Source organism: Cervus elaphus, chromosome 19 (genome assembly GCF_910594005.1).
Source record: "Cervus elaphus chromosome 19, mCerEla1.1, whole genome shotgun sequence".
NCBI lineage: Eukaryota > Metazoa > Chordata > Mammalia > Artiodactyla > Cervidae > Cervus > Cervus elaphus.
The window spans coordinates 8432375-8576553 of NC_057833.1; the positions used below are offsets into that span (position 1 = coordinate 8432375).

At 37.9% G+C, this 144179-nt stretch overlaps 1 protein-coding gene across 1 annotated transcript; it reads right to left on the minus strand.

The window, feature by feature from the left end:
- Positions 1-1789: 1789 nt before the first annotated feature.
- GPR149 (G protein-coupled receptor 149) lies at positions 1790-93477 on the minus strand. The gene is made up of 4 exons (XM_043875029.1): positions 92458-93477; positions 91338-91530; positions 85219-85673; positions 1790-2362 (listed from the first exon to the last, which is right to left on the minus strand). Exons 1-4 carry the CDS (start codon positions 93475-93477, stop codon positions 1790-1792), a joined length of 2241 nt encoding a protein of 746 aa, XP_043730964.1.
- Between the last annotated feature and the right edge of the window lie 50702 nt (positions 93478-144179).

The window sequence follows — 144179 nt, forward strand, 5'->3', positions numbered from 1 at the left end:
AAATATTATCTTAAATTAACTATATTTGTAATGAGAATACATCTGAATTTGAATTTATATGATATGTATTATTTTAAGCTTTGTTTACAAACATTACTAGTGGCATTACATTTGCTTCCCAAGTTTAAATAAGGATATATTGAGAAGTTAATGAAAGATAGGGAAAATCCATTGAGATAATTATTTTGAAAATGATTTCTTGGTAGCAAAAAAAATAATCTAAAGATAAAACAATCTGAAGGATTATGTCAAGTAATTAAGAATTCTGATTCAACATAATGAAACGGAAGTCAAAATAAATCATTTAAAAAAATAATTCTGTAAGTAATAACAAAGATATATGAGTAAAGTGAGAGTGTACAAAGTTTAAAACTATAGAATGTCAATCTTAATAACTTTGAAAATAAACATTTAAGTAATACATTTAATATGTTTACACAAAGATCAGAATAAAGCAATTTAAAAAAAATCTCTTCTTAATTTTTGATATGTACATTACTATTATTCTAACAAGGTGATATCTGCATTTTTGTAGTGTAACACACTTAAAAATTAATCTTGAAATATATACCTCACAATCAATAAATTATATTGAATTGTTTCTTTGCTTGAGGCACACACATCTTTGGGAAGGAAATGAAAAAGCACCTAAACTTGGAATATAGGTGAACTAAATTTTCTATGCTTCAAGAGTGGCTAAGGAGGTTTGCCAAATCTGCAGCTTTAGAAACAGACCCTTTAATTTGGACTTAGAGGATTTTTTCCTCTGCTCTACCCAGAATTTTGTTACTCTGCTTGGGTGTACCTCACAGAACTTAATCTTGGAGTGTTTTTTTCCTAGTTTCTGTTCAAATAAACAAAACACTTCTAGAAATGATAAGTATATATTTACAACCTTTTCCAATATGTTTAAGAGCTACTTCCAATTCTACTTCTAACATACAATATATTTATATTAAGAGCAGTCAACATACTGAAAAGATGAAAGGAGAACACTCATATTTAAGAGAGAGATTAAAAAATCAGTAAACAATTTGTACTTTATAGAAATGAAGGGAACAGCTAGGTACAGACTAGGGACATGCATGTTTCAGAGTTGGAAGCTTATTTGCTATTTTATGCAGGAATGTAGTTCCTAGAAATCAGTATGAAGCTAAAGCAGTAACTGTAATAAGCTTGCTTTGCTAGCCACATATAGGCGAGCCTCTTCACATACAACCCACTCCAGTACTCTTGCCTGGAAAATCCCATGGACGGAGGAGCCTGGTAGGCTACAGTCTACGGGGTCACAAAGAGTCGGACACGATGGAGCGACTTCTTTTTCTTTCTTTCTTCACATACAACTCAGAGTTTTGCTACATTCCTTCCATTCCCAAAGTGTCATTTCCCCCTTGCAGTAAGGGCCAACATTATGTGTCAAAACACGCGCATGAGAACAATATTTTCAATGACTTTATACAATTTTCTGTTTACTCTGAGGTTGACAGATATAGGTGAAAACATTAGTAAACTAGACCAGGGTTTTTATTTAGAAAAGATTTTTAGAAATCGGATAAGAAACAGAACCTTTTAATTGCCACAGTGAGTGATCGATAAGGAACACACCAAAAGCACTTCAGTGTTTGCACTAGTTTCAGCTGTTTGTGCTAAAAATAATTAACTATTAAGTCTGTTAAGCTTATGTAAACCAACGAATAAAAAAGAAAATCAATAAGCCTCAGAACAAAGGTGTTAGTTTAGTCACTTGAAGTTGCAGAGCCATTCTTGCCTTTGTCAGGCGAAACGATCACTAGTCACCCTTGCTTTCTGCTTCTCTTTTCCGGTAAGCTTTATTTAACAGCTGGATTTCCTCCTGGTAGCCAACAGTCTCGTGGCTCTGCCTTTTACTGTTCTGCCTATGCGCCTCCACAGTGTCTGGAATGGAGATGTTGATATCACCATCGGGATTGGCGGTGGGTAAAAAGAGAGAATATGAGGCTGTTTCCCCTAACTCGCAGGAAACGAACCTGTTCTCCTTCCGCGAGTAGCGCAAGGAGGGCGATCTGACCTGCGTGGAGGACTGACTGATGTTGCTGACGATTGACACCGTGTCCAGGGCCTCTTCGTTATCACAGATTTCAAGAACCTCCAAGTGTATTTTCACGCTGGTGTCCGCAAACGTGGAGGCAGAATCCTCTGAGTTTGGTTCATGGCCAACACTTTTGGATCGGTAGACTTCTATTTTCTTGGAGGCTGGGGTTATTTTTTGCCCTTCTGCGCTCACCTCATAGGTAGACAGAGATAGGGTTTTCCCGGTTGGGGCTTGGAGAGACACGGTCCCCTGGAATGCGCACAAGGGGATGGCCAGAGCACCTCCGGAACGCTGGGGACACAGACAAAAATGGTTATTATTGGAAACTAGTGTCTGAGAGGGGGCCATTTCATTTTTCCATCATTTTTTTTTTTTTTTTTCATGATAATGGTAACGTTTTTTCTGTTTCAGACTCATTTCCATAGAAACCTTTTACAGATACGGGATTGAAATTCTGTCCTCAAAGCTCTGCAGTTTAGTTTCCTCTAGGTCAAATATGACAGCTAAATGAGGGCAGTCAGAAACCTATCTTTGAGGATAAGGGATCTATTTCTACAGTTGAAAGCAAAGTGTGTATATTGTGGCCAGCAGGAGTTGGGCAGAATAGAAGGATAAAGTCAAATGTATGTATACACGTCGGAATTGCTTTTATATTTTTGTTACATGTTCAATTACATTAAAAACTTTTCATAGGTTGAGAGAAGTGCAGACTGTTATCTGAATGCACTTTCCCCCACTTTGTACACCAGAGACAGTGACAATTGTGAAACTGTGGTTCAGATTAAATATAAAGAGTATTTCAACTGCAGATCTGAGCACACGGTCGAGGAACCAAATGTCACCAGAACAGTGTGGTACAGTGTGCTTGCTTTTCCACAGAAAAATCACAGTTGTTAAAGTAAACCCAGTAACAGAGAACTGCCCCACACCCCTACAAAACTTTACATTACATTTTAAAGTATTAACATTTTGGTTTTAAACTGTACTCACCACTGAGAACTGCATAAGAAATAAAGATTAATTCTTCCAATAATGTGTACTTTATATTGTTGATTCATGCCTTCATACTTTCAACCGACTTTTTTGATTACGAGTTCATTTCAGACAGTGACAGTGTCAATCACGCAGTCGTGTCCAACTCTTTGCAACCCTAAGGACTGTAGCCCACCAGGCTCTTCTGTCCATGGAATTCTCCTGGCAAGAATACTGAACTGGGTTGTCATTCCCTACTCCAGGGATCTTCCCAACCCAAACTTGGTCTCCTGCAGATTCTTGACCATCTGAGCCACCAGGGAAGCCCAGTTAGTTTCAGAAGAACAGTAATATGCAAACTTCTAGAGCACTGGTTCTAAAAGCTAGATCTCCAGACCAGCATTATCAGCATCAGCTCATCACTTACAAGAAATGCTATTTTTGAGTCCGACTCCAGGCCTACTGAAATAAAAACTCTAGGGGTGAGTTTCAGTAATCTGTATTTAGCAAGCCCTCCAGGCGATTCTGTCACATGGGTAAGAGTCACAACCCATGGCTGTAACTAAAAAGATGTTGTTAGTCCAGAAGAAGGTGGGGTAAGGGGATGGTTAGCAGACACTTTATACATATATATGTCTCCACCTATAGAGACTGGAATTACTCACTGGACTGGCTTAAATGTTTCTTTCACCAGGGGAATGGGCAAGAGGGCTCATAGCATTTTGTCAACTTAGGGTGATTGCCCTTCCCAGTTTGTCTGTGGCTGTCTCAGTTCCAGCACTGAAATTCCTGCATCTAGGAAGCCTCTCAGTCCCAGGGAAACCAGGACAGTTGGTCACCCTATTTGCCATAGACCTATGAGTGGCTAGGTGAAGCCTAAGACCAGGGTCCTCTATTAAGACACTGTGTAGATTCTTATGGTAAAATTTTTAAGGGAGGATGCATCATGAGCTTCATTCAGGGTGCCTTCATGTCACACCCATTGAATTTAGGGACCAAGAAAAATACAGTCTAGGACACGTGAGACACATCACTAGTCTTTCCCAGTTAAATACTAAGGAGAAGGCTTCAATTCTGTTTATCCATAAGGGAACCTGGGGACCTAAATTTAAGGCCTTGCACCCTAAAGAGCCATAAACTTTGAAAATTTACACCATAAAGTTAAGTTTGCCCTTCTACTGAGGCAAAGAAACAGCTTTACCAACTTTACTTGTATGACTGAAACAGGAGAGACAGATAGACGATACCTAAGTTCCGTACTGCGGCAGAGCATCGTTAGAGTGGTGGCAACTTTGGGTAAACTTTACTTATTATGTGTCCATCATTCATTAAACATTTCTGAATACTGTCTGTAAGATTCTGAATTTTCACTACATGCATCCAAAGACCTCACATATGACTGAGTGAGAAAGATGTGTAAAAAATAAAAATTTCAGCTCTATCTATCCTAATAGAGCAAGGAGGCGGTGATCAAGACCATCCCCAAGAAAAAGAAATGCAAAAAGGCAAAATGGTTGTCTGAGGAGGCCTTACAAATAGCCGAGAAAAGAGAAGAAGCTAAAGGCAAAGGAGAAAAGCAAAGATATACCCATCTGATTGCAGAGTTTCAGTGAATAGCAAGAAGAGAAAAGAAAGCCTTCCTCAGTGATCAATACAAAGAAATAGAGGAAAACAATAGAATGGGAAAGACTCAAGATCTCTTCAAGAAAATTAGAGATACCAAGGGAACATTTCTTGCAAAGATGGGCACAATAATGGGCAGGAACAGTATCAACCTAACAGAAGCAGAAGATATTAAGAAAAGGTGGCAACAATACACAGAAGGACTATACAAAAAAAGATCCTAATGACCCAGATAACCACGATGGTGTGATCATGGTCACCCACCTAGTGCCAGAGATCTTGGAGTGCAAAGTCAAATGGGCCTTAGGAAGTATCACTATGAACAAAACTCCTGGAGGTAATGGAATTCGAGCTGAGCTATTTAAAAATCCCAAAAGATGATGCTGTTAAAGTGCTGCACTCAATATGCCAGCAAATTTGGAACACTCAGCAGTGACCACAGGACTGGAAATGGTCAGTTTTCATTCCAATCCCAAAAAAAGGCAATGCCAAAGAATATTCAAACCACCACACAATTGCACTCACCTCACAGGCTAGAAAAGTAATGCTAAAAATACTCCAAGCCAGGCTTCAACAGTACATGAACCGTGAACTTCCAGATGTTTAAGCTGGATTTAGAAAAGGTAAAGGAGGCAGAGATCAAGTTGCCAACATCTGTTAGATCATCGGAAAAGAAAGAGAATTCCAGATAAACATCTACTTCTGCTTCATTGACTACGCTAAAGCTTTTGACTGTGTGGATCACAACAAACGAGAAAATTCTGAAAAAGATGGGAATACCAAACCATCTTATTTGCCTCCTAAGAAATCTGCATGCACGTCAAGAAACAACAGTTAGAACTGGACATGGAACAACGGACTGATTCAAATTGGGAAAGGAATACATCAAGGCTGTATATTGTCACCCTGCTTATTTAACTTGTATGCAGAGTACATCATGTGAAATGCTGGGCTGCATGAAGCACAAGCTGGAATCAAGATTTCTGGGAGAAATATCAATAACCTCAGATAAGCAGGTGACACCACTCTAATGGCAGAAAGCAAAGAAGAACTAAAGAGCCTCTTGATGAAAGTGAAAGAGGAGAGTGAAAAAGCTGGCTTAAAACTCAACATTCAAAAAACAAAGATCATGGACCATGGGATCACTGGTCCCATCACTTCATGGCAAATAGATGCAGAAACAATGGAAACAATGACAGACTCTATTTTCTTGGGCTCCAAAATCACTGCACATGGTGACTGCAGCAATGAAATTAAATGACGATTGCTTCTTGGAAGGAAAGTTACGACAAACCTAGACAGCATAATAAAAAGCAGAGACATTACCTTGCCAACAAAGGTCTGTCTAGTCAAAGCTATGGTTTTTCCAGTAGTCGTGTATGGATGTGAGAGTTGGATCATAAAGAAGGCTGAAGGCTGAAGAATTGATGCTTCCGAACCGTGGTGTTGAAGAAGACTCTTGAGAGTCCCTTGGACTGCAAAGAGATCAAACCAGTCAATTCTAAAGGAAATCAATCCTGAATACTCATTGGAAGGACTGATGCTGAAGCTGAAGCTCCAATACCTTGGCCACCTGATGCAAAGAGCTGACTCATTAGAAAAAGGCCGTGATGCTGGGAAAGATTGAAAGCAGGAGAAGGGGATCACAGAGGATGAGATGGTTGGATGGCATCACTGACTCGATGGACATGAGTTTGAGCAAACTCCAGGAGATGGTGAAGGACAGGGAGGCCTGGCGTGCTTCATTCCGTGGGGTTGCAAAGAGTCGGACATGACTGAGTGACTGAACAATAGAGCTAGGACCTCTGATAGATTTTATGTAGGGTGTCATTTGAAATTTATCTTAAGAATCAAGAAAAGATTGAAAGTTTTTAAAGCCTTGCTTTCTGAGTAGTAAGTTGTGAGTTTAAGGGCCAACCTAAAAACTTTCCATCCTGAGAAAAATCCAGAAACTTCTGTTTCTTTTCTAAATCAAAATTGACGAACACATTATTTAATCAGAAAATTTGGCTGTCATTTAATAATGTGAATTATATGTACAACCTTCTTTCTTCTGAGAGCTAGTTAACTTGAAAGCAACCCTTCTTACCTTATACTTTATCTCAAGGAAAAAAATCCCTACATCAGTACTCTAAAAATTGTTCCTAAGTTTTCTCATTAGCATGGTACATTCTATAAACAAACTCCTATGGAGTATGCTAGTTTAAAAAAGATGAGATGGGAAAACTAAGTTGTCAGTGCCCAGAAGTATTGGCATGTCTCTTAAAAAGAATTTTCACTGTGGAATCAACAGTATAACTGTATTTTTATATGTACCGATTTGCATCACTGATGAGCAGTTAATATCAAAGCAAAAGCAAATATGGTATTTTTTTGCATCTAATTTTGTACATCTAAATACTGCAGATTTCAATAGCTCCTCCATGCTAACCTTATTTTCAAATGAGAAAACAAGCTTTACTGAGTTATCAAATGACAACTCATTATCACTGGCATTTGAGAGCTGCATAGTGCCAATTTAGCTAAGTATGAGGACTGGTTATTCTGAAATAGTTCAGAGTCCCCAGTTATCAAAATTATTTTGTGAAATATCCCAAAGACTATGATTGAGAGTCACAGAAGTAAAAACACAGAGACAGATTATAAAGTAATATATCTGAGCATACCTTATACTCATAATTCAAAATTGGAAGGTTAGTTTCAGGAAAATCATACTGTTACTTTAAGCTAATTCAGTAATTTAAATTTTACTGGTTATGAAAGTAATGTATAAGTTGTTTAGAGTTGTACATGAAGTACAAGGGTAAGGAGTTTACACTAAATTTTGTTTGCATGTCTTTAAGCAAAATCATAAAAATTTGAGTTGATAATGAGGTTTATATAATTTTTTTCTTTTGTCTCATTTAAGTTAGAGAAACATTGCTCTAAGTGAGGGAAAAATGGAACTTGAACTAATGGAGCAATAATAGAGATTCAAGGAGGGAGCTGAAATAATTTGAATACAACAGCAGGATTTTCCACCTTTTTTAGGATATGGAAAGTGAAAAGTGAAAGTGAAAGTTGCTCAGTCGTGTGGACTCTTTTTGCAACCCCATGGACTAAACAGTCCATGAAATTCTCCAGGCCAGAATACTGAAGTGGGTAGCCTTTCCCTTCTCCAGGGGATCGCCTCAACCCAGGGATTGGACCCAGGTCTCCTGCATTGCAGGCAGATTCTTTACCAGCTGAGCCACAAGGGAAGCCCAAGGAGGACTATGGAAGAAGGACTCAAATGGAGAGAGATTCGAAGTAGGAGAACAGACTGATTTGCATACTAGGACTGGACTAGCTGGCAGGTCTATAGCAATGGAATGAAGAGACTCTCTTAAGAGCCCAGAGAATGCAGAGTACTGAAGCTTATAAACAATTGCATTTCCCTGTGATTAGCTCTACAATAGACCCAGGCTGGAGTATTATGAAAATATGGGAAAAAAGCACCTAACCAGGTGAAGTGAGGGAAAAGGAGGCCTGAAAAAAAAGTTCAAAATAAATAGGAGACAAAAGAAACAGTGTTTCCATATGGGAAAACTCTGTTTAAATGTGACAATTTTCTTTTACTTTATTGATTTAATACAATTTAATAAAAATTCCAATGGAATACCAATGGACTTTTATTTTAGAGCATGAACAATTTCTTCTAAGCTCCAAAAAGCAGGAATAGAAGGAACATACCTCAACATAATAAAAGCTATATATGACAAACCCACAGCAAGCATCACCCTCAATGGTGAAAAATTGAAAGCATTTCCCCTGAAATCAGGAACAAGACAAGGGTGCCCACTCTCACCACTACTGTTCAACATAGTGTTGGAAGTTTTGGCCACAGCAATCAGAGCAGAAAAAGAAGTAAAAGGAATCCAGATAGGAAAAGAAGAAGTGAAACTCTCACTGTTTGCAGATGACATGATCCTCTACATAGAAAACCCTAAAGACTCTACCAGAAAATTACTAGAGCTAATCAGTGAATATAGTAAAGTTGCAGGATATAAAATTAACACACAGAAATCCCTTGCATTCCTATATACTAACAATGAAAAAACAGAAAGAGAAATTAAGGAAACAATACCATTCACCATTGCAACAAAAAGAATAAAATGCTTAGGAGTATATCTACCTGAAGAAACAAAAGACCTATACATAGAAAACTATAAAACACTGATGAAAGAAATCAAAGAGGACACAAACAGATGGAGAAACATACCGTGTTCATGGATTGGAAGAATCAATATTGTCAAAATGGCTATTCTACCCAAAGCAATCTATAGATTCAATGCAATCCCTATCAAGCTACCAACGGTATTTTTCACAGAACTAGACCAAAGAATTTCACAATTTGTATGGAAATACAAAAAACCTCGAATAGCCAAAGTAATCTTGAGAAAGAAGAATGGAACTGGAGGAATCAACCTGCCTGACTTCAGACTCTACTACAAAGCCACAGTCATCAAGACAGTATGGTACTGGCACAAAGACAGAAATATAGATCAATGGAACAGAATAGAAAGCCCAGAGATAAATCCACGAACCTATGGACACCTTATCTTTGACAAAGGAGGCAAGAATATACAATGGAAAAAAGACAACCTCTTTAACAAGTGGTGCTGGGAAAACTGGTCAACCACTTGTAAAAGAATGAAACTAGAACACTTTCTAACACCATACACAAAAATAAACTCAAAATGGATTAAAGATCTAAATGTAAGACCAGAAACTATAAAACTCCTAAAGGAGAACATAGGCAAAACACTCTCCGACATAAATCACAGCAAGATCCTCTATGACCCACCTCCCAGAATATTGGAAATAAAAGCAAAACTAAACAAATGGGACCTAATGAAACTTAAAAGCTTTTGCACTACAAAGGAAACTATAAGTAAGGTGAAAAGACAGCCTTCAGAATGGGAGAAAATAATAGCAAATGAAGAAACAGACAAAGGATTAATCTCAAAAATATACAAGCAACTCCTGCAGCTCAATTCCAGAAAAATAAATGACCCAATCATAAAATGGGCCAAAGAACTAAACAGACATTTCTCCAAAGAAGACATACAGATGGCTAACAAACACATGAAAAGATGCTCAACATCACTCATTATTAGAGAAATGCAAATCAAAACCACAATGAGGTACCATTATACACCAGTCAGGATGGCTGCTATCCAAAAGTCTACAAGCAATAAATGCTGGAGAGGGTGTGGAGAAAAGGGAACCCTCTTACACTGTTGGTGGGAATGCAAACTAGTACAGCCACTATGGAAAACAGTGTGGAGATTTCTTAAAAAACTGGAAATAGAACTGCCATATGACCCAGCAATCCCACTCCTGGGCATACACACTGAGGAAACCAGATCTGAAAGAGACACGTGCACCCCAATGTTCATCGCAGCACTGTTTATAATAGCCAGGACATGGAAGCAACCTAGATGCCCATCAGCAGATGAATGGATAAGGAAGCTGTGGTACATATACACCATGGAATATTACTCAGCCATTAAAAATAATTCATTTGAACCAGTCCTAATGAGATGGATGAAACTGGAGCCCCTTATACAGAGTGAAGTAAGCCAGAAAGATAAAGAACATTACAGCATACTAACACATATATATGGAATTTAGAAAGATGGTAACGATAACCCTATATGCAAAACAGAAAAAGAGACACAGAAATACAAAACAGACTTTTGAACTCTGTGGGAGAATGTGAGGGTGGGATATTTCAAAAGAACAGCATGTATACTATCTATGGTGAAACAGATCACCAGCCCAGGTGGGATGCATGAGACAAGTGCTCCGGCCTGGTGCACTGGGAAGACCCAGAGGAATCGGATGGAGAGGGAGATGGGAGGGGGGATCGGGATGGGGAATACGTGTAAATCTATGGCTGATTCATATCAATGTATGACAAAACCCACTGAAATGTTGTGAAGTAATTAGCCTCCAATTAATAAAAAAAAATAAAATTAAATTAAAAAAATAAGATTTATCTCAAAGAGTAAATGCTTATGGATAACCAAGAAATTTGAAAGCAGACTAATGAGGGGACTTTGCAAACATAATATGAAGCTATGTAATTAACATAAGGTGTTAATGGCAAGATTTGATCAAGCAAGTCTGAGTCAAGAAACCAGGCATAGTATGTCATGAAGATGGCATTTCAAAATAAGGATTCAAGTGGGCCTTTACATATTATTGGCTATTTACTACAAAGTGAAATCAGACTCCCTTTTCAATATGCAAAAATTATTTCTTGAATCTTAGTAATTCTTTAAAAATCTGAGTGAAGAAGATCTTTCCAAATCTGGAATGAAAATTAGAAATGACAAAGTCCAAGATGGACAGATTTGATTGCAGAATAATTAAAAATGTGTAGGGGGCCTCCCTGGTGGTCCAAGTCACTAAGACTCCAGACTCCCAATGCAGGGGGCTGAGGTTTGATCCCTGGTCAGATAACTAGATCCCACATGCTGCAACTAGAACCCAGTGCAACCAAATAAATAGTAAATATATATATATATCAAAATGTCTGTGTAGAAGTATATGCTGAAAGCAATGGTAAAGACAATTGGTAGTCTTGGAGATAATATTTTTGTAGCACACATAAGATAAAATTTGATAGTCATAAATATGACCTTATTTGGAAATAGAGTATTTGTTGTTGTTGTTTAGTTGCAAAGTCCTGTCTGACTCTTTTGTGACCCGGCAATGGCACCCCACTCCAGTACTCTTGCCTGGAAAATCCCATGGACGGAGGAGCCTGGTAGGCTGCAGTCCATCAGGTGGCTACGAGTCAGACACGACTGAGCGACTTCACTTCCACTTTTCACTTTCACACATTGGAGAAGGAAATGGCAACCCACTCCAGGGTTCTTGCCTTGAGAATCCCAGGGACGGGGGAGCCTGGTGGGCTGCCGTCTGTGGGGTCGCACAGGGTCGGACACGACTGAAGTGACTGAGCGGCAGCAGCAGACTGTAGCCAGCCAAACTCCTCTGTCTGGATTCCCCAGGCAAGAATACTGGGGTGGGTGGCCATTACCGTCTCCAGGGCATCTTCCCCACCCAGCAATTGAACCTATGTCTCCCGCATCGCAGGCGCATCCTTTACCACTGAGCCACTAGGGAAGCCTAGCATCATTGTAGATGTTCTCAAATTAGGATGAAGTCATACTGGATTAGAGCAAGCCTCAATCCTAAGATTTTGGATATAGACTCACATAGACAAGGTGAACATGTAAAGGATACAGCATTTGGAGTTATGCTGTCATAAACCAAGACAGAATCCTCCTCTAGAGCCTCAGAGGAGCATAGAAATCTGAGTCAATAGATTTCTGTTGTTTTAAGCTATCTAAGTTTGTGATAACTTGTTACAGCTGCCCTAGAAAACTAATACAATATTTTATGCAAAGAAGCACAAAAATGAATATGCATATAAACATTTTGCAAAGTTGTACAACGGCCTATTTTCCGGTGGAGACTGGAACTATGACATGTCTGTCAAATCCACATAGAATGTAATCTCCTCAAGGGAAAGGAACATTTCCTTGTTGATCTTGATTTTCTCTGCTATCTCTAACAGTGGCTAGCACATGACAACCCCTCAAAAAATATTTGTTGAGTGAATAAATGTTTCCATGAATGAATGAATCTGCAGCATTGACTTTGTAGGGTTTTTAGATTCCATATCTTTTCTTTCTTTTTATTAAATTAAGTATAGTTGATTTACAATGTTGTGTTAATTTCTGCTGTGCAGCAAAGTGGTTCAGATATATATACATAACATTCTTTTAAAAATTCTTTCCTACTATGGCTTATCACAGCATATTGAATATAGTTCCCTGTCCTATACAGTACTGCGTTGTTTATCTTGACTTTCTAAAGCACAAAACATAAGATCACCTTTTAAAAATTCAGGTTTCCTTTGCTACCTGAAAGCAGAGCATTCCTATGAACCCTTTCATAAGCTGAAGTGGTGTAAAGTGAAGAAGCAATTCCTCTAGGACACATCTTCCCAATAGCTACTGAGATAAAATAAAAAAATAAACTGAGATAAAGCACAGATGCTCACAGACACGGTTCAAAGCCATGGCAGCTCGATGCTGAGATGCTGAGTATGTTTTCCAGAGAAGGAGCTGAGTGGTGCCAATCTCGCAGCTCTGGGTGTGTGCTGCTCCTATAAAGGCTTGTTGCCAACAAACACTGAATGTTATTTTCATCTCTTGCCTTTCTTATTAAAATAAAAAATCCTCTTCGGATTTCTTTCAGTTAGTGAAAAAAGGTACTAGTGTAGGTCTCTCATAAAAGTGAAGTGGTATACACTGAATTTTCGAAAAGCAGGGGATACCTGCATTACCATTTAAAATGTATCTATTTTTATTTTAACAGTCTTATACAATAAATAATGATAGTTACAAGTGCATCAGAAGGTCGTGTTAGAACATACTCTTTTTAAAAATCAAAGAGAATATTGACGGACTGAATTTGTATGTGAAAGTTTATTGCATGATAAAAAATGATAGATTCAGAGAACATAAACCTACTCATTTCGCAGTCTCTGCTTTCTTTTCATTTAAAAGTCTATGAATTAGCATATGCTGTCAGGATTAATGATAATCCATTATTTCTGTATTCCTGAGCGTAGGTGGCTGGGAGCTCTTTTATCTGAAAATGAAAAGCAGCCTCCTCAGAAATGCTTCAGGAGGAGTCATCATGTCATGTAAACACATTGGCATAGATAATCTGCTGTGATAATTGATTCAGACTAACTGACCTTGAGCATAATGAACTTTTTATGTCTTCACTGTAAGCCTCTAGGTGAATCCAGGGTGAAATTATAATATAAAAGAGTTGCTCTAAAACACCTCTTCTAACAGGTGAGGTTTCTGTTGATTATCTGAGTCGTTCAATTTATGAAAGCTGTATCACAACGCATAGGATCACAGGGCTCCTAAGAGACCGTTTTGTAAAAGGAGAACTGCCAGCCGGAGCGGTGAGCTATCTGCCCAGCGCCACGCAGGTAACGGCAGCAGGGCCGGCAGCAGGACTCGGGCGGCTTGGCTTTGAGTTTAATGCTCTTCCCACCGCACCAGGTTGCCACTGGAAAGAAATCTGCTTTAGCCGAAGTGGCGGATCATGGATTTTCTGCCCTAGAAGCTAGAATTCTATCACAAACTCACACATAATCCAAGTGGCTGACAATTTTAATCCAAATTAAAATTATACAGATGATCCTGAGGTGATTTACGTGGATTTTAGGCATTTCAAAGTACAGACACTGAGGAATTGAGCAGTGTATCAAAGAGAGCTTGGAGGAGAAGATACAGGGGCACTTAAGTAAATAGCAGGGAGAGTGAAACTTTGTAAGAAAAATAACAAACTATACTTTTAATAATTTACATTTGTAAATTTATTTAAAACTATTTGATTGATATATTTTCATATATTCAAGTTCCCAAATATTCCTTGTGTCATCCCGTCACCTTCATTTAAGTCTTTAATAAACTGAAATGAAGAAGACACGTGAATTGCTCAAAGGAAAGAGTAAGAGTGAGAAAACAGGGCCTCTATTCTCCTACTATGTGGCACAGAAAGTGTTAGGTATTTTAGCATATTCCACCTTCAATTCTCACAGGCCTTTGAGCTATAAATTAAGTTTGTCTTTATAGTGATGAAGAGTCTCACAACTGAGTAACAGATTTGGCATTGATAATCACCATAACAAATATTTACTGATCTGCCGAGCACAGCCCATATATTAGACTTCTTATTAAAGCATTTTATATATATTTTCTTATTTAATGTTCACATCAACCTTTTAAAATAGAGACACTCATCATCCTAATTTTATAGATGACATAACTGAATCATGGGGCAATAACTCCAGTTAGGAAATGTGTGTGTGCGTGAATCACTCAGTTGTGTCTGACTCTTTGTGACCCCATAGACTGCAGCCCGCCAGGCTCCTCTGTCCTGGGATTCTCCAGGCAAGAATACTGGAGCAGTTTGCCCTGTCCTTCTCCAATGGGTCTTCTCTGACCCAGGGATCGAACCTGGGTCTCCTGCATTGCAGGCAGATTCTTTACTGTCTAAACCAGCAGAGAAGCGCCTGTTAGGAAATGGCACAGTCAAATCCAGACCCAGGACTGTCTGTCTCAAACACTCTGTTTTTAGCCCTTTTGCCACTTCGAGGTGTAGAGTTAGGGAATAAAATATGAGTAACACCTTACTCTCCTGATCCAGCTGGAACCTGCGATGTCTTGTGGGAACAAGGGAGAGGGAGGGATTTACGCACTCTAGGAAGTGAAGGGAGTATTTAGAGATCTTTCAGAAAAGCGTTCCTACACTTGACTGTAAAAGTCCACAAAACTTTATAAACATTTTCTAAATAGAAGCTATGCTACAGTAAAAGAATTAGCATTTTTTAAAATGGAAATTCCCTGGTGGTCCAGTGGTTAGGACTTGGTGCTTTCACTACCATCGTCCAGGTTCAATCTCTGGTCAGGGAACTGAGATCCTGCAAGCCACACGGTGTGGCAAATAAATAATAAAACCCCACAATTATCTACATGCAATATTGACAAATTTTGGCACTTATTGAAAAGAAACATACAAAACACTTGGTTTAAAAAGAAATTTAAACCTAGAAAACTCAGACCATCACTATCATGCACTTTGAACATATCTCACAAGCACTTATGGCATAGCTAGTGAAGAGCACCAGATTCCCTGGTAATCTTTATGTAATTTTTAATGTGCTTCCATAAGTTTATTGTAAACCTACCCAAACATTGTCAAGTATAAAGTCAAATGCCATTTTCCAAACTGGGGAAGAAAAAAAAAAGAGAGAGAGAATGATTTCTAAGTAGGACAAGTTGGCAGGAAAATAGGAAAAATGTACTCCAGGATGAGGGAAGGCAAATTGGAATTTGGAGGAAATGACACAGCAGAGGGAAATAAGACTGAAAACAGAGGATGGGCTTAGGGTCAAGAGCCCTTGTCCACCAGGATAACAAGTTCTGACTGCATCCCATAACCAAGAGGGGACGACTCATTTCTGTTTACCAAAAGGAAGGAAATTAAAATGTATGAAGGGCCTACCATGTACAGGCCCTGCATTTTATACAGGCATTTTACATGGGAAACATAATTTAATATAATAATCCATAAGGAAGGTAAAATTATTTTCATTTCATAGATAAATGAAGTGAGAAGAAGTTAATTGACTTAGATTAGATAGAAGGTTAAGTTTTGAGTTGTGATTTAAACTCAGAGTGCATATGCTTTCTGCCAAGCTTCTTCTGGTCTAATATGATAACTGGGTAGCCTGTGAAAGACAGATTGGAGGAAGAAAAGTGTGGCTTTAGGGAAACCAATTAGGAAGTTTTTAAACTCATTGTGACTGAGCATGCAGACGTACGAAAGAAAAGGAGATCTGAACTTCAGCACAGGTAGTAGAAGATGCATATGTGGGATGGACTATAGGGGAATTGCAGAGGCAAAACTCTTGTGATTGTGGACAGTCCTGGGGAAATACAGCTGTGGAGTCAAGTATACCTGTCTTTGAAATCAGCTGTCTCATTTGCCAAGTATGAAGAATAAATGAGTTAATGAATGTAAAATGATTAGCTGAGTGCCTCACACACACTAAGTGCTCCATAACTATTAGCTGTTTTGGGAGGCAAGGAAAAGAGAGGAAACCAAGATGTTTTTGAGTGCTAGTGTTGAGTACTAGTAGTTGAGATAAGGGGCTTAGGAGGATGTTGGTAATTTAATGCTATTTTAACAATCTTTATTTCCTAATCATTTCATAAAGGCTAGTTTTGCCCTGAAACTAAAACTAAACAGAGACAATCCAAAAAAAGAAAACTCCAGAAGATATAACATCAATATAAATGCAAACATTCTTAACAAATATTAGTAAATGGAATTAAGCAATCAATAAAAAGAATTAAACTTCATGACTAAATGAGGTTTATTCCAAATGCAAAGCTAGTTTCGCTACTCAGGAATAGGTTAATGTGACCCACCATATTAATAGGTTAAAGAAGAAAAGTCATATAATTATGTGAGTTGATGCAGAAAAACTGTTTTGTTTAGGCAGAAAATCCCAAGGAATCTACAAAAACTCCTAGAACTAATAAATGAGCTAATCAAAGTTGCCTGCAAGTTAAACATGCAAAATCATTTTATTTCTATTTACAAGCAAATGACTGTATGGACATCAAAATTGGAAATTACGATTGCTCAAAAAATGAAATACTTAACTGTTAGTCTAACAAAGCCTGTATAGAATTTATATGCTGGAAAACTATATGATGCATAAAAAAAAATCAAAGAAGCTCCAAAATAAATGGAGAGACATATCATGTACATGGGTTGAAAGACTCATTACATTAAAAATTTCAGTTTTCCACAAATATATAGATTTAATGTAATTCCTAATAAAATGTCAAGTTTTTTGCAGGTACAGACATGTTTATTCTAAAATCAATATGAAAAGACAAATGAACAGGATCATTAACTTATTTTGAAAAAAAGTTAATATAGTGAGAGCAGTCAGTCTACCTAATTTCAATATAGCTGCAAAAATCAAGACTGTGTTATTGGTGCAGGGATAAACATGCAGATCAATGGAACAGAATAGAGAACCCAGAAATGGGACCCACACAAAGATGCCCAACTGCTTTTTGACAAAGGTACAAAACCAATTCCATAGCTTTTTAAGCAAGTGATAAAGAAACAACTGACATCCATAGGTAAAAAAATTAACCTAGAACCAAGTTTCATATTTTATTCAAAAATTGAATCAAAATGGATCACAGACTTAAATGTAAAATGTAAAACTATAAACATTTGAATACAAACATAGGTGAAAATCTTTGAGACCTAAGGCTAGGCAAGGAGATCTTAGATGTGGTACCAAAAGCACAATTCATAATAGGAAAATTAAAAAAATTAGACTTCATCAAAATTAAAAACTTTTGTTCTGTGCAAATGCAGATTCTGATTCAGTAGGTCTGTGGAGGTCCAAGATTCTGTACTTAGAAAGATTTCTCAGATGATGCTGAGGCTGCTGGTCCATGGGCCACAATTTAAGTAGCAAAGGACATATACCTGTAAGCCTTATGGTTCTAAAATTATATGATTTCACAAGTGAACAGATTTTGTTATTTTCTAGTATTAGCAGTTAAGAGAAGTAGAGGAGAGAATTCAATTTCAGTTGAAAGGATAATAGAAAGGCCCCAAGAGCCAATTTATAGCTGAATGGGATGAGAAACAAACTTTTATCTTTTCACATGCCTTTCATCTATTCTAATATTTTATTCAGATGGCATCTATTATAAGTGAGTAACCATCTGATGAAAAATGATCATGTTTTGGCATGAATCTTAATTTTACATTGATCTTATGACCAAAACATAAGCTTCTGAAATGAATCTATCTTTGCATCTAACTGCTTTATTTTTTATTTATGGTAATTGTTATTCTCATATTTTCAGTTCATACTTTGGGACTTTATCTGAACCCATGAGCACAATTACCATAGGCTATAAGAAATTCTGTGGGTATTCTGAGTTTAACTGTGTTGTAGCTCTTGGGATTGTTGGATAGGTTTTCCATTCTCTGGTCTAATAGAAACTGAATCTCTTGTTGTATCTCTAATAATGACATTTCAGTTTAGACATGGTATGTATCTAAATTTATTCCCATGTGCTACCAACTCTTTCTGTTCTTCTAACAAACAGAGAATAGATTGTAATTTGAAAGAAAACATCATGATTCTAAAAGAATCAACATGCATTGATTCTATTTAGAATATACATTTTTATTTATAAGAAATGAAATGGTTTTTCTCATCTAAATGATAAACACCATTCAGTTGGGTATTGTATCACTTAAGGATATCCTACTAAAAACTGTTGTACAAATTTTTTTTCTCATACTTCATGAACCTGAATTAGGTCAAGAATGAATGTATATTTTCATTCATAAGACAGTTTCAAAGGATAAATACAATTTTTTTAGTAAGACTACTATACTTTAGAAAATGTGTTAAAATTCATGTTGATGGTATTCATAAAAATATAGTAGACAAAATATTTTTTTCAGACTGCATAATATAGGAAAAAGAACCAAGAAACACATGGTTTTCTTGATAGTAAATTAGGGGTATCCTGGGACAGGGATGGTGATAGGTTAAGCATAAATGGACACAGGGGATCTAACCAGTGCGATGAAAATGTTCTAAAACAGATGTGCTAGAAATCATTGAATTGTATACTTGAGAGAATTATATATTATATAAAATGTTCCTCAATACAAGTTATTTAATTAAACTATTTTCATTGGAGTATAATTGCTTTACAAAGTTGAGTTAGTTTCTCCTATACAACAAAGTGAATCAGCTGCATGTGTACATATATCCCTTCCCTCAAAAGCCTTCCTCTTACCACCTCCCCATCCCACCCCTCAAGGTTATCACAGAGCACCAAGCTGAGTCCCCTGTGCTATATAGTAGGTTCCCTGTGTCTATTTTACTCATATATGTCAATGCTATTCTCTCAATTCGTCCCACCCTCACGTTCCTCCCCCACTCAAGACACAGAGATGGCCAACAAACACTTGAAAAATTGGTCAACATCAATCATCATCAAAGAAATGCAAATCAGCCCTACAATGAGGTACCATTTCACACGGTCAGAATGGCCATCAACAAAAAAATCTATGAACAGTAAATGCTGGAGAGGGTGTGGAGAAAAGGGAACCCTCCTGCACTGTTGGTAGGAATGTAAATTGATACAGCCAATATGGAGAACAGTATGGAAGTTCCTTAAAAAACCAAAGTATTTTTAAAAGAGCATTTTCAGGAGACCCTGAAATAAACCACTGTTTTCCACTAAGTAATAACTATGTAACTCTAGACAAGTAGCATATTCACTCTAGGCCTTTACTTCATTATCCATATAAAGAGGGGGTCAAGCATATGACCCCCAAAGTATCTCTTGGTTCTTGGATTTCAATATTCTTTGATTCTACTTTGGCAAAGCTAGCCTCACAGAAAGCATTTTGTTCCTTGAAAAATATCTAAGCAGGGATGTTCTTCTGAAAGGAATTGAACATAAAAATTTCCTTTAAAAATGTGCTCCCCAAACTATGGATCAAAGACCCTTCAAAGACACACCCCCCTCCTTTATCAATAGGACATTGTTGTTGATGGAACACTTTTTATGTTTTCAAAGTATATTAAACCTAGGCTGCCATGCTTTCTCTTCAATGAAAATGCCCGTGGTGGGAAAATAAATCAGCAAGGAAGAAAATGAAGCAGATTATAAGCCATTGTTTAGAAATAAACCTGTAAGGAGAGTTACATGATGCTTATATAGTTCTAATTTAAATCTTCAATCATAGGAAATATCTATTGAACACTAGATATAATTAAAAGACCATGTAGAATCCTACATATATGAGTACATATGTGTTTGTGTATGTGTGTATTATATATATATGTATAATAATTTATAGTTAACTTTTTCTGATGATAAAAATAATACACTACTGTAAATTTTTACAATTACAAAACTATCTTAAGAATATGCATAAAATAGCCCTCAGGTCATAGAAACTAAGGATGACTTCCATGTGACTATAGTTTTAAGAATTTTAATTCTTTTGAATAAAAAAATCATTCAACTCTACAGCCTATGTAGATACTATGAGTTACCTAAATTAATGGGAATTTCTCCTAATTTTTTGCAAACTTATTTTTTGTAAAACAGTGGCAAAATTCCCTGGAAAGTTTTCTATACATTTTTATCTAGAAAATCATCTGATAAATCTAATATTTATACCTTAAAAAAAGACAGTGTATGTCATCAGACGCTGCTCTATCTGTGTAGCTGACTTGAAAATGACCTTTTCTATGTCTTCCTTGTATGTTTCCAGGTTAGAACTAGCCAAGACAGGGCTTGCTCAATATTTGGAAGGCAGAGAAAAGGTAGTGGCCACAACCATCTGGAACTCCTTTCACAAGGAGGCACAGAGACGGACAGAAACAGAGATACATGGCATAGGCCACCGTGTCCTCTGACTCCCTTGCTCCACATCTAACTTTGCTTCCTGACTCCTGGCAGTGGCTTCTGACACCACCAGTGGCTCGGATACACCCTTGGATACTTGGCTGTGGACCCACAGAGGCTGCGACTTATTCATAGGAACAGGTTTCCTTAGTGAAAAGTGAAAAAGTTTAGTTGCTCAGTCATGTCTGACTCTCTGGGGAGCCATGGACTCCTGGCCCTGCCAGGCTCCTCTGTCCATGGGATTCTCCAGGCAAGAATACTGGAGTGGGTGGCCATTTCCTCCTCCAAGGAGTCTTCCTGAGACAGGGATTGAACCTGGATCTCCTGCATTGCAGGCAAATTCTTTACAGTCTGACCCAGATCTTTCACAGGCAACAGTTTTTCATAGAACTCTACACAAATTCCCCCTTCCTGTTCCTCCTTGGGGACAAGACATACGTGGCTTATTAAACTGACTGATTGTTAACTCCAGATCTGAGCCTCCAACTTCTCTTGTAAACTCTTCTCTTCCCCAGATTTCCCATAATTCTAAATAAGTCTTTTATCCCATAACTGTTGTGCTTCTGCTCCCCTGACTAAACCTTATCTAATCAAAATCCCATTCAAAGGAAGAGAAACCCCAACCTTAATAGTTTAAAAAAATGCAATTATTTGTAATTAACTCAAAAGACAAAATATATTTATGGATGAAGGTGGTGGAATGCAGTCCAATCACAGAATCTCTCTCATCCAGTAATAAAATGAGGGAAAAAAATAACAGCCATGAGTTCAAGCAACAACCAAATAAAGGGCTTGGCCTCAGGCAGAGTAGTGACCCCCAAAAAGAAACAAAGGAGATACCCACTTCCAAAAGCAGCTGTACAGAAAGAAGATGACTTGAAAATATCCTGAGAATTCTGGCTGTAAATTTTATTTTGGCAAGAAGTGTTTCTCAAAATGAGGGAGGTCTGTATAGTCAAAACTAATTTTTATAATAATATGAAAGCTTTGTTTGCTATTTTTATTGTGCTGACATGTTCATTCCCGGTACAAAAGCAATGATCAGTAAAACTGCTTGCACTTTAACAAGTTTCATGGCAGTTGGCCCCAAATCTACTAGTAGGCATTATGCCTTCCACCACCATACATGTGTGTACATGCACACACACACATACACACACACAATCCAGTATCACTTAAGAATGTCATTGATTAATGTGAATAGTATTATTAGCCCCACTTTACAGATGAATTAACTGAGTCACAGAGATATTAAGTGTCCTTTTCAAGGCCAAACTATGTTAAGTGATAGAAGTGAGATTCTAATTTGGGCAGTATGGTTCCAGAAAAAAGCTAATTTATTTTATTCCATTATTCAATTCATTCATTTACTGTGTTTTTACTAAGTATCTACTATAAGCCAGACAGTATTCCATGGAGGGTATGAAATGATTTTCCACCCACCCATCTATCCATCCATCCATCTTTCTCTCTGTATATGTGCATAGAAAACTATGGTTCTTCCTTGGTTGCATAATTTAAGATTAGTTGTCTTTCTCTTTTTGGTACTTTTCTGTATTGCTTGAATTTCTAAAATAGAATCATATGTTATTTTTATTAAAACAATAAGGTCATTATTCTTAAGAGAAAACCTAATGTGACTCATTTCTCTTTTGAAGAAAACACAAAGAAAATTTTCAAATCTTAAACTCAAAGGAGTATGAAAAGACTGCTTCATTCTTTCTTATCACTACATGCAAAGCAATAGAATATGACATGTGGAAATTGTTTTCTCAGACTGATTTAGAAGTCAAGGTCTCCAAAACCTTTCCATTCCACACAGAAAATGCTAAAGCAATTCTTTTTAGAAATATTATTACAAAGGATCTTTAGAAAATATTAACTAAAAAGTCTTAGTGATATTATTAGATCTCAAAGAGGAGAATGCTAATGATGCAGTTATGCATCACCCATTTGAACACTTATCAGAAATTAACCACTTGCTTTCAGAGGAAATGAGTCTTGTGAAAGTGGAAAGGGCATATCTGACATAGTTTTTATTTCTGGCAGAGAATAACATACACATATGTAACAACATCAGGAATAGATTAAAGTCTTTGCGCTAATAAAATCTACATGTTTTAGCCAGACACTATTCCAGGGAGGGTATAAAATGATGGAATTACTCAGATACTTAAGTTTAAACTTTTCCTGGATTTTTGTTTTATGTAAGTTATTTGTGTAGTGGGTGATAGGACAACCATATGCATTAATGCATGTTTTTGACTTCACAGGGTGAAAATTGGTGATGCTCCAAAGTCTTTAAAAAAAATTTTAGGCCAATTCATAGTGTTTTTTCTCTCTTCCCAATCAATTAAGGTTTCAGAATAAGTTGGCTATCCTAATGTGGCAGTCCCAGAAATTTGCATTGGAGCATCTAGGTTCTGAGAACCGATGATTCTCTGTTATTATGAAAGTGTTTGAAGAAAATTTAATTTACTGATTGGCACTATTTGTTCTTCAATGAGTCAGGCCTTCAACCTACCCTCTTCAGGTCTTTAGACCAGTTGTTTTCAACTGCCAATCTTAGATTGGTGCTGAACTGACTCCACAAGAATTGCCAGCATATTTTGTTAAAAATACAGATTTTTGGTCTCACTGTGGTAGAATCTAACTTAGTAGGTTTACAATTGGAACCAAGAATTTAATTTGTAAAGAGCTCTCCCAGCTCTCTTTAATATATAAAGAGCTCTTTATATATTCCTATATAAAGCCTGATTCGGGAACCACTGACTTAGAAGATCCAAGAAAATGAAGATAAAGCTATGATGTCACACAAAGTAAATAATTCCTGGTTAAGTTACTGAACACTTCAGAAGAGGACATTAAGAAATATCTTGCTACAAGCCCCTAGTCTCTGATTTCAAAGCTTTGGTCAGAATTACAAATTTAAAAAAAAAAACAAACGAGCATGTGCATTGGTTAGGATGTGTAAAAATCTATTAAAGATATCAAAACTTCAAGGAGGAGACAAATCTATCATAAACTTAATGTTCCAGAGCCACTCACAAGAAATAGGCTACTCTGAGAACTGATTATTGTTGGAAGCACCCTGAGTGGGGATGAGAAATGTTACAATTAGAAAGCATTTCTAGGTAAGTGTGCCTGGGAAATGGCCTAAAGAGATCTCAGGAAAAAAGATGCCTGAATCTCCAGGGTACTGATACATTTGCTGTGATTTCTTCTCTTATTCTAAATAAATGTTAATTTTCATACCTTATTTTTATTCATTATTTGTATACCTAAAAAAGGTATCTCCACAAAATATGTAATATTCAAGTCCCACATAACCTGTATACATGTCTTAAGTGACAGTAGTAAGAAATCATAGCATGAATATCAGGCTTATTTAGAGACACACTATTGGTGGGCTTCCCTGCTGGCTCAGTGGTAAAGAATTTGCCTGCAGTGCAGGAGATGCATGTTAGATCTCTGGGTCGGGAAGATCCCCTGGGGAAGGAAATGGCATCCCACTCAAGTATTCTTGCCTGGGGAAGTCCCATGGACAAAGAAGTCTGGCAGGCTAGAGCCCATGGGGTGGCAAGAGTTGCACATGACTTAGTGACTAAACCACCACCGCTGGTGAAGTATTAGACATGAGATCACATAATAGTATGCAGTACTATATCATCTTTGAAGGATCCTCTAAAAATGCTTCTTAGAGGGAACATTTGACTAGAGGGTTCAAAGGTCTGCTGGAAAGAAAAAGCATGGACACGTTCAAGAAGTAAAATTATTAATAGTCAGAAAAACTGGACCAAGTAGTTTGAGAGAGGATTGAGGAGAGATGAAAACACAGGAACCAATCACTTGAGCCACATTAAGGACTTTCAACCCTGTCCTGAATGATAAAGGAACCACAAAGTGTTCTAAACAAAGGGTTGATACAAAGAAAATTGCATTTTCACAAATTTATTCTGGACCGTGGTCAGTAAAATATCTTGGAAGGGTTCAGACTTTGTAGGAGGACCAGCAAAGAGGCCATCGAAGGAGAGAGAATAGTGATTTAAATCAGGGGAGAAACAATGGCTATGGTAAGACATGGGAATAGCAAGATATATTTATGATGAAGGACTTAGAGACTGCTTTCATGGGAGCTGTGACAGAGAAATAGGAATCAAGAAGGTTGACCAGGTATCTGGCTTTGTCAACTAGATGGATGGTGGTTTTATTTCCAGAGAAGGAACACAGAGGAGAAGCAAGTTTGGAGGGATTGGATGGAGGGGTCAGGAGAAAATTAAGAATTCAGTGTTGGAAAGCTGGAATTGAAGTGCTTGATGAGTGTCCAACTGGGGAAATTCAGCAGGAAGTTGGATATTGGGGCTTGGGGTTCAGAAGAGATTTGACCTGAAATATACATTTGTTTGGGCTTCCCTTGTGGCTCAGCTGGTAAAGAATCTGCCTGTTCATATATTTCAGATGAGACTGAATCAGGAAAGTATGTGAAATGAGAAGAGGAACCTGAAGAACACAAACATTTAAGGAATGGGCAGAGATAAGAGAGATCATAAAGGACTCCATGAAGGAGAAAGCAAAAGAGCAAGGAGAATAATCAGAAATGTAGGAGGGAATGGGAACCAAGGAAAAAGTTCAGTTCAGTTCAGTTGATCAGTCGTGTCCAACTCTTTGTGACCCCATGGACTGCAGCATGCCAGGAATCCCTGTCCATCACCAACTCCCGGAGTCTACCCAAACTCGTGTCCATTGAGTCGGTGATGCCATCCAACCATCTCATTCTCTGTCATCCCCTTCTCCTCCTGCCTTCAATCTTTCCCAGCATCAGGGTCTTTTCCAAAGAGTCAGATTTTCACATCAGGTGGCCAAAGTATTGGAGTTTCAGCTTCAGCATCAGTCTTTCCAATGAATACTCAGAACTGCTATTCTTTAGGATGGACTTGTTGAATCTCCTTGCAGTCCAAGAGACTCTCAAAAGTCTTCTCCAACACTGCAGTTCAAAAGCATCAATTCTTCAATGCTCAGTTTTCTTTATAGTCCAACTCTCACATCCATACATGAATACTGGAAAAACCATAGCCTTGACTGGATGGACCTTTGTTGGCAAAGTAATGTCTCTGCTTTTTAATATGCTATCTAGGTTGGTCATAACTTTTCTTCCAAGGAGCAAGCGTCTCAATTTCATGGCTGCAGTCACCATCTACAGTGATTTTGGAGGCCCCAAAAATAAAGTCTGCCACTGTTTCCCCATCCATTTGCCATGAAGTGATGTGACTGGATGCCATGATCTTAGTTTTCTGAATGTTGAGCTTTAAGTCAACTTTTTCACTCTCCTCTTTCACTTTCATCAAGAGGCTCTTTAGTTCTTCTTCACTTTCTAGAATAGAGATATAATAATGCCAAATGCTATTGAGATGTCAGGTACGATAAAGACCCAAAAGTCCATTCATCCCTGGACAGGTAAGAAATGAGATGGGGAATCCGGTTAATCCAAATGGAGTCAATGCAAAGAGGCACACATATACTCTTTTCACTCAGGGCCCAAGGTAGGGACAGCAGCTTATGAAATCCATTTTGAGAAGCCCTTGAGAAATTCTGCCTCTTGAGAAATCTGTATGCAGGTCAGGAAGCAACAGTTAGAACTGGATATGGAACAACAGACTGGTTCCAAATAGGAAAAGGAGCACGTCAAGGCTGTATATTGTCACCCTGCTTATTTAACTTACATGCAGAGTACATCATGAGAAATGCTGGGCTGGAAGAAGCACAAGCTGGAATCAAGACTGCCGGGAGAAAAAATAACCTCAGATATGCAGATGACACCACCCATATGGCAGAAAGTGAAGAGGAACTAAAGAGCCTCTTGATGAAAGTGAAAGAGGAGAGTGAAAAAGTTGACTTAAAGTTCAACATTCAGAAAACAAAGATCATGGCATCTGGTCCCATCACTTCATGGCAAATAGATGGAGAAATAGTGGAAACAGTGGCAGACTTTATTTTTTGAGCTCCAAAATCACTGTAGATGGTGACTGCAGCCATGAAATTAAAAGGTGTTTGCTCCTTGGAAGAAAAGTTATGACCAACCTAGGCAGCATAATAAAAAGCAGAGACATTACTTTGCCAACAAAGGTCTGTCTAGTCAAGGCTATGGTTTTTCCAGTAGTCATGTATGGATGTGAGAGTTGGACTGTATAGAAAGCTGAGCATCGAAGAATTGATGCTTTTGAACTGTGGTGTTGGAGAAGACTCTTGAGAGTCCCTTGGACTGCAAGGAGATCCAACCAGTCAATTCTAAAGGGAATCAGTCCTGAATATTCATTGGAAAGACTGATGCTGAAGCTGAAACTCCAATACTTTGGCCACCTGATGTGAAGAACTGACTCTTTGGAAAAGACCCTGATGCTGGGAAAGATTGAAGGTGAGAGGAGAAGGGGACGTCAGAGGATGAGATGGTTAGATGGCATCACTGACTTGATGGACATAAGTTTGAACCAGCTTGGGAGTTGGTGATGGACAGGGAGTCCTGGCGTGCTGCCGTCCATGGGGTCGGGAAGAGTCAGACACAACTAAGAGAGTGAACTGAACTGAAGTAGGAAACGTTCCCTTAAAATTTTTAAGTGGTTTGAGAACACTTTGTCCTCAATAGTTGCATGCCAAAATATTACATCTGTAAATATTGTATCTTTTCAAGTAACTTTCATCTCTTTGAAAAGTTTTTTTCTCCCCAGTGAAGTCTCTTCAATACTATCATCAAAGCTTACCACAGGGCATCTTTGTCGGTATTAAACATGTATAAATTTCTGTCCAAAACACCTTTAGACTATTTTGTCAACTTGAAACTAGGACATTATTTTCACCAGAGGACAAGATGTGCCAGAATGTTAATTTTTTAACATGCTGAACAGATCCTAGTAGTGAAAATTATCATGAACCAAATTATATTTTGTCATAGCTCATAACCCATAGTGGCAGTCAATCTTAAAAAAGTTGTAAAAGATGAAGTATGCTGGAACTGGGTGTATGTACACATCTCTGATTAACAGTATAAAACAATTCCCTTGTTTTCATCATTATTTCCTTAATTATTCAAATTTTAGTTGCTAGAAGAGGCTTTTTTTTTTTTTTTTTTAACAATACCCATCTCATTGTGTAAAAAGACTTATTAGAGTTAGGGCTTTGATTTTCTTAAAGATACTCATTTCTTCTGCTACAACTAAAGTTTCTAAAACTGCATCTATAGTAGCCTTGCTCTTTCATAAGCCAATTCTCTCTGTTCAAGTTATTCCTTGTTATATACATTATACATGTCAGAATGAAGCAATGTGCATAAAGAGATTAGTTAACTGGGATTAAATTCAAAGTTCTACCAGAGAGTCAAATAACATGTGTATATTCACAACATACATATGCATATGTATACTTTTTCGCAGTTACTAACACGAGATAAATGCTATTTTGGCGGTGTGTGTGCGTGCTAGCTGCTCAGTCATGTCCAACTCTTTGCAACCCCGCGGACTATAGCCTTTGCAACTCCTCTATACATGGAATTCTCCAGGCAAGAACACTGGAGTGGGTTGCCATTTCCTTCTCCAGTGCATGAAAGCGAAAACTGAAAGTGAAGTCGCTCAGTCGTGTCTGACTCATAGCAACCCCAAGGAGTGCAGCCTACCAGGCTCCTCCATCCATGGGATTTTCCAGGCGAGAGTACTGGAGTGGGGTGCCATTGCCTTCTCCACATTTTGGAGGAGTGGATAACAAATTCATATAATATACTCACACACTGTTTGTCTTAGGGAAACAGGAAGAAAGAAGCAGTATACACTTAGGGCATTCCTGTCTTAGAGAGTTTTATATAAAAATATTCAAGTCAACAAGGTCATTGTAACAGAGATGCATGCGTGAGCTGCTGCTCAGTCATGGCCCACTCTTTGTGATCCCATGAACTATGGTCTGCCAGGCTCCTCCGTCCATGAAGTCTTTCAGATGAGAACACTGAGTAGGCTGCCGTTTCCTGCTCCAGGGTATCTTCCTGACCCAGGGATCAACCTTGTGCCTCTTGTGTCTCCTGCACTGGTAGGGGGATTCTTTACCACTGTGCTATCTGGGAAGTCCATTGCAGCAGAAATGGAGATAACTGTAAAACATTCCCTACCTGGCAATGCTCTTGAGAGACATTCAGCTCAGTAGTTAACAGGCTGGACTCTGGAGTCATATCTGGCTCTATCACTTTAGACAGGGGTAACACTGGGTGATTTCCCTGCGCTTCCCTCTCCTTTAACATATTAAAAAGGGATTACAATAATGCCTGTTTCATAGGAATACTTTGAGAATTAAATGAAGTAAGGTGAGACGTCCGACTCTTTGTGACCCCATGGACTATTCAGTCCATGGAATTCTCCAGGCCAGAATGCTGGAGTGGGTAGTGGAATACTGGATAGTGGGTTTATGGGTAGGCCAGAATGCTGGAGTGGATCCCTTCTCCAGGGGATCTTCCCAACCCAGAGATTGAACCCAGGTCTCCCACATTGCAGGCAGATTCTTTACCAGCTAAGCCACAAGGGGAGCCCAAGAATACTGGAGTGGGTAGCCTATTGCTTCTCCAGGGGATCTTCCCAACCCAGGAATCGAACTAGAGTCTCCTGCATTGCAGGTGGATTCTTTACCAACTGAGCTATCAGGGAAGCCATAAAGTATGTAGAAGAGGCTATGTTTCTAAAAATGTTAATTATTATTGTAAGCACCAGATGTACAAGCTAGATTTAGAAAAGGCAGAGGAACCCAAATATCAAATTGCCAACATCTGTTGGATCATGAAAAAGTGACACAATTCCAGAAAAACATTTACTTCTGCTTCATTGACTACACTAAAGCCGGCCAGGTTCCTCTGTCCATGGGACTTCCTAGGCAAGAATACTGGAATAGGCTGCTATATGTTTCTCCAATGTTGTATCATTACTTAGTGAATATTTGATAGTATGGTCCTTAAGCGATAATAAACACTCCAGTGTTCTTAGTCTTCCCTTTCGGAACACATGGTTGTCTATTTACTTTCTTTTATAAATTTCAGTTCAGTTCAGTCATTTAGACATGTCTGACTCTTTGCGACACCATGGACTGCAGCATGCCAGGCTTCCCTGTCCATCACCAATTCCTGGGCTGATTCAAACTCATGTCCATTGAGTTGGTGATGCCATCCAACCATCTCATCCTCTGTCATCCCCTTCTCCTCCCGCCTTCAATCTTTCCCAGCATCAGGGTCTTTTCAAATGTGTCAGTTCTTCACATCAGGTGGCCAACATATTGGAGTTTCAGCTTCAGCATCAGTACTTCCGATGAGTATTTCGGACTGATCTCCTTTAGGATCGACTGGTTAGATCTCCTTGTAGTCCAAGGGACTCTCAAGAGTCTTCTCCAACACCACAGTTCAAAAGCATCAATTCTTCGACACTCAGCTTTCTATATAGTCCAACTCTCACATCCATACATGACTACTGGAAAAACCATAGCTTTGACTAGATGGAAAAGTACTTTGTTGGCAAAGTAATGTCTCTGCTTTTTAATATGCTGCCTAGGTTGGTCATGGCTTTTCTTCCAAGGAGCAAGTGTATTCTAATTTCAAACCTATTTAATTATTTATTTTCATATTCAACTTGATCAATTTTTTCTTCTATGAATTATGCTTTTGATGTCATATCTAAGAATTCATTGTCTAATCCAAGGTTATAAAGATTTTTTTCCTATGTTTTCCTTTACAAGTTTTGTAGTTTAAGTTCATTTATATCTTTGACCTGTTTTGAGTTAACTTGTGTATATGGTTTAAGTAAGGGTGTAAGTTTTTTTTTTTTTTTTTTTTTAACATATTGATAGCCAACTCTCAGCACCATTTGGTGAAAAGTCTACCTTTTCCCTATTGAATTGTTTGGTTTCTTTGTCAAGAATCAATTGTCCATTAATGTAAAGATTTTTTTCCTGGATTCAACTCTGCTTCATTTATCTATATTTTTATCCTTATCTAGCACCACGCTGTATTGACTACTGTGCCTTTATAGTAAGTTTTGAAATCAGGGAGTGTATGACTTACGACTCTGTTGTTCATCATTTCATACTATCATAGCATTCTTTACATTTAAAAACCCAAGATGTAAATGTTGGGGTGTGTGTTTTCTATTCATCTTTTTGGTTGAAACACTCAAACAAAAAAAACCCAACAAAATACTCTCAACCCTCACATATATTCTATAAAATCAAAGGTTTAGGATTGTAAGGTAACTGAACACAAATATTTTTGTTGTGGCACACAGTTTTTACATTAGCTAGCCCTTGTTCATTAACTCCTCTGATAAAGTAGGAGTGTGTTTTCCTATTGGTTAAACTTGTAAGCATCAATGATATACCATTCCTTCTGGGGCTGAACTTTTATTCTGAAAGCCTACTGCCAGGGAGTTAATTGCATGCGTTATTTTGTACCAGAAAAACCCAAATAATTATTGCTTGGCAGAAAGATTTTTTCCCTACTATTTGAACTGATGCTCATTTCCCAAACCCCCACTGTTGCCACTGAACACAAATATGGCACAGTACAAAATGAAGTAAGCTGGAAAACTCTCCTTCTGCAAGAGAATTGTTTCTACACTATTTATTCCTACATTTATGTAACTACATTACATTATTATTCACATAATTTATAGGAATGAATCAGCATTATTCCATGTAATGCCCCGTTTAAATTTCCTTTTACATGAAGAATAACTGAGATTATCATGACACATTCCTTGACTTAGCCGTTGTCCTCTCCTCCACCCCTCACCCCAGAGCTCCATCTGCATACAAGATGCCAGGCTCAGTTTACAGTTACAGGATCACACCAGCCTGGTGCTGACTGCTCTCACAGAATGGAAATATTATAAAGATAACTCACAGAGGTAGTGATTTTTATTATCTAGATGTCTGATTTCATTAATATCAAGTGTGTTCAAGGAACCATGACAAATCCGTTTGCTGAATCTTCTTAAAGCATTTCGTGATTCTCTTTGTACCTAATCTCACTAAATGTAGAGACAATTGCTCATTAATGATTAACCTTTATACTGATGAGAATTATGTGAGTCTTACTAGGACTAAGAAAAATGGAGATCATTCCTTCATCAGGTGCTTCATCAAATAGGCTCTTTTACTCTGCAAATAGCCCTTTAATACAGATTAATCTCTCTCTTTCTCATCTTTCTTTTAGAAATTACAATGCTTCAAATTTAATATTTAACTTAATAATTAACACTAAATTTTAACTATTTCACGGTCAAAACTGTTGTGCCTAAGTAAATTAAATCCAAACTGTCAATATCCAATTCTGTAAAAGCACTTAAGGCTAAGATTATTCATATAGAGTAAAAAAGAAAAAAACACTTGTTAGCTTAACTGCATGCTATTAGGCCATGTGTCCAAATAAATTCTGAGCAAACCGAAGCACCCCACCTATTGAGCTACTCTAATGTCATATGCAAGATTTTAAAAGTAGGACCTTGAAAGCTAACAATGAAGCTCAAGGGCTGAAAAAGCAGGTGGAAAAATCCTGTAACTATTTTACTTTTTGCATTTATCAGATATTATACTCTAAACCAGTGGTTCCCAAATCTAGATAGGCACCAGTAGTTCTTAAGGAAAATTTTAAAAAATATAAATGCCAGGATATCACACTCAGAAAATTTTAATTAATTAGTCTAGGTGGGGACCGAGCATTATTAGGTAATTCTAATGGTCAGTCAGGCTTAACAATCACTGTTCTAGGCAAAACCTCAAAGAGGCAGTTAAGTGCAACAACATAATAGATGCAAGAGAGATTTTTTCCTCCTGGTTAAAATATATTGAAAACAACATGGATGCCCTTGGGTAAAGGTCACTGCAGACTATCAAGGTGCATTCACTAGACCTCAAGGCCTGTTGCTATTCACGTGAGTTTGTCTCTTCCATTCATGTGCCACAGTCTGACAGATAATACTCTAAAGAACTGGTGTTCTTGTTGCTCAATGTATACTTGCTTTTCAGATAACTGTACATTATAAATGTTACAGATCAACAATCACTACACAATTTTGATTTGTTTTAAAAGATGTGATTACTTCCTAGCACAAGTTTCTTAGAAATACACATTTGTCTGTAGAAGAGAGTAAGGAGTAATTCTCAACCTAAATGAGTCCATTTGATGTTACAATTACCTATTTTCCTGCCCAACTACTTCCATCATACTCCAAACAATAAGACATCTTCCAACAGAGTTTATTCTGCTAAAAGCCGGAAATTCTTTTTCAACGCAGGAAGCTGATATTTCCCTGTGGGTTTCAAGATTTCTTAGAACTCTGGCATTACTATGAGAGACAAGGAAACATCTAAAAACTGCATTTGAAAGAAAAAGAGGACAGGCCTTTGGCTCTGTTATATCTTGAAATTTGCCAGTGAGGCTGAGCAGGAGGGAGTGAGGTGAGGGGCAGCTGAGTACATTGATGATATAAGATAGCCAGCAAAGGCATTTCAGTCACATGAGTAAATCTCAGCTATTCAGGAAGTGGCATCCATTCTCCCATCAACACCTGGGACCAGATGTAGCTGAGTTCAGCCACAGGTGGGTGGTGAAGGAAATAGAAATCCAGGAAGGTTAGCCATCAGTATGTCCATGGAAACACAGACATAGCACCGTGGTGAATCTAGATTCTTTCACCAAAATTTATTTTGCAGAAAGTCGGTTTACTAAAAGATCAATTTGTCAAATTTAACCATTTAATCAAGCTACTGATTATCAAAAGCTCAGACAGATCAACAGTTTTCTTAAATTTATTAATGTTTCACTCTAGCTTTATTTTAAATAATGCTCAATTTATTAAATGCTGGGGGTCATAAGGGTCATTCATTTTTCTTATGAATATTTTTATGAAGAATAAATTTATAAGAAATATATTCCATGGGGTCACAAAAAATGTCGGACATGACTTAGCAACTAAACAACAACATGTGCTTGATCATATTCAACTAAAATATATTTTCAAATATATACTCAAAAAGAATATATCCAAATTCATTTAATATACTCAAAAAGAAATTTCTCTAAAAAAAACTGTTGGTATGTTGATAAATGTATTAAATTTAGTGAATTAGTCATTCAGAAAATTGCTTCTTCAGAGAACTGATTTTTGATAAATTGCTGTTAGCTGGAATTGGGGGTAGGATTAAGGCTGAGATAAGGAAGTCAAGATCTGGAAAGAGTAGAAAATGGCTCTGGTTTAGACTGTAGCAAGGGTAGTCCAGGACACACTGCCTATGCCCCATATCTGAAAAGGGCTGTTATGATAATCCTGGATGAATGGAGGCATTGGGCCAGAGGCCACTTATTTATAGCCTCTAAAACTCAAATTGCTCTGAAAATAAATAGACTGGATCTGCAGAAGATGAAATTAGTTGACCCAGCTGTGGGAGAACTGGGGGAAGAGGAAACTCAGAAAAGAGGCTTGGGGCTGAGAATCTTTACTGAGCAGGCCACAGTTAAACCATCTCAGAGCACACACTCATCTCTTCTTCCTTTAAGTCATGGGTGGTCCCAAGATAGGAGATAATTTAAATAGGGTTGGCTGAGGCTGTAGGCACCTACTTCTATGTGGATTTCTCTCCTTAAAAAGAAGCAGTATTTGGAAAAAAAAAAAACATTTGTTGTTGAATGATGATGTTGAGACTTTAAAAAATAATAATTTATTCATTTATTTTATTATTGGCTATGCTGGGTCTTCTTTGTTGTTCAGGGGCTTTCTCTAGTTGTGGTGAGTGGGGGCTGTTCTCTTTTGGAGCGTGGGCTCTAGAGTACAGGCTTCTGTAGTTGTGGTGCATAGGCCAAGTTGTCCCACAGAGTGTGGACTCCTCCCCGACAAGGAACCAAACCTATGTCCCCTGCATTGGCAAGTGATTCTCAATCACCGGGTCACCAGGGAAGTCCAGGAATCAGTATTTTCAGTTCTTATTTTGTTTCTGTCCCCAGCAGTGAACAGGAAACACAGTATTGGGAGCACTGAAATGGGTTAAAAAAAAAAAAGGCTTGTTGACTTGATATAGTTATATGTAGACTCTCGAAAACTTGAGTCAAATCATTTATAGGTTTTCTCCCGACAAAGTTCTAATTTATGCTTTGTTTGGCAAATTTCCCAGTAGTAAGAGTCCCATATTTCACAGGCATATGCTTGAGACACAGAGATGCTACAGTTTTACCTTGACCTTTGAGGAAGAAAGTTACATTCAGATGCTGAATTGAAACCAAGCCCTCTGCACTTGAAAGTTCAGAGGAGATTTAGAAAACTGTGAAGATTTTAAAGCTCCAGGCATTTTCCTGAAGCCTCAGGTGAGACTTTATTTCCAGTAAACTAAACTCAAAAGAATAAAAGTTATAAATAGCTATCCTAGTAAAGCAAAGGTCTAGTCATTTTCTCACGTAGAAACATTTCCATAATTCACATAAAGTAATTAGGAGCCACTCAAACATGTAAAGATTTATTCAAAACGGAAGTCTGTGTGCTTCACCAATCACTGCCTCACGGTACACAGCTCAGTAGTATTAATAGATATAAACATCTTCAATAAGAAATATCAAGGCTATAATTCAGTTGCCATGTGCGTGAGTACTATGTTGTGTCCAACTCTTTGTGACCTCATGAACTTGTAGCCTGCCAGGCTCCTTTGTCCACAGGATTCTCTAGGCAAGTATACTGGAGTGGATTGCCATTTCCTTCTCCAGGGGATCTTCCCGACCCAGGGATTGAACCTGTGTCTCTTATGTCCCCTGCATTGGTAGGTGGGTTCTTTACCATTACTGCCACCTAGCCTAGTGGTACCTTCCATAGTAAGCTGAGAGAGCCTAAAATTCGAGCTTAAATAGCTGGGATAGAGAAGCCCTACTACCTTGGGGAGAAGCTTTTTGAAGTGAAATCTGGGGACAGTGCAATGTGTGAAAGAATTATATACCATAGCATTCTAGGGCTGGGAGAGACCTGAGTTTACCTAGTTCCAGTCTTTTCATTTTCTCAAACATCTCCTTTTTCAGGTGTGATAAAAAGGCAAAGAGTCTGCCCCATGTCCCACAGTCATCCCCAAGCCAGAGACAGAATCCAAATTCTGCCTAGCAACAAGAAAGCCAACCAAGATTCTGGAGCTTATGTGACTTTATGTGTAATTACTTGGTGTCAGGGTAGAGCATCACCGACTCAATGGACATGAGTTTAGTCACATTCTGGGAGATAGTAGTGAAGGACAGGGAAGCCTGGAGTGCTGCAGTCCATGGGGTAGCAAAGAGTCAGACATGAGTTAGCGACCAAACAACAGCAACAGGGCTAACCTGGGGATCATGGTTGAAATTCCATCATCAGGATGACTACTCCTTTTTGGTCACTGAATAACTATAGAATATCTATTAGTACTTCTCCTATGCAAAAGAGGATGATGTATGAGTCACTGCTGATTCTTCTTCACCTTCTCTTCTACCACTTATCTGATGGACTTCCCTCAAAGGGATATGTAAGTAAGCTACAGAGGTCAATGTGTATTATTTGCTTTGTGAGTATGGTTGCATGTATGCCTGTGTTTTGAGAAATACTATTTCTTTAATTATATGAGTTTATAGTGCATCTCGGAGCTCATGGATTGTATATGAATCAGTGTTTGAGGTCTTGACTTTTAGATGTTAGGCGAAGAACTTGTTCACTGCAAAGACACTTGAAGTATGCCTGCTATAGGGCAGGCAAGGACAATGAGTTTGGAGGTTATTTGACCTGGTTATCATCCCCAAACCCTGTGTACCCTTTGGAGTTGGAAAATCCAGAGTAGACACTCAGGTATTTTTTTGGACTGGTGGTAAGTGCAATGTGTGAAAGAATTATATACCATAGCATTTTAGGGCTGGAAGACACCTGAGTTTACCTAGTTAAACTTAAGAAGCTTAAACTCAGAAGAGGAACTCTTACCATAGGCATGACAGCCCTGGGTACAAATTTCTTGTAAAATTCCAATAAACCAATCACTGTCCTCATTTTGAGCAACTGTCTAGTCTTCTCATAGTTACTTATGGAGCAGAGTAGGACAAGAAGAGAGACAAAAGAGAACCCTGGAGTCTGACACTATGATTACAATCTTGTCCAGGTACTTACCAGCTATGTGACTTTAGGGGACCTCCTTTTGGTCTGTTTACCATCAAGTCCACAGATGGACTATATACCCTTAAGAACTGGTTGAGAGGCAGGCATAAATCCAAAGATCTCCAATGTGATAACTTGCAAATTTCTGTAACCTTCTGAATCTTTGGTGTACAGATAAGGGGAATGGCTAACGGCTCAAAACAAATATTAGTTAGGTGAATACATGAATAAATAGATAGTTAATTAACAATAAACACCTAGTATTTGAAAGATGCATCACACCTTTAGCTTATTTCACATCAATACCCTGTGAGGTGAATGTCTTTATCTCCCTTCACAGTTAGAGGAATTGAGTGTCAAGTCAAGTTGAAAAATGGTCATAAATCAGAACTAGAAAGTGTCAGCTTTTGTGCTTCTGAGACCACAATTACAACTTACACAACTGCAAAGAGGTAGACATTGTTCCTTAAGACTAAGAGTTCCTCTCTACCTTTGTCTGCACCAGTATAGAATCAGCCTCACAGGTGACTTTCCCACCCCCAAATTTAAGTGAGCGAAAGTTGCTCAGTCAGGTCTGACTCTTTACGACCCCATGGACAATACAGTCCATGCAGTTCTCTAGTCCAGAATACTGGAGTAGGTAGCCTTTCCCTTCTTCAGAGGATCTTCCCAACCCAGGGATCGAACCCAGGTCTCTGGCATTGCAGGCAGATTCTTTATCAGCTGAGCCACAAGGGAAGCCCAAATTCAAACCTGACCTCAACAGAATAATCTATTGAGGTAGAAGGATGACGGTGTCTCATGGTGTGACTCTGTGATCATACGAAAGGGCTGTTTGTGCAGATGTTTTAAAAGAGATCATATTTCTGCAGTGGAGCCTGTATCCATCTCCCTGACTGAATAGGAAGTCCTTTGTAGTATAAACCAGTTCCTTAAAGCCACATTCATCATATCTTCAGAAAAGACCATCTCTTACTATTTGAGTCCACCTGGGCATTTGCCTTAGAGAGACTGTTCATTCTCTGTAGGCAAGATGCTGCTGAAAAAAACACAGGACTGGGGCAAAAAAGAAACATAGCCACTGCAGATTTAATCCTTGCAGAGCTGACACTAAGATTTGGTCATCTGAAAACATCTTTTTCTTGTAAAGACATACTAATTAATAAAGTTCAGTCAGTTCAATTCAGTCGCTCAGTCGTGTCCAACTCTTTCCGACCCCATGAATCACAGCATGCCAGGCCTCCCTGTCCATCACCAACTCCCAGAGTTTACTCAAACTCATGCCCATCGAGTCGGTGATGCCATCCAGCCATCTCATCCTCTGTCGTCCCCTTCTCCTCCTACCCCCAACTAGGAATGTCTAAATAGGAGAGTCAATATTCTTAAAATATTTAAATATTTTAAAATATTGCATTATTTAATATGTTAAATAATATATTAAACATCTATTTCCTTTCTATTCATCTGTGGTAAATTCAACTTTTCTCTTCTGGAAGAAGGGTTGAAGTGTATTTTTCTTCTCTTTTCCCCTTTAAAAGAAATATCCAAGAAAATCTCATAATTATGCTCACCACATGCTCAATTTTAAAATGCATAATTGAATATATATAAACAATACCTATCAGTGCAATTTTTTAATAGAAATTTTGTACTAAAACAAAAATGTGGAAAGTTCCTGGACTTTTCATGCCTCTATGTGCTCTCTTCCTCCCACTCTTTCTTCAGGATGAACTATTATTCCTTTCAAAGCTGACAGAGAAAGCTGTCAGTAGAATTAAGTTCTCTCTTCAGTAGAATTAAGTGTGCATGTAGCATTTTTGCCCAAACCATAGTAATCAATTATCTTGAGATATTATCATTATCTGTGCCCTCCTCCCTTCCTGATCCCTTTTGAGAGCAACAGCTCTATTTTATTGCCTTTGAATAATAATACCTAAGTCCTGGACTCAATGAATTCTTTTTGAGTGAGTAATATAGTCCCAGCCAAATGTATCTTGACATTCTCCCCATAAAGTCAAGATGTGGTGACCTGAGATAAACTCAAACCTGACTGGACCCAGGCACACATCAGGGTTCATTGTCTTCTTTAATTTTGGTAGAGCAGCAGTGAGTGACCCTAAACGATTTCCCTGGTTCAATTATATTCTATATCTGGATGTCTTGCTAAACTTCAGAAAGCTGTACCTTCTCCTGCCTCACAGGAATGGTGGGAAATGAATAAAACCACATTTAGAGAACCAGGATTTCTTATTACAGAGTCTATTATTGTCACATCAAGCAAGCTCCTGGCACTCTCCAGAGTGCTGAAAACTTTACCCTGAGAAGAGAAAAGAACCTGGAAACGTTTTCAGTATACTTGTGCTTTCTATAATTAAACAGTACGCATCCTGGGAAGCCCTACGGTACGACTCTAGAAATGTGAAGCAAAAAATAAAACAGTGAGAAAAATAAGCCTGAGCATTATTTTCGTGGAGGACCAGTGATTATTGATAATTTGCCTCAAGAGGTGGAGGCTTTTAAAAGAAAGAAATAGAGGAGGAGCCAAGATGGCGGAGGAGTAGGACGGGGAGACCACTTTCTCTCCTACAAATTCATCAAAAGAATAACTGAATGCAGAGCAAACCTCACAAAACAACTTCTGATCGCTAGCTGAGGTCATCAGGCGCCCAGAAAAGCAGACCATTGTCTTCGAAAGGAGGTAGGACAAAATATAAAAGATAAAAAGTGAGACAAAAGAGCTAAGGACGGAGACCCGTCCCGGGAAGGGAGTCTTAGGCGGCCTTGCTTGGGCTAGGGTCCGGGCCTGAGTGCCCTGAGGACAATCAGAGGGAGCTTCTGTGAGGTGCCAACTTGAACTGTGGGAGACCAAAAGAGAGAAAATTAACCGGCCGGAACACACTGCCTGCCGTTCGCAGAACAAAGGGACGGAGAAAGTCCCAAGAAGAGGTCGCAGGCTGCGGACCCGCCCAGCCCCGCCGGAGGCAGGAGGCAGGGGGGAGGGGAGGGTCGCGGTGAGACACAGGGCGCAGGCACCCGACCGGCGCGGGCGGGGACTGGGGCTGGGGACGCGGAGGGCGGAAGGCGCGCGCACCCGACTGGCGTCAGCGGAAACTGAGACTGGGTCCGCGGAAGGGAGTGAGTGCGCCACACCTGGGGAGAGTGCGCCCATCAAGCCCCTCGCTGCCTGGACCGCTCTGACGGGGAAGGCACAGAGAGCAGGCGCAGCTTTTCCTTCCGCGCTTTTGTGTAACACCCGAGGGCTGGAACCTAGCGCAGCGCGGGGCGCGCTCCATATAGAACAGCCGGGAGCCTGAGCAGCGCAGACGGAGAAAGCAGCGTCAGCCCCTTCCGGCAGCGCCAGGCCGCCCCCGCAGGGCCAGCCCCTCCCCGCAGCGTCAGCCCCGCCCCGCAGCGCCAGCCCCTCCCCGCAGCGTCAGCCCCGCCCCCGCAGCGTCAGCCCCTCCCGGCAGCGCCAGCCCGCCCCCGCAGGGCCAGCCCCTCCCCGCAGCGTCAGCCCCGCCCCGCAGCGCCAGCCCATCCCCGCAGCGTCAGCCCCTCCCAGCAGCGCAAGGGAACTAGCTAACTGAATAAGAGTCCACCTCCGCCCGCCTGTGTCAGGGCGGAAATGAGGCTCTGAAGAGACCGGCAAACAGAAGCCAAATAAACAAAGGGAACCGCTTCAGAAGGGACTGGTGCAACAGATTAAAATCCCTGTAGAAAACACCGACTTCACCGGAAGGGCCCTGTAGATATCGAGAAGTGTAAGCTGGAACGAGGAGCTATCTGAAACTGAGCCGAACCCACACTGACCGCAGCAGCTCCAGAGAAACTCCTAGATATATTTTTACTTTTTTTTTTCTAAGTAAGGAAAAAAAAAAATTTTTTTTTTCTTTTTATATTTTTTCTTTTTTATTTTTTCTCTTTTATTTTCCTTTAAAATTCCCTATTTCTCCCCCATTACTCCTTAACTTTCATTTACATAGATTTTTACGATTTTTTTAATTAGGGGAAAAAAAAAATTTTTTTTTTTCTTTCTTTGTTTTTTTTTTTTGTTTGTTTGTTTTTTTCTTTTTCTTTTTTTTCTTTTTTCTTCTTTTTTTTCCTTTCCGTTTTCTCTTTTATTTTCTATTTTTCTTTTTCTCTTATTTCTTTTAAAGTCCTCTAGTACTCCTCTACTACTCTTCATTTTCATTTTCACTACACTATAACCTTACCAAAAAAAAAAAAAAAAGAGAAGCCCTATCTTTAAACCGAAGATTATTCTCTCCCAATCTTGACTCTCTGTTTTCTACCTCAGAACACCTCTATTTCCTCCTTTCCCCTTCTCTTCCCAATCCAATTCTGTGAATCCTTGTAGGTGTCTGAGATAAGGAGAACACTCTGGGAACAGACAGCTGCGTAGATCTGTCTCTCTCCTCTTGAGTCCCCCTTTTTCTCCTCCTGCTCATCTCTATCTCCCTCCTCCCTTTTCTCCTGTTCATGTAACTCTGTGAACCTCTCTGGGTGTCCCTAACAGGGGAGAATCTTTTCGCCATTAACCTAGAAGTTTTATTATCAGTGCTGTATAGTTGGAGAAGTCCTGAGACTACAGGAAGAATAAAACTGAAATCCAGAGGCAGGAAACTTAAGCCCAAAACCTGAGAACACCAGAAAACTCCTGACTACATGGAACTTTAAGCAATAAGTGACCGTCCAAAAGCCTCCATACCTACACTGAAACCAACCACCACCCAAGAGCCAGTAAGTTTTAGAGCAAGACATACCACGCAAATTCTCCAGCAACACAGGAACATAGCCCCGAATGTCAACATACAGACTGCCCAAGGAGACACCTAACACATAGACCCATCTCAAAACTCATTACTGGGCACTCCATTGCTCTCCAAAAAGAAGAAATCAAGTTCCACGCACCAGTACACTGACGCAAGCTTCCCTAACCGGGAAACCTTGACAAGCCAATCGTCTAACCCCACCCACTGGGTAAATCCTCCACAATAAAAAGGAACCACAGACCTCCAGAATACAGAAAGTCCACTCCAGACACAGCAATCTAAACAAGATGAAAAGGCAAAGAAATACCCAACAGGTAAAGGAACATGAAAAATGCCCACCAAGTCAAACAAAAGAGGAGGAGATAGGGAATCTACCTGAAAAAGAATTTAGAATAATGATAATAAAAATGATCCAAAATCTTGAAAACAAAATGGAGTTACAGATAAATAGCCTGGAGACAAAGATTGAAAAGATACAAGAATTGTTTAATAAAGACCTAGAAGAAATAAAAAAGAGTCAATTAAAAATGAACAATGCAATGAATGAGGTCAAAAACACTTTGGAGGGAACCAAGAGTAGAATAACGGAGGCAGAAGATAGGATAAGTGAGGTAGAAGATAAAATGGTGGAAATAAATGAAGCAGAGAGGAAAAAAGAAAAAAGGATCAAAAGAAATGAGGACAACCTCAGGGACCTCTGGGACACTGTGAAACGCCCCAACATTCGAATCATAGGAGTTCCAGAAGAAGAAGACAAAAAGAAAGGCCATGAGAAAATACTCGAGGAGATAATAGCTGAAAACTTCCCTAAAATGGGGAAGGAAATAGCCACTCAAGTCCAAGAAACCCAGAGAGTCCCAAACAGGATAAACCCAAGGCGAAACACCCCAAGACACATATTAATCAAACTAACAAAGATCAAACACAAAGAACAAATATTAAAAGCAGCAAGGGAAAAACAACAAATAACACACAAAGGGATTCCCATAAGGATAACAGCTGACCTATCAATAGAAACCCTCCAGGCCAGAAGGGAATGGCAGGACGTCCTGAAAGTAATGAAAGAGAATAACCTACAACCTAGATTACTGTATCCAGCAAGGATCTCATTCAGATATGAAGGAGAACTCAAAAGCTTTACAGATAAGCAAAAGCTGAGAGAATTCAGCACCACCAAACCAGCTCTTCAACAAATGCTAAAGGATCTTCTCTAGACAGGAAATGCAGAAAGGTTGTATAAACGTGAACCCAAAACAACAAAGTAAATGGCAACGGGACCACACCTATCAATAATTACCTTAAATGTAAATGGGTTGAATGCCCCAACCAAAAGACAAAGATTGGCTGAATGGATACAAAAACAAGACCCCCATATATGCTGTCTACAAGAGACCCACCTCAAAACAAGAGACACATACAGACTAAAAGTGAAGGGCTGGAAAAAAATATTTCATGCAAATGGAGACCAAAAGAAAGCAGGAGTCGCAATACTCATATCAGATAAAATAGACTTTCAAATAAAAGCTGTGAAAAGAGACAAAGAAGGACACTACATAATGATCAAAGGATCAATCCAAGAAGAAGATATAACAATTATAAATATATATGCACCCAACATAGGAGCACCGCAATATGTACGGCAAACACTAACGAGTATGAAAGAGGAAATTAATAGTAACACAATAATAGTGGGAGACTTTAATACCCCACTCACAACTATGGATAGATCAACTAAACAGAAAATTAACAAGGAAACACAAACTTTAAATGACACAATGGACCAGCTAGACCTAATTGATATCTATAGGGCATTTCACCCCAAAACAAGCAACTTCACCTTTTTCTCAAGTGCACACGGAACCTTCTCCAGAATAGATCACATCCTGGGCCATAAATCTAGTCTTGGAAAATTCAAAAAAATTGAAATCATTCCAGTCATCTTTTCTGACCACAGTGCAGTAAGATTAGATCTCAATTACAGGAAAAAAATTGTTAAAAATTCAAACACCTGGAGGCTAAATAACACGCTTCTGAATAACCAACAAATCATAGAAGAAATCAAAAAAGAAATCAAAATATGTATAGAAATGAATGAAAATGAAAACACAACAACCCAAAACCTATGGGACACTGTAAAAGCAGTGCTAAGGGGAAGGTTCATAGCATTACAGGCTTACATCAAGAAACAAGAAAAAAACCAAATAAATAACCTAACTCTACACCTAAAGCAATTAGAGAAGGAAGAAATGAAGAACCCCAGGGTTAGCAGAAGGAAAGAAATCTTAAAAATTAAGGCAGAAATAAATGCAAAAGAAACTAAAGAGACCATAGCAAAAATCAACAAAGCTAAAAGCTGGTTTTTTGAAAAAATAAACAAAATTGACAAACCATTAGCAAGACTCATTAAGAAACAAAGAGAGAAGAACCAAATTAACAAAATTAGAAATGAAAATGGAGAGATCACAACAGACAACACTGAAATACAAAGGATCATAAGAGACTACTACCAGCAGCTCTATGCCAATAAAATGGACAACTTGGATGAAATGGACAAATTCTTAGAAAAGTATAACTTTCCAAAACTGAACCAGGAAGAAATAGAAGATCTCAACAGACCCATCACAGGCAAGGAAATCGAAACTGTAATCAAAAATCTGCCAGCAAACAAAAGCCCAGGACCAGATGGCTTCACAGCTGAATTCTACCAAAAATTTAGAGAAGAGCTAACACCTACCCTACTCAAACTCTTCCAGAAAATTGCAGAAGAAGGTAAACTTCCAAACTCATTCTATGAGGCCACCATCACCCTAATTCCAAAACCTGACAAAGATGCCACAAAAAAAGAAAACTACAGGCCAATATCACTGATGAACATAGATGCAAAAATCCTTAACAAAATTCTAGCAAACAGAATCCAACAACATATTAAAAAAATCATACACCACGACCAAGTGGGCTTTATCCCAGGAATGCAAGGATTCTTCAATATCCGCAAATCAATCAATGTAATACACCACATTAACAAATTGAAAGATAAAAACCATATGATTATCTCAATAGATGCAGAGAAAGCCTTTGACAAAATTCAACACTCATTTATGATTAAAACTCTCCAAAAAGCAGGAATAGAAGGACCATACCTCAACATAATAAAAGCTATATATGACAAACCCACAGCAAGCATCACCCTCAATGGTGAAAAATTGAAAGCATTTCCCCTGAAATCAGGAACAAGACAAGGGTGCCCACTCTCACCACTACTGTTCAACATAGTGTTGGAAGTTTTGGCCACAGCAATCAGAGCAGAAAAAGAAGTAAAAGGAATCCAGATAGGAAAAGAAGAAGTGAAACTCTCACTGTCTGCAGATGACATGATCCTCTATATAGAAAACCCTAAAGACTCTACCAGAAAATTACTAGAGCTAATCAATGAATATAGTAAAGTTGCAGGATATAAAATCAACACACAGAAATCCCTTGCATTCCTATATACTAACAATGAAAAAACAGAAAGATAAATTAAGGAAACAATACCATTCACCATTGCAACAAAAAGAATAAAATGCTTAGGAGTATATCTACCTAAAGAAACAAAAGACCTATACATAGAAAACTATAAAACACTGATGAAAGAAATCAAAGAGGACACAAACAGATGGAGAAACATACCGTGTTCATGGATTGGAAGAATCAATATTGTCAAAATGGCTATTCTACCCAAAGCAATCTATAGATTCAATGCAATCCCTATCAAGCTACCAACGGTATTTTTCACAGAACTAGACCAAAGAATTTCACAATTTGTATGGAAATACAAAAAAACCTCGAATAGCCAAAGTAATCTTGAAAAAGAAGAATGGAACTGGAGGAATCAACCTGCCTGACTTCAGACTCTACTACAAAGCCACAGTCATCAAGACAGTGTGGTACTGGCACAAAGACAGAAATATAGACCAATGGAACAGAATAGAAAGCCCAGAGATAAATCCACGAACCTATGGACACCTTATCTTTGACAAAGGAGGCAAGGATATACAATGGAAAAAAGACAACCTCTTTAACAAGTGGTGCTGGGAAAACTGGTCAACCACTTGCAAAAGAATGAAACTAGAACACTTTCTAACACCATACACAAAAATAAACTCAAAATGGATTAAAGATCTAAATGTAAGACCAGAAACTATAAAACTCCTAGAGGAGAACATAGGCAAAACACTCTCCGACATAAATCACAGCAAGATCCTCTATGACCCACCTCCCAGAATATTGGAAATAAAAGCAAAACTAAACAAATGGGATCTAATGAAACTTAAAAGCTTTTGCACTACAAAAGAAACTATAAGTAAGGTGAAAAGACAGCCGTCAGATTGGGAGAAAATAATAGCAAATGAAGCAACAGACAAAGGATTAATCTCAAAAATATACAAGCAACTCCTGCAGCTCAATTCCAGAAAAATAAATGACCCAATCAAAAAATGGGCCAAAGAACTAAACAGACATTTCTCCAAAGAAGACATACAGATGGCTAACAAACACATGAAAAGATGCTCAACATCACTCATTATTAGAGAAATGCAAATCAAAACCACAATGAGGTACCATTACACGCCAGTCAGGATGGCTGCTATCCAAAAGTCTACAAGCAATAAATGCTGGAGAGGGTGTGGAGAAAAGGGAACCCTCTTACACTGTTGGTGGGAATGCAAACTAGTACAGCCGCTATGGAAAACAGTGTGGAGATTTCTTAAAAAACTGGAAACAGAACTGCCATATGACCCAGCAATCCCACTTCTGGGCATACACACTGAGGAAACCAGATCTGAAAGAGACACGTGCACCCCAATGTTCATCGCAGCACTGTTTATAATAGCCAGGACATGGAAGCAACCTAGATGCCCATCAGCAGATGAATGGATAAGGAAGCTGTGGTACATATACACCATGGAATTTTACTCAGCCGTCAAAAAGAATTCATTTGAACCAGTCCTAATGAGATGGATGAAACTGGAGCCCCTTATACAGAGTGAAGTAAGCCAGAAAGATAAAGAACATTACAGCATACTAACACATATATATGGAATTTAGAAAGATGGTAACGATAACCCTATATGCAAAACGGAAAAAGAGACACAGAAATACAGAACAGACTTTTGAACTCTGTGGGAGAAGGTGAGGGTGGGATGTTTCAAAAGAACAGCATGTATACTATCTATGGTGAAACAGATCACCAGCCCAGGTGGGATGCATGAGACAAGTGCTCCGGCCTGGTGCACTGGGAAGACCCAGAGGAATCGGGTGGAGAGGGAGATGGGAGGGGGGATCGGGATGGGGAATACATGTAAATCTATGGCTGATTCATATCAATGTATGACAAAACCCACTGAAATGTTGTGAAGTAATTAGCCTCCAACTAATAAAAAAATTAAAAAAAAAAAATTATAAGAGGGCTATCTGGGAACTCACAGAATCAAGAAGGGAGCAGGAGGACCAGGCTTAGAAATAGGAGATGGATGAAGATTGAGTCTACTTGGCTGTTGAGGTGCTTCTGTAGTAATGAATGAAAGACTGAGTCATGTGTCACCCTAGTTAGGACTCAAAATCCTTTGAGAGAACGGCCAGTTCGCTGAGCTAAGGGTACATGCTCATTCTTTGTCCGTATGGAGTGGGACAGCAGAATATCTTCCAGAGGTTTCTAGGGATGCTTTCATCCCTAGATGTAGTGGAATGGTAGGGTACCTAATTTACCATCCTACAAAGACTGCCTACAATATGGGGGAAATTCCCCAAGAAGGAACCAGGATTACAAAAAGGGAATAGGAACTAAGGAACCAAAAATTAGCAAGCAATATTTAGTACAGAAACTGGATGGGCATTCATTAAGGCCATCATAAAGGAGGATTGTTCATTGGGCAAGAAGCTAGATAGTAATAAAGACTTGGTCCCTGTGACTCCAGTAATACTCATGGGCAAGAATCCTTGAGAGATTAGAGCTTCGGCCACCTTAAAGATAGCCAGGCAAACTTGGGTGATAGCATCATCTGCTTTCAAGGATGGTATCTAGGGACTTCACTGGCGATCCAGTGGTTAAGACGCCATGTTTCCACTGCAGGAGGTGTGGGTTCCATCGGGGAACTTAAGATCCTATATGCCATGTGGTGAGGCAAAAAAAAAAAAAGGTATTTAGGAGTAACTTCCATTTGTATGTTTTAATCTGGGATAGAGAGACCAAATACATTTGATATGCTCCAAATCTTGGGATTCCTTACCATTTTCTCTCTCCTCCTCTTCCATCACCTGTGAAAGTTTCTAAACTCCATTTTGGACAACCTCCTCAAAACCCCTTAAGCAAAAATAGGTGCTCCTTCATTGTGTTTCCAGAATATAAATAAAAATTTTATTACACAGTTAAAAAAAAAAATAAAAGAAAGAAATAATATTCTTTTGCCTACTTTGACTGGAGGAAAGCACACTGATGTGTGAACCATACACAGTTTCTAATAACATGTACTTTGAAAAAATACCACTGTTTTGGAAAATTTAATTAATAACTTATTTGGAACATCCCAATGATTCCGTTACCTTACATTTTAAGTACATTTACACTTAGCTTTTCTCATCTATAAAGTGAACATGGAAAATAGCAGCATTTCAAAATCTATGGACTGTTATGAACTGTAATTTGTAGGAAAAGTACCAATTTGGAATTTAATTTTCCTTTTGTTTTTCCTGTGTGTGTTAGGAGAATTTCAAACGTCTGTCTGTCTTTGTCCCTGTATCTCTTCCCTCCCCCTCCCCCATTATTCCAGGCATCTAATCTTGCGAGTCCCTTGGACTGCAAGGAGATCCAACCAGTCCATCCTAAAGGAGATCAGTCCTGGGTGTTCATTGGAAGGACTGATGCTGAAGCTGAAACCCCAGTACTTTGGCCACCTCATGTGAAGAGTTGACTCACTGGAAAAGACCCTAATGCTGGGAGGAATTGGGGGCAGGAGGAGAAGGGGATGACAGAGGATGAGATGGCTGGATGGCATCACCGACTCGATGGGCATGAGTTTGAGTAGACTCCGGGAGTTTGTGATGGACAGGGAGGCCTGGCGTGCTGCGATTCATGGGGTCACAGAGAGTCAGGCACGACCGAGCGACTGAACTGAACTGAACTGAACTGAATCTCTTATTTCTGAGTCTATAAATACTTGAAAGTGAAACTGAAAGTCGCTGAGTCATGTCCAACTTTTTGCGACCCCAAGAATTCTCCAGGCCAGAATACTGGAGTAGGTAGTCTTTCCCTTCTCCAGGGGATATTCCCAACCCAGGGTTCAAACCAAGGTCCCCTGCATTGCAGGTGGATTCTTTTCTTTTCTTTTTTTTTTGTTTTTTTTTTTTGCAGGTGGATTCTTTACCAGCTAAGCCACAAGGTAAACCCAATACTTCTGCTTTTAACTATATACTCTTGCCTGAGGACTGACTAAGCAATGACTTTTTCGTCCCTTGAAAGCAGTGTTCAGAAAATATATGGGACTCCCCTCATGGTCCAGTGGTTAGGACTCTGTGCTTCCAAAGAAAACACGACTATAGCAAGGTCTGTAGAGCTGAAACGCAGGAAGAGGGGCAGGCAGGCTATAATTACTTAACCATCCTCTGACTCTATTTCATTCAACTCTATTGCTCTGAAGACTCCAATCCACAAGATCTGCAGGTGGACTACAGGGCCCCAGAATCATATGAGGTACCATTACATGCCAATCAGGATGGCTGCTATCCAAAAGTCTACAAGCAATAAATGCTGGAGAGGGTGTGGAGAAAAGGGAACCCTCTTACACTGTTGGTGGGAATGCAAACTAGTACAGCCACTATGGAAAACAGTGTGGAGATTCCTTAAAAAACTGGAAATAGAGCTGCCATATGACCCAGCAATCCCACTGCTGGGCATACACACCGAGGAAACCAGATCTGAAAGAGACACGTGCACCCCAATGTTCATCACAGCACTGTTTATAATAGCCAGGTCATGGAAGCAACCTAGATGCCCATCAGCAGACGAATGGATAAGGAAGCTGTGGTACATATACACAATGGAATATTACTCAGCCATTAAAAGAATTCATTTGAATCAGTTCTAATGAGATGGATGAAACTGGAGCCCATTATACAGAGTGAAGTAAGCCAGAAAGATAAAGACCAATACAGTATACTAACGCATATATATGGAATTTTAAAAGATGGTAATGATAACTCTATATGCAAAACAGAAAAAGAGACACAGATGTACAGAACAGACTTTTGGACTCTGTGGGAGAAGGTGAGGGTGGGATGTTTCGAGAGAACAGCATGTATATTATCTATAGTGAAACAGATCACCAGCCCAGGTTGGATGCAGGAGACAAGTGCTCAGGGCTGGTGCACTGGGAAGACCCAGAGGGATGGGATGGGGAGGGAGGTGGGAAGGGGATTGGGATGGGGAACACATGTAAATCCATGGCTGATTCATGTCAATGTATGGCAAAAACCACTACAATTGTAAAGTAATTAGCCTCCAACTAATAAAAATAAATGAAAAAAAAAGAACAGGAAAAAAAAAAAAAAACAAATAAAGTGTCCATACCTCACACTTTGTGTGAGGACACTTCCTAGTGACTGTGAGTGGGAACTAACATAGGAGAGGAGAAGGAACGAATGGATTACCTCAGGGTTTTGAGAAAAGGTAACCACTTGTAGAAAATCTGGGAGTGGTTGAGTCCCAGATAATTTATTCTTCATATTTTTCATCATTATGGAATTCATGCCAGGCTTGTGCCAGGTACCATATAAAGACTCTAGGAGGCACAGATTCAATCACAATCTGGTGGAGGTGGCAGACACACAAATACATAATTACAAAAGCACATGTTTAAAGACAGGTTAGATGCACCTGGGCTTTATAATTGGCGCTAGTGGTAAAGAACGTGCCTGCCAATGCAGGAGACAGAGATGCGGGTTTGATCCTTGGCTCAGGAAGATCCCCTGGAGAAGGAAATGGCAACCCACTCCAGTATTCTTGCTTGGAGAATTTCATGGACAGAGGAACCTAGCGGGCTACAGTCATGTGATCGCGAAGAGTTGGACACGACTGAAGTGACTTGAGCACAGCTGCATTAGGCTTCCTAGGTGGCCCAGCGGTGAAGAATCCACCTGCCAATGCAGGAGACACAGGTTCTGTCTCAGGGTTGGGAAGATCCCCTGGAGTAGGAAATGGCAACCAACTCCAGTATTCTTGCCTGGAAAATCCCATGGACAGAGGAGCCTGGTGGGCTGCAATTCATGGGATCGAAAAAGAGTCGGACCCAACTTAGCCACTGAACACAAGCACAAGATGCATTTACAAAGCCACAGAGCAAAGAACCATCGCTTAGGCTGGGGCAGAGTCCATCCAAATTCCTGAAGCCACCGGGAGATAGGTCCAAATCATCGCTGGAAATGACCTTATCTCCTATACTTCCAGACCAGAGATGAGCAAGAGAAACATATGTCTCCCGGGACTAGTATTGTTGTTGTTCAGTTGGTAAGTTGTGTTCGACTGTTTGCGATTAGTATATACAAGATCAAATGTCCTGTAGGTGTTTTAGCACAGGCTGAAGCCTCCCGAGTTTGGGCTGGCACTACTGTTGGGTTGGGAATGGGTAGGATGAAATTTGAGTTCTGAGTCTCCCTGATTTCTTCCTTTTAATAACCTGATTTGGGCAGTAACAGATTAGGAAAAAAATGCACTTCAGCTATTTAAATAAGGTTTAAAACATGGAAGTTATAGAGGAGTTCCATCCAGTAGAACTTTCTGCAATAATAGAAATGTTCTGACTTCACTCTCCTCCAATGAAGTAGCCATAGACACATGAAGTACTGAGCACTTGGAATGTGACTAGTGATACTGAGAAAATGACTTTTTAAATTTTATCTAATTTTAATTAATGTAAGCTAAGCTACATTTGATTAGTGCCTAAATTATTAGACAGTGCATCTTTAGAGCATAAAAGATCTGGTCCCAGATGAAAAGTCCCATTTAGATTAACAGCTATGTTAACAAGAATAGTTACACTAGAATACATCCGGAAGAAAGTTTTAGATACTATAGGCTTCTACCCATATCTAAATGTTTTAACCATTCCAGTTATATAGATATGCAGATGTTCATTGATTAGCACTAACCAGTCAGGTGCCAGAGGCCTTATGATAATTATCTTCTAAGGAGCTTGCATTCCAGCTCTCCAGTAAGTAGTTTCTGTCTCCTCGTATCATTCAAGCTGATCTTCCCTTTTGGCTTTGTAAAAAGAGTAAATACTTTCTTACATATTGCATGTCTGAATTATATTGTCTTAGATCAGCAAGGCTATAATTCATATACGTGAAAAGCTGTCATGGGGAAGAAATTTTAAAAGTTGGCATATTTTAGAGGAAATGTGAGTGTTGGGATACTAACCTTCTGGGAAGTAAAATCAGACTTGAAGATACTGCCCTAAAAAAGCAAATAAGTAATACTCTTAAAGAACTTATTTATTCTTAGGATGTGAATAGAAAAGTCAGAAGGTAGATTTGGGGAAATCTACTATATTTAAAATCAGGTTGTTCAGTAATTTCTAGAGCAAGACTAAAACCATGGATACCTAATAAGTCATACACTCTCTCAAGTAATGTTTTCCTAACCTTGATGAATATAGCCAATGCTGCTGCTGCTGCTGAGTCGCTTCAGTCGTGTCCGACTCTGTGCGACCCCATAGACGGCAGCCCACCAGGCTTCCCCGCCCCTGGGATTCTCCAGGCAAGAACACTGGAGTAGGCTGCCATTTCCTTCTCCAAGGCATGAAAGTGAAAAGTGAAAGTGAAGTTGTTCAGTCATGTTCAACTCTTAGCGACCCCATGGACTGCAGCCCACCAGGCTCCTCCATCCATGGGATTTTCCAGGCAAGAGTACTGGAGTGGGATGCCATTGCCTTCTCCGGAATATAGCCAATAGCAACAACAAAACCAAACCATACGTGGGAAAGCAGGAAATCATGTAAAAGTAATTTAAATTTATTGATATGAAAACACAATCAGAGCCTTCAAAATATTTATGTAATATCTGAAAGTTGTGTGTGTCTTGACTATTGACTATTAATAGTTTTCCTGATCCTTTAGACTCATATAGTCCTGCTCAGTTGCTAAGTCGCATACGGCTCTTTTGCAACCCCAAGGACCGTAGCCCACCAGGCTCTTCTGTCCATGGGATTTCCCAGGCAAGAATACTGGAGTGGGTAGCCATTTCCTTCTCCAGGGAGTCTTATATATAGGAACAACAGCAGCTATTAAGAATTATAAATGCACTAGTGTGTGTCCAGTTTTGAATCTAAATCTAGAGTACTGAGGTGGTTGGAGACATGTAAGATTCTCACTGGATCATTTACTTCCAAGCAGATAGATTTTTTAAAATGTTGCTTAGACAAACTTGAACTTATAAATTATATTTAAATTGCTTATACAGATCGACTTCCATTTCTTATTAAGGAACCTTTGTTTAGTGTGAGACCAATGTAGCTACTGCCATTTTTATGTCAGGTAAATTAAACACTAAGAAATAAAGCCAAGAAATAAAGTTGTCAAGACAGGGGAGGTCACAGGTTGAAAGTGTTAGTCACTCAGTTGTGTCTGACTCTTTGTGACCCCACGGACTGAGGCCTGCCAGGATCCTCTATCCAAGGAATTCTCCAGGCAAGAATACTGGAGTGGGTTGCCATTCCCTTCTCCAAGGGCTCTTTCTGACCAAGGATCGAACCTGGGTCTCCCGCATTGGCAGGCAAATTTTTTACAGTCTGAGCCACCGGGGAAGCCAACTTTAGGTAGGGTAGTCATGTGAAATCTTGTTTTAATCATCATAAAAGTCTGTTTTATTTATTCCATTTTAAATAACCACCCAAAGAATTTTTAAAAATTCATTTGTGGTAACTCCTTTTTTTAAAAAGAAAAAAATTTTTTACCTCATTGAAATAATAGCTAGATTTTTTTTTCCCCAAGTTTTTTTGCTGATATTCTTAATTGCTCTTATTAGTATCTGTAACACCCACTGAGAAGGCCTCAATGAAGGCTCCTAAACTGGTTTTTCTCATTCAGAAAAGTTCTTAAGTTAATTTGACTTTTGTTTTACAGGTTACCAACAAAGTATCTGTTTACAATAAGAGCACTCTAGATTTAATAATTTGTTAGTTTCTCTAATTTTAAAAGGGTCATCGTTTGGCCACCAATTAAGAATGCAAAAAGACCTCTTATAGCCTAATATAAACGAACAAAAAAAAACACACAATAGAACAACCTAGGAAGATCAGATAGGATATTTACATCTCAAAGACACAGAAATCTGAGCTTCTCTCTATAAGGCCTTGCTTAAGATTTTACCAGGCCAGCTTTTAATTTTTAACTGCCCATGCATTAAAGAGCACCCCCCCTCAATATTTAAGGTGAGAATTAATTTCTCCAGTTAACTAGGTATTTTCAAGTATGAGCTCCATTTCTTAGATTTTTCTATAACAGAGCCACCTCGGTTTCTTTCAACCGAGCCCCAGGTTTTTCTCAGTAAAAACCAAACCTGCCCCAACCCATGCCTTTCCACAGGTAGGTGTTTTCTTGGTATGTTTCAACCAAGCCCTGGGTGTCCTTAACTGACTTCCTCCCACTTTCAGCATCTTACAACTGGGTGGGAATTCTCTTGGTATCTTCCAACCAGGCCTGGGTGGGTATTTCCCTGTGTCTTCCCACCGGCCACCCCCTAGTACCTCACTGAGAGGGGCCAGGTAGCTGCTATACCCCCACCAAATAAAAAATCAGGATCTCAACCAGAGATCTGAGGACCAGGAGAGACTTATTCAAATCCCGAACTCCCCAGGAAGTGGATGAGCATCAGGGGCCTCTGCTGGTACCACGGCTCTGGTTTCTCACAGAGTTCAGGTGGAGAAGAGAATTCTGCTCTGGGTCCCTTCGTGTTGGTCACCAAAACTGTCAACTAAAAAATATAATCAACCTGAAAGTAGAGAGTTATTTTATTTGGTGGGAATGTTTAGGACTCTGAGCCTGGGAGACAGCATCTCAGTATCTCTTAGAAAACTGCTCACAGGTCACAGGTTATTTCTATTAAGGAATTTATATTTTATGATATAACTAAAGAAACAGTATTCTTAACTATAAATATATATGCTTGAATATATATACATATTTCTTTTCTTTTGTGACTTTTAACTTACTATAATGAGAGTCTTAAAAACTTTTTGCTTTGTTATGAGTTGATATTACTACTCTTCTTTTGCGTCAAAGTTTCCCTAAATCTAAAACTTCTTGTGATTGAATATAGGGGCTATCCATCTAAGTTAAATGTTACATAATTTGAAAGGGTATCAACTCAGTTCAGTTCAGTCTCTCAGTCATGTGCGACTCTTTGTGACCCCATGGACGGCAGCTCCCGAAGCTTGCTCAAACTCATGTTCATCACATTGGTGATGCCATCCAACCATCTCATCCTCTGTTGTCCCCTTCTCCTCCTGACTTCAATCTTTCCCAGCATCACAATATTTTCTAGTGAGTCAGCTCTTTGCATCAGGTGGCCGAAGTATTGGAGCTTCCGCTCAGCATCAGTCATTCCAATGAACATTCAGGACTGATTCCCTTTAGGATGGACTGGTTGGATCTCCTTATAGTACAAGCAACTCTCAAGAGTCTTCTCCAACACCACAGTTCAAAAGCACAAGTTCTTCGGCGCTCAGCTTTCTTTATGGTTCAACTCTCACATCCAGACATAACTACTGAGTCATACTCAAAGGGTTTAAAAATATAAATTATATCTCAAGGTGAACAAAATATCATGATTCTGAAACTAGAATTTCAAATAAAACTTGACATCAATGAAATATTTTTAGGAATATATGATAATACTATATATAAAATATATTACCAGATTTATATTATGCATAACAATGTAGACTATGTATATAAAGACTTAGTAGGAGATAGAGATCTTTTCTCTCTTTATCTCTTGTTAATCGTTAATCCTTTTACAATCATTTCCACTAGCCTGGGATAGGGAGAGTGACAGGTTAAAAAGTGAGAATTGTTTCTTCTGTCAATTAGTTTCTTCTTATTTTAAAAAATGGTGCGTAAACACTGTACTAGGAGATATGGCCTTAACTTTAAAGTTTCTAATGTTAACTACGTAAATTGGGTGCTTGAATCCTTCCCACTGTTCTGTATATCCACTGGGAGTGGTGGGGGCAGGGAGGGAAGTAAGGGTTTATGAGTTAGAGAGCACATTTGAAATGGAAGCAAATCCAATTCCTATTATTTAGGAAAAGTTGAGAGTCATGCTAGGAAGACCAAATGCCTAAATCAGTTCTGGGTGAGGTGCCTGGTCAAAGACAGACTCATGGGAAAACAGAGAAAGAATCAGAGTCTAAGAAGAGACAGAGTCAAATGTTTATGCCAAGAGAAGGCAGGCAGGGAAGACGGGGTTTGAGACAGTCAGCCTGGAGGGACTATGACTCATGTGATCAGACACTGGGTGTTATTAACGTGTTTTATGTTGAGTCTTCTTAATGGAGTATGCCAACTGTGTGCTGCAGCTGGTTTCATACCAACACATGAAATTTTCAGCAATCCTGAATGCCAGTTGTTAAAAATTAAATTATATAAATTATATATTATATATTAAATTATTGTGTATTATATACTATATTATATAACAAATATTATTTATATACTAAATGTAACAGTAAGCTAAAATTATGTTAAACACAAAGATAATGAATGCTCAAGATTTATCATTTCCTATTTATCTTATTACATTTTGTTATTCATGTGCTCTTGATGTTATTCACATCTATTGTATCTGTACATTGGAAATACTATATAAATTGCTACTTTACATTTCTTCCTAACTCTGCATTCAATGATACTACTTTGATAACTTGAAATCAGTCAGGGAGGGAGTATTTGTACCATGGAACTTAGCAAATGCTATAAATTGGTGCTTGATTTTGATTTTTTTTTTTATTAGTTGCCTAAACTTAAGAAAGTAATGGAGAAAATATTAATAATACTATTAAATTAAAGTCTGTCTTGTCTATAGCCAATTACATTATGAAAAGCACAGAAAATGAAAAAGTGTTATCTGATTCAATGAAGCTTTTCTTATATCATTGACAAAGGAAAACACACCTTTGTTGTTTTATTTTAATCTTACTCATTAACATATGAGAATGCTAACCAACATTCCTATTAAAAATACATCTGTTTGACAATTACGACTTAAGTATGAATTCAAAATTTTGGCAGAAATCAATGAAAGTATTCTGTGAGAATCAAGTGGCTATATGGAATTTACAATTAAGAGTAACATCTGTTTTATTTGTAAAAGAATTGTTTGTCATATATCCTTTATAACAACAAAATTCATAATCTCATGTACTTATAGCGGAATCTTTACCATCTGAGTCACAAGGGAAGCCCACTTATATCCCTAGGTATATATTTATACCACTGAAATATTAATCTCACTCCAATTTATTTATCCCTCAAACAGATGAAAACATCTTCTGTAACTATCTAGGGGAAAGATAAAATTAGGTAACATATTTGAAAGTTCTTTATATACCTGAAGTGCTATACAAATTCCCCTTAAGATTATGATTAAGGAAGTTAAAGCACCCTTTTTCCTTTTCATCCAGATTTTCTCAGCTTTGAAAGGAAAGAACCTTTATGAAATAAAGAGTCACTGGGGAAGAAAATTGCTTTAAGGGATTAGGTAAAGTATCAATTTCATCCATCTCTGATATTTCTCTTGCTTATTTTTATAGCCTTTTATCCTAACTTAAAAATTAGACCATTTAGAATGATTATTTCTAGCTGAATTGAAACCATTATAGAATCTCAATATATACAACTGAAAATAGGAAGCTTTGGGTGTAATTTTAAAAAGAAAAGACAGGAAGAAAGAAGAAAGAAAGAAACAATAGCCTTGAAAAATCATGGGGAAATGAGGTAGGCAGAATATAGTTACTATAATTGAAATTTGGTTGAAATGACAAGTTCAAAGACCCAACTATTTCCATGTATGCTCTTGGATCTTAAAATAATTCAAAGTGGCCATGATTCACCTCATCAATGTAGGAACTGACTCAGAGGAAGCAATGTCATTTGTTCAGTGACATAGTTATTAACACCTGATGGACTTGGCCGACTGAAGAATGACTGGGTCAAGTCAACCTTGTTTAGTTTTCACCACTGAAGTATGATGTCTCATCCCACTCATAGAACTGAACATGATTCCAGTAAGAGTAAGAAGCAGAGGAAAGGGTTAATTACAACTGAGGCAGTTTTTCTCATGACTTTGTAACTTTAGTTTATAAAGTACAGACTAATAGTACTAAACCTAAGCTGTTCATTGAAATCAACAGCCTAAAAACCATTGAACACTAGAGCTAACCAGTTGATATCCTCACTTGGTTGGTTTGAAGTGGGGACTGAGTATTGGTATTTCTTGAAGACACCTCATATAATTTATCAGCTCAGACAGAGTTGAGAACCACTGGATGGAGTTAGGGTGCTTTTCTTTATTAAATATTTCTCCAGAGATTAGGCTCATTAAACATAAATCAAAGCTTGTATTCACAACATGAATATCTTGTCAAATATTCAGACTGCAATGATTTTTTCTCACTTTTGTATAAAACTATAATTTTCATGTAAAAGTTGAGCTTAAACAACATTAAAAAGTGAATAAATGCTACTAAAAAGTTAATATTTTGAGAACAAGAAAAGCAAGTTGTAACCTATATTTTTCCATAAATGTTTAAAAATTGTCAATTATTATTTTGTGTAATAAATATCACCTTTATCCTTTGACTGGTTTTGGACTCCTCCCTTCTATTCACTCCTATCTTTAAAACCCAAATCCATCTCAGAACTTGAAACAAAAATTCCCATAGAGTGTTTCCAGAGTTGTTTGCAGCTTTCCTCTGGCCCAAAGACAGATGGTCCGTTTACCTGGACAGGACTGTTAGAAGTATCTGAAGACATTACCTGAGGTATATTTGTGGTGCTATTATTAAAAAGTCTTTGTCATTTGACATCCTGAGTTCTCCTTATCAGAGAGCAGGAAAATAACTCTTTAACAAACACCTAAGTCATCTCCACCATCCAGCTTGAAATACATAATTACTTTCACTGACATTTATCCATTAATTCAATATCATAATATACTATTATTATCATATCTATATTATATCTATGAAATTATAAATATAATTGTCTATATTATCATATAGCATCCCTATATGACATACATATATATCCAAAAGTTTCTCTGATTGATATGTTTATGTTATCACAACCATTGTTGTTATTGTGCAGTTGTTAAGTCCTGTTCATCTGTTTGTGATCCCAAGGATTGCAGCATACCAGGCTTCCCTGTCCTTCACTGTCTCCCAGAGTTTGCTCAAATTCACATCCACTGACTTGGTGATGCTATCTAATCATCTCATCTTCTGCTGCCTCCTTCTCCTCTTACCTTCCATCTTTCCCAACATCAGGGTCAGGATGTCAAATGACAAAGACTTCTTAATAATAGCATCACAAATATACCTCAGGTAATGTCTTCAGATACTTCTAACAGTCCTGTCCAGGTAAATGGACCATCTGTCTTTGGGCTCTTTAGTTCCTCTTTGCTTTCTGCCATTTGAGTGGTATCATCTGCATATCTGAGGCTGTTGATATTTCCCTCAGCAATCTTGATTCCAGCTTGTGCTTCATCCAGCCAGCATTTTGCATGGCGTCCTCTGCATAGAAGTTAAACACAATACACAGCCTTGTCACACTCCTTTCCCAGTTTTGAACCAGTCAGATGTTCCATGTCCAGTTCTAACTGTTCCTTGTTGCTGTGCATACAGGTTTCTCAGGAGACAAGTAAGGTGGTCTGGTGTTCCCATCCTTTTAAGAATTTTCCACAGTTTGTTGGGATCCACACAGTCAAAGACTCTAGTATAGTCAAAGAACCACAAGTAGATATTTTGCTGGAATTCCCTTGCTTTCTCCATGATCCAGTGAATGTTGGCAATTTGATCTCTGATTACTCTGCCTCTTCGAAACCCAGCTTGTACATTTGGAAGTTCTCGGTTCACGTACTGCTGAAGCCTAGCTTGAAGGATTTTGAAGCATAACTTTGCTAGCGTGTGAAATAAGCGCGATTGTATGGTAGTTTGAACATTGTCTGGCATTGCCCTTCTTTGGGAAGGCATATATATGTCATATCATAATCATATACATGTGTAAAAGGTTTCATGTATTTGAAATCATTTTATAATACAATAGTAAATCCTCATAGCGGGAACTTCCTTGGTGGTCCAGTGGCTAAAACTCCATGCTCCCAATGCAGGGGGCGAGGGTTTGATCGCTGGTAGAACTGAGATCCCACATGCTGTGGAGCAACTAAGACCATGTGTACGCACGCACGCTGCTAGTAAAGCCTGCAGACCACAATTACCACAGTCCACACGCTGCAACAACTAAGACCCAATGCAACTAACTAACTAAATAAATGTTTTAAAAAAATCTTTGTAGTAGTCCTATGAGCTTACTAATGGCCAGAGATTACATTACTTGTCTTATACAATACTTCTTATAGCATATAGTAGTTGTGCCAATGGACAATCTGGAAGTTCTTCCTATCCTTCTCAATATTCTTCAATGATGCTCCCAAAGTTACTTCAATATATTTGCTCTCCAATGGAAAACAGTGAGCTTACTACCACTTAACATAATCAGTGAGTTAAATACCACTTTAACATAAGTCCCTTCTACAAAGAGATTGTCATTTTGATGCTCTGCTTATATGAAAACCCCAAAGCCTCCCCTCGTGATACAATAATATATTCTATTGAATTAGGTGACATCATTTCTGGAGTGATTCCTGCTTCATTTTTACTGCAATGAAACGGAAGTTGTAAAACTACCTTCCTCAGTTCTTGGAATTAAGTTGATAAGCATTTTATACATAACCTTGAATATCTTCATAGGAAATTTAAAACTACTCAGTAGATCTGGGGAAATGGATCTAGAATGTATATCTTCCATCCATTTGTTATGAAGTGAAGTTGCTTTGTCATGTCCAACTCTTTGCGACCCCATGGACTGTAGCCTACCAGGCTTCTCTGTCCATGAGATTTTCCAGGCAAGAATACTGGAGTGGGTTGCCATTTCCTTCTCCAGGAGATCTTCCCGTCCCAGGGATTGAACCCGGGTCTCCAGCATTGTAGGCAGATGCTTTACTATTTGAGCCACTAGGGAAGTCTTTCATTTGTTAGAGGATTGTAGAAATGAGGGAATTCTACAAAGAAGATAAGCTTTCATACACAAAAATTAACTCAAAATGGATTAAAGATCTAAATGTAAGACCAGAAACTATAAAACTCCTAGAGGAGAACATAGGCAAAACACTCTCCGACATAAATCACAGCAAGATCCTCTATGACCCACCTCCCAGAATATTGGAAATAAAAGCAAAACTAAACAAATGGGATCTAATGAAACTTAAAAGCTTTTGCACTACAAAGGAAACTATAAGCAAGGTGAAAAGACAGCCCTCAGATTGGGAGAAAATAATAGCAAATGAAGCAACAGACAAAGGATTAATCTCAAAAATATACAAGCAACTCCTGCAGCTCAATTCCAGAAAAATAAATGACCCAATCAAAAAGTGGGCCAAAGAACTAAACAGACATTTCTCCAAAGAAGACATACAGATGGCTAACAAACACATGAAAAGATGCTCAACATCACTCATTATTAGAGAAATGCAAATCAAAACCACAATGAGGTACCATTACACGCCAGTCAGGATGGCTGCTATCCAAAAGTCTACAAGCAATAAATGCTGGAGAGGGTGTGGAGAAAAGGGAACCCTCTTACACTGTTGGTGGGAATGCAAACTAGTACAGCCACTATGGAAAACAGTGTGGAGATTCCTTAAAAAACTGGAAATAGAACTGCCATATGACCCAGCAATCCCACTTCTGGGCATACACACTGAGGAAACCAGATCTGAAAGAGACACGTGCACCCCAATGTTCATCGCAGCACTGTTTATAATAGCCAGGACATGGAAGCAACCTAGATGCCCATCAGCAGATGAATGGATAAGGAAGCTGTGGTACATATACACCATGGAATATTACTCAGCCATTAAAAAGAATTCATTTGAACCAGTCCTAATGAGATGGATGAAGCTGGAGCCCATTATACAGAGTGAAGTAAGCCAGAAAGATAAAGAACATTACAGCATACTAACACATATATATGGAATTTAGAAAGGTGATAACGATAACCCTATATGCAAAACAGAAAAAGAGACACAGAAATACAGAACAGACTTTTGAACTCTGTGGGAGAAGGTGAGGGTGGGATGTTTCAAAAGAACAGCATGTATACTATCTATGGTGAAACAGATCACCAGCCCAGGTGGGATGCATGAGACAAGTGCTCCGGCCTGGTGCACTGGGAAGACCCAGAGGAATCGGGTGGGGAGGGAGGTGGGAGGGGGGATCGGGATTGGGAATACATGTAAATCCATGGCTGATTCATATCAATGTATGACAAAACCCACTGGAAAAAAAAATAAATAAATAAAAAAAAAAGAAGATAAGCTTTCAATTCTGACAGATCTTATTCTGGATGTGTTCTTTCCCATTTTGTATGGCTAAATCCTACTTGTCATTGGGTTTCTGTTTAAATAAGAGCCTTATATTTTGGCAAGTCTTTCCTAGGTTTTCAGTTAGACACTCTTATTATGCCCTCTACTTATTAAATACTCATTAATTTAATTTTTCTCTTGTCTATTAAGAATTAACCCCACAGTGAAAGAGAGGATGTCTGTTTTGTTAATTATTCTACCGTCAGCACCAAGCATAGTGCCTGGCACCTAGTCTGCATTCATTGACCAGCTGCTGAATGAAAGAATGGATAATATAATAGCATCAAACATTCTTATTATATTATTATGCATTAAACACTGAAATAAATATTTGATATGATTATCTTATCTAACTTTTTCATCATCTGTTTTATTATTTGCCTGTATTATCTATGAAGATACAGGAGAACAGGGAGGTGGAGGCAAGACAACTCAGGCCTGCCTATTTTCAAAGCTCATGCTCTATCTGCAATATTCCATCAAAGACAAGTCATTACTAGAGTGAAAATATATTACAATCCATGATTACAACCTAGTATTAAATTTCATTTTGCTTAAGAGTAATGTTTGCTCCAAAATGAATGGATGTTGATAAGATACTTGCTGGATTTTTACACTAAAATATGATTGAATTGTTGTTTCACAGGATGACCCATGTGTATGAGCCTTTGTTTTACCACTTCTCGCTATAGGATTCATGGAAGGAGGGGATTGGTTCAGAAGTTATCTTTCTTTGAAAGATGAAAGGCAAAACACAATTAGCTATTTTCTTAAATTCTTAAAAGTCTTTCCCCCCTTTTATTCCTGTAGCTGCTTAAAATCACTTACTATCATGAGTTGGTCATAAGTGGAATTAGTTTAGTGGTTGTTTCAAAACTGTTCTGGCTTTGCAGATAGTGTCCGTGAACTGAATTTAGATTTCTAGATCATAGCTAAAGATGCAGGAAAGATGGCTCTTGAACAGAGATATGTTCATGAAGGCAGAGTGTATATGTTTGCCTGGAGGCAAGGCAATGTTTTCCAAAGATTTGGCTTGAAGGTATTTTTAAACATAAAGCAGGTCATCTAGCTTGCTTTTGCCTTGATTTGCTCATAGTTTCACCTCAAAGAGAGTACAGGCAGTAATAGGGTACAGTATCTTTGACTCTAATTCTGACCAATAAGGGAAGTGATTGGCAAATTGGAAGAGTTGGACATATAAGGAGAAAAATGTTTATTTCTAGAATACATGATAACTGGGAGGGAAAGCTTGGATGTAGCTTGTACGTTGGATGTAGCTTTAAACTTTCATAAGCCAACTTTGCAAAAAAAACTGAGACACAAACATAGATACGAGCATCAAGATTACAATTCTGGCTATGTAGTCATAAGTGAGCCAGTTGAGGAAGAATAGAAGATTGTATATTAAAAATTCAGCGCAGCTCAGGTCAGGCTTAAGGGGACATCTAGAATAAATGACTCATCACCAAAGATGGGAAGATTGGTCTTTGGAAGGATAAATGAAGAAAATTATCTGTGGCTTGTGAAAATACTGAGGGTGACAAACTCTGGAAATACGTCAGATCAGAGGATCAAAGAAAGGGGTAGGCCACTGCTTGCAGTCAATGTCATCAAGTGAAGGATGATACAAGAAAAGCAGATATCCTCAGATCCTAATTTGCTTATGTGTCCTTTGAAAAGGAATTTGAAAACATAAAGAAAACACCTGTGAGAATAAAGTAAGTACAACTTGAAACAAGAAATAATAGGGGAGAATCTTGCAACTGCAAGGGTGTAAGATATATCCCTCAAAATAATCATATTCAAAGTTACCAGGAAAAGTTGCTGTATAAACATGGTTGATGACCTTTAAGCAAATGGGAATTTGAACACTGGAAATGTGCAAATGTTTCTCCTTTGTTAAATGGAAAAAAGTGAAATTAACAAACTAGACCAGTGATATTTAATTAACTCCATGGAAACTTCAAAGATTTACTTGATGAAAAGGTAGAGTTTGAAAGTCAAGAAAAAAGATTTAAGATGACACAGTATGAATTTACCAACACTATGTCTTACTAGACCAATTCATTTCTTCTTCAGCATTACTGGACCTAATCATGTCATCCTCTATGGTCTAAAAATGCATTGCCTGTGTTCTGTCCATTCTTATCTCACTGAGGTGCAGTTATTTGCTTGAAAGTCTATTTCTTAACTTGAAGGCAAGAAGTTTACATGTTTATATCCATGTTTGTGTGCGTGCTCAGTCATTTCCAACTCTTTGTGACCCTTTGGGCTAACTGTATGGACTGTAGCCCACCAGGCGCCTCTGTCCATGGAATTTTCCAGGCAAGAATATTGGAGTGGGTTGCCATTTCCTACTCCAGAGGATCTTCCCAACCCAGGGATGGAACCCATGTCTCCTGAGTCTCCTGCATTGGCAGGCAAATTCGTTATCACTGCACAACCTGGGAAGCTCTTTTATATCCATAGTGTTTCTATTAATAATATTTATTGAATAAACAAACTAACTAATGGCAGATAAAAGAGATGCGATAGAAAATTTTATATTAGTATTTCATTAAAGCATCATACAATATCCTAATGACACTCATGTGAAAAAGAGGGAGTAAAAATATGTTGATTGCAAGGGTAACGAAGGAGATACATAACTATTAGAACCCCAGTACCAAAGGTGTTTTTAAACAAACCAGACCAAAGGAGGGACTTGTTTCTGGTAGTACTCATTAGGTCTCTTTCTTTAGCCCTGCCTTGCTCCACATTTTTAATCAACAGTTTAATGAAAAATATGAAGGGTGATTTATTAAATTCATGGGTGGTACAAATTGTGTAGTTATAGTACAGAAGGAAGTTCCTAGAATCAGCATCTGAAAGCATTTTGATAGCATTAGAAAAGATTGCTGAAAAAATGGAAGACTGAACTAACTGGAACTAGATGAACTTGAACAGATAAGATATGAGTCTAAATAATAGACTACAAAGGTACAAGATGGCTAAGCAGCAGCACGGGGGCTTAATGGTGTCAGCTGACGTTAAACATACCAGCGGTGTGATGTGGCTGCCGAGTAACTGAATGTGACCTTAAGATGCATTAAGACAGGTGTAGCTCATGGAGTGAAGAAGACCGCCTGAACATTCTGTTTGATTCTATATGCTTAGTCACCTAGTTGGCTATGGGCTAATTTAAGTGAATTTGTCACAAAAAAAGATTGAGCAAAGTAATGATATTTAGATGAGAAAGGACAGCAATGTGAAGAATTAGGTAACCATATTTCATTAACATAACAGCAAGGCAGAGAGGTAGCAGAGTGGTTCTGGGTGGCCCAAGCAGCAGAAGCAAAGGCCTAGGGCAACAGGTGCTCGCCAGAATCATCTAGACAATCGGTATTTATTTTTAACTTTAAAATTGTGAAAGGTAACACATGGTCTAGAGAGCATTAGTGGTAAATGCACAGAATAAAATAGTATAATCACTCTCCAAGATTAGAAATAGAGCCTTTTCAGCACCCATGGGGACCCCAGGTGTACTGTCCAGCTTATTTTCTTTCTCATGAAAAACAGTGCTCAGATTTCTGTGATAACTGCTTCCAAACTCTTCTCTATGGTTTTACCGTTATGTACATGTCGCTACATCACTTCATTTAGATGTGTCTGCTTTCAATATTATTAAATACAATCATAAATTACATGCTCCTGAAATTGAAACTATGATCAAAAATCTCCCCCCAACTCCTAAAAAAGCCCAGGGCCAGATGGATTTACAGGTAAATTCTATCAAACATTTAGAGAAGAGCGAATGCCTATCCTTCTAAAACTCTTTCAAAAAATTGCAGAGGAAAGAACACTTCCAAACTCATTCTAGGAGGCCACCATCACCCTGATACCAAAACCAGACAAAGACAACACAAAAAAAGAAAATTACTGGCCAATATCACTAATGAACATAGATGCAAAAATCCTTAACAAAATTCTAGCAAACAGAATTCAACAACACATTAAGAAGATCATAAATCATGATCAAGACAGGTTTACACCAGGGATGCAGAGATTCTTCAATATATGCAAATTAATTAATGTGATATACCATATTAACAGACTGAAAGATAAAAGCTATATGAAAATCTCAATAGATGCAGAAAAAGCCTTTGATAAAATTCAGCACCCATTTATGATATAAATTCTTCAAAAAATGGGCATAGAAGGAATCTAACTCAACATGATAAAGACCATATATTATAAACCCACAGCAAACATTATTCTCAATGGTGTAAAACTGAAAGCATTCCCTCTAAGATCAGGAATAAGACAAGGGTGTCCACTCTCACCACTATTATTCAACATAGTTTTGGAAGTCCTAGCTATGGCAATCAGAGAAGAAAAAGAAATAAAAGGAATCCATATCAGAAAAGAAGTAGTAAAACTCACTGTTCACAGATGACATGATATTATACATAGAAAACCTCAAAGATACTATCAGAAAACCAGTAGAGTTAATCACTGAATTTAGCAAAGTCACAGGACACAAAATCAATACACAGAAATCACTTACATTCCTATATACTAACCATGAAAATTCAGAAAAAGAAATTAAGGAATCAATCCCATTCACCATTGCAACAAAAAGAATAAAATATCTAGGAATAAACCTACCTAAGGAGACAAAAGAGCTGTATACAGAAAACTATAAGACACGATGAAATAAATCAGAGACAGCATAATCAGATGGAGAGATATTCCATGTTTCTGTGTTGGAAGAATCAATATTGTGAAAATGACTAAACTACCAAATGCAATGTACAGATTCAATGCAATCCCTATCAAATTACCAATGGCATTTTTCACAGAACTAGAACAAAAATGTTCACAATTCATATGGAAACACAAAAGACCCTGAATAGCCAAAGCAATCTTGAGAAAGAAGAATGGAGCTGGAGGAATCACCCTTCCTGACTTCAGATTATCCTACAAAGCTACAGTCCTGAAGACAGTGTGGTGCTGGCACAAAAACAGAAATATAGACCAAAGAAACAAGACTGAAAGCCCAGAAATAAACCCAGGCACCTATGGGTACCTTATCTTTGACAAAGGAGGCAAGAATACACAATGAGGCAAAGACAGCCTCTTCAATAAGTGGTGTGGCAAAACTGGACAGCTACATGTAAAAGAACAAAATTAGAACACTTCGTAACATCATACACAAAGATAAACTCAAAATGGATTGAAGACCTAAATGTAATACCGGAAACCATAAAACTCTTAGAGGAAAACACAGGCATACTACCCATTGACAAAAATCAAGTGAGATCCTCTACAACTCACCTCCTAGAGTAATGGCAATAAAAACAGAAATAAATAAGTGGTACCAAATTCAACTTAGAAGTTTTTGCACAGCAAAGGAAACTGTAAAGAAGGTGAAAAGACAACTCTCAGAATGGGAGAAAATAATAGCAAGTGAAACAACTGACAAACGATTAATTTCCAAAACATACAAGCAACTCATATAAGTCAATATCAGAAAAACAAATGACCCAATCAGAAAGTGGGAGAGACCTAAACTGGCATTTGTCCAAAGAAGACATGCAGATGGCTAATAAACACATGAAGAGATGCTCAGCAACTCTCATTATTAGAGAAATGCAAATCAAAACTACAATGAGATATCACCTCACACCAGTCAGAAAGGCTATCATCAAAACATCTACAAACAATAAGTGCTGGAGAGGGTGTGGAGAAAAGGGAACCCTCTTCACTGTTGGTGGGAATGTAGATTGATACAGACGCTATGGAAGACAGTATGGAGATTCCTTAAAAAACTAGGAATAAAACCACCATATGACCCTGCAATCCCACTCCTCAGCATATACCTTGAGGAAACCAAAGCTGAAAAAGACACATGTACCCCAATGTTCACTGCAGCACTATTTACAACAGCTAGAACATGGAAGCAACCTAGATATCCATTGACAGATGAATGGATAAAGAAGCTGTGGTACATATATACAATGGAATATTACTCAGCCACAAGAAGGAATGCATTTGAGTCAGTTCTCATGAGGTGGATGAACCTACAGCTTATCATACAGGGTAAGTCAGAAAGAGAAAAACAAATATTGTATACTAACACATATATATGGAATGTAGAAAGATGGTACTGATGAAACTATTTGCAGGGCAACCATGGAGACTCAGACATAGAGAACAGACTTATGAAGATGGAGGAGGAGGAGAAGGAGAGGGTAGGATATACAGAGAGAGTAACATGGAAACATTCATTATTACCATATGTAAAATAGATAGCCAATGGGAGTTTGTTGTATGACTCAGGGAACTCAAACCAGGGCTCTGAAACAACCTAGAGAGATGGGATGTGAGGGAGGTGGGATGTGAGGGAGGTGGGAGGGAGGTTCAACAGGGAAGGGACATATGTATAGCTATGGCTGATTCATGATGATGCTTTGAAGAAACCAACACAATACTGTAAAACAATTATCTTTCAATCAAAAATAAATAAATACAAATAAATTGCATGCTCCTTTTCTGTTATGTTTCTTTCATTATATCTGCAAAATTCACTCATATTATGTGTTAGTTCAGTTCAGTACAGTTGCTCAGTTGTGTCCGACTCTTTGCGACCTCATGGACTGCAACATGCCAGGTTTCGCTGTCCATCACCAACTCCTGTAGCTTACTCAATTCAAGTCCATTAGGTCAGTGATGCCATCCAACGATCTCATTCTCTCTCATCCCCTTCTCCTCCTGCCTTCAATCATTCCCAGCATAAGGGTCTTTTTAAATGAGTTGGTTCTTCACATCAGGTGGCCAAATCATCGGAGTTGCAGCTTCAGCATCAGTACTGCCAGCGAATATTCAGGACTCATTTCCTTTAGGATGGACTGGTTGGATCTCCTTGCAGTCCAAGGGATTCTCAAGAGTCTTCTCCAATACCACAGTTCAAAAGTACCAATTCTTTGGGACTCAGCTTTCTTTATAGTCAAACTCTCACATCCATACATGACTAAGGGAAAAACCATAGCTTTGATTAGATGGACCTTTGTTAGCATAGTAATGTCTCTGCTTTTTAATATGCTATCTAGGTTGGTCATAACTTTTCTTACAAGAAGTAAGTGTCTCAACTTCATGGCTGCAGTCACCATCTGCAGTGATTTTGGAGCCCCCCAAAATAAAGTCTCTCACTGTTTCCATTGTTTCCCCATCTATTTGCCATGAAGTGATGTGACTGGATGCCATGATCTTAGTTTTCTGAATGTTGAGCTTTAAGCCAACTTTTTCACTCTCCTCTTTCACTTTCATCAAGAGGCTCTCTAGTTCTTCTTCGCTTTCTGCCATAAGGGTGGTGTCATCTGCATATCTGAGGTTATTGATATTTCTCCCAGAAATCCTGATTCCAGCTTGTGCTTCATCCAGCCCAGCATTTCACATGATGTACTCTGCATATAAGTTAAATAAGCAGGGTGACAATATACAGCCTTGACGTACTCCTTTCCTGACTTGGAACCAGTCTCTTGTTCCATGTCCAGTTCTAACTGTTGCTTCTTGACCTGCATACTGATTTCTCAGGAGGCAGGTCAGGTGGTCTGGTATTCCCATCTCTTGAAGAATTCTCCACAGTTTATTTTGATCAAGACAGTCAAAGGCTTTGGCATAGTCAATAAAGCAGAAATAGATGTTTTTCTGGAACTCTCTTGTTTTTTTGATGATCCAACAGATGTTGGCAATTTGATCTCTTGTTCCTTTGAATTTTCTAAACCCAGCTTGAACATCTGGAAGTTCATGGTTCATATACTGTTGAAGCCCGGCTTGGAGAATTTTGAGCATTACTTTGCTAGCATGTGACATGAGTACAGTCGTGCGGTAGTTTGAGCATTCTTTGGCATTGCCTTTCTTTGGGAGACATTATGTGGAACTCTAGCTTATTAAACTGCATGCTTTTTTGGTTAGGGGTTGAAACAGATTTTGAGGGACTTGAAGCTAGTATTGGTGTTCATACAACAATATGGTGTTCATACCAAGAGAAAAGATAAGAAAAGTTGTTTTTCTTAATTTAATAAAAATGTATGTCCATATATGAACACATTGCTATGCCTACTGCCAGCCTAGGAAGAGATCAGGGCAAGCCAAGGACTTAAAGTTTAGCTACTTTGGCTTTATGAAAAATACACTCTGGTTGTGGTATTTTATTGTAAAGATATTCAACAATTTATTTACCTATTCTGATGTTGATGGACTTTTGGTCTATCCCTAAATGCTGTGGTTATTATGAACTGATCTTCCAAAAACATAAATGTGTTCTAAGGTAGCATTTGAATGCAGAGTTCCAAAGAATAGCAAAGAGAGATAAGAAAGTCTTCCTCCATGACCAGTGCAAAGTAATAGAGGGAAACAATAGAATGGGAAAGACGAGAGATCTCGTCAAGAAAATTACAGATACCAAGGGAACATTTCATGCAAAGATGGGCTCAATAAAGGACAGAAATGGTATGGACCTAAAGGAAGCAGAATATATTAAAAGAGGTGGCAAAAATACACAGAAGAACTGTACAAAAAAAATCTTCATGACCCAGATAATCACGATGGTGTGATCACTCACCTACAGCCAGACATCCTGGAAGGTGAAGTCAAGTGGGCCTTAGGAAGCATCACTACGAACAAAGCTAGTGGAGGTGATGGAATTCCAGTTGAGCTATTTCAAATCCTAAAAGATGATGCTGTGAAAGCGCTGCACTCAATATGCCAGCAAATTTGGAAAACTCAGCAATGGCCACATGACTAGAATAGGTCAGTTTTCATTCCAATCCCAAAGAAAGGCAGTGCCAAAGAATGCTCAAACTACTGCACAATTGCACTCATTTCACACAGGAAAGGAAATGGCAACCCACTCCAGTATTCTTGTCAAGAGAGTCCCGTGGACAGGGGAGCCTGGTTGGCTGCCATCTATGGGGTAGCACAGAGTCGGACACCACTGAAGTGACTGAGCAGCAGCAGGAGCACATGCTAGCAAAGTAATGCTCAAAATTCTCCAAGCTAGGCTTCAGCAATACGTGAACCTTGAACTTCCAGACTTCAAGCTGGATTTAGAAAAGGCAGAGGAACCAGAGAACAAATGCCAACATCCATTGTATCATTGAAAAAGTAAAAGAGTTCCAGAAAAACATCTACTTCTGCTTTATTGACTATGCCAAAGCCTTTGTCTGTCTGGATCACAACAAACTGTGGAAAATTCTTCAAGAGATGGGAATACCAGACCACCTGACCTGCCTCCTGAGAAATCAGTATGCAGGTCAAGAAGCAACAGTTAGAAAAAAAAAAAAAGAAGCAACAGTTAGAACTGGACACGGAACAATGGACTGGTTCTAAATTGGGAAAGGAGTGTGTCAAGGCTGTATATTGTCACCCTGCTTATTTAACTTATATGCAGAGTACATCATGTGAAATGCTGGGCTGGATGAAGCACAAGCTGGAATCAAGATTTCTGGGAGAAATATCAATAACCTCAGATATGCAGATGACACCACTCTTATGGCAGAAAGCGAAGAAGAACTAGAGAGCCTCTTGATGAAAGTGAAAGAGGAGAGTGAAAAAGTTGGCTTAAAGCTCAACATTCAGAAAACTAAGATCATGGCATCCAGTCACATCACTTCATGGCAAATAGATGGGGAAATAGTAGAAACAGTGACAGATTTATTTTTTTGGTCTCCAAAATCACTACAGATGGTGACTGCAGCAATGAAATTAAAAGACACTTACTCCTTGAAAGAAAAGTTATGACCAACCTAGGCAACATATTAAAAAGCAGAGACATTACTTTGCCAACAAAGGTCCATCTAATCAAAGCTATGGTTTTTCCCTTAGTCATGTATGGATGTGAGAGTTTGGAGTATTAAAAAAGCTGAGCACCGAAGAATTGATGCTTTTGAACTGTGGTGTTGGAGAAGACTCTTGAGAATCCCTTGGACTGCAAGGAGATCCAACCATTCCATCCTAAAGGAGATCAGTCCTAAATATTCATTGGAAGGACTGAGGTTGAAGCTGAAGCTCCAATACTTTTGCCACCTGATGTGAAGAACTGACTCATTTGAAAAGACCCCGATGCTGAGACAGATTGAAGGTTGGAGAAGAAGGGGATGACAGAGAATGAGATGGTTGGATGGCATCACTCACTCAGTGGACATGAGTTTGAGAAAACTCCGGGAGTTGGTGATGGACATTGAGGCCTGGTGTGCTGCCATCCATGTGGTCTCAAAGAGTTGGACACAACTGATTGTCTGAACTAAGCTGAAGCTAGAATTGTCCAATATAACTGCAGTCAAGGAAATGTTTTATATTTGTGCTGTTTAATACAGTAGCCACTAGTCACGTTTAGACACTGAGCACTTTGAATGATGGTTAGTACAAATGGGCAACTGAATTTTAAATAAAAAAAAAATTATATCAATTTAGATTTAAATGGTTACATGTGGCTAGTGACCACTGTATGGGACAGTGCAATTCTAGAGTGTATATCCAAGTGTGGAATTGCTGGGGCATAAGGCCTGTACATACTTAACTTTTGTAGCTATCATCTGTTTTCTAAAGTGATTTTAACAATTTACTCTGGAGGCAGTTTATATGATTTACTGTTTTTCTACATTCCCAAATTCTTGGCATTGTCAGATTGTTTAATTTCAGCTATTCTTATGGGTGTGCAGTGGTCTCTCATTGCTTTTTTAAATGAGATTTCCATATTATTCATGATGTGGTATACCTTTGTATATGCATATGGCTATTTGAATTTCCTCTTATGAGAAGTAACAGTTTAAATCTTTGGCTTATGTGCTACTGTGTTATCTATCATGTTCTTATTGATTTATTGGTGTTCTTTGTGAATTATATAATCTAAATACAAGTTCTTTGTTGATTATATATTTTTCAAATATCCAACCACAGAAAGGTTTACACAATACTGATATCCAAATCTTTTTCCAGGTCAGTTAAAGCAAAATTTCTGTGGGTAGGGTCAAGACACTTTTAAAAGTGTCCCAGGTGATATTAATCTGACTATGTGAGAGGAACAGATTAGAATTTAGTGTAAAAAATGATGTGTTAAATATCAAATCGATCTCTCTGGAGCAGTTATGTTAGTGGATATGTGGACCATCTCTGGAGTCACATGGCCTGAGTTTGTACCCAGGCTCTGATAGACTTTAGACTTAACTTACTTCAGTTTTTTTCATTTATAAAATTGGGTAATGATATCTACCAGATACCACCCTTATGACACCACCCTTATGGCAGAAGGTGAAGAAGAACTAAAGAACCTCTTGATGAAAGTGAAAGAGAAGAGTGAAGAAGTTGGCTTAAAGCTCAACATTCAGAAAACTAAGATCAAGGCATCTTGTCCCATCACTTAATGGCAAATAGATGGGGAAACAGTGACAGACTTTATTTTTCTGGGCTCCAAAATCACTGCAGATGGTGATTGCAGCCATGAAATTAAAAGACACTTACTCCTTGGAAGGAAAGCTATTATCAACCTAGACAGCATATTAAAAAGTAGAGACATCGCTTTGCCAAACAAAGTCTGTCTAGTCAAGGCTATTGCTTTTCCAGTAGTCATGTATGGATATGAGAGTTGGACTATAAAGAAAGCTGAGCACTGAAGAATTGATGCTTTTGAACTGTGGTGTTGGAGAAGACTCTTGAGAGTCGCTTGGACTGCAAGGAGATCCAACCAGTCCATCCTAAAGGAAATCAGTCCTAAATATTCATTGGAAGGACTGATGGTGAAGCTGAAACTCTAATACTTTGGCCACCTCATGCAAAGAGTTGACTCATTTGAAAAGACCCTCATGCTGGGAAAGATTGAAGGTCAGAGAAGAAGGGAACAACACAGGATGAGATGGTTGGATGGCATCACCAACTCAATGGACATGAGTTTGAGAAAACTCTAGGAGCTGGTGATGGAGGTCTGGTGTGCTGCGATTCATGGGGTTACAAAGAATCAGACAAGACTGAGTGACTGAACTGAATTGAACTGATGTACCAGATCCCTTATGAATTCCAAGTAATTATATGTACTGTGTACGACACATAGCAAGTGCTCCATAAGTATTAATCATAGTCATCGTCATCATCACCATAGATTAAATTAACTGCCTTAGAAAGTATCAAGAGGCAGTATTTTCCTCAATGGGACAACATCAGTAACCTTTCACTAAGATCAGGAACAAGGCAAGATTGATTTCCCTGTCTCTTTCCCTATTTGATATTATTCTAGAGGGATCAATGAATACAACTAGAGAGAAGAAATTAAACAGAAGCATAAGTATTGATAAAGAAGAAGTAAAACTACTCTATATGTTGATGGTATGATGATACACTGAGAAAATCCTAGGTAATTAATGATAACCAATGATTTTATTTAAAAAATAAAATAATGTAGTAGTATAACAGATATATTACTAAGAGGCAGAAATCTATATCTTTAATACACACAAACAGTAACCATTTAGAGTACCTGACATTAGAGAAAAACCTCATTTACAATTAAAAAAAAAGAAGATCAAATATTCAGGAATAAACCTAACTAAAATGTGTAAAGCTTATAGGAAGAACATTTTTAAATCTTTTATAAGAAAGATACAAGTGTGCACTAGAACAAATGAAAAGGATAGGACAACTTAACGTGATAACATTGTCTTTGGACCAACTTATAAACTTAACAATATCCTGATAAAGCTTTTTTAAAGGAAGTAAACAAGTTGAAAAAAAGTTGTTATGGAAAAGCAAGCATGAGAGTAGCAAGAAAAACACTGAGAAAGAAAAAAATAAGGGGGATGGGGAGGTCAGGACTACTAAACATTAAAATTTATTGTACTCTAAGAGTCTCTCTAATTGAAACAGTGAGATACCAGTGCATGAATAGACAAATAGTGGACTAGAATAGAAAGACCATAGGTGGAGCCAACTAAATGTGGAAATTAAGTATTAGATAAAGATAATGTCTCAAAACACTGTGGATAATATTTAAGTTTTAAATAAATGACTTCTTTTAGTAAATAGTGGGTAAACCTTTGGAAAAAAGATAAAATTATATTCATATGTTATACCAAACACAAAAATAAATTCCAAACGGATTGGAGATATAAGTGTAAAAACTGAAACCATACAAGTAAGAAAACTCGAGTGAACTCCATTTAAAATTGGCTTTCTACTCTGGTCATCATGGTCATCATCAAAAAGTCTACAAACAACAAATGCTGAAGAGGGTGTAGAGAAAAAGGAACCCTCCTACACTGTTGGTGGGAAGGTATATTGAAGCCACTGTATACAGCCATTATGGAGGATAGTATGGAGATCACCTAAAAACTAAAAATCTACTGTACAGTCCTGCAATCCCACTCCTAGGCATATGTCCAGAGATAACTGTAATTTGAAAATATGCACCCCAATGTTCACTGCAGCACTATTCTCAATAGTCAAGACAAGGAAGCAACTTAAATGTCCATTGACAGATGAAATGAATAAAGATGTGAGATATACATGTATACACACACACACACATATACATACACACAATGGAACATTACTTAGCTATAAAAAGAATGAAATTATGCTATTTATAGCAACATGGATGGACCTGGAGATTATCATACTAAATGAAGTAAGGCAGACAGAGAAAGACAAATATCACATGACATTACCAATATGTGGAATCTAACAAAATGACACAAATCAACTTATTTATAAAGCAGAAATAGACACACAGACATAGAAATCACATTTATGTTACCAAAGTGGAAAGTCAGGGAGGGATAAATTAGGAGGTTGGGATTCACATATTTATATTATATAAAACAGATAACCAACAAGCACCTACTGTATAGCACAGGGAATTAAACTCAACATACGCTAATAACATAAAGAAAAGAATCTGAAAAAGAACGTATAACTGAACCACTGAGCTGTGCATCTGAAACTGACACAACATCGTAAAATAACTGTACTTCAATAAATAAAATTAAATTAAAAAATCTGACTTCTAAATCCAGAGACAAGTAAATAAAAAATTGATATTTTTACTATAAAAATATTTAAAATTGTACATACTAAACACAGCATAAGTAAAGTTAAAAGACAAATGGAAAACTTGGGGAAATATTTACAATATATGTCACAGAGAACTAATATCCCCAATATGTAAGGAACTTTTAAAAATTAAAGGCTAAAGGGACAAAAATCCAATAGAAAAATGGGAAAAGATAAAAACAGACAGTTTACAAAAAACAAAAAAGATAAAAAAGGCTCTTAAATGAAAACAATTTAAACTCATTTATATTTATGTAACTATAATTTGAAACAACCCTGAGATAGCATTTCTCTACTATCAAACTGGCAAGAACTAAAAAGCATGATAATACATTCTATTGTTGAGGAGGTGGTGGAAAGGGTCTTCTGTTACACACTGCTGGTGGCAGTGCAAACTTGTATGACCATTTCTAACAAAATGACACTTAATTTCTGACCTAGAAATTCTAATTCTCGGCATTTATCCTAAAGGTACGCTTCCAACAATATGAAAATGCATTTGCAGAAGGTTACTCACTGCAATATTATTTTTAATTGCAAAGTATCAGAAATAATCTAAGGCCCATATCAGAGAGTAGTGGAATTAACTATAGTGTATCTACACTATAGATTATTATGCAGCTTTATAAAGAATGAGGAATATCTCTATGACTGATATACAGAAACTTCTAGGACATAATGAAAAAAGCAAAGTACAAAAGAATATATGTAAAGAAGAACAAGATAAAAGAAGATATGCATGTGTCTGCTCTTTGTGCAAAAAGAAATACAGGATGATTAAACTAGAAAGTATGATATTGATTATTTACGGGGGATAGGTGGGAACAGGTGCTAAGAATGGGAAAACAAGAATGGGAAAGAGGAGTGAGGGCGGATGGTCTCCCTTTTCAACAGTTCTGACTCTTGGAAACAGTAATTATTTCACATGCTGCTGCTGTTTAGTTGCTGAGACATATCGAACTCTTCGCGACCCCATGGACCATAGTCTGCCAGGCTCCTTTCTCTGTGGGATTTCCCAGGCAAGAATACTGGAGTGGGTTGCCATTTCCTCTTTCATGGGATCATCCTGATCCAGGGACTGAACCTTCATCTCTTATGTCTCCTGCATTGGCAGGCAGGTTCTTTACTACTGAGTGACCTGGGAAACCCAGTAATTTCACATACTTAAGCATAAATAATCAAAATCAAAAAGAATGTGAGAGAAACTCGACATGTAATACAAAATGAAGGGAATGGAAATGAAAATAACCTAACTAAAAGTGGACAACTGTGTCAACTCTAAGGTTAAAAATAAAAAGAAATATACACAACTATTATATTCTAGTTAATGTTTTTTCCCACACTAGTATGGGTTAGTAGTTCTTTCTTAAATATTTGTTTATTTAGTTTGTTTGCCGTACTGATCTTAGTTGCAGCACATAGGATCTTCGGTCTTCACTGCAGCATGGGTTTTCTTTTAGTTGCAACAGGGGGTTCTTCAGTTGAGGCATGTGAACCCTCAGTTGCAGCACGTGGGAGTCTAGTTCCCTGACCAGGGATCAAACATGGACCCCCTGCATTGGGAGCCCTGGATCTCAGTCACTGGGCCACTAGGGTTAGCATTTCTAAAACTACTTTATGTGTATATCAGGATTGAGCAGATAAGTAAATAAATTTGTGGAGAATGAAAACCAGTGGATGGGGAATACGTGTAAATCTATTGCTGATTCATGTCAATGTATGACAAAACCCACTGAAAAAATAAAAAAATAAAATTAAAAAAAAAAAAAAAGAAAAGAAAAAGAAAAAGGAAGGGTTTGAATGAATGCTGTGGTATTCGATTGGACTTGGAGCTATCAGTTTAAACTTATGGCTTTAAATGATTTTTAAAGAGAAATTGATATGGAAATATATATATATATACACACACACACACATAAGCATACATACATATATTCCTAGATCTGTCCAATGATAGGGTCTAGAAGCAAGACATCTCAGTAACAATAACAATAACTAGTAACAATAACTAGAACCCAGAAGTTGGTTTCTAAATCCCATTCTTTAAAAAAAGGAACTAGAACTCCTTAGGAAAATGATCGATTCTAGGGATGGGTCAGGAAAAATACAAGATGATACTAATACCTTGTACTGCTAGAAAGTAAGGAAGTGCTAAAAAGAGATGAGAATGGCATGTTGAATGGATAAAGGCATCAACCTGAATAAGTCAAAATAGCCCAATGGCCAAATGTAGGCTAACTAGAGTAATAAAATAAATAATAGTATTGCTAATAACATGTAGATTAAAATAAGTATCTATGATCTCATACTAACACAAATAACAGAAGAAGAGATCTTTTTTTTTTGCAGGATAATTCCAATAATAAATATAGAAGAAATTATAGAAATAGAAAATCACTTCCACATAATAATTGTTAAAACATTCATGTTGCAACATTCATCAACAAAATTAGTGGGCAAAAGTATGATAGGAAACAGAATATTTGCATAGCATGGCCTCAAAAATATCTCCCTACAAAATAGTTATAATTTACAAAGGGAAAAATAGTAACTTTACATAAAGAAATCTGGCAGGCACCACTAAGTGATCAAAGTTTATATCATTGTCATAAGACATATCAACATCATGAACCTCTTGATATGGTGTACTGGGGAGGGAAAACATCACTTCTGTGTTATTCTTGTCAAAAATTTGTAACTTCAATTTGATTAATAGAAAACATGTGTTAATTACAAACTCAAGGATATCCGAGAAACAAAGCAAAGTGAAACAAACTGGCTGGTTGTCTTCGGAAGTGTCAAAGTCGTCTGTAATAAGACACAGAAAGACTGGGATTGCTAGAGACTGAAGAATCTGAGGAGGCATGACCGCAACTGCAGTAATGAATTGAGGAACAGGTTCTGGACTGGAAAAGAGGACATCAGCAGGATGCTAGTAAAACTGAAATAAGGTCTATAAATTAGTTATTAATTCCCTAATAATTAATTATCATCATGTAACATGCTAACATTAATAGAACTGGATGAAGGATATATTAGAACTCTCATAATATTTTTAAAACTGTTTTGTAACTCTAAAGTGAATTCATAATAAAAAAGGTTTAAAAATGTAGTGTTTCCAGCTACTTGAGTTCAAATAAGGGATAACAATTGGAGCTGTAGAAGAGATTTAAGCCATAACTGGGCGGTTCCAACACAAAGCCTTTAAGGTTTAAACCATGAGGATTTTTTGAGGATATTAACACAATCCTTAGCTTAAAAAGTGAATAAGATTCTACATAAGCTTTGACCCAATGCTAATCCTCTTGAATCCATAGAAATTGAACAGTTAGCTCAATTTTACTTCATTTCAGCAAATGGTACATGCTGTGAGGATCACAAAATGTGTCATGAAATATTCAAATTAGTTTACAATGAAATTTCCTTAGTTTCAACTTTCAAGACTTTAAATACTTAAGAACAAATTTACATTTGTCAACAGATTTTAAACCACACTCTAAACAGCCATTCTAAACTATACCAGATAATCACACAAATGGCTCAAACAATTTAAATCAGGTGAAAATTATACTCTTAAGTAGAAAAAAGCAGATTTCAAAACAGTACACTACAATCCCATTTCTGTCAAAAGTGAAAAAATACATTCTTAGGCAAGAGCCTAAAGCTTTATATGATAAAATGTAAATAGTGATTAACCCTGAGTGGTTAAAAGTGGGTGTTTTTCTTCACTTAGCAGCAATCTCTAAACTTTTTCTACAATAATTATATTACCTTGTAATCATAAAACAAAAAAGATTATAAATGTTTTGAAAAAAGAAAGCAGTGTAACAATTTTGAGATCTCTGACCAGTGAGTGGAATTAACCACTCCAAACTAACAGATGTAGCTAAATATAAAGAATCTATATTCCAAACACTCATTTTGTGTTAAGATGAGGCTACATCTTTGCCTTGAGGCTACAAACAGGAGTTGATATGTGAGTTTTCCCCTTATGTCACTTCAGTTTAAAATGTCAAAAATTACTCAGAGAACAGGTTTAAGCATTTGCAATTATCAAGGTGACAGTGTCAGAGGAAACACTAACATCTTACGCTTGATTTAAATTTTTAATAGTTTATTTTTTAAAATGAAAAGAGAAGATGCACTTTTTTAGGGAGAGGAAAGAGATATGTATACTGGGGTATTCAAGTCTTATTTCACTTTGGGGGCATATATTAGGTGAAAAGGATTGATTTTGCCCCATTCTTTTTTTTTTTAGTGTGTTTCTTTATTAGAGTTTCGATGTTACAGTAACTCAAATGTCTTATCCCCACATTCTCTTTTTACTTTTAAAAAATTAATTTATTTATTTTAACTGGAGGCTAATTACTTTACAACATTGTGATAGCTCTTAACATACACTGATATGAATGACTTTGCCCCATTCTTTAATATCCATCTCTTGGTGATTAGATGTTAAAACTGTACTTAAATATTAGAAAGAAGTACTTAACTTTGATTTGTAAAACTATTTTTAGATAGTTAAAACATTTTCCTTAAAATTAAAATTTCTTTGATTTCCCCAGTGACTTTAAGTTAGTTCTTGCTGGTTTATGTATGGCTAATTAAAAAACCAGTCACTTCCAGCACTTGACTCTCATTTGAGGATTGTTTCAGAATCTACTTTTCTATATTCTACTGGTGTAGTAGAGGACCTTTCATCTTTTAAATGCTATGATGATATAGAATTATAAGTGGGACTAAGTGCATGATAACAGCATATCTTTGTTGCTAATTCATAATAATAAATGAATTTCTAGGGCTCTAAGACAACAAGTTAAAAGAAAAGAAAATGAAATCCACGGATAACCTGATGAGATTAGTATTAAAAGAGAAAAAGTGATCTCCAATAAGTTACCAAGTTATTTTATAAGTACAATTTTCTTTATTCAGAGATGACAAAACTTTGTGGTTCTAGAAAATCATTATTTCATTTGAGGGACAGTCATACCATGGCAACTGCGTTAAAACTTTGTAACTGAAGACCTCTGACATTTCCATTTTTTTCCTGAACTTTAAAACAATAAACTGCTTAGGATTCAACCTACTAGGGGTCCAAAAACAAGCAATTGTGTGGCTAAGTATAACACTGAATTTTAGTCTTACAAACACTCTCACCTCTGATACATTTTATCAGACAGCATTTAAACCTACTCAAGTCATTCTACTACCCATTTTCTTTATAACTTAGCCTTGATCTAACACTCTCACGCCTACCAGAATTTCCAACACAATATACTGAGAATTTGTTTACTTGCATAAACACTTAAAAAAAAAAAAAAATAAGCAACGTTTATTGTATTCTTAAAAAAAAAAAAAGACTTCCCAGGTGGCGGAGTGGTAAAGAATCTGCCTGCCAGTGCAGAGATGCAGGAGACATGGGTTTGATCCCTGGGTCGAGAAGACCCCTGGAGTAGGAAATGGCAACCCATTCCAGTATTCTTGCCTGGAGAAGCCCACGGACAGAGGAGCCTTGTGGGCAATAGTTCATTGGATTGCAAAGAGTCAGCCACAACTGAATGACTGAGCACATTGTAAAAATATGGTGAAAGTGAAAGTGAAGTCGCTCAGTCGTGTCCGACTCTTTGCGACCCCGTGGACCCACCAGGCTCCTCCGTCCATGGGATTCTCCAGGCAATAATACTGGAGTGGGTTGCCATTTCCTTCTCCAGGGGATCTTCCCAACCCAGGGATCGAACCCAGGTCTCCCACATTGCAGGCAGATGCTTTAACCTCTGAGTCACCAGGGAAGCCCAAAAATATGGTAGGGATAGTTAAATACATTTTAAATCAAACCTGTGTTTTTTTATAGCCCCAAAACAAAGAACATGGATAATTCAATGAACTGATAAATTGAGCCTAAATATTTGTAAATACAACCATAGAAGATAAAAAGATAGCATTTTCATAACTACTACAATATCTACCAAAGTTTAATGTATCACTGTAAGATATATAAGTTAAGTTGATTTCAGAGCAAAGAAAGAACTTGGAAGGAGAGAATGAAAGGAAAGTACTTTCTAAGTCATTACCTTTTCCCAAGAAATATCTGCTGGTGAAGAACAGGTTAAGTGTTAAAACCAATCTTTGGTCAGAGGAAAAGCTTTTCAACCCTAAAACACATTTTGGTTATAATGTTAACCTGAAAGTCCATAGGTGATTTGCTAAGGAAAAGTCATACCAAAAACATCAGCCTGTAACTTAAGGATTTCTTGCTGTTGTTTTTAAATTTATGATAGTATTTCATTTAATTTTAATTAGTCTATTAAAATATAAATTTAACTTTCATTGTATTATCTATTTTACCACTAAATATTTTTAAAGGATCATTAAAAATCAGCTTCCTGAACTATTTGCTCTTCACAAATGTTACAATATTAATACTTAATAAGCAATCTTTGTAGTTGAAAGATACTTGGGTTGATCAGCATTTTGTGCTTTCCATGTATCATTTTGGTTTTTGATTTACAGAGGTTTGTAAGTTGTACTTCACTATTCTCACAAGACAATATACTTAGATGTAAGCAGTGTCTGATCCTTTTACATATTCCCCCAATTCTAGGAGAGTGGATTATATTCTCCAAAAATATAACTAAGGCTTTTAAATAAGAGCTGTAAATTGTGATAGTTGAGGCAGCATTTCCCACTGTTTTGACAAAATAAGTTAGAAAATGAAGTCATTTAAAGGAAGGTAGTATGGAAAAAAACACAGGTCCCACCCAGAAATGATGCTATCTTTAGGAAACTCAAAACAAGCAAAACTAAAGAATATATTATGCTATAAATACACTCATTTGTGATAAAATAGTAAAACCAAAAAGCATGAGCAAGGGTCAAGATAGCTGTAACTGATGAGAGGTAAGCATGAGGGCGGAAAGGGGAGTGGCACAGGGCACTGGAGCCCCAAGTCACTGGGGCGAAAGTGGGTGCACACTGGCGCATATGCACACTCACTTCACCATGAATATTACTCAGTTTTTCAGTGCAAGAGAACCAGGAGGTTTAGATTATTTAGGAGCAAATTGAGGATAATATTGTAGGGAATCCCCTTTTAGCTGGGATACCACATTGTTTTAAAAATGTGTGTGTCCATATATACAGAATTTAGAAAGATGGTAATGATAACCCTATATGCAAAACAGAAAAAGAGACACAGGTGTACAGAACTGACTTTTGGACTCTGTGGGAGAAGGCGAGGGTGGGATGTTTCGAGAAAACAGCATCAAAACATGTATATTATCTATGGTGAAACAGATCACCAGCCCAGGTTGGATGCATGAGACAAGTGCTCGGGCCTGGTGCACTGGGAAGACCCAGAGGGATCGGGTAGAGAGGGAGGCGGGAGGGGGGATCGGGATGGGGAATACATGTAAATCCATGGCTGATTCATGTCAATATATGACAAAACCCACTGCAATGTTGTAAAGTAATTAGCCTCCAACGAATAAAAATAAATGAAAAAAATAAAAAATAAAAATGTGTGTGTCCTGTCAGTGCGTCCACACTGACAGAACAATGTGTCCTGTTAGTAATATACTTTTTATGATATTTTTCAATTTACAGTAAATATGTGATTTTTTTGATATCCAATCATTGAAAACTATGTGTAATTATTTTTAATCATATTTTTTTTATGCTTTGTTTTATTATCCAACTTTTAAAACTGATGATATCAAAGTAAAACTAGTAGTTTTAATTAATTAAGAAGAATAAAGGAAGTCTCAGATTATTCTGTTCATATTCATAACTGGTGCTTTGTGGTCATGTTTTTGATCAATGATTGCATTATTACTAGTGGATATTTGAAGAATTATATTTTTAATTTCAGAGACTATGGGCAAGTGGATTTTGATTTACACTGTCAGGCAGAAAAAGGTATCTTTTCCTAGTAAATCAATTGTATGGAAAGCAAGGGCAACTTTAATTATCAGATATGAGCATTTAGAGGAAAGAACAATCTTATATCAATGTCACACTATGATTTTAATAAAATAAGTACTCCTCACCATTCTAGGCAGGTTGAAATCTAGGAAAGAATGAGATGAGCTCAAGGTACAAATTCTTTCATTGAAAAACACTATATAAATATTCTTCAATCCTTAAAAAGATGGAACATTAAGCAGGGTTTTTGTAAAGGTTCACTTGGGGGTATTCTGAAATAGATCTTTTTTTTTTCCTTGCTGAGTATTAGAGGGACTAATTTCAGCAAGATTAATATGTAAACTATCTAGTACAGTTGCAACAGGACTATTTCTTCATCACTAGTTGTATAAACATTTGCCCCCGAACCTCTTTCAGGGACTTGTGTAAAGTTTTCAGGTGAAGAAAAATAAAACCTGTAAGTTAATTAACTTGAGATAAGTTTAAAGGGTCTAGTCTGAATTTATATGGACTACATGACGTTAGAATAGAATGCTTTACCCTTCTCAAAAAGCATATTTAACTCTGCCACTCCCCAAATATATAGAACTTGAATGAAAACATAGAACTAATTAAAAACATTTAGAAGTCCTTCAAAAGACACGTTGAAATAAATCTAATATTATGGAAATTAATTGAGGCAAGTGAATACAATCTTGAATGAAATAAACAACTGATAATTTTTCTGCATGCTGTCATGCTTGGTCTCATTTTTACTTTCCAATAATAGCAATCTTTACTGTACCTGACGAGGGGTTCTTTCTGATTTACTCCTACACCATTCCCAGTCCGAAAGCTCGGGTTTCTGACTCTCTTCCTGAGAAAGTCTTCTTTCTGGCCCTTCCAAAAAGGCGGTTTCACCATGTTTAACACCACCTTCTGCTTTTTCAGAGAGCAGTGGATCAGCACCTCTTTCCCCGTGGGACTCCTGCTCAGCTTCTGCCATGTCAGTGTTTGTGCATCTGTTGACGCCCGACAGTGTGGAGCTGTCCAGAGAGGCTGTGGTGCTGATCTCCACTTTGATGGCACTGAAGATTCGCGTGTCTCTCTGAGGGTCTCTAGTAGCTGTGCACTCATAGTTCATGAGATTGTGACAGGCTGCAGAATTTTCATCATCATCACAGTAATCTTCATGTGCTATTTTATAAATTCCATAACTTTGCTGAAAGGATAGATTGAATTCAAAGCATCTCCTCTTGGCTATGTAAAAACAAAAACAAAATCCCATGATTAGGAAGGTAGATGTAAACAGCAGTTGAATATACAAAGGGGATAAAAATAAGAAGGTGAGTTAAACCTGATTAGTATGAACTCTTAAAATGATCTCGTCAATTATGCAAAGAAATAGTGCCTCACAAATTCAAGCTATCATATCATTCTGGGCCTAATTGTTGTCACTTACATAATGAAAGGCTTGACATACAGACAGCTCCAGAACCCTGCAGTCTTTAAACAAGTTTTATTTAAAATTTTAACTATAAGTTTTAAAAGTCTCACATATTTTCAGTTTTAGGTTTAGCTATATCGGTCTACCAATTGCACATTTCTTTATTTGAGGGTAAAATACATAGTTTATAAATTTTATTTTATTTATTTTATTAATTAGGAAGCTCTTAATAGAGACTTCTTGGTGGTCCAGTGGTTAAGAACCTGCCTTTCAGTGCAGGGAACGTGAGTTCTATCCCTGGTCTGGGAACTAAGACCCCACATGCATCAGGGTAACTAAACCTGCACGCCACAAGTAGATTGCTCACACTGCCACAACTACTACTGGACCCATGTGCCACAACTAGAGAAAGCCTGTGTGTCCAATGAAAGATCTGCATGATGCAACGAGGTTCCCACATGCCACAACTATAACCAATCACAGCCAAATAAATAAATAAACACAACAAAAGCAATTTATCCTTAAAAAAAAACTCAAAAGCGAAACTTTCAATATTCTTTGAGCTATTCAGCTGGCAATACCAACAATAAATATAACTGCTTTCAATATTTTGATGTATATCATTCCTGACATTTATGTTTATAAATGAATACATTAAAAAATTAGATAATGCTGAAATAGTTTTTAAACATTTAAAAATAGCATGAATAATTTGAAATGAATTGTAAAAATGTGCATATATTTATATTTCTATGAAATGAAGCATTTTACAACATGTCTATATCTTATTAATTACAAGATGAATTTAGCAGGAATGCATAAAACTTTCTATGGTTTAAGTCAGATGAAATATGATAATATCCTATATACACTACTACTATTTGGTGAATACAGTATAAAGTTTTAGTAAAATAACAAGAGAGAATGTGACAGAAGTGATATAATTGTTTCGTGTGAATGTCATTAAATACTAGATAATTTCTGAGTATTAAGAATGAAGCTATATCAAGATGGTAGACAAAATACAATGTAATATTTTGATTTTCATCTTCCAAACATGGCTCATTTCAAAACTTTTTTCTACTTGGATAGCTCTGTGTTTTATAGCACACACTTAGCACACATTGAGAGATCCTTTGGGGAAAAGTTTATTACAAACTATAAACTTTCTATGAAAACAACAGGTAAAGTTAGATTTATTTCATAGTACATCCTTGTGTCATTCATATGCTGATTCTATTACTGAAACTGTCTCAGAACTGAAGATTTACAAACCAATTCCATGGACTGAAAGAGAATTTATAGCTATCATTCATTATTTGAGCCAAAAACACTATTTGTTTGAGCCAGGACACAAACAAAAATTTCTATTCAAAGAAAATGGAAAAGTAGAAACATGTTAACACTATCCACTGTCTCACTTAGAGTGCTACTTAAGTTTTTCTAATAATATAGTTCAGTAAAATTAAATTAGAATTCTTAGTTTGTTTTAATAGTGTGAAAGCTGAATAAAGGAATGTTTCAATTATTGATAGGTTTTCTTTTGCTCTAAAATAAGATACAGAGTGACAAGTGGTCAATTCAAGGATATTAAGCAAACAAAAACTGTCATAAAACCCCAATTTTATCATATAAATTGATATCTTATTAGCTACACATCACCACTATGAAGCATATAAAGCAAAAATGAGCAGGATTTTTAAAGAACGAGTTCAATGGACAATCCACCTCCATGTTATGAGGTGCAAGAGGGAGTCTGAGGTAGGCTTCAAGAAGGAAGTCTGATCGCGAAAGATGGGGAACTAGAGCATTCCAGGGCCAGTTAGGCACAATGGTCATGTCATTTAACAAAACAACAACCCTACATAATAATAGGCAAATGGGTTCTATTTTGCGTTTGAGAAAACTGAGGCTGATAAAGGAAACCTAAGGTTACTTACTTAAAGAGATTTGAATTTAAAGCTGACTCCAGAATTGGAGTTATTAGCCTCTATGGGAAATTGCTGTACTGCTAATCAGACCCTTGAGAGAAATATGTTAATAAAAGCAGAAAGTCCCCAATATGCTATCTTTAAGTTAAGGGACTCGATGGACGTGAGTTTGAGTAAGCTCCAGGAGTTGGTGATGGACAGGGAGGCCTGGCGTGCTGCGATTCATGGGGTCTCAAAGAGTCGGACACGACTGAGAGACTGAACTGAACTGAAGTTAAGGGAAGTATGTTAATTATAAGATGTAACCAATAGAAATATTTCTTGTTAGTTACTTTTCCTTAACACTAGAGGTAAATTCTACTAACTAATGAAGGTAATAGGCTGTAACAATATAACAGGGTAGACAATAACTGACTAGTAACTTACAAGAAGCTTAACGACCATCAGGATAGACTCAGGATCTTTTGGAAATCAATACTACACTTATGAGAAATAAGTACACTGTTACATTTGTTCTGGGGCTTCCCAGGTGGCACAATGGTCAAGAATCCGCCTGCCAGTGCAGAGAATGAGTTCAATCCCTGGGTGGGGAAGATCCCCTGGGGGAGGAAATGGCAACCTACTCCTACTTCTTGCCTGGAAAATTCTACAGACAGAGGAGCCTGGTGGGCTTATAGTCCATGGGGTCACAAAGAATTGGACACAACCGAGCACACACGCTCATTTGTTCTGAAAAGCAAAGCCCTATTTAGGACAAGAAATAGCTCTAGTCTTCTGATTTTAATCACATCTTGCTAACGACAATTTTAGACATAATATGTCACCAGATACTTTGACTTCACCAAAAAAAAAAGGAAGCTGAAAATCTGATTTTTATACTCAGAAAATATTTTACTTGAACTGTTTAATTTTAAAGCAAAATGGGTGTGAAAGCCACATCCAATCCATATGTCTGCCACCTGAGATCTCTGTTTTAAAACCATCTAGCTTTAAAACCACTTTTGTCGAGACATTAGTAATACAACAATTAGATTATTGTTGAAAACAGGAGAGAACTATTATCCCTGGAAACTTCATTTTCTGGTTGCATGTCTCTCAGTTTCCATATAGTGAAGCTGAGATGTAGAATCATGTTTATATCATATTTATGGTAAATATGAGTTAGGAAAAAATATGTTCCTTTTCTTGTTCCTGGAGTTTTCAGAAAAAAAATAAAACAACAACAACAACAAAAGTTAAAGGGGGGACATTAATTTGTTAGGAGAAAAAGCTTAAATGTGAAACTGGAGCCATCAAAGTACTCTAACTATATAGAATCAAAGTACTATATCAGGTAACTGATCAAGCTCCTGCCCTCCTGAGGATGAGCCATCTTTGGAGTTTCAAAATTGTGTGTCATCCTAGCAATAGAAAAATTTACGGTGGGTCAGACAGTGAAAATACACCATTCTTATTCTTATAATTTCCCTGTGGCAGAGACTGGGATCAAAAGAGAATGAAGCCATTTTTAAATGAATGTTTCTCACGTTTTATTTTTGAAGCCTTGGTTCTCTAGGCTTACATTTCAATGTCTTCCCAGAATTTTTACATCTTTCCCTGTATTGCCCATACAAATAAAGGCAATGGGAATTTTAGAGGAAAAATATTATTTTGGTCTTGAAAGGTGTGGTTCTAATCTCAAACATGAGATATTAACTGGCCTGCTGTCGGTTCTTCTTTCTTGTGCAGTACCAGAGAGACTGCTTCCCAGCCGTTTTATAGAGAGATATGTTGTGCTGCTTTGTTTTTGGCATTGACAGAGGTGTCCTTCAGTTCTTAAAAGAAAGTGAAAGTGAAGTCGCTCAGTCATGTCCGGCTCTTTGCGACCCCATGGACTGCAGCCCACCAGGCTCCTCCGTCCCTGGGATTCTCCAGGCAAGAATACTGGAGTGGGTTGCCATTCCCTTCTCCAGGGGATCTTCCCAACCCAGGGATCTAACCCGGGTCTCCCGCATTGCAGGCAGAGGCTTTTTAACCTCTGAGCCACCAGGGAAGCCCCTTAGTTCTTAAAAAGACTGCTCTAAATTCTTCTTGTCTCTCTCACAATTTTAAATATATAAGGTGGGATTGGTTCATTAATTTAGTAACAAAATATTAATATTTGATAGAATGGTAGAACTTTCAGGTCTGTAAGTAATTTTTATATGTTCTATGTTCTGTGTTTTCTATCAAAAAGATTTATTATTAATTTTCTGTGTCACTGTTGCTCTGGATATTAATCTCCAGAAGCACATACCTATTACAAGTTCTGTGGTTACTGTATTTTAAAGGCATAGATGAATTTGGCATCTATTGACAATAAAACTTTATGGCATCCTTAACACTAAAAAAATCTTCAGGTCATTTGAAAATTATCTAGACATTGAATGTCATGAACACATGGAAAATGAGCAGTTCATGACTACTGAATGTTATAAAATAACCCTGTTGAAGAACTGATTGCAGAATATTCTTTAATAGTCTTCAGTTTTTATAGCCCTAATATAGTCTGAGATGGACTGTTTTCATTCACTCTTTCTTCTCTGTTAAGCAAAAATATACTTGCTTATTCTGAGCTAAGGACAATTAATGGAAGAGTTAATTCAGCATACACTAATGCATTTATTAGTGTATTAGATTTATTAAATGGTAGAACATCCTATCTTTTTTCTGGAATGACAAAAAAGATATCCTTTTCCTTCCTGACAGAGTAAAAACATACAGCTCATTCCTCAACTTTTCCTGTCTTGGTATAGGAACAATTACACTCTAGTGAGCTTTATAATTGACTCCATTCCTGTTAGAGATGTAGTTTTTAAAACAGATTTTTTTAAAAGTAACTAATGATGAGATTTATACATAAACATATATTGACAACTCTGCCAACCTTTGTCCTTTCTTGAAATTATAGGTATTGGGGGGGGTTGTCATTTGTGTATATATGTGAATGTTTTTTAAAAGCAGAGGCATACACTTAAAATTTGTTTTGGACATGTTTTTAGGTGCTCCTACTGCTTACTCTGAAAACTTTCCAATACCCTGGAAGAATACAATCTGCAAAATAATGGAAATGCTTTTCTTTACCGTTCCACTCAATAATAATAAACTTTAATATAATGAATTATAACTTTTCAAAGATGAAGGCTTCTCCTACGTAGACTTGGGAGGGGGATTTATTTTCTACTCAGAGCTAAGTGTTGTGGTGGATATAACATCTAAAGTCCTTTGTTGATTTCATTATGGGTTGAGTGAATTCTCTGAGCCACCAGGGAAGCCCCCCTCTTTTTTTAAAAACACCTAAAATAATCATTCAATGTACATGTAGTTCACAGAGTTGTTTTAAACCTGCCTCATTTAAATTTACTCCAACACTGTGCCGATAATTGTTTAACATTTCTTCCTTTTATGTATCATTTCACTTGTCCTTGGACTATTCATCACCTACTAAGGCAACTTTCTCAATAGACCACCTTTCTGTATTTGACCCTCTGCATATTGTTCTCAACCTCCGCACTATCCAGGACTTACGTTTTTTCCCATCCGATGTTACTGCATATGTGTTCTGCTTGCAGTTGATGATGCAGCCACAGGGCAAGTGTGTCCAATGTTTAGACAAAACAAACACTGGAGTTACAGTGGCGGCCAGGAGGGTTAGCATAAAGCTGAGCATCTCAAAGGGAAGGCTCTGAAACCCCAAGATGTGCTGGACCACCATGTGGATCTGTAAAAGCAGAGAGCTTCAGACCTATCCCAGGAAAACGTTTTCCACTTTGCCAAGCCTTTTCCCCCAAGCATGCTGCCTCAGCTCCCTTCTCCAGGCCCCTTTGCTATCTGAGAGCTAGAAGCTCTGCTCCTGAGCTGGCATCATTGATTTTGGGCTACCAGGATCCTTTGGGAAGAAGCCAGCTGCCCCAGACTGCACAGGCTTTTGAGGGTTTCCACTCTTGAGCGCCTGGTCTGTGCTGGCTGCCAGCTCAAGTCTCCACCAGGAAAGCACAGTTCACAACATGAAAAAACGCTATCCCAGAAAACAGGCAAGCATCTGTGAATCCTGGACCTGGTACTCCAGATGTCCTTTGTCATATCCCTAGCCCCTCACCCCTGCCAGGCCATGCCCGTCACACCAGGGCACCACCTGCCACCTCTCTCCTCTGGCTGTCTCTTGGAGGTGTGAACAAAAGCCTGTTTTGTCTGCTCTCTGCTCTCTCTACTAGGGGTTATGCCTCTCCTCTCTTCCTGATGGGGACACGCTGCGACTTATCTAGGGAGGAATGGGGCAAAGATAAGGGCAGGACAGAAGACTGGGGGAATAATAGAGGCATACACTGTTATCCTTCACTGACTCCCTCCTTTTCTGAATACTCCCAGACATTGCTCGGAGAGAGAACACCCTTGACCATGACAGACCTGGGAAAACTAAGTCTGCCGCGCCTGAGAGCGGTCCCCGCTTACAAAGGCTTCGCGGCTGCTAGTCCTACCCGTGAACTGCTTTCCTCCAAGTGCTTCCTTAAAACCAACCGAGATACCTTTGTAAGCGGACTAAACTGCACATCTCTGGGTGACCCTCCAAACCAGGGGCGCTGGTCTCAACACGCACTCACACTGTCTGGCACACACATCCGCACCCCGTGAGCAACCGCGCTTTTACCATCATGGGCAGCCAAAGGGTGACCTTTGTCAGCGCTAAGATCAAAGAAAAGCGCTTCTGCGCTACGCTCACGGTGAAGCTCCTGGTGCCAAAGAGAGTCCCCCGGTTCTCGCGCCTGCAGTCCCCAGCCACAGCGGCAGCTCCGTGCCCCGGCTCCTGCCCTGGCCCTGCGCTCCTCGCGGGTGGACCCGGTCCAAACGCGGTGTCCGAGCTCGGGGAGCATCCTCCAGAGCACCGCGGGGCCGGACCTGGAGCATCATCCGGGGACAGGGAAAGCACCCTCCCTCCAGTTGCAGGGGTCCCTGGAGTGGAAGCGCCTCGGGAAATTTCCTGGTAGTTGGCGTGAAGTCTCGGCGGCTGCTCGGAGCACAGCAACTGGTGAGTGAGCGGGACCGAGAGGCCGGCTAGTAGTCCGAAAGCCGAAGTGTACACGGCGAAGAGGAGCAGCACGTAGGAGCTGGAGCAGTCGGCCAGGCAGCCCCAAGGCGTGCGCACGAAGGCGCCCCAGCCGCACAGGGGGAGCGCCGAGAGCAGCAGACTGGCTGCCCACACGGTCAGCGCCACGCCGAGCACCTGGCCGGATCTTCTGGAGGTTGCCTGGCTCCCCACAGCCCTGTGCATCGTGTAAAAGTTGTAGGAGACCAAGAGAGTCGCCTTCAAGTTGCTCGAGAGGCCCTGGCATAAATAAAGTAAGGCAGAGATGGTGCACAGAGACTGGAAGTAGTCAGAGACCCCATTTGGCCACTGCAAAAACATGAAGATGGTCACCGACAAGACGCTCATGAGATCATCCCCAGACCAGGAAGCCACAAGCATGGACACAACAGTTCTGTTCCGCATTTTCAGCAGAGAAACTAGTGAATAAATGCTGCCTGCCAGGGCTGCCAGAGTCATTAGGCATGTCAGGCAAAAAAGATAGATATTCACGGTTCCTGGCGGATTTAAAGGGTCTGTCGAATTGTGGTTTCCTTTCCACAGGTTAGAGTCATTTGTTGATAAGTTACTGAGAAACACAGACATTATCCTTGGTCAATATTCAATTTCTTTTTCAATAGGTCTGTAAATAGTCTCACAATTAGTAAGCATGGCTCTTAGCTGCAAATCAAATCTCATTTTCTCCCACCAAGTTTCCCTCAAGATGTTCCACGGTCATTCCTGCAGAAAATGGCCAGACAAGTCTCCGTTAGACCTGACTCAACTCATATTTGAAAAATGGGTTCCACTTAAAGCAGCAATAAGAAACTTTTCAACATTTCAATTAAAAAAAAAAAAAAGCCAAAAACTCCCTCCTGAAACCAGCAAGTTTCAGGCATGAATGCAAAAGCTCCTCAAGCAGACTGGAAAACAATGATGTTTGGGTTCTTTTGGGTCCTTCTTGTGGAGCAAAGCAGCTTTGGCTTGAGGTAATCAAACTCTATTCACTTTTTAAGAGCAGTAAAATGATGCATGTGGTTCCAGAGCTGGATTCAAAGGCAGAGAGATTATCGGGTAGTTTTCAGCTTGGCCGGTTCAGAGACTGGGAGACAGAGAGAAAATGAGAGAGAGACAGAGGGTCTCAGAGCACAGCTCTCCATAGGAACCGCGGTGTTCTTCAATCAGCCTGCGATCCTCGGAGCTGCAGGGAGGAGGAGTCAGTCAGCTGAAAGCAGGAGAGGAGCAGGAACAAAAGGGAGGGGAGTTCCGTGTGTGAGCGAAATGATGTACATCTCCTCAGCCTGCCTTATTTGAAGCAAGAGACAATGTCTTTGCTAAGCCTAGCCTTTTGGTTTTGGCATATAAAACTAACCCAAATACTTGCTCAGGCTTGATGTGAATGAAAAACAGCATCTTGTTTTCATTTCAGAAGTCCAAGCTACTCTGCTAAGGGGCTGCTTTTATTCTTATCTAGACCTCTCTCTGATCTATAATCCACCGGAGGAAGAATATCATCAATGCTAAAGAAAATAGGAGGTACCAGCTTTGTTTTTAAAATATCTATTGTACTTAAGAATGTCATTATGGTCCTCACTACACTAAACAAGATTTTGGAGACTCTTCGGGTGGAGCCATTCTAACTTTAGGCATGTAACTATTTTATGCCAATGTCATAAAGTAAGCAAGCTGCAATTTGCATAAATAACAATTTCTGGTTGTTAAAGTTAGATAACACTATATAGGGCATAAAAGGGAGGTTGCCTCACAAAAACATTTTTAACCAGAGTATTTGGGGTGTTTTGTACAATAATTGAATTTCTGAACTCATTTTAAGAATCATCAGTTTTGAAAGATGTGAGACTTAACAAAGAAGTAACAGCAATAGCTCTGGTCCAGTATTTCGCAGGATGCTCTAGGGTAGTCTTCCTTCACAGCTCAGCCCGTGACATGAAGGCTGCCTTTTCACACAGAGCTGGAGTCTGAAGCAAAGCAGGAAAAGGGAGAGGACGAGGTTCATGTGGTAATGATCTAAGTACATGGATGTGGTAATAGAACTCTGATCATTCCCTTATATTAAAGATAAGGTAAAGATACATTTTGAACCTGACTTTGTGCAATCGAAAAGTGACTGTATTAGTCATTGCCAGCCATACCCTTCAATAGACACAGTAGACCCTTCACTAATCTTGACATGCTGTTCAATTTCTCTCTCACTCAGCAAATGGAAACAAAAGCCACCTGTGACAGCTAGCTCAGCACTCTGACTCTTCCTACTGATAGCAATGGACCTTGCAGAGTAGTGTGAATAAGAAGGTTCTCGGTTAATTTTCAATATGGTGTTTAACCTTGGCTTTGTAGTTGGGCTGGATAATATGTATCACATTGGTAAAATGCTATGAGTAGGAATAAATAATAACTGTCACAATAACATTTGAGGCCTGCAGACATTCCCCCTATCATTACCATAATTTCTGGGTTTTCTATTCAACGTAATTTTGGAAAAGGGATAGGATACCCAAGCATCATGGTGCCCTGGTCACTACCATATAACAGAGGGGCAAGAGTGTTACTACATTTCCAAAGATTAGTGGTGGAATTTTCAGCCAGTAGGGAGCTAGGAGAGAAATCTGGATTTCATCCCAGACTGTGCTATTGCTGGTTGTATAACCTTGGGGAAACGTTCTTATATTTTCTCTGGTGTCTGTTTCCATGTCTATAAAATGTAGGGCCTGACTGGATCATTTTTAGACCCTTTCAAATTCTGAAAGTCGATGATATGGTTTTTAAATAGTTCAGGTTAACTTTGTCTTCATTTTCTTTTCTGCCTACTTCACAGTAATCAATACTGAACTGATGCTTGGGTTCTCGATGCTTTCTCTCTCCCTGTTATGATGACATGGAGGCCCTTGCCAACATGAAGAATGTATCAGATTCAAGCAGTCTGGAACGTTAGGCCAACTGAAGGATCATAGCTGCCCTGGAGGGCTGTGAGAACCTATAGTAAGCTTTGTATGAGTAAGAAGTAAAATTTGTTGTGTAAGTCACTATGTTTTAGGGGGGCTGTTATTGGATGGTAACCTAGCTCATCCTACTGCCATTAAATACATGGTTGTCCCCCCCCACTTAGAAAGTGATGGAGTCAATTTTTAAAATTGTAGCCTGGCTTTGCATTCTTAATTACAACACATACAAACATTGTCTAATTGCCCACTTTTAGCACTGCATGATTGGGAATATTTCCAATGACTGTTGACAATTATAAAGTTTTGTGTGTTTTTCTTTCTCAGAAAGGATGTTTGATATATCTCATTTTTCAAAGTTTTAATTTATAAACAACCATTGACCAAGATTTACATTTTATATATATATATATGTATAAATACACACACACACACACACACACACACACACACACACACACATATTCCAAGTGTGTTCAGTCGCTTAGTTGTGTCTGATTCTTTGTGACCCCATGGACTGTAGCCTGCCACCTCCTGTATTATATATATATACACACACACACACATATATATATATAAAACATAAAGCTTGGGTTTGAAACCTGGGTTGGGAAGATCCCTTGGGAGATCTATCTATCTATCTATATATATATAATATGAGTTTCTTGAAAGTTGTAAGCCTTCCACTTACCATAATCTCCATCTCTCTGCAATATCCTCCTGTGCTTAAAAAAAAAAATCACTCTAAATGCCTTTCAGCTAATCAGGATAACATTTAGGAGGCTGAGGAGAAAGATTTCTCAGTTCTTGTGAGTGAGCCTTGTTCTTCTGTCTCACTTATAGTAAATCTTATATCTCAATTATTTAAAATCCTGTCTTCAAATTACTTAATAATGCAAATTTATATTGATTTAAATTAGAATTATGGTTATGGCAGAATATCTTAGGTGAAGATGCATTTATTGTCCCAGTGTTGTTTTGGTTACTTTAAAAATGTAGCATTACAGACTATAAAACAACCTAGAGAGAATTACATGGAAAACATTTCATTAGGCTTTTAGTTTATGAAGTCCTATATATGTTAATATAGAACATTTATAGAGAGAAATAGATTTATTGTTAATGCTTGCTCTTTTTTACTCAATCTGGGCAATGCTCTTGACCATGGTAGTTCTGAAGGTCCACCTTGCCATATAATAAAGATAATATCTGGAGGAGAATTTTAATATAGAGCTCCGTGAAGCACTGAGTGAATTGAGAATGACCGAATTTATCCAATAGAATAAAAACATAAGTAATATATAGTTATTCTAAACATAATTATATGGGCTTCCCAGGGGGCACAGTTGGTAAAGAATCTGCCTGCCAATGAAGGAGACACAAGAGAAGTGACTTTGATCCCTGGGTTGGGAAGATCCCCTGGAGGAGAAAGTGGCAACTCACTCTAATATCCTTGCCTGGAAAATCCCATGGACAGAGAAGCCTGGTGGGCTATACAGTCCATAGGTTCACCAAGAGTAGGATACAAGTGAGTGCACACACAGACATTCCAAATATAACTATACAGTGTAAACTATCATTCATTCATTCATTCAACATCTGTTTGGGTGTCTAAAGTTCAGACAATGTACATTAATGGTAAACAGAACATTAGAGTTCCTGCCTTTAAGAAGATTATGGTCCAGTCATTTTTCAAATTATCTTCTTCCTTAAATTCCTCTCAAAAACCTCTCATCCCAAGGGATTCCATACAGTAAATATTTAATGCTTAGGATGAGAATGTCCTTATGCACAACAAATTGACCAAGTCTTAAATTAGTAATGAGGTAATGCAGGAGGAGCCCTGTATCTTATTTTCCCTAGGTCCATTTGGGCTGTGCATGCCTGCTCAGTTGTGTCTGACTTTTTGTGACCCCATGGACTGTAGACTGCCAGGCTCCTCTGTCCATGGGATTCTCCAGGCAGGAATACTAGAGCAAGTTGTCATTTCCTTCTCCAAGGGATCTTCCCAACCCAGGTTTCAAACCCACAACTCTTGCGTCTCCTGCATTGGCAGGCAGATTTTTTTTACCAGCTGAGCTACCAGGTCAACAAGGTTTCAAAGAAATTATTCCAATATCTCAGTATCTTGAAGATACAATCCTTTACCGTCTGAGCCAGTAAAGAATCTGCCTGCAATGTAGGAGACCTGGGTTCGATCCCTGGGTTGGGAAGATCCCCTGGAGTAAGAAATAGCAAACCACTCCAGTATTCTTTCCTGGAGAATTCCATGGACAGAGGAGCCTGGCAGACTACCGTCCATGGGGTCACAAAGAGTCAGACACAACTCAGCGGGCATGGCTACTGTCCATGGGGTCTCAAAGAGGTGAATACAACTGAGCAACTCATACCCTGAGGACAGAATCATATCCTCAGCTAAGTACTAAAACTGTAAGTGACATGAAGCATTTGCGATATTATTGTTTAGTTTCATTTCACGACAGACCTGGTAAAAACTCTTAAGTAGTTATGAGAATAGTTCTTGGTTCTGGTCTGATCCAGATTTCTCTTCATCCTGCCTGGCTCGGGTTATGCTGGATCCTTAATTTTTCTGTGATGCCCCCTCACCCCTGCCACCTCCACATTGTTCCTGACCCACACCAATGTGTCCTGGGATCTGTTTGTTGTTTAGTTGCTCACTTGTGTCTGACTCTTTTGTTTCCCCATAGTCTGTAGCCCACCAGGCTCCTCTGTCCATGGGATTTCCCAGGCAAGAATACTGGAGTGGGTTGCCATTTCCTTTTCCAGGGGATCTTCCCAACCCAGGGATCAAACCCATGTCTCTTGTCTCCTGCATCAGCAGGTATGTTCTTTACCACTGAGCCACAAGGGAAGCCTTTTCAGTAAAGCCTTTCTTAGTATTTCAGAAACTTCTCAGTCTCTGCCTTTATTAAGGCACAAGATTCATGTTAAGCACCAAAACTTCATCAGCCATGTTCTCAGAGATGACTGTTTTTTCTGATTCTTCACTAAACGAATTCTACTCATTGCCCTAGAAGGAGCTTCTCTCTCAGTGCTGTGGTTTTGCTTTCTAATCTGAGCGCTCTGTCCTGCAGGAGTACCATTGTTTTGCCTCGAGGTGATATCTGGGGCATAATAATGGGAAATATGTTTTATCTCATGTCTTTTGGGAGGAAGGGTAATTTCCTTCTTGAGGTCCCAGTTTTCTTCACTAAGTAAAAACAATGACTATGAAAGTTTTCTCGGTTCATTTTAGGGGCTGGCAAGCCATGATTTGTTTTTATAAGTGAATTTTTACTGGAACATAGCCACAGCCATTTGTTTAAGTCTTTTTATGGTTGTTTTCAAGGTACAATAACAGTTGAACCCTAAGTAGTTGTGACAGAGACTGTGCCAAAAATATTTACTACCTAGCACTTCACAGAAAAAAATTTGTTGATCCTTGGCTTATCTAAAACAGGAAAATTTCAGTGCAAAGTAATTCCAATTAATAGAATGACTGGGTCATTTGTGAGATTTAGACAAATCCACATCTCATGTATTCTAACATATGTAACAATAGTATAATATATATACTATATTATATAATAAATTATATATATGTACATAAATATATAATTAATATCAATAACAGCAATAGCAATGGCTAACACATTTTTAGTTCATATAATGTGCTGGACATTCTTCTAAGTTATCTATACATATTAACTAATTTAATTTCACAATACTAGGATGTTGATAACAGTTTTAGACCCCTTTCTCTAAACAAAGGAACTGAGGCACAGAGAGTAAATAACCCACCTAAAATTACACTGCCTGTAAATGGATTTGACCCAGGTTATTCAGAGACATAATCCCGGCTTACAGAGGCAAAGCTGTATGTGGTTTATTTTTCTGCCCTATTCTCTAGATTTCTTGCCTTTGCAAGCACCCTGTGAGCTTTAATAAATCAGAGGGATTGCTGGGGAAGACAGCTTCCTGAAGCAATACAGATTTCTGAGGTCCTAACTCAGTAATAAAATGATACAGATGGCCTCCTGTTCTTCCTTTTCATTTAGTATCATTGAGCTCCAAGGGTTTTAAACAGATTATCTCAGTAGCTTTTAGTTAGGGAGAAGTAAAGTTTTATCCAAACTCTGTAGCTAAGGAATCAGAGCATACAGGCAAAATCACTTGTTGAAGATGCTATAATTCACTGACTGAGGTGGGAATTAAATGTACTTTCTTCCTTTTCTCATTTGTCTCCACACCCAGGGGCAGCAGTGTCTCTGGGCTGTGTAGTGAGAAATACCCCAGGGTTTGGGGCATTTTTGAAATGAAAAGGCTATGTGTTTATGAAGCATTTTTAAAATTTTGCATGAAAGAGAGACACAGTAAAGGCTTAGAAATTGTAGTCCTGCAGAGGTGAAAAGTGATATTGATCCTCTGATCACTGTGGTGGAGAATCTGGGCTCAACAACCAAAATGATTTCTAACTCTTATCAGGCTTGCTTTGAACTCTTACAACAAGCCACTTAATCTCACCTATGGCTCAGTTCTTCTATCTTCATAGACAGGAAAATGATACCTATCCAGCAGAATTTTAAAAGCTCAGAAGAAAAGCATCATAAAAGTTTAGAATATATAATGATGAGTTTCCGTGTACTTCTTTCTGTAACTGGCAGTTTTCGCAGTGAAACGCGACGCCAGCACCAGCTCTGGGTTCTCTAGTAGACGACAATAAAGGAGAAGCTGTTGTGATGGAGCATTTGTCCTTCCCATTCCATTCTACTTCCACATCTGATGCATATCATAACCATAAAAGTCACTGAACACATCATGTTATTTCTACTTTGATGATCAAATTAATGAAGTGTGCAATGGAGAGGATAGAGAAAAAGGAGAAATGATGGGGAGAGGAAGGCAGAGAGAGAGAATGAGGATAAATGAATGCCTAGTAGATTGAAAGTACCTGGACTAATACACTGGGGTCCTGCTGGAGACAGGCATTGGAGTTGGAAGGAATATGGCTGACCTAGCAAGGTCAGGATAGGAGATAAAGAGAAACTGATAGACACAGATTCTATATTCTAAAATTGACTTGTTCCAGAAAGGACTGGAGCTGAGAACCAGTAAGTCAGACATGAAAATGGGTTAAATGTAACTGTAAAGATATGTCAAAGGAAAAAAAGAGGTACAAAACTACAAAAGAAAACCTTGCTCTCAATGTGCAGAAGTGATGACTATGAGCAGTTTCATGTGTACACACAATGGAATTGATACATAAATGGAATCACACTTACATCTTGTTTTTTTTTGTTGTTGTTGTTAAATGCATGAAAGCATCTTGTGAATCACTTCATGTAAGCACTTATTTCATATTATATGTCGTTGTTGTTGTTCAGTTGCTCAGTTGTGTCCGACTCTATGCGACCCCATGGACTGTAGTCAGAGGCTCCTCTGTCCATGGAATTTCCCAGGCAAGAATACTGGAGTGGGTTGCCATTTCCTTCTCCAGAAGCTCTTCCTGACCCAGGGATTGAACCCATGACTCCTGCGTCTTCACACTGGCAGGCAAATTCTTTACCACTGAGCCGTGGGGGTGGGGGGAAGCTATTTTATGTTTGGCTACATTGGCTACATTGTTGTTGTTGTTTAGTAAGTAAGTCCTGTCAGATTGCAAGAATACTGGAGAGGGTTGCCATTTCCTTCTCCAGGGGATCTTCCCAACCCAGGGATCAAACCCAAATCTCCTGCATTGGCAGGCAGATTCTTTACCACTGAGCCACCAGGGAAGACATTTGGCTGCATAGATGAACTAGAATTTATTTAGTTGATTCCTTATTGAAGAGCATGTAAGGATTTTTTCCCCTATTTTTTTTGCTCTAAAACATTAATGTTTAGTGAACATGCTTGTACACATGTCATGGCACCTTTTTGCAAGTACATATACAAGGTAAATTCCTAAAGTTGAAATTGCTGGGCCATTTTTTTTTTTTTTTTTCAGTTTTGACATATTTAGCTATGTGCCTACCAAAAAATTGTACCAACAATGGTCATATACACTCAAATATATTAAGACTGCTTGTTTCTCCTACATTCTCACCAATGTTGAACATTATGAAAGTTTAAAAGTTTCTTTTGGTCAATCTGCTAGGTTAAAAAATATTGATTTACAAAACTACAATGATATATTATTTCACACTGGTCAAAATGACCATCATCAAAAAGTCTACAAATGATAAATGCTGGAGAGGGTGTGGAGGAAAGGGAACACTCTTGCACTGTTGGTAGGAATGTAAACTGATACTGCCATGATGAAAGACGGTATGGAGATTCCTTAAAAAACTAGGAATAAAACCACCATTGACCCAGCAATCTCACTCCTTGGCATATATCCTGAGGAAACCAAAATTGAAAAAGACACATGTATCCCATTGTTCATTGCAGCGCTATATACAATAGCTAGAACATGGAAGCAACCTAGATGTCCATTCACAGATCAATGGATAAAGAAGTTGCGGTACATATACACAATATGAATATTACTAAACCATAAAAAGGAACACACTTGAGTCAGTTCTAATGAGGTGGATGAAACCTAGAGCCTATTATACAGAGTGAAGTAAGTCAGAAAGAGAAAGACAAATATTGTATACAAATACATATATACAGAATCTAGAAAAATGGTACTGAAGAATTTATTTACAGGGCAGCAGTGGAGAAACGGACATAGAGAATAGACTTATGGACATGGGGAGAGGGGAGGAGAGGGTGAGATGTATGGAAAGAGTAACATGGAAACTTACATTCCCATGTGTAAAATAGAGAGCCGACGGGAATTTGCTGTATGGCTCAGGAAACTCACACAGGGGCTCTGTACCAACCTAGAGGGGTGGGATGGGGAGGGAAACGGGAGGGAGGTTCAAAAGGGAGGGGATATATGTGTTCCTATGGCTGATTCATGTTGAGGATTGACAGAAAACAACAAAATTCTGTAAAGCAACTATCCTTCAATTAAAAAAATAAATTAATTAAAAAATATTGATTTATAAGTGTTGGTATTAAGGAAATAAGAACATTATATGTTCAGATATTTGTTATGAATTTGTCAATTCTATTACAATTTTGTTAATTAATATTTTAGGAAATTATTTTATTCAGACTATGGCAATTGGGAAAGTGTTCATTAATGAGAAATTATTCAAAGAAAGGCTTCCCTGGTGACTCTGATGGTAAAGAATCTGCTGCAATGCAGGAGACCTGGGTTTGATCCCTGGGTTGGGAAGGTCCTCTGAAGGAGGTCATGTCAACCCACTTCAGTATTCTTGCCTGGAGACTCCTCATGGACAGAAGAGACTGGTGAGCTACAGTCCACGGGGTTGCAAAGAGTTGGACATGACTGAGCGACCAAGCTCACTCAAAGAAATGGAAGGGGCCTTGTTTGTACAGAGGGAAGTAAACAAAGGAATTACTGATAAGGATGGAGGTGGGTTTTATCTTGGGAAATGCCAGAATATGGTGGGTCATTGGATTTAGCCATTTCCCAGAGAATAAAGAGCGGCAATCTCTCAACCATTACTGCTTTCTGGGAGCAAAAGGGTTCAGCTAAAGTTCAAAATTGTCATTCTCTCCTTTTGTTCAAAATAAATTTTGTTGCTGAACAATATAGAGGTAATCAAATACTTGGTGAGTTGGAAGAAGCAGGGTCTAAGAAATAGTCTCTCAAGGGTACTTGTTAATCTTATTATGTTTTATTTTAAAAGGAGTTTTTACTTTTTAGGCAAATTGATTGACATTTTTCTTTGTATCCCACAAAATATTTCACATCCAAAGTGTAAAGTAAGTTATGTCATTTTTTATACTACTATGGAATCACATATTGCATTTGAAATTTTTGTGCTAAATGTATTTTGGTACAAGGATTTAGAAAAGGATTTTGCTTGATTTTTATTTCCTAAGTCATTATCCAGTTGCTTCAACATAATTTTATATAGCCTATCTTTTCTTAACTGATTTGATATGATACCTTTAAGGTATAATCATTTCCCCTATGGATTGTGTCTATTTTTGATACAAATTATTTTCTGTTGATTCCTTTCTAATGAAATAATATATATAATTTTAAATTTTGTTAGACTATAACGTGCATACAGAAAAGTGTGCAAGTGATAAATACATAAATTAAACTTTCACAAAGTGAGCTCTCTGTGTTATAGCACCTAAATGAAGAAACGCATGACCAGAATGTTAGAAGCCCCCATGTGTCTCTTCTAGCTATAACTTACCACCTCTGCAACAGTGCATGACAAGGATAACTAGTGTTCTGACTTATAATCTGTAGTCAGATACTAGTTTTACTTGAAAAGAAAGTATGTTCTCCTTTGAGTGTAGCTTCCTTTGGTCAGCATCATATTTGCAAGATTCTTCCATATTTTTTAATAAAGTGGTTCTTTTTTTTTTTGATATATCATACTCCAAATTTATGAACAGCCTACAGTTTATGTATCAGTTCCATCATAGATGAACATTTGTGTCATCAGTTTGGGGTGATTACAAACAAATGCTTGTAGATTTTATCCTTGCAAGCTTATAAGTTAATTTGCTGCAGTTTCATAGCAGAATACGGGGATTGCTGGTTTAGAAATATAGGACTTTATTATTTACAACAGCAGAAATCAGTATTTTCCTGTGCCAGTTTCGTTACATGCAGAGGACTCAGTGACACCTGCATACACAATGAAGGCTGTGTTATTGGAGAAAAACCATGAACTAATTGAGGAACACAAATGGTGTATCATGAGAAGTATGCCTGTCCTTCTCTCTGGAGAGAGACACTAGCCCTGACACCCAAGGCTGTAGCCAAATCTGCCTTTTACTTTGGATACAAGGATCTCTAAAAAGAGAATATAGAAGCAGTCAACATTTCTGCTTGTAAGACATGCAGAAATGCAAGATATGCATGGATAATTATCTCTCAGGAGAAACAGGACAAATAAGTCCACAATTACTGTTTATCATAATGCCAGGGGTCCTAGCCAATGCTATGAAGAAAAAAATAGAAAGAAGAGATTGGACAGGGTGGAAGTTCAAAAAGAAAGTTATCATTATGTGCAGATGCTATAATCATATACCTGGGTAGCAAAAGAACTCACAGACAAATGATTACAACTAAAAAGAGAATTCAATTGCTGGGCAAAGGATCAATTTTTAAAATCAATAGCAGTAAAGACTAACTATAAAGTGTAATAATATATACATTTTTTCATAATTTAAATCCTTGAAGTGATAAAAATCATGAAATATCTAAGGAACTATTTTAATCATAAACACTCAAACCCTATTTAGAGAAAACTTGAAAGCATTATAAAAGATCATGGAAGATGATCTAAATAAATGGAGAGGTATTCCATGACTCTGGATAAGATATTTAGCATTAAAATGATGTAAATTTGTTCTAAATTTATATATTCAATATTTTGTTGATATTTAGTCACTAAGTGGTGTCCAACTCTTTGCAACTCCATGGACTGTAGCCCATCAGGCTCCTCTGCCCATGACATTTCCCAGGCAAGAATACTGGAGTGAGTTGACATTTCCTTCTCCAGTATATTCAACATAATCCCAATTAAATTTCTAGCTGAATTTCTTGAAAAACTCAATAAACTTAAATTTGTTTGGAAGGATAGATGTCCATGAAGAGATAAGTCAGTCGTATAAAAAGCAGTAATTCATGCAATGAAGCCATTGTTCTAAAAACAGTTTAATATTAGTACAAAAACATATAAACTACCAGTGCAACCAAATAGAATGTTTGAAGATAGGCCTATACATTTATATAACAACATATTACAAGCATTTCCCCATGAAACATTATCACCTAACTTTATGGATAAAAATAAAAGTTGATCTTGATCCTGTATATACAGATAATCGTAGGTGGATCAAACACTTCAATATAAAAGGCAAACTATTATGTTCTTTTTAAGCCAGGGTAGTGAAGGTCTTATTAATTAAAACTGAAAACTTACAAATCATAAGGAAAAAATATTGATGAAACTTTTTACCTTAAAATTAAGAATGAAAAATTTCTGCTAAAAAATGAATACCATGGACATTGTTTCTGGAGAGACAATGAAAGGAAATTTTTGCAATTGCTAAAACCTGAGAAAAACAAAAGATGATTAAAATCAACTAATGGGAAGAGCTCCATCTCTAACTGGTTTATTTCATTTAACATAGTATCCTTAAGGTTCATCCATATTGGCCCATATTACACAATTTCCTTCTTTTTAAAGGCTGAACAATATTCCTAAGTGGCGTTAGTAGTAAATAACTCACCTGCCAATGTGGGAGACATAAGAGATGTAGGTTCAATTCTTGGGAAGATCCCCTTGAGGAGGTACTGGCAACCCACTCTAGTATTCTTGCCTGGAGAATCCCAAAGACAGGAGCCTGGGAGGCTGCAGTCCATAGGGTTGCAAAGAGTCAGACACGACTGAATCAACTTAGCATGCACGCATATACTGTATCTTCTTTATCTATTCATCTATCAGCAGGCATTTGGTTGTTTCTACATCTTGGCTATTGTGAATAGTGTGTCAATGAGCATGAAAGTGCTAATATTTCTCTGAAATAGCTAACGATGCTGAATTGCACATTTGAAAAAATTTAAGAGGGTAGATAGACCTCATGATGTGTTCTTGCTACAATAGTTTTAAGTCAACATTCAGAAGACAACCATCCCCAAAGAAAAATGGGCACGGGGTAGGAGCTGGCAATTTATCAAAGATGAAGAGATGCAAAAAATAGAGAAATTCAATTTTAAAAAGTGATGAGATGTCATTTTGCACGTTGTGAACTGACAAAAATAAGAAAGCTGGATGATGCCCAAGTTTAGCAGAGCTATGAAAACAGAGACACATTTCGCATTGCTGGTGGGAGGGTAGAGTGGTGCAGCCATTCTGAGAAAGCATTCTTCAGGGAGATTAAGGAAATTCATCCTATCATCTGGTCTTTGCATGAAGTGTTCATCCACACTCATGTGGACATGTCACAGTGAGTTCGCTGCAGTCTCAGCAGTGTGGTGAGTTGGTGGTAACCTGGGTGCCCGTAGCTGGAAGAGAAGACAGGCAAAATGTGGTGGGAGAAGTACTGGTGTTGCACACAGGGCTACATGGACGGATCCTAGAAACTTGTGTTTTTAAAACAGCACTAAGTAAAAGAAGGGAAATGTATGGTACAGTACTATTTACATGTGTTAGAAAGAAATGCACATAAAACATCGACTCACATCTTGTAAAGATATTTTACAAATAAAAGTGTCAATATTAAAGACAATAGATCCCTAAGGGGTAAGGGAAATGGGAATGGGGTATAAAAATAAAGAGAAAAAAAATTAATAATCTATTTCATGGGAGTTTTCAAGTATATCTGCATAGAGTTGAGCAAATAATTCTTAAAATCTACCTGTGTCTTGGCTGCCTCCATCTAAGTTCTATTTGGACCATTTGTGTTTTGGCATTTTTCTTCCTTGGTTTGATTATAGTTAGTAATATATTTTGTTGCTTTATTCAAAGTACCAGTTTCTAGGTATATTTACCAGCTCACTGTTTCTCTTCTTTTTAATTCATTGAATTTAAAAAAATCAACTTATTTTTATTTTTTTAACTTCTTTGATTGCATAAAAGTGTTAGTCGCTCAATCATGTCTGACTCTTTAGGACCACATGGACTGTAGCCTGCCAGGCTCCTTTTTCCATGGAATTCTCCAGGCAAGAATACTGGAGTGGGTTGCCATTCCTTTCTCCAAGGGATCTTACTGACCCAGGGATCGAACCCAGATCTCCCGCATTACAGACAGATATTTTTTACTATCTGAGCCACCAGGGAAGTCCCACTGCATAATTATAGTTAATACTATTTGTTCTTATTTGGTAATATGAATGCTTGAGGATATACATATAGGTAAACATATATATTATTTTTTAAAAATCTATTTTCTATTATAGCTAAACCCCATAAATCCTAATTTGGAGTAAGAACCGAAGTATTTGTCTAGAACCAGAAAGTGTTTTCTAGCTGTGACTATATTGTTGCCAACGGGAGAATAATTCAGGAGTAAAGTAGCGTTTTTCTTGAGCTCAAGAGAATCTTGCTTCTCCATTTCCAACTGTGATGATGTGTTTATTTCACTGAATGACTGACCATCAAATTAGAATCCTGCTCTAATCTCAGTGGCAAATCCTGCCAATCACAATAGGATTTGCCTGCTGCTTGACATAATTTTCTGTTTGGGGTTTTGATTTTTCCCTTAGGCTTTTCTCTGGTATGGTGAACGCTGAGGTCTTCTTAGAGGCATTATTACAAAACAGAAGATTTACATGGAATAAGCAACAGAGGAGAGGTAGATGAAGGAGAATACAGGGGTTCATATTACTTTCATTATCATTATTTTTTAAATCATATGTAATTTGGACTGTCTTTCACTTTGATCCAGAATTGTTTGAAAGAGTTTTCATTTAATTTCCAGGTAGGTGAATTAAAAATTATTTTTACATCTTTCTAGCTTTTATTACGTTGGATGTGAGAAAATGGCCTGTGTTATTTCTAAATTTTGGAATGCTTAGGTTTCCTTAGTGGCATAATGTTTGGTTCACTTCAATGAAAGATCTTGAATACATAAAGAGAAGACATATTCTGTTTCAAAATACAGAATTTAACAGACTTTTGTATAACTCTGTACTGGACTACAGTATTGAAAGATAAACTAAAGTATATTAAAATTTTTTTAAGAATTCATTTGAGTGAGAAATGATTGGAATTTGGCAGCCTCAAACCAGAAGTGTCTAGGAGTGCTTCACCAACAGGAGCTGGGAGAATTACTAACATAGAAAAGGTGCAGAAGCAAAGAAAGAAAATTATTGGTTGTCTATAGCATAAAGCCTGGTTGGCTGTTTGTGACTAGTTGTCCTTAGGTTTCAATTTTGTAAGCTTGAGGCATTTACAGGCTTGATTTTGGTTTGCTTATGTATGCTGCTATAGCATGGAACCTCCTATATCTAATGGGCTCCTTGTTTGATTTAACAATAGAGGCATGAAGAAACTAGGTATGGGGAGTCTGTGAAAGAAATATTTTTATGAATTTGAGGATAGAAATTATAATAGTTTGCATTTATTTGAATACAAGCTGCAGTGTCTTTCAGGTGCTTTACTTATGATAGTTACCTCTGAACATTTGTGGAGCTTTCATATAGAAGTGAGATTATTCTTTGATTCTTATGGAGAACTGGAACTAAGCTGTGAAATTAGCTGTAGGAAGGGCAGATTTAAAGTGAATATATTAATTTTTAAAAGAATCCATGGGAACTCTTTGAAATTTAAGTGAAGATCTCCTGAAGTATTGAGATTCCTCATTATGGGGAGTCTCCAAAGAGAATTTGGGTTTCCAGTGGCTTGAGATATTTTAGAGATAATTCAGAATTTAAGTTTCAAGTTACATAGGTGACATAGAAAGACTCTTCCAATTCTGAAAAACACTGTTCTAGAATTCATTTCCTGGATCTCATTAAAGGCAGCAAGGCATCTTTCAGTTCAGTTCAGTCGCTCAGTTGTGTCCAACGCTTTGCGACTCCATGGACTGCAGCATGCCAGGCTTCCAATCACCAACTCCCAGAGCTTACTCAAATTCATGTCCATCGAGTTGGTGATGCCATACAACCATCTCATCCTCTGTTGTCCCCTTTTCCTCCCACCTTCAATTTTTCCCAGGATCAGGGTCTTTTCCAATGAGTCAGCTCTTCGCATCAGCTGGCCAAAGTACTGGAGTTTCACCTTCAGCATCAGTCCTTCCAATGGATATTCAGGACTGACATCCTTTAGGATGGGCTGGTTGGATCTCCTCACAGTCAAAGGGACTCAAGAGTCTTCTCCAACACCACAGTTCAACAGCATCAATTTTTAGGCGCTTAACTTTCTTTATGGTGCAACTCTCACATCCATATATGACTGCTGAAAGAAAATGACTAGACAGACCTTTGTTGGCAAAGTAATGTCTCTGCTTTTTAATATGCTGTCTAAGTTGGTCATAGTTTCTCTTCCAAGGAGCAAGAATCTTTTAATTTCACATCTGCAGTCACCATCTGCAATGATTTTGAAGACCAAAAAAATAAAGTCTCTCACTCTTTCCACTGCTTCCCCATCTATTTGTCATGAAGTGATGGGACCGGATGCCATGATCTTAGTTTTCTGAATGCTGAGCTTTAAGCCAACTTTTTCCACTCTCCTCTTTCACTTTCATCAACAGGCTCTTTAGTTCTTCTTCACTTTCTGCCATAAGGATGGTGTCATCTGCATATCTGAGGCTATTGATATTTCTCCTGGCAATCTTGATTCCACCGTGTGCTTCCTTCAGCCCAGCATTTCACATAATGTACTCTGCCTATAAGTTAAATAAGCGGGATGACAATATACAGCCTTGACGTACCCCTTTCCAGATTTGTAATCAGTCTATTGTTCCATGTCCAGCACTAACTGATGCTTCTTGACCTACATACAGATTTCTCAGGAGGCAGGTCAGGTGATCTGGTATTCCCACCTCTTTAAGAATTTTCCAGTTTGTTGTGATCCACACAGTCAAAGACTTTGGCATAGTCAATAAAGCAGAAGTAGATGTTTTTCTGGCACTCTCTTGCTTTTCTGATGATCCAACAGATATTGGCAATTTGATCTCTGGTTCCTCTGTCTTTCCTAAATCCAGCTAGAACATCTGGAAGTTCATGGTTCATGTACTGTTGAAGTCTGGCTTGGAGGATTTTGAGCATTACTTTGCTAGCGTGTGAGATGGATGCAATTATGTGGTAGTTTGAACATTCTTGGGCATTGCCTTTCTTTGGGATTGGAATGAAAACTGACCTTTTCCAATCCTGTGACCACTGCTGAGTTTTCCAAATTTGCTGGCATACTGAGTGCAGCACTTTCACGGCATCATCTTTTAGGATTTGAAATAGCCTAACTATAATTCCATCTTTAGAAATAAAATATAGGCTTTTACCATAAACAAAATGAAAAGACAGCCTATGGACTAGGAGAAAATATTTGCAAGTGATGTGACACACAAGGGCTTTTGCCAAAATATATGAACTGTTCATAGAGCTCAATAACAGAAAAACAATCTAATTGAAAAGTGCCCAGAAGACCTAAATAAGCATTTCCCCAAAGAAGAAATACAGATTGCCAATAGACACATGATGCTCATCACTGCTAATTAATAGAATTCTCTGTTAATTTAACAAATAGACAAATCAAAACTACAAAGAGCTATACCAACCTCACACCAGTTAGAATGGCCACCAGTAAAAAGTCTACAAATAACAAATGCTGGAGGGTATGTGGAGAAAAGGGATCCCTTTTACACTGTTGGTGGGAGTGTAAATTGGTGCAGATACTATGAAGAACAGTATGGATGTTCCTCAGAAAACTAAAAATAGAATTGTTAGATGATCCAGCAATCCCATTCCTGGGCATATATCCAGACAAAACTATAATTCAAAATGATCCATGCTCCTCTATGTTCTTAGCAGCACTCTTTATTAATATAATCGCCAAGACATGGAAGCAATCTAAATGTCCATTGACAGATGAATGGGTAAAAAAGATGTGGTGTGTATATATATAATCAAATATTACTCAGCCAGGAAAAAGAATGATGATATTTGCAGCAACATATAAATTATCATACAAAGTGAAGTAAGTCAGAAAGACAAAGACAAATACCATGTGATATCACTTGTATGTGTAACCTAAACTACAACACAGATGAACATATCTACAAAAACAGAAACAGACTCACAGATAAAGAGAACAAACTCGTGGTTGCCAAGGAGAGGTGGGGGGAGTTGGAGGGAGGAAAGACTGGGAATTTGGGATTAACAGATGTAAACTATTATATATAGGACGGATAAATAACAAGGTCCTACTGAACAGCACAGGGAACTATATTCAATATCTTGTGATAAACCACAGTGGAAAAGAATATGAAAAAGAATATATATGTATAAGTGAATCGCTTTGTACAGCAGAAATTAACATAATATAGTATATCAACTATACTTACATAAAATTTAAATATATATATATATATGGGCTCTCAATTGAAATGTTGTTGTTATCAGTAGATTTAAACTTATTTAAGATTTAGGGACACAAAGTAATACATTTTCAGGTTCGTTAATGTTTGACTAATATAAACCAATAAAACACATTTGTCTCTCTTAAATACGTTCTCAGAAGGGAGTTTTACCACACTGTTAACATAGCCAATAGCAAACATACAACTCACATTAGTTTAGTGAGAAGACAACACACATTAAACTATAAGATGTTATTTTTATAGTTCCACTTGCCCATCATTAAATACACGCAATATATAAAACTTCTAACTCTAGATTCTCTCTCTCTCTGAAACTCTCTTTGTTTTTCGTGTAGCTCTTCCAAACACAGGATTCCTTTTCAGGAACTTCTGTAAGTGTGAAAGATACAGAGGCAAAATACAACTAGGAGTTTTTGTTCTCTCAGAAAGATTACAGAAATGGTCTCATCTTTTATTGCACTCCAGCACTTTAAATGATCATGCATCTCAGTATTTTTGTCTGTGTAACTCTTAATTTTTTTCTCTTTCTAAAGTGATTTACAGGTTACTAAGCAATTTCACCTACATTGTGATCTTGTTTACTCTTAATACTGTATAGTCGATTTAACAAAGAGTTACCAGTGTTCACTATCATTTGCCTTTTGCATAGGAAAGCAGACATTTAACACTTGGAATTGCTGCATTTCAAAAATTTTAGCATGTACATGACAATAATTTATCACAGCATATAATTTCCTCCACAGAATTTCTTTCTGGTTAGGAACTATGGGGAGCTTTGGTTCTCTGCATTTTAATCACCATTATGAGCATTTGACTGTCCTTCACAGGAGATTTTTAATAAAGAACAATGTTTTTAAGATTGCAAGTAGATAGCAATAAAACTGTTGTAGAGTTTGAGGTGCTGTGTGTTCAGCTAGATTTACTCACTAGCTTAATGTCTCACTCTTATGTGAGAGACTTGTCATGTACAACTTGGCAAAAGTATTGATAAATTGATATGTGGTATGAGCCTTCTGGCTTGCTTAGACATACCCAATGTGATAAATGTTGCATTGAGAATGACAAGCTCCACTTATATGTCAAAGCAAGAACTGAATTACAGTTGCTGGGAACTACTTTCATGCTTGGACTATTTATCTGAAGTTGATGTTGATGAGAACATGGTATTTTGTGGGGCTTTAGAGATCCCAATAACAAAAAAGATTCCTTATAGAGTTAGCAGAGCAAAGACCTGGTTTCTACCTTAACTCTGTGGTTCTGAGGCTTTGCCTTTTATGAGCCGTGAGTAATTTTTGAAGGAGACTCTGGAGGTTTGCCTGTATTTTGGAGGTATTGCTTGAGTGCTTTAGAATTTAATAAAGTATTTCTCTGAAGCTATCAAGAGCCCTAGTATGGTGAACTCTTCTGCCAACTGAGACTTCATTTAACAATAATCAGAGATAGCACTTTGGGGGCATAATAGATTTTGAGGTAGAAATCTCAAATAACTTATGTCTTGCTGCAAAGAGTTAGATTGATTGCCTAGAGGCACTGAGCCTTTCTGAACCAAATAAATAGATAAAACGGTTTCCACTGTTTAAGCCTGGGGTTTGACATAAATCCTGAGGTATGCTACACACAACTTGCATTGAAACATAAAAGTCATAGAATTTTGACTCATTCTTATCTACATGCTTCAGAGTTAGTGGTTCTATTTTGTCTTATTTTTGTAAGCCTAAAAGAGCAACTGTAACTCAGATAAAGGGTACAGCCTTTTAAGTTTTATTAATACATTGTTCAAGAACTAAATAGATATTATAATATTTTCAAAGACTCTTTAGAGACTGTTATGAATTTCACAGCATATTGCTACTACACACATGATGGGTGACTCAAAGTTAAAAATAAATTTGGTCTAGTATGTTAAGCTCTGTATTTTGGTAATTATTCTAAGCTGGGTGACAGTCCATATCATTACAAATGGAAGTCTAAAACACAGAATGAATTTTAGGAGGAAATTGTATCATTACACATAGAAAAGAGATATAGAGTCTCCGCAATAGCTCCATGAATTAAAAGAAAGCATTTTATTTTTCCTTGAAAAGCTTAAATTTTCAGTCATCTGTTAGAATCAAAGAACTACAGAAGTATAAAGAACCTTTTAAATCATTAATCAATGCCTGATTTTGGAGAGGAGGAAACTGAGGCTTAGAGAGGCTAGGTGACTCATCCGAGGTCAGGAGCTTGCTAATGGCAAAGTTGGCCCTGATTTCAAGTCCATCAAGTCTTAAATAATGCTTTAATTTCTTTGGCAGGATTTCTGAGTTCATAAAACTGTGCTATTCTTCTGCTATGCTAATGAAAACTGCTTCAAAATGATTTTCTGATTGTCTAAATCTTTTTTCCCCGTCTACTCCAAATGTTAGTCCTAGGCCCATTTCCCTGCTTCTGCCCCTCCCAGAATCTCTGACAGATTCTTCTGCAGGCCCAGACCCACCTGATTTTCTGGCTAGAGCTGAATGAAGTAAGGTATGTAGAGTGGTTCTCTTTATCTTCTACCTTCATCTTGGGACACTTTGGCTTCAATCACCATCCCCAAATGGTTATATCTTCTTGGAAGATACCATATGAGGTCTTATTTTCTACATAGAGTAAAAATTAATGACTGAAGTGAATAATCAATTTTTAGTTCCTTTATTTAATGAATATTTATTAATTACCATGGGTTAGGCTTTGTGATAGAAAGTGGGAATACAAGGTGAGTAAGCCATGACACTGTCTTCAAGGATTTGGCAGTCTAGTTACAGGAGTTATAATGTTGTATGTGTTTCCTGGAGACACAAGTGAGGCTCACCTGATGCAAATTACCTCTCTTGTACTAGGAAGCCCTTGAATTGCCTCTTGGTTTATACACCAAATGTTCCAAGCTAATTTTTAAAAAATTATTTAATAGTATTTACATGGCACTTACCATGTGCCAGGCACTGTTCCAAAAACTTTATGATTATTAATGCTTTATTTTTTAATTTAATTTTACTTTTAATTGGAGGATAATAACTTTATAATATTTTGTTGGTTTTTACCATATATCAACATGAAACAGCCATAGGTATATATGTGCTCCTTTCCTCTTGAACTTCCCTCCCACCTCCCACTCCATCGCACCCCTCTAGGTTGTCACGGAGCACCCAGGTTTGAGCTCCCTGTGTCAAGCAGCAAATTTCCACTGGGCTATCTATTCTACATATGGTAATGTATATATTTCAGTGCCATTCTCTCAAATCGTTCCACCCTCTCCTTCCTCCACTATGTCCAAAAGACTGTTCTTTACATCTGAGTCTCTTTTGCTGCCCTGCAAATAGGTTCATCCATACCATCTTTCTAGAGTCCATATATATGCACTAATATATGATATTGGTTTTTCTCTTTCTGACTTACTTCATTCTGTATAATAGGCTCCAGGTTCATCCCCCTCACTAGAACTGACTCAAGTGCACTCCTTGTTATGGCTGAGTAACATTCCATTGTATATATACACCACATCTTCTTTATCCATTCATCTGTTGATGGACATCTAGGTTGTTTCACGTCCGGGGTGTTGTAAATAGTGCTATGATGAACACGAGGTCCACATGAAGCATGTGTACTTACCCACTACATTAAGGACCAAATGTTGACTAAATGAAGAGGGAGCACTGATGAGTTCCATATTTAGCAATAAAAGGAAAAGGAGACGAGAAGGACATTAAAGCTTTTGGAGATTAGTTGGCAAAAGATTCAGAGAATGAAAAGGGTTTTTTTGAGAACTTTTGAAGTTTTGATACCCTTGTAATGTGCCCATGTTTTGATACTGCTGTTTCTTTTTCATCTGTTGGCTTAGAGTAAGGGCTTCCCTCACAACTCAGTTGGTAAAGAATCCCCCTGCAATGCAGGAGACTCCAGTTTGATTCCTAGGTTGGGAAGATTCACTGGAGAAGGGATAGGCTACCCACTACAGTATTCTTGGGCTTCCCTTGTGGCTCATCTGGTAAAGAATCTGCCTGTAATGTGGGAGACTTGGGTTTGATCCCTGGGTTGGGAAGATACCCTGGAGAAGGGAAAGGCTACCCACTCCATTATTCTGGCCTGGAGAATTCCATGGACTGTATAGTACATGTGGTCACAAAGAATTGGTCATGACTAAAACTAAAGAAAGCCAGTTAAATAAGGTCTTATGTGCTTATTTCGAGATTCAATATCAGATTTTCTCTTAAACCTTCCCTCTTTCCTTGGCATTAACACTATCTACCCAGCCCCTCAGCCAGAACCAGCAGTCTACCACAAGTGGACATACACTGAAATCACCTGGAAGAACTTTAAAAAATCCTGATGTCTAAGAATAGATGCTCATCATTGCTAATTATTGTAAATCAAATGCAATGAAAATGCAAATCAAAACTACAATGAGGTGCCACCTCACACCAGTCAGAATGGCCACTGTTAAAAAGTCTACAAATAACAAATGCCAGAGAGAGTGTGGAGAAAAGGCAACCCTCCCATACTGTTGGTAGGAATGCAAATTTGTGAAGCAACTATAGAAAACAGTATGTAGATTCCTCAAAAAACTAAAAATAGAATCATCATATGATCCAGCAACCAAATTCAAAAAGGTACATGCACCAGTATGTTCATAGCACCACTATTACAATAGCCAAGATATAGAAGCAACTTAAGTGTCCATTGACAGATGAATGGGTAAACAAGAATTCGTACATATATACAATGCAATACTACTCAGTTATAAAAAGAATGAAATAATACCATTTGCAGCAACAAGGATGCAACTAGAAATTATCATACTAAGTAAAGAAAGTCAGAAAGAGAAAGACAAATACAAGATCTCTTACATGTGGAATCTAAAATAGGTTCACAAATGAACCTATTGACGAAACAGAAACAGAATCATGGACATAGAGAACAGACTGTTTCCAAGAGGAGGGATGAGGAAGGGATGGGGTAGGATGTTGGGGTTAGCAGATGTAAATTTTTATATATATAGAATGGATAAACAAGAAGGTCCCACTGTACAGCACAGAGAACAACATTCAATATCCTATGATAAACCATAATAGAAAAGAATACAAAAAGAATGTATATATATATGTATAACTGACAACTTCCTATTCCATTCCTCTCTAGGTCTTATTGTTTAAGCTACCTTTACTCTTTAACTTTTTGTGCCCCAAAGGAAATAGCAGGAGGACAACGAACAGCTCTCAGTGTCAATCTGGCCTACTCATATTGCTTCCTGAGGCTTCCTAGGAAAGTCTGAAGGGCCCCTGCACCAGGATCTCATGCCCTAGATGTGAAGATTATTTGTGGATCCATCCATAGTCATTTGGGGTAGACGGTTTGCAAACAGCAGTATTTGGCCATAGCCTGAGTTGGGGCCCTTGAATTTAGTGGATGTCCCATGGCAAAATTGAGAAATAACTGTCTTCTGAGACTCACCATAGGAGCTGTGTGTCCTGAAGGAAAAAATCATGTAGGTGTATGTCCATGGACTTAAGATCTAAGAAGGCCTAGGGTGGGAACCATATTGTGTACAGAAACAGTGACTGGGTTAATAGGGACTGGGGGAGACCACAGCAATGTAGAATGGACAAGCCCCTTCCAAACAGGCATGTGTTCCAGTAACTGGCTAAGTGGGAAGACAGTGTATGGCATTAAGGACCTACAGTCCAGTCCATGAAAATCTGGCTTTAAGAAACCTGAAAGCCACAAGCCTTCTCTTGCAGCTCAGTTGGTAAAGAATCTACCTGCAATGCAGGAGAACCAGGTCTGATTACTGGGTTGGGAAGGCCCCCTGGAGAAGGAAATGGCAACCCACTTCAGTATTCTTGCCTGGAGAATCCCCATGGACAGAGGAGCCTGGCGGGCTACAATCCATAGGGTTGCAAGAGTCAGACACGACTTAGTGACTAAACCACCACCAGTAATATATAAATCCTGACGTCTAGGTTACAGTCTGGCCCAGTGAAACAAGAATTTCTGGGATGGGAATTTTCTTTTTCTAAGATCCCTGTGCAATTTGCAGCTGATTTGAGAACCAACTGTAGCCGAAAGTGCTTTTCAAACCGTAGCATGCATCAGAATTACCCAGAAAGCTTGTTAAACATGGATTGTTGGGCCCCGATCCCAGAGTTTATTATTCAGAAGGTCTGGAGTGAGGCTAAAGAATATATATTTCTTAAAAAGTTCCCAGGGGCTGCTACTGCTGCTGTTCTAGGTATCCTGCTTTAAGAACCATTGATTTAACTGCTTTTCTTCTTCCATTTCCCTCTTTTTGCTCACTCACAAAGTCTTCGGAGTCCTTACCTTCTGAATATCCTCGTATATAATTTTCTTGTCCATTTACCCATCTCTCTCCTAATCCTTCCCTCTTGAAATATCTTTCTTCTTGTGTTCTTTTTTCAGCCTCACTCACTCTGATCTATTTCCACATTGTTGCCAGAGTAATATTTCTAAAAATATGTGTACTATGTGACCATGACTCTACAAGTTTGAATTATTAATTTGGAGTATGTAATCTAATGACTCTTTCTACAGTCAACAGTGCTTCTGTTATCTGTTCTACAGCTTTCCTTATCCCCAGCCCTCAAGAAAACCTTAGCACTTCTTTTCCATCCTACACACATTTGAGTTTTTGCCTCTGCCATGGCATTCATTTGATCATACCATCATTCTTTAGACAGAGGCCTTCTCTTTACTGTGCACTAAAGGAGGGGATGGCATTTTATTCATCACTGTATGCCAAAGATATAGAACAGTTCTTGGAGAAAGGAAGAATCTGATATACGCTGCATTACTGTGTTGTATCTTTCAAATAATTTGCACCCCCCCAAGTTCCTCCTATATCTTTTGAACAATTTTTTTGGTGAAGCCTTCAGTAAACAAGTTTAATTTCACCATTACTAGTGTAATGATTGCGGTAGTGATGTTTTCTGATACAGACTGACTTCTGTAAGAAATTAAGCACTTATCTTAACCATGTAAAAAAGTCAACATTTTTTTCCAAATCAGATTATAAGCCGTCATATGAACAAAATTTCAAATATTGAGGGTTTTTTTTTCATTGTAGTCAGATGCTTTTTATTTTTTATTTTATTTATTTTTTTCAGACGCTTTTTAAATGTGCATGGCAGAGTAAATTGTAGTCTTTAAATAATGGATTTATAATCTTAGGCATTTTGTTCAAAAACTTGTCCTATAATTTTGACAGTGAAATTTTACTCAGTTGATATAAACTGTGAGAAACTGACACATTCTCAAATTGACATTATAAAGCAGATAATGATGTATATTTTTAGGAACTCAAAACTTTAAATTGTTGTGTGATCTGACTAAAAATTAATCACCATTACATATACTCTAAATCTTTATATAAAAATGTTGTTTGGATTTAGGATGTAACTTACATGTTACCAGTGGTACCCTATTAGTACTGAATCCTTAGTTTATATGAAGTCAAGTAGTAAGTAAAACAGAAGTTTCCTGTTTTCTCCAAAGGGTGGATATTTGTTTCTTTGCTACCCAGGCTCTGTTCTTTCACCTGTGTTGGAAGATACCAATTTTCCTGTTTCTTTTGGGGAACAGCTTCTCCTCTATTTTGTGCAGAGATGGTGCTTCTGGCATAATCTCAATTTACCACATTTCCAGGAAGATTCTACTTTGTCTCTTCAGCAGCACTCACTTTGGATACCTCAATGATCAAACATATAATAACCATTATTTATTGGTTTCCCTGGTGGCTTAGACAATAAAGAATCTGCCTGGAATGCAGGAGACGTGGGTTTGATCCCTGGGTTAGGAAGATCCCCTGGAGAAGGGAACGGCAACCCACTCCAATATTCTTGCCTCGAAATTCCATGGACAGAGGAGCCTTGTGGACTACAGCCCATGGGGTTACAGAGTTGGACACGACTGAGTGACAAACACTTTTACCTTTTCACTTTCATTATTTATTGAACAAATTTGATTTTCAGGAAAATGGATAGGCACTTTTTATGTGTTATTTGTGATTTTTTTTATGTGTTATTTGTGATTTCACATCAAAATTGTAAGGAGGCATTATAGCAACATTCATCCCTTTTGATAACTTTTAACATATTTAGAATTGTGATTCTAAGAACAAAATTCATCCAAAAAGAGTCCCATCAAGTTCAATAATTAAAAAAAATTATAGAAATTTTTATGTTTAAAGTAGAGAAAATATAATAACACGTCCCCATCATCTACCTTTAACAAAGATCAACTCACGGTCAAACTTCTTTGATCTATGTTCCTCCAGTTCTTTCCAGATTATTTTGAAAGAAATTCCAAATATCATGTCTTTCCACCTGTAAATACTTTGGTATATATCCCTCAAAGATAAATAGTGCTCTTTAAAACATAAACTTAATATTATTTTCACACGTAAAAATACCAGCAGCAAGTCCTATTTCATCTAGTTTATTGACTGTATTTATGTTTTTCCAATTGCCCAAGTCTCTCTCTCTCCCCCAAATCTGTCTCTCTCTCCCCTTTCCTTTCTTTTTAGCGCATTGTTTAATCAGGATTCAATAAGATTAGGTTAGAATTTAGATTAGATTAGTCTCTTAAGTATCTCTTAATGTATAGATTCTCCTTCAATCTTTTCTTTTTTTTTGAAATTTATTTGTTGAAAAAATGCATTTTTGTCCTGTATACCTTTTCCACAGGTTGGATTTTGCAGATCAGATTGCTTCCTATGCTGTCAATTTTAAGTTCCTCTGTCCTCTGTGATATGGAAGTTAGATTGATAGGTGTGATAAGATTTTTACTGCATAGTTGATACATACTTCCATTCTGAGACATATAATGTCTGGTTGTGATGCTATAAGCCATGTATGATCACTCCCCAGATCCATTAATTCATCAGGGGTTGAGGAATTCCATCAACTCATTCTCATTTATGAGCTCCCTCATCAACTATAGAGTTATCTTGAGGTACAGTATGATTTAACAGAACAAAAGATTTTTAATTCTATTCCTTTATTACCAGTTTCCAAAATAATGAGTTGAAACCCTAAGATCCTCCTAGGGAGGAGGAGGAGGATCTTAGGGTTTTATTAGTATTTAAAAATATTAAATATCTTATTTAATATTATTATTTAAAACAATAAACAATAATTATAATTTATTTAAAATAATAAACATTATTTATTTTAATAATATTAAATATCCTAATATTCTAACCAGTTATTATTATTTAAAAATATTATTGTGAATTTTTATGTATAAAGTTTATTTTTTTTTCTATTAGTTGCAGTTTTCTTTATTTATACTCAAATATTCTCATCTTTGGCTAGTGAGAGCTTATTAAAGTTGACCCTTGAGTTCTTTTGACACAACTCCAGTAGCTCCATAGTTTTCTAGCATATTGGTATGACAAGAAATAATATTATAGACTCTTCTTGTATGTTTTTGCCCTGGGTCTGGCAATGACTTGTTTTTTAATAAAGGTAAGTTTTACTGTCAGCTTGAAGTGACTACAGAAAGTCATTTAGTAGATCATCCTGCATGGACAAGTGCTCAGAGAACATTTGTTGAAGGCAGGACTGAAAGCTCTCTTTTAAACTAATATTTGCCAAAGTCAGCTATTGAGGGGATGATGATGTCTCCTGTTTGTATCTTTGGGTTAATTTGACACCTTTAAGGGCTTCATATTCATGTCCATGAATAAAACCACATACAACTGAAAAACTAGTCTGTGGCTGTACTTACAGGGTCTTTATCAGACTCATCTTCTTATCTGTTGTCTTCATATATTTACCTCTATTTACAGACCTAGTGCCTTGGAACCATTTTCATCTCTGTGCTTGGCCCCTTTGGGACTGACTGTCTCTGAGGGCAGTCAGCTGTCTCCTCCACGGAAGCTTGCGTCTACCTCTGCCTAGGCTTCTTACTGCACATGGTAGGTTTGGGCGCATCTTACTTGCCATTTAAGCTGCTCTCCCAAAATCCTAGCCTAGGAAGACCTCTGTTCTCTTTTATTCTTTTTTTTTTCTTTTATTCTTATAGAGGAGTTTGAACTTTTGTCAACACTATGAAATAATAGTGAAGTTGACTGAAAAGGTGACTATCACATGATTTTGCTAGTTTGTGTGTGTGTGTGTGTGTGTGTGTGAGAGAGAGAGAGAGAGAGAGAAAGGAAACATGTCACTTGGACTAAAAATCTGTAATTGGGTATTTTTAAAGAGTAATTTTAACACAGAAAAAAAGAAGGAACCCACCATCCCCCGCAATTAAAAAACCTCTGATTTATCTACCAGTTTTAAAGAAGAGGTACTATATCTGACCAAATATACTGTTGAGATTTTATACTGTATTCCACTGTTTGCTTACTTTACTGTACACAAGGATGGAAACAATTTATCATTGCTTCGCCTTAGATGAAAGGAAAGCATCTGTGGAATCATTTCCTAAGTATGATTGAGACTTGAAAAACATGGGTTTGAATTGTGTGGGTCTACTTATATGTGGATTTTATTTCAATAAATATAATGGAAAAAATTTTGGAGACCTTTGAGAATTTGAGAATAGTTGCCAATAAACTGTATAGCCTTGAAATGTTGAAAAAAATTAAGAAAAAGCTATGATAGGAATGCATAAAATCTAAGTAGATGCTATTCTATCATTTACTGCCATAAAATAATACAAATCTATTACAGAGTATTAAACTTTATAAAAACTTATGCACACACATTATACATGGTAGCATTCACAGTTGAAGGAAATGTAAACAAACATAAGGATGAAGTACTGATTCTTTTGGAGAAGGAAATGGCAACCCACTCCAGTACTCTTGCCTGGAAAATCCCATGGACCGAGGAGCCTAGTAGGCTACAGTCCATGGGGTCCCAAAGAGTCGGACATGACTGAGCGACTTCACTTCACTGATTCTTTACCATCTGAGCCACTAGGGAAGTCCAAATAATGGAGTGGGGAACCTATCCCTTCTCCAGGGGATCGTCCTGACACAGGAATTGAACCAGGGTCTCCTGCATTGCAGGCAGATTTTTTTTTATGAGCTGAACTACCAGGGAAGCCCAAATCTTAACTATATAAAGTTAAATAGTACACACTGTTCTACTGTAATAATTCTGTAGCCACTTCCTGTTGCTATTGCAGAGAACTCAAGTGTTGTGAGTATTTTCTTGAGACACTTTGTAGCTCTAATCATCTCCACATGAACAGCTCATCTCTCCAGGAAATTGTGTATTGCAAGAAAAACTGTGCTCTTGAGATTCATGATTATTTTTCATAGTGTTTAGTGCAGTACCATATCCTTGAATAACACCATGGTGCCCTAGTGATGCTAGAAGTGCTCCCAAGAAACAGAGAAAAGTCATGACATGACAAGAAAAAGTTCACTTGTTTAATATGTACTGTAGATTGAGGTCTGCAATGATGGTTGCCCACCATTCAAAGATAGATGAATCCAGCAAAAGGACACCCCCCCAAAAAAAAATTCCCCCATGAAACTGCCACTCTGTCACTGCAGCCAGGACAGAAGGTATGAAAACCTTGTACTTTTCATGAAATACCTTTTTATCTCTTATTGAAAATACAGCTCTTATGTGGATTCAGGATTGCTCTAAGAAAGTCACATCTGTAGACTCTAATATGATTCAAGAAAAAGCAAAGTCATTGCATGACAACTTAAAACAAAAAGAAGGTGAAGGATCTAAAACTGGAGAATTTAATGCAAGTGTGGAATGGTCTGATCATTTTGTAAAGTGGTTTGGCTTTAAAAATGTCAAGATAGCAGAAGAAGCAGCTTCTGCTGACCAAGAGGCAGCAGATGAGTTCCCAGACAACGTTAAGAAAATTACTAAGCTTATGATCAGGACTACCTTTATCTATAAAGCTGCAAACTCCTGGGTCTTGAAAGAAAAAGATAAATACCAGATGCCAGTCTTTTGGTTGTACAATAGGAAGGCCTGAACAATGAGATCCAATTTTCTGGATTTATTCCACTGATGCTTTGTCCCTGAACTTAGAAAGTGTCTTACCAGTATAGGGCTGCCTTTTAATGTTCTTTCACCATTGTACAATGTTTCTGGCCACCCCGAACCCCATGAGTTCAACACCAAAGGCATCCAAGTGGTCTCCTTGCCCCCAAACACAATGTTTCTAATTCAGCCTGTAAATCAAGGACTTTTAAGGCTCATTACACATGGCACTCTATGGAAAAGACTGTCAGTGCAATGGAAGAGAACTTCAACAGACAGAGCACCATGAAAGCCTGGGAAAATCACACCATTGAGGATATCATTTTTGTAATAGAAAATGTCATGAAAGTCACCCAGACTAAAACAATAAATTCCTGCTGGAAAAAAATGTGTCCAGCTGATGTACATGACTTCACAAGATTTATTACAGAGCCAAATGAGGGAATCATGAAAAAGATTATGGATATGGGGAAAAAAGATGAGGGTGAAAGGTTTCAAGATATGGCTCTTGAAGTTAATAGACACCACACCAGAGAAATGAACAGAAGCCCATTTGATGGCGATGAGTGCTTCTGAACCAGTGCCGCATGATAAGAGAGAAGGCATAGAAGAAGCAGTGCCAGAAAACAAACTGACATTAGGCAATCTGGAGGAAGGGTTTTGATTGTTCAAGACTACTTTTGACTTCTTTTATGACACAGAGCCTTCTATGACACAGTGACATGGGCACTGAAACCAAAGGAAATGGTGAAAAAAAAATTGGTACCATACAGAAACAATTCCAGAGAAATGGAAAAGCAAAATATCCAGATGGAAATTACTAAGTACACTGAGTGTATCTGTCTCTCCTGCCTTCCCTTCCACTTCCTCTCTCTCCTCTGCTTCTGCCACCTTGGAGACAGCAAGACCAACCCCTCCTGTCCTCTTCCTCCTCAGCCTACTCCATGTGAGGACAACAAGGACGAAGGCCTTTACGATGATCCAGTTCCCCTTGATGAATAGAAAGTAGTCGTCATGCAGTATAGTTAGTAAACTTATCTTTTGTGCACGTCTGTGAGTGTGAGAATGTCACACCACACGGCAAGAACTGTATGAGATGTTTATGTGTCACTATCGTCATCGCCTAAGTATTCATGTAGAACACTGTGTGCAAGGCTTGTATTGAAGTGGACAGCCTATCCTTACATAGGTGTAAGGGGAGTGATATTTAATATAACCCTAGTAATGTGTTAGTTCTTTTACTGTTTTATTATTTTGCTTCAAAGAATTACATTACTGTAGAGTATGCCCCTCTCTCACAATGAGAGAAACTGTGTATTAACCTATCATCACAAGTAAGTGGTTTTTAAAAAATATAACAATGTTTCCAATGTTGTGTTATGAATATATGAATATATATTATGAATATATGAATATATATGAATCCAATATTGTATACCATAACATTTTTATAACAATTTATCCATTAGTGTATAAGGTAGGCTACTGTGAAGCAATCCTATCGATTATACCAGGCTACCACACAGCCTTCATATTGCTGTTTCTTCATTATCAACGCATGAACTGTTGCATCTGTAAATAAATGATTTTATCACACCACATTTTCATTTTTAATATTTTAATATTAGAAATATTTCTAATATTTTAGTGTTAATTACTAACACTAGTGTTAGTAATACATATAACATCTACAGTGTTTTAATGTTTCAACATTCAATACATTTGATGTTGATGTAAGTACTGACAGATGATATAAACAGATGACATAAACATGATTTCCATAAATACAGTATGGTGTTGTAAATGTATTTTTTTTTTCTTATGATTTTCTTAACATTTTTTCTAGCTTACTTTATTGTAAGAAAATATAGTATAGAGTACATATAACACACAAAGTATGTGTTAACTTATTGTTTATATTATTGGCAGGGCTTTCAGTCAATAGTAGGTTATTAGTAGCTAAGTTTCTGGGGAGTCAAAAGTCATGTGCAAATTTTCAACTGTGCAGGAGTCAGCACCCCTCACCCCTGCATTATTCAAGGGTCAGTTATGTATTATTCTTCATTTCTTGTGGACTCTATATCTCTTAAGTGAGCTTGGTTGCCTAAAAATATTAAGAAGTCACATGATAATGATACAGTCAGTTGTGTAAGACATCTCAAATTTATGATTAATTCTCAGTAATAGAATCTATAAGCAATAAGGTAAATATACAAAGAAATGGTAATAGAGCCTGAGGAGAGACATTGAGAAAAGAAATGATAAGAAGACTCACAAATCATGCAATTGTTCTGTCAGTGCTTCAGATTCTAAAGGTAGATTCAAAAACAACAACACTGTCAATCATGTAATGATTACTTACTATCTGTCAATCATTATTAACTTCCTTTCTCACTTACTGCATTCAATTTTCCCAGAAGTTAGTAGATACTCTCCCATTATACAGGTAAGAATAAAGTTTCAGAGAGATTAATTACTATATGCTGAATTGCTCAGTGACTTAGTAGTGAGGCAAAATTTAAAACCATATCTATTTGATTAAAGGCTCATGATCACACCACAGTAGCTTGAAATTACTGTAAGAGTGTAAAAATGTCCTTATTTTTAATGAACAAACCGCATCTCCTGTTCCTTTTTTCTTTACGATGCATTAAAATAAAATGTAATGTCTGCTATTTATCTCACTATTTGTTAGATACTAGTATAACATGACTAATCCTCAAAATAAATGATTTCTTTTTTGCTCTAATGTGTGTTGCTAGCAGTCAAAGAAAACATTCATTTTAATATTATCTGCACTTGCTTGAAGCATTAACTAAATTAACACAGTCACACTTATCTTATGAATGTTTTCAAATCACAGTGAATAATGTACTTTTCAAATATAATGCAGCAAGCTATAAAATAGGGCATAATTACATTGAGTGAATTATGGTGTTTAAAATCAGGATCTGCCATAGTGGTAAATAGTAAAAGGGAATGAAGCCATGTATCAAAGCCATTTATCCTTTATAATCTGATGAAAGAGTAATGTGAAGTCTCTAAATAACCTTTGGAGAAGAGTATGTATTATCTCTGGTGATCCATCAACGAGAACACATTAACATAGAGAAAGAAGTAATAAATTGAAAATTTTAAAATAGAGATTTCCCCCTTTATATGCTAGAAATCTTAAATTTGACTCATTGAGAAAATATTGGTTAGGGATCACCAACATATATTCTAATAGTAAAGCTAAAGACAGTTTTACATGATGCTACAGTATCTCACTATTGTTGAATAAATGATTTTTCTGGGGAAAAATTAGTTAAATATGATTTTAAAAGACAGTTGATTATTGCTATGAAGTGCTAAAATATTAAAAGAAAATATTCTATTTTTTAAAACAATTGTTTTTAATAGTAATCAAAAGCTTTAGTTGAAAACCATTGTTTTGATGTTATTTTATAATATTATGAGGTTTTGCTCCACCAATGATACTAAGTTCAAATGACAAAACATCTCTGATTCTCTAAAAAGTGTACTGACACACAGTAATGGTCCTTTAAGTAGTAATAATAAAAAAGCTTTTAATTTAAAAATCATTTGATTGATTCCTTGGAATTATTCTTTCTTCTAAAATGTGGCCATACAGAAGCACCCCAAATTAAAAAAAAAAACCCACCTTTACCAATTATTATAGATTGAATGTTTATGTCTTCCCGAGATAGTATAGGAAAATCCTACCCCAAGTGTGATGGTATTAGAAGGTGGGGTCTTTGGAAAGTGATAAGGTTATGAGGGTGGAACCCTCATGAATGAGATTAGTGCCCTTATAGACCCTGGAAGAGGGCTCTCACCAGAACCTGATCCTGCTGACATCATGACTTTAGACTTCCATCCTCCAGAATTATGAAAAAATAAGTTCCTGTTGCTGATGATGCACTCAGTTTATGCAATTATGTTCTGGCAGCCTAAGCTAAGAAACCACCTGTATTACAGGTGACTCTTGAACAAAATGGGTTTGAACTGTACAGATCCACTTATACATAGATTTTTTTTTTTTTTTCAGTATAAATACTATAGCACTACACGATCTGTAGTTGGTTGATTCTGGGGATGCAGGATTGCAGGTATGGAGGGCAGACTGTAAAGTGACACTTGGATTTTCAGCTGAGCAAGGTGTTAAATTGTTAACCCCTTGTTAATCTCCTAACCCCTGCATTGTTTAAAGGTCAACTATATTTTCCTGAAGCTGCCATAACAAATTACCACAATCCTAGTGGTTTAAAGCAACAGAACTTTATTCACATAGTTTTGGAGGCTAGAAATATAAACTCAAAATGTAGACTGGCCTGTGTTCCTCTTGCATGCTCTAGGGGAGAATCTTTCCTTGCCTCTTCCAGACTCTGGTGGCTCCAGGCATCCCTACAGTATGGCTGCATCGCTTCAGTCTCAGCCTCTGTCTTTACACAGATGTCTCTTCTTCTCCTTGTGAGTCTCTCTTTTATTTCCTATAAAAATGGCTTTAAATGGATTTAAGGCTCCCCTGGATAACATGGGATGATCTCATCTCCAGATTCTTAATTACATCCACAAAGGTCCTTTTTCCAAATTAGATCACATTCACAGATTCCAAGGGTTAGGATGCAGATATATTATTTGGGAAGGTGCCATTTAGCCCACCGTACCAACATTACTCAAACCATGTGGGTCGCCATCTGTGTGGTAGCTAAATGCAAAGGCTTGGATTGTCTCTGTGTGAATCTGCCTCTTGGAGCCTCAGCTTTCTCATCCACAAAGTGGGAAATACATTGGCACTTAAAGAATTTTGTGAGGAAACAATGAGAACATGTAGAGAATACTGAGGCCTGGTATATTGTAAATAATCAAAGTTAATTTTATTCTATTATTATAATTTATGGTAGCATTTTGCATAGACAATTTCTGAAATGCTAACCCATTGCTTTTCTAATGCCTCCCTAATGGGATTTCTTTGAAGAAAAACTGATAATACTAGCCAGGCATCCTGGAAAGTAAAGTCAAATGGGCCTTAGGAAGCATCACTATGAACAAAGCTAGTGGAGGTGATGGAATTCCAGTTGAGTTATTTCAAATCCTGGAAGATGATGCTGTTAAAGTGCTGTACTCAATATGCCAGCAAATTTGGAAAATTCAGGAGTGGCCACAGGACTGGAAAAGGTCAGTTTTCATTCCAATCACAAACTAAGGCAATGCCAAAGAATGTTCAAACTACCACACAATTGCACTCATCTCACACGCTAGTAAAGTAATGCTTAAAATTCTCCAAGCCAGGCTTCAGCAATACGTGAACCATGAACTTCCAGATGTTCAAGCTGGTTTTAGAAAAGGCAGAGGAACCAAAGATCAAAGTGCCAACATCCCCTGGATCATCGAAAAAGCAAGAGAGTTCCAGAAAAACATCTCTTTCTGCTTTATTGACTATGCCAAAGCCTTTGACTGTGTGGATCACAATAAGCTGTGGAAAATTCTGAAAGAGATGGGAGTACCAGACCACCTGACCTGCCTCTTGAGAAACCTGTATGCAGGTCAGGAAGCAACAGTTAGAACTGGACATGGAACAACAGACTGGTTCCAAATAGGAAAAGGAGTACGTCAAGGCTGTATATTGTCACCCTGCTTATTTAACTTATATGCAGAGTACATCATAAGAAACGCTGGGTTGGAGGAAGCACAGGCTGGAATCAAGATTTCCGGGAGAAATATCAATAACCTCAGATATGCAGATGACACCACCCTTATGGCAGAAAGTGAAGAACTAAAGAGCCTCTTGATGAAGGTGAAAGAGGAGAGTGAAAAAGTTGGCTTAAAGCTCAACATTCAGAAAACTAAGATCATAGCATCCGGTCCCGTCACTTCATGGGAAATAGATGGGGAAACAGTGGCTGACTTTATTTTTCTGGGCTCCAAAATCACTGTAGATGGTGATTGCAGCCATGAAATTAAAAGACGCTTACTCCTTGGAAGAAAAGTTATGACCAACCTAGGCAGCATATTGAAAAGCAGAGACATTACTTTGTCAATAAAGGTCCGTCTAGTCAAGGCTATGGTTTTTCCGGTGGTCATGTATGGATGAAACAGTTGGATTACAAAGAAAGTTGAGCGCTGGAGAATTGATGCTTTTGAACTGTGGTATTGGAGAAGACTCTTGAGAGTCCCTTGGACTGCAAGGAGATCCAACCTGTCCATCCTAAATGAAGTCAGTCCTGAATATTCATTGGAAGGACTGATGCTGAAGCTGAAACTCCAATACTTTGGCCACCTGATGGGAAGAGCTGACTCATTTGAAAAGACCCTGATGCTGGGAGGGATTGGGGGCAGGAGGAGAAGGGGATGACAGAGGATGAGATGGTTGGATGGCATCACTGAGTGAATGGACATGGGTTTAGGTGGACTCCAGGAGTTGGTGATGGGCAGGGAGGCCTGGCGTGCTGCGGTTCATGGGGGTGGCAAAGAGTCAAACATGACTGAGCGACTGAACTGAACTGAACTGTGGCTGCCAGGCCTCAATTCTGATGGGATTTCTCTGTGTTTTAGTGCCAGTCCTCATTCTTGATGAGAATGGGCAAGGGCTTAGTTGGCCTGGGAAGGAAACTTAAATGTCTCATTTTAAAAGTTAATGAATCTAAATTTCCCTGAAACCATTCATGAAAAAGTTTTCAAAACCATTATGATGTCCATTATGTTGAGGAAACTACAGGGCATATAGACAGATGTTATCCTTTCCACCTTTTCCCCTATAAAACCAGATGACATATAGGCAACTTAGACCAAAATCTTATTGTTCCAATATGTGAAGTGTTTGTAACAACTTCTTCTCCCATGGGTAAGATCTCTGACACCCCATAGAGTCCTGTAGTCACCTCCCATATCCCAGGGTATCACGCCTGGCTCTGCCTCCCACTTTCCACTAGTCGTATGCTTGCTCTGCTTTATGGTTCCAGCTTCTCCTCTGACCATCACCATTATTTGTACTTGCCAGTCTTTCTGATCCTTGTTTTGTCCTTAGACAGTCTCTCTCTTCCAGTTTTCCCTCCTTGGTTCTATGCTTTACAGCCCATGGACCAGCACTGTTCTACTCCATCCCGAGCCCTGTCTCCTAGAACCTTGGCTCTGTTAAATTATACCAGACCCTTGCCTGTCTAGAGACAGGGAGTCAATAAGTGCCCCAAATCTTGAGCATTCCAGTCTAGATTTTCCCAGAGAATTTGGAACTCATGTCTGTTTTTATGCAGAGAGACCCAAGGTTCTGTGAACAGAGCCTTCAAGATTTATGTAGTCTCCCACCCTAGGAGAAAATGAGGTGACCCTGGAATGTCAGATACCTTCAACTGATGGCAGCAAGACTATAACAAAATTCATAAATGTCTCAAGTTAACCCAGAGACACTTTTGAGAGTTGGTTTAGAACTACATAAGCCTCTTGATTTGGTAAAAGAAAGTATTGATGGATATTTTTGAAGATCAGGCTTTCAAGAACTGAGGAATTATCCAAAGACAATGCCCTTGCCTAGAGTTGTTTTTCTCCCAAAACTTTAGATGACTTTTTTTTTTCGATCCATGCAATTCCTCTGACCCAGCCCTCTTGCATCCAAAGGTACTCATGACTTAGAGGTACACTTTAGAGAATTTTCCAGTCAAATGGAAGCTAGCTTCTGTGGGATATGAAACAAAGCCACCTAAGGTAACACCAGTGTCACAGTTAGGAACTCTGTAGACCCAGTCTAAATTACCAATGACAATTTCTAAACTGGAAGATTCTTTTGGAATACATTTCTTCCTTCATATGTTTCTTTGTTAGTGTGTTAAGTGGGAAATACTAAAGATGTATGGATAGTTCTTATTCTACTCCAGGGAATCTTCCTGACCCAGGGATTGAACCAGAGTCTCCTGTATTGCAGATTCTTTACCACCTGAGCCATGAAGATAGCCCATGAAAATTCACAGAAACAGTTAAATGATAAAACATCATTTTGTGTTCTAAGATATCAGAGAAGAAGTGATCACTTCAGGTTGGTGGCAAATGGTTCCATGGGTGAGGTAGATTCAAGCTAGAGCGTGAACAATGTTGAGGGTTTACACGTATGGAAAATATTGGATGTGGGGTATTCAGAAAGAATCACATTGTAACTGGAATAAGGCTCAGCATGCTGATAAGTGGGAAGGGGATGATGTAATGATGTAGGGACAATAGATGTGGGTGAAAAACAGTTGGAAATTTTCAATAGTTTATTTTAATGGCAAGCTTTGAACTATGCTCACATGGATTTGAACACTTATGCTGAATATATCTGAATATACCTAGATACTGGTAAAACAAAACAAAACTAAGTGTTGAGTTTCCCAAAGTGTGTTCCTCTAGGATTTAGCGAAATATTACAACACACACACATGCACACTTTGGAAAATGCTGGTGAAACAGATTTCTTTGCTACAGGAATGCTCTGAGCCTTCATATGTGCTGTGCTTAGTCGTTCAGTCATGTCTAACTCTTTGTGACCCCATGGACTGTAGCCTGCCAGGCTCCTCTGTCCATGGGGTTTCTCCAGGCAAGAATACTGGAGTGGGTTGCCATTCCTTTCTCCAGGGGATCTACCCAACCCAGGAATCAAACCCAGGTCTCCCTCATTGCAGGCAGATTCTTTACCATCTGAACCACCTTCATGTAGTCATATGCATTGTGAATCTGCAAGAAGGGGATTTGATATGCATGGCTTCTGAAAATCCTCTGACCATGGAATCTTTTTTATATGAGATACCAGTTACCTTACCTCAGTGTTTTGTGGGATACTATTTGAACAATGTTATACCATATAGAAATATGCCACATTACATTACAGAATTATATGGTTACTACAGAGGATAGCTTCAGAGTCAGACACCTCTGGATAGTATTCTGGATTTACTGCTCAGTTAACATGTGATCTTGAGCAAATTACTTAATCTTTTGCAAGTCAGTTTCTTCACAGATAAAATGGACACAATAATTCTGGTAGTCCCTATATTGTATTATAGGGTTGTTAGAATTAAGTAAGGCAGTATAAGTAAAGTGCTTAGCCTTGCACCTGGCACATTGCAACTGCTAGTAGCTTGTTGTTGTTGCTTAGTTGCCAAGTCGTGTCCAACTCTTTGCGACCCCATGGACTGCAGCACACCAGGCCTCTCTGTCCCTGGAGTTTGCCCAAGTTCCTGTCCATTGAACCGGTGATTCTACCCAGCCACCTCATCCTCTGTCGCCCACTTCTCCTTCTGCCCTCAATCTTCCGTTGCATCAGGGTCTTTTCCAATGAGTTAGCTCTTCGTATCAGGTGGCCAAAGTATTGGAGCCTCAGCTTCAGCATTAGTGCTTACAGTGAATTTTCAGGGGTGATTTCCTTTAGGATTGACTGGTTTGATCTCTTTGCTGTCCAAAGGATCCTTAAGAGTCTTCTCCAGCACCACATTTTAAAGGCATCGATTCTTTGACACTCTGTCTTCTTAATGGTCCAACTCTATAATAGATATTGTCTTTATTAAAATCCTATTATTACCACAGCTTGCATTTACTTTATCACAATCAATGTTTGTCATTATCCCTTTGTTTCCTTGCCTTGTGCTGTGACTTTCAAAAAAACCTAGAAAATACAACCTGGCTTATCAGGTACCACTATAGATTACTGTGTGCAAAATCAGTCTTTTTGTTAAATAGGATAATATTTTATCCTATAATTTCAAAATATATTTCAGTAAATTTTAGAAATATTTCTCATAATTGTGGTGTAGTAGCTGAAGCAACTTAGAAGCAGCAGCAGCAGCAGCTAAACTTATTATTGGTGTCTTCTGAAATCCATGAGACAAAAGTTAGGAATTTCTACCTTCATGAAAGGGTGACAAGAACATTTCTTAAATATGTTCCCTGAAATTTATCATTGTAAAATGACAGACAACAATACATTTCCAGAAGAGCTAGAAAAAAATATCTTCTTATTTATATAGTCAGTGTTAGAATCCTAGGAAACAAAGGATTCTTGAGAAAATGTCTTTTTAGAGGCCTGTTACATAGGCCTCTAAGAATCGAAGATAAACTTATCCTTGCACAGATTTTAATACTAATATCAATGATAGAGTATAATTGTTAATATTTTTATTTTACAATTCTTTTAATGCTCTCATTTGATAATAGTGCATCTTTGCTCTGGTAACCCTCGATATGGATGTTGTACCTCAATTCATTTTGTAAATCTGTGCATATGAGGAATGTATAAGCTCAGAATGTAGCAAAAATCTGTGTAGGCTACATCCTTAAGTATCTATTATGGCTAGAATTAAAAAGAAATGCAAATCAATACTTAGCAGAAGAGACCACTATCACCCTTCAAACCCAGATGGCCCAAATGAAAACACTTAAATGAAAAATAAAGAGCAATTAAAACCTATAGTTAAAGAATTACAGGTGATGTACATTTTATTATTTACAAATAGCTGAAGCCTAAATAGAATTTACTTTCTTTGTTTTTGTCCTCTATATGACATCGATGTTTCTCAACTTGAGAATATTAATTTTCTCTGGAGTCACAATAGCAACAAACTGGGTCAGGAAGGAATGCCTGCCAAAGCCCATCTATTAATCCTGTCTTTGGCAGACCCTTAGACCTCTCTGAAACTGAGTTACTCATCTGCAAAACAGGTCAAAAAATGTCAACCCTTTATTTCCACAGCATGAGGACTAAAAAAAAAAATGTATGTGAAACACATGTGAAAACTGTAAATCACAGTATAAATGTTAAGGGTTATTGTGGATCATAAACCATTTACATTGTTCTTGGCCCCCAGATATTTCTTTGCAAGCCTGGCTTCTTCTCATCATTTAGGTTTTAATTTAAACATCACATCTTCAGAGTGTTTCCTGAGTAGTTAATCTCAAGTAGAAATCTACAAACTCTACCAGTCACTTCTTGTTTTTTTTTGAAGATGTCTTTCTGTACGTTTGCTCGTTTATTCATTTTTATTTTTGACTGTGCTGGGTCTTTGCTGCTGTGCACAGCCTTTATTTGCAGTGAGGGGGGGTACTCTTGGTTGCCGTGTGTGGACTTACTGTGGTGGCTTCTCTTGCTGCAGAGCACGTGCTCTAGGTGTGGGGGCTCAGGAGTTGTGGCACATGGGCCTTGGCTGCCCCATGGCATGTGGAATCTTCCCAGACCAGGGATCGAACCTGTTTTCCTTGCACTGGCAGGCAGATTCTTATCCACTGGAGCACCAGGGAGTTCTCCACGCCTTGTCCCTTTCATACTTACTTATGACTATCTGCAGTCAGCCTGTTTACTGTTTAGGTATTGTTGTCTGCATCCCGAACCTGTGAGGGGATCCCCCCCTGGCAGGGCCTTTGGTCTGTGGCACTTATGCAGACCTGCAGACCACTCTCCACTCACTGTGTCTGGATGGTGTCCAATCAAGAGATGTGTTCTCCACAATCACTGCTGTCTCCAGGCACATCTATTCTAGTGGATTTAGGTCTTAGACGTGTGTCAAGCTGAATATTTTCATGTAAGCTTAACTTTCCATGTACTCGGTAACAAAAGGTTTCAGAAGTAATTTGCTTATCCTTCTAACCCAATGATAAACTCTTTTCTAAAGAGAACTGGTTTCTCTGTGGGATCATTTTCACCTCAGATAAAGTCATTTTGTTCAAAATGCTGCAACGAATTTATCTCTGGAGAACCAGAAGAGAGATTTATTTTTTTGATTCGCCCTGTTATAGTGGCTAAGATTGAAATCTATAACTTATAAAACTATCAGTTATTATCTATAACTTATAAAACTATCTATAAGTTATTATCTATAACTTATAAAACTAATGAATAAGCCCCCAAATCTTCATGATCACTTGTATAAAGTCTTAAGCATCCAGCCTCCTGTTTGCCTCTCTGACTTTATGCCTATGGCTTGGCTCGTCTCATCTCTCTCTCAGCTCTAGCTACACTGGCCTCCTTGCCGTTCCTGTGATCCTCTAAGTTCTTCCTTCCCCTAGGAATCTACAATATGCTTCTATGTAGTCAGCTGTTTGCTCAGATGCCACATTAGTAGCGTTGTTTTCCTGTCTATCCTATTTAAAATCATAGAGTCCCCACTAAACTTCTTATTGCCTTCCTGGCTTCTTTATTTATTTTTTTCCCATAGCGCTTATCACCATCTGACGTATGTCCTACCTTATTTATTTAACTGTTCATTGTCTGCTTCCTCTTGCCATAATCTAAGTTCTACAAATGCAGGGATTTTTGTATTTCCATTGCTTTGTACTGTCTGGCACATGGCGAGAAGTTAATAAATATTTATTGAATTAATTAATGAAATAAAGAAGAAATTATTATGAAAAATAGCAGTATAATTTGAATAAAGTTCAAACAGTTCATTAAAGTTGATTATATGCAGTTCTCCAACACCTGAAGCCGACTGCTAATTAGACTGCTGCAAGGAACAGAAACTGCAGGGTTATTCCAAGATGCAGGCTTTTAGCTCAAAGGATTTGGGGAAAGTTATGGAAGAAAAGAATTGGAATGTCATTCTGACTAATGTTCAGGGTACACCTGCTTGCCTAGTTTCATGGTTCTTGAACTTCATGGTACATTGGAGTTATCTGGGGTGCTTATTAGAAACATAGATTTCTGGGCTCCACCCCATTTTAGATCTAGTAAGTCTGTGTGGGGCCTGAAATTTTGCACTTCTAAACAGTACCCATGTGATTCTAATGCACTTTTATACCTAGCAGTGTAAAAGCTGCTGTGTTGACCTCAGGGCATTCTAGGGCTAGAGACTTGATCCCTTCCACTCAGCTTCCATATTCCATATTGATCTTTTTCTGATAGCAGTTCTCATTTTTATCTCAAATTCTTGGAGCCATGGACTTCATAGAATCTAGTACTTCATGACTTCTGCTTTTTGTTTTTTTTCTCTCTAGGACCCTCTGCAGTTGTACCTGCCGACTGTGCCTGTGTCTATAACGCCCTGTGGGAGGGCCTTCCCTGGCAGTTCAGTGGCTAAGACTCTGCGCTCCCAATGCAGCGGGCCTGCACCTAATCTCTGGTCAGGGAACTAGATACTGTATGGCACAGTGACGTTCACATGTCCCATCTAAAGGTCCTGCATGTTGCAACTAAGACCCAGTGCAGCCAAATGAATGAATAAATACTTTTTAAAAAGTCCTGGGGGAGTTAATGGTTTGATTGGATATTCCAGTCACTCTTCAGTAGCGAGAGCCTCTGTAGGGCACAGCTCTTATATCAGACACTTTACTTGCCACTTTGGTCATACAAAGATCCTGGAAGAGCAAGGTCATATGGAATAAAACACAATCGCCTATGTATAAGGTGTTTTTGTCTATTTTTGTTCAGTAGGGGTCTGTGAAAATGAAGGCACTTGAGGGTTTTTACAAGAGGGTTCTGCACAAGATCCCCTGGAGAAGGGAAAGGCTACCTACTCTAGTATACTGGCCTGGAGAATTCCATGGACTGTATGGTCCATGGGGTCCAAAGAGTGTCCGGTCACAAAGAGTTGGAAATAACTGAGCGACTTTCACTTTCCGTTCTGCACATAATAGATAAATTGTAAAGAGGATCTGCTTCAAGGTGATTAGGGATATTTTGAAATAGTGTAGGAGAACTTACCCATATTTTATTGCCAAGTCAGCCATAAACTAGCTTAATAATACTAGACAATATTTTTTTGTTTTTCTCTGGCTCTCATTTTCTTTAGTGATGAAGTGAGGCAATTTGACAAGAGGAGCTGCACATCCCTTTCTGTATACAGTGTTCAGTGATTTGATGAACCTAATTCATTATTGTTCATATGTAGGTACATGACTGAACATGAACATGTTAGTCGCTCAGTCCTGTTCACCTCTTTGCGACCCTGTGGACTGTAGCCTGCCAGGCTTCTCTGACCATGGAATTCTCCCCAGGCAAGAACATTGGAATGGGTTGCCATGCCCTTCTCTAGAGAGGTACATGACTAGGTCGGCCTTAATCTCCAGGTTGCTATGATTCAATCTGTTATGGTTGAATATTATATTGTTTTCTCCTGTTCTTCTTAAAAGAAGGAATACAGAACAAACGCTTGCATTTAAATTCTGGTTCTGCCACTTACTAGCTTTGTGCTTTGGGAAAATTACTTGGTTTGAGCTCCAGTTTTCTCATCCATAAAATTAGGATTATGGTAATTTTCTTATAGTAGGTTTCCCTGCTACCTCAGTTGGTAAACAAACCATCTAAGACACAGGAGTCCGCCTGCAATGCAGGAGACCTGGGTTTGATTCCGAGGTCTGGAAGATCTCCTGGAGAAGGAAATGGCAACCCACACCAGTATTCTTGCCTGGAAAATCCCATGGACAGAGGAACCTGGCAGGCTATAGTACATAAGGTTGCAAGAGTTGGACATGATTTAGCAACTAAATCACCTTATAGCTCTGTTGAATTAAATGAGTTATTACATGTAAAACTATTTGTACTAGTTGGGGATGAAATGATTTAACATACGTGAAAGTATTTAGAAAGGTATCAGCACACAGAAAACACTATATTAAGTGTTATTAAAATATTTTTTTATCTGTATAAATTTTGTCTGCTTTAATGTACATGAGGAAGCACGAGCTGGAATCAAGATTGCTGGGAGAAATATCAATAACCTCAGATATGCAGATGATACCACCCTTATGGAAGAAAGTGAAGAATTAAAAAGCCTCTTGATGAAAGCGAAAGAGGAGAGTGAAAAAGTTGCTTAGAGCTCAACATTAACATTCATCAACATTCAGAAAACTAAGATCATGGCATCCAGTCCCATCACTTCATGGCAAACAGATGGAGAAACAGTGGAAAGAGTGGCTGACTTTATTTTTCTGGGCTCCAAAATCACTGCAGATGGTGATTGCAGCCATGAAATTAAAAGACACTTACTCCTTGGAAGGAAAGCTATGACCAACCTAGACAGCATATTAAAAGGCAGAGACATTACTTTGTCAACAAAGGTCCATCTAGTCAAAGCTATGGTTTCTCCAGTGGTCATGCATGGATGTGAGGGTTGGACTATCAAGAAAGCTGATTTCGCCGAAGAATTGATGCTTTTAAATTGTGGTGTTGGAGAAGACTCTTGAGAGTCCCTTGGACTGCAAGGAGATCCAACCAGTCCATCCTAAAGGAGATCAGTCCTGAATATTCATTGGAAGGACTGATGCTGAAGCTGAAACTCCAATACTTTGGCCACCTGATGTGAAGAGCTGACTCACTGGAAAAGGCCCTGATGCTGGGAAAGATTGAGGGCAGGAGGAGAAGGGGATGACAGAGGATGAGATGGTTGGATGGCATCACCGACTGAATGGACATGAGTTTGAGTAAACTCCAGCAGTTGGTGATGGACAGGGAGGCCTGGCATTCTGCGGTTCATGGGGTCACAAGGAGTCAGACACGACTGAGTGACTGAACTGCACTGAACTGAATATACATGACTATACTGGGCATGATGTTTTTACTCAGAATAGTGGTTAGAATATGAAGTTGTTAGAAATTTCTATGATAAAATGCTATTGTAATGAGTATACTTGAAATGTTTTAGAGATACTAGGTTCTTTTAAAATGTATTTCTGGAAGCAAAGAGGCATGTGACATTTTGTAAAAGATAAAATTCTAAAAATATAAAATATATGAATCTTTGCCAAAGACTAGAGGGAAGGGGACAGGAATGACGACAAATAGGCACAAGGGAGCTTCTGGGGGTGATGCCAATATTCTCTGTCCTAACTGTGGTGGTGGTTATGTGACTGAATGTGTTTGTCAAAACACATATACAAGAGGAGTCAATTTTACTGCATTTATATTGTAGCTAAATAAACTTAAGTTTATTTAAAAAAATTTCTTGGTGTAATCTTTTAATATGGGAGATCTTGTAGAACTTGCAGTTGTTCTAATCTTGCAAATTGATTTCCTAAACTTACATTTTTAATTCAAGTACTTGAAATATAGCATAAAATGTCAGTAGAGAGACTGCCACAGCTGCTGCCATCATTGCAGCACCTGCTCTCCTCGTGTGCGGTTAGTCGGTCTGTAGTTTTCTCATTAAATAGCTCCTTGTGCATTTTTGCCTTAAATGCTGTCTGTACTGTACTCCGTTTCCGTATCCTCCTACTCATTTCTCCTGGGGTGCCTTAGGCTTTCCCTCACCCAGAAAATTGGAACAGACATGCCTATTTGATGTTTTTGATGCTATTTTGAGAGGTCTATTTTGATATTGCTGGTGTTCTTGGAAAAAATGACTGTTTTGAGTGTCTCATACTTATCAACCTAAATAAATTTATTTAATATCTTTAGGTCATCTTTATCTAAAAATCATATTAAATAAACTCCTAGCTTGCTGAAAGCTTTTGGTGATTATAAATGGATGTCAAATTTTATCACATTTATTTGTCCTGCATCTGCTGAAACGCATGCTTTCTCTTCTTCATTTTGTTAATGTGGTAAATTATGCTAATTGATTTTCAAGGGTAAAAACAAACCTTGCTTTCCTGGAATAAATCTTGATTATTATATTTTATTCATTTTATAGCTGTTGAATATGATTTGCTAATTAACATCTTGTTTAGGATTTTTCTGTCTATTTGATAAGAGAGGTTGAATTTGATTTTCTTTTCCTGTGGTTTCCTGATCAGGTTTTGACATTAAGACTTTGATAGCTTCACAAAACAACTTGAGCAATATTCATTATTCTCCTAAATTCTAAGGGATTTTGTAAAAATGGGGACAACTCTTCCTTAAATGCTTGAAAAATTTTAACAAGGGACACTATCTTGGCCTGGACTTTCCTTTTAGGCAAGATTTTAGTTATGGGGTTTAATTTATATAATAATCAAAGCACCATCATACTAATTTCTTCTCTGTTCATGTGTTAAATGTTCTTTACTAGAATTTTTTCTCTGTTCATATATTAAATGTTCTTTACTAGAATTTTATCCACATTACTTTAGCCTGTAACTTGTTTTTATATGTTTTCAATATCTGTAGGATCTATAGTGATGTTTCTTGGTTTATATGTTTTGCCTCATATTTTTCTGATTTTATTCCAAGAATATTACCAGTTTATTAGTCTTCAAAGAATCAATCTGTGACTTTGTTTATTTCTTCTAACATATATTCATTTATTTCATTAATTCTTACTCTTTATTTTCTTTGGATATTTTTTACTTTTTCTTATATTTTAAAATGGATGCTTATTTCATTAATTTTCAACACTTCTTTTGAAATTTATGTATTTAATTTTAAAGGCTGTAAATGTCCTTTTATGCCTTTTATTTATTTTTTTAATTTTTTTCATTTATTGTTATTAGTTGGAGGCTAATTACTTTACAATATTGTAGTGGGTTTTGTCATACATTGACATGAATCAGCCATGGATTTACATGTATTCCCCATCCCGATCCCCCCTCCCACCTCCCTCTCCACCCGATCCCTCTGGGTCTTCCCAGTGCACCAGGCCGGAGCACTTGTCTCATGCATCCAACCTGGGCTGGTGATCTGTTTCACCATAGATAATATACATGTTTCGATGCTGTTCTCTCAAAACATCCCACCCTCGCCTTTTCCCACAGAGTCCAAAAGTCTGTTCTGTACTTCTGTGTCTCTTTTTCTGTTTTGCATATAGGGTTATCATTACCATCTTTCTAAATTCCATATATATGTGTTAGTATGCTGTAATGTTCTTTATCTTTATGGCTTACTTCACTCTGTATAATGGGCTCCAGTTTCATCCATCTCATTAGAACTGATTCAAATGAATTCTTTTAATGGCTGAGTAATATTCCATGGTGTATATGTACCACAGCTTCCTTATCCATTCGTCTGCTGATGGGCATCTAGGTTGCTTCCATGACCTGGCTATTATAAACAGTGCTGTGATGAACATTGGGGTGCACGTGTCTCTTTCAGATCTGGTTTCCTCGGTGTGTATGCCCAGAAATGGGATTGCTGGGTCATATGGAAGTTCTATTTCCATTTTTTTAAAGAAATCTCCACACTGTTCTCCATAGCGGCTGTACTAGTTTGCATTCCCACCAACAGTGTAAGAGGGTTCCCTTTTCTCCACACCCTCTCCAGAATTTATTGCTTATAGACTTTTGGATAGCAGCCATCTTGATTGGCGTGTAACGGTACCTCATTGTGGTTTTGATTTGTGTTTCTCTGATAATGAGTGACGTTGAGCATCTTTTTATGTGTTTGTTAGCCATCTGTATGTCTTCTTTGGAGAAATGTCTGTTTAGTTCTTTGGCCCATTTTTTGATTGGGTGACTTATTTTCCTGGAATTGAGCTGTAGGAGTTGCTTGTATATTTTTGAGATTAATCCTTTTTCTGTATGCCTTTTAATCTTTACCAAAAACATGATGATGTTTAATCCTTTGTGGTAATTTTAATTCAAATAAAAACTTTTCTAATTGTTTTTAATTTGACACATTTCAGTTCAGTCCTTCCTTCAGTCATGTCCGACTCTTTGCAACCCCATGAACCGCAGCACACCAGGCCTCCCTGTCCATCACCAACTCCCGAAGTCCACCCAAATCCATGTCCATTGAGTCAGTGATGCCATCCAACCATCTCATCCTCTGTCGACCCTTCTCCGCCTGCCCTCAATCTTTCCCAGCATCAGGGTCTTTTCAAATGTGTCAGCTCTTCACATCAAGTGGCCAAAGTATTGGAGTTTCAGCTTCAACCAATGAACACCGAGGACTGATCTTTAGGATGGACTGGTTGGATCTCCTTGCAGTCCAACGGACTCTCAAGAGTCTTCTCCAAACATCACAGATCAGAAGCATCAATTCTTCAGCACTCAGCTTTCTTTATAGTCCATAAATGACCACTGGAAAAACCATAGCCTTGACTAGACGGACCTTTGTTGACAAAGTAATGTCTCTGCTTTGTAATATGCTGTCTAGGTTGGTCATAACTTTCCTTCCAAGCAGTAAGCATCTTTTAATTTCATGGCTGCAATCACCATATGCAGTGATTCTGGAGCCCAGAAAAATAAAGTCTGACACTGTTTCCACAGTTTCCATCTATTTGCCAGGAAGTGATGGGACCGGATGCCATGATCTTAGTTTTCTGATTGTTGAGATTTAAGCCAGCTTTTCCACTCTCTTCTTTCACCTTCATCAAGAGGCTTTTTAATTCTTCTTCACTCTCTGCCATAAGGGTGGTGTCATCTGCATATCTAAAGTTATTGATATTTCTCCTAGCAATCTTGATTCTAGCTTGTGCTTCCTCCAGCCCAGTGTTTCTCATGATGTACTCTGCATATAAGTTAAAGAAGCAGGGTGACAATATACAGCCTTGACATACTCCTTTTCCTATTTGGAACCAGTCTGTTGTTCCATGTCCAGTTCTAACTGTTGCTTCCTGACCTGCATACAGGTTTCTCAAGAGGCAGGTCAGGTGTTCTTGTATTCCCATCCTTTTCAGAATTTTCCACAGCTTATTGTGATCCACACAGTCAAAGGCTTTGGCATAGTCAATAAAGCAGAAAGAGATGTTTTTCTGGAATTCTCTTGCTTTTTCAATGATCCAGTGGATGTTGGCAATTTGATCTCTGGCTCCTCTGCCTTTTCTGAATCCAGCTTGAACATCTGGAAGTTCACGGTTCACATATTGCTGAAGCCTGGCTTGGAGAATTGACACATTTAGTACTTTTTAATTTTCAAATAGGTACATTATCCAGTTATCTTATTACTGATTTCCAGTTTAACTAGATTTAATTCATTGAAATTCATTTTTTGGCGAATTGTTCAATTTTTGTACAAGTTGGAAGCTTTATCTGAGGTTTTAAATCTGGTATCCACCAACTTCCAACAGTCCAAAGATAGAGTTAAGGCTTGTAAACTTGAACAGGCAAAATCTACATCCTTATCGTTATTAATCTTTGATTGAAATTCAGTACTTACTTCAATAATCAAGGTAATCAACAAGTCAGATTTGGCTACTAATATAGATAATTTCAAATCACATAATTATTGGAAATATCCTAAAATGTAATTTTCTCTCTTCACTACATTAAAATATGGTAGTTACTAAGCCACGCTAGACTGTCTTATGTAATGCAATAATAAAGAAGCACATATATTACTATAACACAAGTTTTTAAACATTTTGATAGTTAAATATTAATATAATTTTTTGTATTCCTAGGCATTTTATTTTATGCA

Excerpts from the sequence above, each read along its gene's own strand:
- GPR149 (XM_043875029.1), bottom strand. The coding sequence starts at position 93,477 with ATGTCTGTGTTTCTCAGTAACTTATCAACAAATGACTCTAACCTGTGG. Across the intron at positions 91,531-92,457 it reads CCCTTTGGCTGCCCATGATG|ATCCACATGGTGGTCCAGCA; the intron begins GTAAAAGCGCGG and ends CTGCTTTTACAG. Across the intron at positions 2,363-85,218 it reads CAGAAAGAACCCCTCGTCAG|CGTTCCGGAGGTGCTCTGGC; the intron begins GTACAGTAAAGA and ends CTGTGTCCCCAG.